Source organism: Harpia harpyja, chromosome 7 (genome assembly GCF_026419915.1).
Source record: "Harpia harpyja isolate bHarHar1 chromosome 7, bHarHar1 primary haplotype, whole genome shotgun sequence".
Lineage (NCBI taxonomy): Eukaryota > Metazoa > Chordata > Aves > Accipitriformes > Accipitridae > Harpia > Harpia harpyja.
This window is the reverse complement of record NC_068946.1, coordinates 9146110-9285371: the sequence shown is the minus strand read 5'-3', so window position 1 is coordinate 9285371 and position 139262 is coordinate 9146110. Positions and strand designations below refer to the sequence as shown.

Here is a 139262-nt window from a genome sequence, read left to right as displayed (position 1 = left end):
AGGTGGGCTGCAGGGGATGCCGACCCTCCCCAGCCGCTCGGGTCCGGTGTATTATCGAGGCCGGCTGGACAGGGGCTAGTTATCGAGCCCCCGTCCCCTTTTTGTCCTTAAGTCACGAATCCGGACCACGCTGGGGGACGATGGAGGTCGGGGCATTGGGTCGGAGCCGGGCCTGGGGGTTGGCGAGGTGCCGCACGAGGGTCAGCGGTCCAGGGAAGGATTTGGCAGGGCTGGGGCAGCCGAGCGCGCTGGCCCCGGGGATCTGCGGCAGGCAGGGCTGCCCACGCCTCGGCCCCCCGGTTCTGGCAGGAGGACGGGTGGCGGGGGGCTGTCGCATGCCACAGAGGAGCCCGGTGACATTGGGAACCCGCTGAACAAACACTGAAATAATGTGTAAGGTAAACAGGGGCGGAAATCATTCTGGAAAATTCCTGCGTGTTTGCCAAGGCAGTGGGACTGTCTTCTGGGGAGACCCCCCCGGGGCAGAGGGGATGGAGCATGACAGCACCTTCCCGCCTAACTTTGAACGAAGGCACCGGTTCCTCCTAATTAATCTGCTCTGGTGGGAGATGGCGCTTCCCCTGCTCCCAGCGTTGCCGGCTGCCGTGAACTAATTAGTTCCTGGTGCATGCAGCCAGCAGACCCGCTCTCAGGCTGGGAACAGGGGCCACCTCCATCTCACCTCCCCGGGTCTCCATCAGCAAGGGCAGGCACACCACAGCCGGTTGGGGAGTCCCTGGGGTTGTCGGCATGGAAGATCCCAAGTGGCTTGTGCCTCTCCCGACACCTGCGCTCAGGTGGGCACGGTCCCACAAGCACATCCCCCGCACGAGGAGTCCTCTCCGCAGCCGGCTCCCATCTCTCCTGCCTGAAGATTTGGCTCGCTGGAGGCTGTGGGACGTGGGTGGGTTTTGGAGGATGCTCCCTACGCCCCGGGGAAAGTGCCAGGTCAGCAGCATTCTCCAAGTGTCCTGCCCGTGGGAAAAGGTGCTCGCCCATCGGTAGCTGCCTGAGATGCGTTAGCACTTAGTCCTCCTCCCCTCCTTCTTTGCCAGATGGAGTGATTTGCGCGCCACGCGTCTCCGGCAAGTGGTGGGTGGATCATAGCAGCTATCGAGGTGGTCTGTTAAGCTGTCACGCTTCTGGTGAAGGTATATTAGGAACTGTGGGAGTGTTTTTCCTGCAGAGAGAAAGTCTTGCTGAAGAAGCCCTGCGGGATGGTGGCAGGTCCCCGGAGAGAAGCAGCCTCGGCTGCCGCGGGACGGGCACGGGGAAGTGCTTGGCAAAGGGGGATTTCACGAGCGAGGCTGACAAGCCACTCAGCTTGGATGCACAGAGGTGGGACCCCCCGGGTCCCCGGCACCGCAAGCAGCTGGGATCGTATTTGGGAAGCCGAGACGGAGGGGTGGTTCGCCGCAATAGACGGGGAGGGCTGTGTGCAGCCGTCCGTGCTGGCGAGGCAAGGGGTGGGCGCGGGGGGCTCGGCGGCGGGAGAGCGGAGGGCTCATTCCTGCCAACAGGGGAGGAAAAGCAGATGCATTTCAGTGCGTTTGAAAGGAAGGGGGTCCACTTTTTTTGATGTTGCAAATATATCATGATAAAAGGACCATCCACGGCTCGTGCTTTTTATTCTTTGCCTTTAGGATTAAGACAATTCCCATTGTTTATCTTCTCACATCAGAAACAAAGGCCGCTGGAGGCAATAAAGAGAGTTAGAAGGATCCCAGGAGTTATCAGATGTTCGAGGAATGAGTGTGCCTCGTACATCTTCGTGAAGCCTCACGCGTGTGGGCTCCAGCATGCTATGCTTTATCGCAGAGCTGCCCGGGCGCTGCCAGCCCGTGCCCAGCACACCGGGGCCGGATCCAGCCTCGCTGGGCGCATATTTCTGCGCATAGGTGTGTGCGCTGGGTGGCAGCGCACGGTGAAGTTTGCGTTTCCAGAAACCTGCTGGATTAGTGATTAAGCTCAGTTGTGACTTTTTTTTCTTCCCCCCCCTAAAGCTTCTTTCGACCTGTCCGGACTCGCATTCCCCCGGCGCTTCAGAGAGACGCTGCTTGCAACACTTGAGCTGAAGGTTTTTCTGTAAGCCTGGCTTTGTGGGGAAGGGCTTGTTCTGGCCATGCAAATTGTGTCCTCTGAACCGCCCCATCCCACATAGAAGGGAGACGGTGTAGGTATCTCTCAGAGGGATTGCTCTGCTACAGCGACTGTTGAGCTGGAAGGGACTTTGCCAAATCTTTTCATTAAACAGACCAAGCTACTTTCTCTCTGGTTAGGAAGCAAACCTCAGGTGTGTTTTCTCAGTGTCTTGAGTTTGGGGAGTTGCTGCTTGGCTTGCTGTCTATCCACAAAACCTCTGTTCTCCAAATCTGAAGAGATGCTCTGTTCCCCTTCTCACGAGAGCCTCGCGCTTGTTCTTCCTCCTGCCTCTTCAGGCACAGAACTGTAAAATTACATAAAGGGCTGTAGTTAGTGCCTTTTAGATCTAGCTGGTTGTGCATGGGAAGGTCCCTCCAGCTTCTGCTTTATCTCTGGAGGAGTCCAGGGACATCCTTTATACAGGGGAAATAGCTAAGTTACTTTCCAAAGCAACTCACATTTCACAGACTCGATTCAGCTCTTGAACCTGCACGTGCAGTAGTGTGGTTGAATTTGGAAGCATGTTCTCTCAGTCGTCCAAAACCATCCCGATGCTGGGGGGCAAGGTTGTAGAGGGTTTCAGCCAAATGAGCACCTCTCTGAAGCATGGGAGCACCAGGCTCTGGTTTCAGTGGGAGGTAAGCGGCAAGCAGTAATGTAGGTAGTTATTTATTCATTTATTTGTCTGTTTTGGAGGGAGGGAAGTCCACCTGAAGAGGTGAACTAGAAAATGTGCAAAGTGGGGTGTGGGTGTAAGCATCCACTAACTGCACACGGCACTGGGGCTCCTGTGATCTCTAGCTGTTCGTGTGGTTTGAATGATGAGAGTCAAATCCCATGCCCAGAAAGCATCAGATACAACAGGGCAGGGGTCCTTTATGGGCGAGACCCCTGGTTATCAAGCTATCTGGAAATCATTACAGCGTCTCTCCATTTTCTTGCAGCTAAAACTGGCTTTGGAGGAGGCTCTCCATATGTATGCTGGGTAGTTGATATGCGGTTATGCCGCTGCAGAGCAGGGTGTGCCACCAGCAGCTCCGTCTACCCCCTATTTACAGGGGTTTAAAACTTCCGTCTGGGCTTGAGACTTGGCTTAAAGGGCCAGGAGCACAGATGGGCTTTTAAACCCTTTTAAAAAAAACTGAATTTGAGCACTCTGGGAAAGCTTGAACCTTGCAAGTATCCGAACAAGCCTGGCTAAGCAGCTGCTCTCTAATAGTAACTACTTTTGAGGGCTGGAGAGGGAGGGATAAAAGGAGTTTGGATTTCTCTGGCCCCCTTTCATCTGAACATCACAAGGTGCTTTGCAAACGCTGGGCCTGATTCTCCGTGCTCATCCCTGACAGCTTCGAGGATGTTGCAAGAGCAGCCTGAACGCTCGTTTTGTACCGGTTTGGATCATTGTGCAACGTAGAGGATTTGGGAAGAAGCATGCTGGAGTCCTACACTTGCATCCCTCTGTTTTTAAACCAGACTTGATTTTTTTTAAGGTGAGTCTCCCCAGCTTTGGTAGCGGAGAGACCTCGCTTCACCTTGAGCCTGGCTTGGTTTAATTTTGTACGAGATTCTTTGCATTGTCGTTGCGACCCTCCCATTTTCCACCTGGCGAGGAACCGGTCCAACATTTTCCCAGCGGATGCCGTGCCACCACGGCGCTGATTCAGCAGGTGCAGCTAGCTCCAGGGCAGAGCTGCTCCTGCTGAGCCCCGCTCCCCTCCCTGTGCTCTTGTTTTTTGATGCGAGGATAGTGTCAGGAAAGTTCCCCAAGTCACATCTGCTCTGGCAGCCGGGATGGTGGATTGCACCGATGGGGTTTGATGGAGAATTTCCTTGCTTTGAGGGCTGCTGTGGGTCGGATGAGCGGCTCTCCACTTCTGGGGTGCCCAGGGCTCCTTTGCATTGCTCTGGGGATCCTGCTGGGTCCGCGACGTTGGTGTATGCAACCAGTGACACCCATTCCCCGAGGCTGTGGGGAGGGAGAGTGAAACCGGCAGCCTACACTGGAAATATTTATTAATTTTTATTTATTTATTTACAAGCCTTGCCACTTTTGACAAAAACAGCTAATTTTAGCTCAGCGATGAAAACAGACTGGCTTTAAGGGTTGCATCTTGCCTCTGCCAATCTTGGTGCTGGACTTCCAACCAGTTTGGCTTGTCTCTGAGTGCTGGTCCTGTCTAGCAGGAAGACTTCAGGGCTGCATTTGCCAGGGTGTAGGAGGGACCTGTGCGCTCTGGCTCCTCAGCAGTGATGGGCATTTCTGTCCTAAGGAAGCCTCAAATAAAACTACATCCCAATCTTTAGCAGCAGAGCCTTATTCTAGGGAGGATGGACAGGAGAGAGATAAAACCACTCTGCACCCCAGATTGTGCAGAACTGGAGCAGCTCCAAATATGAGCAACAGCAAGAAGCAGATTTCTTTTTTGCAGTGGTTTGCTATGACTCCGTGAGTCAGAACTGGACTTTTGCATTGAAGAAAAAAAAAAAAGTTTGTTAGTCTGCTGAGAGCTATTGTCCTCTCAATTAATTCATCCGTGCTGATGGAAAGAAATGCATTACAGCCATTTATCTGGGCTTTCTTAAAACGATGAAATTGCTGAGCAATCCTGGAGGTTAACGGTTTTGAGGAGGTTCTTCCGTATTTCCTTACAAGTGCAATGACACTGGCTCTTACAGTACTTGGTGATTTTTTTCTTAAAGCTTGAAAGCCTTGCAAATCCACAAAAATCTCAATCATCCAATGCTGCTCAAATGGCAGACTCTGCTCTGGATACAAAGTGCAGGTAACCTTTGTTTCCTCCAGCCCCAGGGTGTCTGCCCCCCATGCCTGTGGGTGACCCCCAACAGCATCCTCCAGGCTCTCCAGGAGCTGCTGCCATGGGCTGGTGCAGTTTGCAGCTGGGAAGGCGGGGTGCAGGATCTGGCTGCCTCAGCAGAACTGGAGCCAGTATTGTGCTTTCACGAAATTACTTGGGGAAAAAATTAACTGAGTATCTTGGCCGATGGAGAGCAGCCTAGGGACTGTTGCAAGTTGGGCGAGATCAAACTAATCCTGCAGACAGCTTCTCTCGCCACATCTTTGCAAATTCTGATTGAAACTAAAAACTTATCAGATTTTCTCCAACCAGGTCTAGGCTGAAGCACTGCACAAGGGGAATTCCCACAGAGCTCAGCCTGGTGGCCTGCACTTGCCTCCTCTTGCAACAAGGCATTGCTGTTTGTATTCGAGTCCAGGAGTAGCTTCTGTTGTCTTACAAAGGAAGATGCAGTAAAGGATATTTCCTACACATCCAAAGCAGATTTCCAAAATGGATGCTGCTCTCAGGGTCTTCCCAGCTTCCATCCTGATCTTCCCCGTCACAAAGTGGAGATGTTGCCCCTGGATGCTCAGAAAGCCAAGAAGCAGCACTGGCTTGGGACCAGCAGCCGGGCCATCTCACTGTCCCCAGAGACTTGTGATGGGGGAGGCAGGCCACCACCAATGGTTGGTGCATGGGTAGATGGGTGTTTGCTAGGTGCACATGGTGTTAGGTGCATGGCCCAAGATGTAGGGGGAACAGGACTTGAGCTGTAGGTTCACCTTAGAGCTCAGGTGGTGGAGCTGCACACTCAGGTCTGTAGGCAGGTAATGGTGAGCATGGCAATGCCTCCTCCTGGGAGACTGTTTTGGCAGCTGTTAACGGGAGGTGAAGATTAGGGTATGAAAAACACGGTTTCAGCCAAGAGATGAAATGTGCAGTAACTGTGACAGGAAGGACTGAGCCCGAGAGCTGCTTTTCTTCCAGGGAAGAAACCAGACAGACTCTCAGATGATGGCTTTGTAAATCATGGTTTACACTTAGAAGGGATGGAAGGGCAGGCTATCTAATCCCAGGAGGGGGATACCTAGTCTCCGGGAGGGACATGTCCTGCTGCAGAGCCATCAGCTGGATAAGGGCAATGTTGCAGGTTGCAGGTCTCTGGCAGATCCTGACAGGAACATGCCCGAGTCAGCAGACCCGCCGAACCATGCCAAGGATGTGGGTGGTACCTACGAGCCTGGCTGTGTTGGCACAGGGAGAGTGGTACTAAGCCCAGTGCCGGACACCACGAGAAAGCGCAGGGGCTCTCTGGCCCACCTAGACCTGCCAACCCTAGGACATCTCTCCATGCCTTGTCTCTGCTTGGAAGAGGAAAGCAACAAGGAAAAGATGATCCCTTTCTCCATAGCTGCAGGATGGCTCCTTGTGGTTCCCAGTCAGTACCTCTATCTGTATGCATCTATCTGTCTATCTTCATGTACTTTTTTTTTTAAATCCTAAACAAGCCTTTTCTTCTTCCTCAGAAGAAACCTGTCTGCACTAGGCAGTGTCAATCCTAAGTACAACCCTGAGTCACTGGCTGACCATATGTTCAGCCACAAGAGGCACAGAGATGGGCCGCTGACCCAGGCTGACTTTGTTCCTCCATGAGCAGGGAGGATGTTTGCAGAGGCTGCCTCTCAGAGAGGAGCAGAGCTGAAGCATCTTTGCCATTTAAGACTTGAACAACCCTTTTGTGGCCTTGGCCAGGCAGGTTGAGTGTTTGCTGAACAGGGTGAAGCTTCTGAGCTCATCTGACTTCTCAGCATCTTTAAGTGATATATCAGTGATGCCGCTGGCCTGGGTCTCACTGTTACCATATTAAAGAAAATATTCCCAAAATGAGACAGTACAAAGAGTTCTCACACTTGAAACTCATTTGTTTAAATAAAAGAAACACCAGAGATTTCTGCTTTCTCCAAGACATCTGCTACATCTTCCCTGACCCGCCTCTATTGAGAATTTGTCAATGACTCAAATTTCCATACCTTCCTACGGCAGGGAATCTCCTCCCCTCTCCTTCTGGCTTTATCTGCCAACCGCTGTGGCTCTTCCTATGTGTTCTCGTCATTCCACCAATTATTCTTCCTCCTGAAATTATTATTGTAATTTTTATTTAAGTAGGGCTTCCCTGCCCCCGCCTTTTCAAGGCTCCCTGGATTTGAGGTTTCCTTATTTGCCATCTTGCAGGGTGGATCAACTGCAGCTGCTTAAATTATGGGGCTTCAGTCTTGATCTATATACTGTGGATGGAAAAAAAGGAAGGGCTTTCTGTCAGTTTTGTGTTAAATCAATGAGTTTTATTAAAAGGCAGCTTGTTCTGTGAGTGACTTGTTTGGATTTAAGGGCAGGAGAAAAGAAACGTAAATGCCATGATGAAACAAGAAGACAAAACTTGAGCAAATGACTTGGGCAGCAGCTCACCCCTTGAAACATTCTTTGCCCAATCTTGGAAAGGGAAGAAAATATGCCATTATTTGGGTTTTTTCCACAAGCAGGGCTGTTTTGAGGCTGTATGTGAGACTTAAGTCATAATCTGGAGCTCTGTGCAGCTCTGCACAGCAATCAAGATGTGGTACCAGGATGGAGATCTGCACCGAGACCTTGCAGAGGGCAGGAATTGTTGGGTTTCCTCCTGTTGTGCCTGTCTTGCTGTGTGTGCAAGTAGACAAAGGCTTTGTCTGTGGTTTCTACCACCTCAGTCCAGGAAAACGAAGTTTGGAGCAAGGTCCTCGTTAAGGACCAGGTGCAGTGCTAAATCTGGGTTTTCATGGTGACCGTGGGATGCTGCAGATGGGTTTGGTGCCTTGCTTGTGCTCCACAGCCCTGAGAAACACTCTGTGAGTTGCAACGTGGAAGCATCTTTGAGTGCTGCTGAGGGCAGAGCACGTTTCCCAGCTCTTATCTCACCCTTCAGCTGCCCCAGAGAGGGGAAGGGGGGTGAGATGTTCCTGCCCAGTGCCCCTGCATGTAGTGTGGAGAGATGCCATGTGAAAGCCTTGAAGCTGAGGTCCTTCAGCAAAGGTCCTTCCTTACATCCTTAACTCAAACTCTGGATCCCTCCTGGACCAGGGACCAGGATGGGAGCCTCCACCCCACCCAAAAAAACACCTTTTTTGGAAAGCAGTGATGGTACTCATGGGATGTAGGAGACTGGTAGCAAGCTGGGAGTCTAAGGGGCCATGGCATTTTAGGCACAGTTGCCTCCATCCCCAAGGAGGGGAGGACACACATGGGCTGAGGAGGGATGATGGCATACAGAGGACCTGTCATGGGGGAGAGAGGCCAGAGCACCGTTCTGGATAGCTTCATCTTATTTGCCTGCCTTGCAAAACAAATTACCAGACCTGTTCTTGGAGAGCTTTACGTATCTTTGAAGCATCCTTGGCCTTCGTTTTATCATCCCAAATAGCATTAAACGCTTGTTGGGGAGGCATCTTATCAGGCACATCTACTTGGAAAGGCTTGAAAGGCTCTGGTCACGCTTTTCTTCATGTGTGCTTTGAATTTATAGCTCCCCATTGCCTGGAGAATCCCGCCGAGCTGGAAAATATATTAGAAAAGGAGATGATGCCCCCATCCTGAGTAGGGCTGATGTTAATGTGGCTGTTACACCTGCGGCACGGCTCTCTCCTGCCAAGGTGCCTGCAGTTGGACCGGGCACTGACTCACCAGCAGGACCAGCCGTGCTGCTTTGCAGGAGCTGGTTCCCTGTTATGATAAATGCTGCTTAAGTTGCAGGAACTGGGAAAAGCCAAATCAGCACACGGGGTTATTACTGGAGGCAGAATATGGTTTTCTTGGCTTCCAGGCTCAAAGCTGATCAACTGACCCACGGTGTCTTGGGAGGAATCTCACTGCTTCATTGTGTGTCAGCTTCTCCATGCTCAGACTGAAGTGATGGCTGGACCTGGGAGGGGACAGGGCTGTCACGGTCACTCTGGGTTTGCTCAGTGTCAAACACCCTCAAAGCTCCAGAGGGTGATTTGCTGCCTTCATCCTGGGTCAGCCGAGTGCAGCGAGATGTGGGAACAGCAATTGTTGCACCCTGTGTCTGGGACCGCAGCACAGGGATGGGGACACTCATTGCACGGTGTGGGGGCCAGCAGAAAGGTGACAGCCCTGTGTTTGGCCACGGTGCGGTTTCCAAGCCAACCGTGTGCATCAGGGAGCTGCACGGCCGGTCCTCTGCAAACAGGGCTGTGCCCTTGGAGGAGCAGAAAGCCTTGGGCAAAGATGCTTAGCTGGTATAAAGGCTAGAAAAGAACTTGGCTCTGAAACCACGGCAGCCTGCCACTTCCCGCTGTCCAAGAGGCATTGCATCAAGTGATCTCCATGCACAAGGAAAGCTGAATGCTTTTGACGGCTCGCCATGCAGACTCCCCACGGACACTGCAAGCCAAGCCGGCTTTCTCACCGTCTCCCACGGCCTCCCAGTTGTAAGCATGAAACCAAGCTGGTGAATAATTCTGCTGATGCACAGAAGAGAAAATCCTGTTCTCTCCTCCTGGGGCAGACTGGCAGGGCTAATGGGAGGAAAGAGGCTGTGACAACTTGATTTTGTGGCTGAAGTCAGCAGATCTGGCTCCTGGGACACATGGGAACAGGCAGGGAGCAGGAGCCACTTTTGCACAGTCACTTCTCGGAGGCAAGCAGGGCTTCAAAGGAAAAATCCTTAGCAGGATGTCGCAACTTGGGAGGAGGAGGAAAAAAACAAGCAAACAAAAAAAACCCACAAGCTCTGTAAGGCTGGGAAATGCAGAATCAAGGAATGAGGTTTCCAAAAAGCCTTCGCTCAGTACTCGCATCTCTTGGTGCAGACGAGGTAGCAACATGAGCTGATGCTGGCGATTCCCGAGGACGTTAAAGCTCGGTGTGGTCAGCGGGTGCAAGCATGAGTTTTGCCTGTGCAACGCAGGGGATGTCCCTGCTCCACAGCAGGATGGGGCTCCACCAGTGGCAGTGTCACTTAAACCGGGTGCTAGCAGCTGTGGGAAGGAGGGAGTCTCAACTATGCACATGCTGGCACAGGCACAGATAGAGGATCTGGGATTATCCAACAACCTGACCGAGCTGTGCAGGTCTATCTTAAAACCCCTCAGGGATCCAGAGGCTGGGGCATGGGTGAACATGCACACATGCAAGGCACGGTGGGTTGGGTTACTGGATGTGCAGGATGGACCATTGGGCCCATGTGCTCGGTGGGGACATGTCAAGAGCTTGTGGGGTCCTTGCCCCAAAAGGGGCAGCTCTTCTTTCCCCCTAGTGCCGACACTCAAGAGCAGCTCTGTAACTCCTTCTGCTGAGCATGGGGCAATGGAAAGTAGAGCACGTCACCTCCACGCTGGGCCAATCTTTTCCAGGTCAGCAAAGACCTCATGGCCATGTTGGCTAGCTGGGCTGGTGGAGGAGGTGCCCAGCGTGTGTGGTTTTGTCCACGGCAGGCTCCTGACTCTGTCCTCCCCACTATAAGCCCTGCTCAAATCACAAGTGACAGGAAACCTGGCAGCTCCCAGAGGCCATCCTTGCCTGCTGGGGGCCGGGGGAGCTAAAAGCAGGCTGCAGGAGGGAAGTGGTTTGGAGGGCAATGTTTGTCGGTGATGAGCACAGAGCCATGCTGCGGGAGCAGTGTGGCAGCTGGAGCTGGCAGCCGAGCGCCTGTCCTGCTTGTTTTGGCTGACTTCAGAGACCTCTGGCTTTTCCTAGTAGCACTTGGATGTGCCGGTACTCAGGAGACCTGACCAGGCACATTCAGACAACACCGAAAATATCTTCCTTGCAGGCAACAGAGGCAAAGGGGAGCCAGCAGCTGGGCTCCCCCAGAGACAGGGGACCAGGCTGCAGAGGGATGGTTGTTTTGCTTGGGCTTGCTCTCTGCCAGCCAAAAACACATCCTGCGGAGCCACTGCAGTGGCACATTTAAGGTGACCCCAGATGGGCACCAGGCCTCAGCTATGGAGGGGATGAGAGGCTCACTCTCCTCACTGTCTGTGGTGCAGGGTGTCCCAGCTGAACATGAGTTCATGCTCCCCCAAACATTACCTCACCTCCTAACCAGTTGTGCTGGCTGTTGCGGCAGGTACCTGGCAAAGCTGTCTTCAGTGGGGAGCATCTCCGAGGAGGAGACTTGCGAGAAGCTGAAGGGCTTGATCCAGCGCCAGGTGCAGATGTGCAAGAGGAACCTGGAGGTGATGGACTCGGTGCGGCGTGGAGCCCAGCTGGCCATTGAGGAGTGCCAGTACCAGTTCCGCAACCGCCGCTGGAACTGCTCCACACTGGACACCCTGCCTGTCTTTGGCAAGGTGGTAACGCAAGGTGAGGCGGGAGGACGCATGCCTGGGGTGATGCTGTATGGGGGGAATGGCTACAACAGCAGCCCAGTGGGCTGCAGATGGGTTTTGCTTGCTTGCCCCTGAGCCAGCGGCTGGGGAGAGTAGAGAATGGCCCAGTGTTGGATCTTGGGGCTGACGGGTCTTCCCTGGGCATTTCAACAGGGCTGTTTTGACTGTGTTGGGGGCAGCATATCCAGACCCTTGCAGTTCCTCAGCTGCTGGGTGCTCCTGCCCCCCCCCAAACCTTTTTCACACCCAGCGGGTGCCCATTGCATGGAGGCAGCAGCCCAGAGCATCCGGAGAGCCTGGATCTTTTACAAGGACATGCCAAGTTCGAGCGGGGGCCCTGAAGTCACCCTGCGGTCTAATCTCTTCCCCGCCAAGCCCAGGAGCTTCGCTCCGCAAAGCTGTGGCTCCATTTATTCGGTCTCTTTGGGCAGCCCCGAAGCGGTGACCGCTGCCAGACTGGTGTGCTGCTCTCAAGCGGAGCCGTCTGTGGGCGAGACCTTGGGAGGACAGCCCTCTGCCGCCCGATGTGAGTAAAACACGCGGTGGCTGGACCCTCCAAGGTCAGCATCATCACCCACCACCACCCAGCTGCCAGCCTTCGGGGGGATTTCTGGCCAGGGCAGCCCCTAGCCCCTCTGACCCCCGCTGCACAGAGGCATCCCAGAGGCACAGGGCTGTGATCAAAACAAGCAAGGAACCAGAGCATCAGGGTGAGGAGACGGAGGGGAAAGCCTCTCCGCAACCCCTGGAGACCACCAAAGCGGCCCTTGCCTCCCCTCAGGTGCCACTGCCATCTCTGATGCGCCCTCTCACTTCCCATCCCAGGACCCATAGACAAAGCCTCCCCCCCAGCTTCTTGTTTGACTTTCCTCCCCTCAATGCAGGGGTGAAGATCTCTTCTTGTGAAGGTTCAGGGACTGGAAATACCAGAAATACCAGAAACTAAAAGTCGTCTCTTTTTAGGCAGCCACAGCACAAACCGACCAACACGATCCTACTATTAACCTCGATTAACTTGGAGGCGGTTCAGTCCCCGCGCTGGCTGGGTCCTCCCCAGCCACTGCCGCCTGGGCCAGATTACAGCTGGGCCACCAAAGTCTGGGCTGCGACCACCAAAGTAGCTGCTCTCTGTCCAACCGGCAAGCCGGGGTGACGTCTGCTCGCAAGCCGTCCCCCCCCTCTACACCAAGCATGGGGCTACCTGAAATGCCAACCCTCCTCGCTCAGAGATGGAGGGGCTGTATCCTCAACTGGCCTCGGAGGACGGTGGGGATTTGGGTGTTGCAAGAGCTGATCCCTGGCCACGCCGCCCTGTGTGTTTATGCCCAGGGATGTCCCCTGACTTCCCAAACGAGCTCTTCCTAACCGTGTGGCACCACATAGGTAGACGCAAGAGCTGGGAAGGGGCTGCACGCTGGGGACCAGCATGGTTTTGCAAGGCACTTTGGGAGCAGAGTGGGGTTTTGCAGGGTAGTTTGGGAGGTGCTGGGAGCTACAGGACCCTGTGTGAGAGGATGGCAAGGATCTGAAGCTGCAGGGGATGTTCCTGGATGTGGAAAGCAGCCAACTATTTTGGATGCAGGAGGGATTTCATGGCAGAGGTGCCCCGCAAGCACCAGGCAAGACAGTCTCTCCATATAAGCTCTGGAGAGCTCTCCCCACATTGGCAATACAGCCTTTGCACCTTCCTTATTGCCAGGTTGTAATTTACCCATTGCATTCATGTTTTTAACCTTGTGGGACAGTTCCCAGCTCCTTCACTATTGCAAGACAGGACTGTCACTGCTGCAAACAATCTCCCAGCGCCGAGGTGTCTCTGCTGAGACTGGTCCAGGTTTGGTACTAAGCAAACAGCATCCCTAGGAGTGGGGAGGATGAGTGTCCTGCATGAGGTACCCCATCTTGGGAGGAAGAGACAGAACAAAGGGCTTGACCTGCTAGCTCTGCATAGCATGTTTTGCTGAGAGCCAGTTTTCAGACCAGCTTTTCAAGGGGGTTTACGTGCAACACCAGCGTTAGGAGGGAAGAGGAGCAGAGACACATGCAACAGCCCACCAAGCGCCTTTGGCCACCTGGCTGCACCCCCTCCAGAAAGTCCTCTCGCATGCCTCAGACTTGCTGCCACGTTTCCCACCATTGTTTGTGCTGTTGCAGGGACGCGGGAGGCAGCATTCGTCTATGCCATCTCTTCAGCAGGGGTGGCCTTCGCAGTGACCCGAGCCTGCAGCAGCGGCGAGCTGGACAAGTGTGGATGTGACCGCACGGTGCAGGGGGGCAGCCCACAGGGTGAGCATGCAAGGGCAGAGGGATGGCACAAACGAGCAGGGCTACAAAATGGCCAAGCATGGAAATGCCCACTTTCTGGAGCCATCCAGAAAGGAGGTAAAAATGAAAATAAAAGCCTCCGGTTAGTCTACATGAGTCCCTCAGAAAGGCATCTGGGAGCATCACCCATGGGGGAGAGAAAGCATCTTGTCCATGTTCCCCCCCACAGGGCCACAGTCCCCAGCTTCCCCAATCCCCTAGGCAGCCCAGCCTAGTCAGCAGCAAGACAGAAGAGGGGGCAGGTCAGCTGTATTTTAGCAAGAGCAGGGCTGGAGAGGACGAGCAAGGCAAGCTGGCTGTATGTCTCATCCGTGCTCTCTGCCTTAGGCTTCCAGTGGTCAGGCTGCTCCGATAACATCGCCTACGGCGTGGCCTTCTCACAGTCCTTCGTCGATGTCCGCGAGAGGAGCAAAGGGGCTTCTTCCAACAGAGCGTTAATGAACCTCCACAACAACGAGGCAGGGAGGAAGGTAATGGTGAGAGGGAAACCTGGGCAGCCAGTGCGGCTCTGCAGCATCGCAGCTGGGCTCTGCAGCCATTGCTTGAGCCATTTTGGCTTTATTTAATCCCATCAGCTCACGTACATCAACATCACTTCCTGCACAACCCTTCCAGACCCCATACATTGCACCCTTCTTTCTGCATCCTTCCTGAGCCAACCGTCCCATCTTGTTTCTTGTGTCTCTTCCTCCAGGCAATCCTGAACAACATGCGGGTGGAGTGCAAGTGTCACGGCGTGTCAGGCTCCTGCGAGTTCAAGACGTGCTGGAAAGCCATGCCCCCCTTCCGCAAAGTGGGAAACGTCCTGAAGGAGAAATTCGACGGTGCCACAGAGGTCGAGCAGAGCGAGATTGGATCCACGAAAGTGCTGGTACCCAAAAACTCCCAGTTCAAGCCGCACACGGACGAGGACCTCGTCTACCTGGACTCCAGTCCCGACTTCTGTGACCACGACCTCAAGAACGGGGTGCTGGGCACCAGTGGCCGGCAGTGCAACAAGACCTCCAAGGCTATCGATGGCTGCGAGCTGATGTGCTGCGGCCGGGGCTTTCATACGGACGAAGTGGAGGTTGTGGAAAGGTGCAGCTGCAAATTCCACTGGTGCTGCTCCGTCAAGTGCAAACCCTGCCATCGGGTGGTGGAAATCCATACATGCCGGTGATGCACAGAGGGGAGCACCCATCTGTCCCCGTCTCTAACTGACCTTGCTTCTCCCTTGCCCCAGAGCCAGGACTGAGGAAGTAACCCAGATGCTGCAGGGAGAGTGCAGCTCTTTACAGAGACAAAGCCCCAGAGGAAAACAGATTTTAAGAAAAAAAAAATATTTAAAGTTTCAAAAAATTGCCCATTGTTGGATTTTTTTATTTTGTTTTGTTTGCTTGCTTTATTTATTGCTGAAGCCAGAGCCCCTTGGTGTCCTGTGCCAGCAGGGACATGTCTGCTCTCAGCGGCTGGCTGGGGACCTGCGTGATGCCTGCTCTCATCGGATGAGCTCCCGCTGACTCCGGAGCATTGCAAACAGGAGGTGTTTAAGCCAAGGCTAGCGTTAGGCACTTGGTATCTTCTATCGCAGTTATTTTTATTTAAGGCATGCGCTGAGCATCCCAGAGCACTGCTTGCCTTGGCTGAGCCTCGGGAGGGGATGGAGCACAGCCAGCATGTGCAGCCAGGTGCATTGCAAAGGATGGGCAGATGGTGACGGGGTGGCACTGTCCCCAGGAGTTAAGCTCCATGTGGGGAGAGCCCTGCCAGGGTGATCAGTATATGAGGGGGCCATGGGACACTCCTGCATCCCCTTGTTGTAGGATGCTCGATGGCCTCCCAGGCACTGGCTGAATTTTGGAGCAGCTCCAGTGGCCACTCTGATTTACAGAAGCTCCTCAGCAGCTGCCCAGAGCTGTCAGAGGACACAATGTTCCCACCATGCTCCCCTTCCCCTTGCAAGACCCCCTCTTCCCCCCTCACTTCTCCAGCATCTTGTTCAGCTGGAGACTGTGAAGAGGGTCCAGAGAGGCCATTGTACCTGTAATCCAGTGACTCTTAATGGGGCTGGGAGCTGATGGGAGGAAATCCCAGGGGATTTCTTTTCCTCTGTCCCATAATTGCCCCCACCTTGCTCACCAGTATCCCACAAACAGGTCTCCTCTTCTTTCTCCACATGCCTGTTCTCTACACCCAGTGAGGGCTCTGGGGACAGTCCCCATCCTGTTGGCTGTTGAGAAAAGCAAAAGTATAAAGTGGAGCAATTTTGGGGGGTGAGGGAAAGACACTGCTGGGGGGAAAGGCAATGCTCGTGCTCTGCCACTATCACTGTCTTGCCTTTGGGAAGCGTGAGAGGAGGTCTAAGCCAGAGAGATGCTGCCATGTGTGCCCCGACCACCAAGATTTAGTACAGCAGGGCCCCAGCTGCCCCGTCTTGCTCCCTGCAGGCTGGCCTGGAGCGATGCCATGAGGATAATGCGCTGTCCTACCCGCTCCGGCTTCCCCTCTGCCTGGGATTGGGTTAGTGCAGAGTCCTTGCTGCAGGACGAAATATTTGGAGAACTAATAAGCAGAGGGGCACTGCGAGGGGAGGTGGAAAGCAAACCAGTTCCTCTCTCACTCACCCACTTGTCTGCAAGTCAAGAGGCAAAAGGGGAGCAGAGAAAAACCTCAAAATGGCACCTTGAGCCAACAGGAACATCTGCCCATGCTGCAGCGAGGAGTCAGCATGGGGTGGCATTGCTGAGCCCTTCTGTGCAAACTGGGAGTTCCCTGCGTGGTCCAGAAAAGTCTGGAACTGTGACCATCACCCTCTGGGCTGAAGGAGGGGGTCCTTCCAAACCTGCAGTCTTGTTTTTCTTCCTTGCTTTGTCTTGAGAGGGGAAAGGTTGGGGGAACACGCAGACATACGTTAAATCCCGTCTGTGCTGTGGCAGTGATGGGCTGGGGGAGAGTCTGTGGTCGCTGGAAGGTCTCCAGACACCATCCGGCTGGAAGGCTGCTGACAACTGACTTGAAGCAGCACAGGGCGAGGGAGGTTTGTATCAAGGCATCCCCCCAGTACGCCCCAGCTGCCTCCCTCCTGCCTGCTCAGCCCCGGCTCCAAAAAACCCTAAGCAAAGGGTGCCAGGTGGCAGGGGGGGCTGACACCCTGGGGAGATGCCGAGGTAGAGCCACCACAGGTTGATTCACTTCAGTGCAAACCAGAGATCTCACCAGAGCAGGGATTGCCTTTTCAATGGCTTGGTTGGTCAAGGGTGCAGCATCCTCAGGGGGTGATCTAAGCTTTGCCCCCACGGCTCCATCTCTTTAGCCCCCCAAGGCTGCAAGTTCTCAAGAACCTTGGAGACTGTTCCTCCTCTTCCCGGCTCATGCAGAGGAGGTCACAGACCTCAGGCCACTGGCCCAGTTTTCTGTTCATTGTCCATCTAGGATAAGGGCCAAAGCTGAACAAGACAATCCAGATCAGTGTGGAGATAATCTCTGCACACAGGATTTTTTCAAGCTGCGATGAAAGCTGAGCCCTGTAAGTGTCACCCAGAGATACCCCGGCTCTGCAGCGCTCTGGCTCTTCTCACAACTGTAAATTTCAGCACCAGAGGGGGGGGTGGGAAGTGCCTTTTTTTCATATTTACTTTGTCTATTAAATAATGAGTTCATGCTGAATGAGCCACGGGGTTTTCTTCTCCTAGCAATCAGGCTCCACTGGGCTGTGTAAAACCAGCACGTGCTGCAAACACCTAATCGTTGTTGGTCTCCTCCTGAGAGTCCTTAGCTAGGAGGAGAGGTGCCCACGTGGTGCCTCTTGACAGTGCAAAGGGGACACTAAGGCTGCCCTTGTCCCTCCTCCCATCTCTCCTCAGGAGATGCTCGTGTTTGGACCGCAGACTGCATCCCTGCTTTCCCATCAGTGGAAGGAGAGCTTGCTCACTAATCTTCTGCCTTAACCACTTGACACACCGCTGGCTTAAGAGGCCACTTATCTTAGATTTCAGTAAGTCTGCGACTTCCTCCTGTTAAGAGGGCGCTGATATTCATCTGCTTAAAACGGTGCACTCCTCCCCTGCCTGCAGCCAAGGGGCCACAGCTGCTACATGTGCTGCTGGAAGCATCTTACCAATGGTCTCAAGGTACGTTTGGGCTGGGAGGGGGCAAGAACTGCCTGTAGATGCAGAGTCAGGGACCTGCCACCTCTTGCCTCCATCCCTGTGCTGTGGGGTGCTGGATTTGGAGGGGATGTGGTGCCAGATTCCCGGCACACTCCAAGCTGCCCCCAGCCAGTGCATTTCACTTGTCCCTTATCCCTCCACAAGCCACGGGCGCTCAGCTGCATCCTTTCCATGCTGTTCCCTACGGTCCAGTGCTGCTCGCTTCAGCATGGGCTGCTGCTGGGTCCGGCTGCACTAACGCTCTGCCTTGTCTCATTTCTTTAACTGTAGCTCTCCATTTTTGTGGTCTCCAAGCTCACCTTTCTACAGGGTTCATGGTAAAACCAATGGCTTCTCTCACTTTGGCCTCCATGGGTGGCAGGGGTTGAGGGCTATTTTTTTTAAGTTTAACCGTTGTTGCAGAAATAGGATGGTAGGATGGGAGAAAATGAGCCCCGAGCCTCTCAAAAACCCTTCCTTCAAACGGCTCTTCCCCTGGTGGATCCCACCCCACAACCCCCCAGTTCCATCCCTTCCTCTCCCCACTCCAGCTTCAGCCCCAGGTGAGGGACTGTCTCCACTGCCCCACATCACCTCCCAGCACGGTGGTGAAACAAAACATGCTTCACCCTCATGCTGAAACAAGGTGCAAGGAGATGCCAGTTACTCTGTGACCACAGAGCAAAACATTCATGTCCTCCTCCTCCAGTGCCCCCCAACTGCTCAGCCTGTCCCCTACATCCCCCATACACCCAAGAACATCCCACTAAGCCTCTCCCCACCATGGCATCCCTCCACACGCTGGCCCCCATCCCAGCCCCACAGGCTCGACACTCAGTCCTCGGCCTCGGCCCCCTTGACACCCTCTCCCTGGTGAGCTCATCTCTCCTCCGAGCACTCGCAGACCGACATCTCCACCCAGCCTCTCCCGCTCATAAACCTTCCTGCATGTCCCACTGCCAACTCGAGATCATTGTGGCAAAAACAGGACATCCCCTCCAAGTCCTCCCCACCCTGCTCCAGCAGATGGGTAACTCCATGATTTTTTTTCCCATTCCCCAAACTCCCAACTTCACCATCATCTCCTGCTCTTTCTTTTTTCTTCACCTTTTCTCCTGGAAAATCCACCCCATGTGTCATGTACCTTCAACCTCAGCTACTCCATGCTCTGGGCTTCATGTTTGCCAACTCTCCACCCTCCAGTCTGAGCACGACAGGGCCAAGCACATGGGCAGAGCAGATATTTCTCTCCAGCTGTTTTGGCCACATCACCCTCGTGCCCTTTATTGGCCATGAACACTTTCATCACTCCCAACTATCTCATCCTCCCTCCCCGGGCATGCTCAGCCTCACCCGCCACTCTCCTCACAAAGCAATTAAATCACCATCGGTGACATTAATAGCGCTCATGCAGAGCACGAATTAGCACTCGCATCCTTTCCCTCCCTTACACAGTCAGCGAACGTAATAGCAAATCCCCTTGCATATTCCTGCAGTGGCAACCACTGTAATGTTCCTGTATCTCCTGGTCTCCCTTTATACACATGAATTTACCAGCTGGCTGTAGGGAAGCCAGGTGATGGAGACAGCAGGAAACAAGAGCTTGGGACCACTGAGAAAAGATGCTTTGAAGATGGGATGGTGTCTCTCTGCATGGGCAGATGGCAGAAGAGAATGAGTCATTGTGGCTGCCACATCATGGGAATTCGAAATGATGGGTCTCACCTCAGTCTGGCACAAGAGCACCCACACTGGGGTGATCACTGCTCCCACCTACACTTGCTGAAGATGTCAGCGGTGTCTTGGCCACCCAAGCACTTCCTCCATCAGCCCCAAAGCTGCGGCAGAAGGCCACACTGAAGGACGCCCGGCGGAGCAGAGCCTTTGACAGCAGCATGATCCCATGACAGCAGGAGGGCGCCCAGCCAGCGCTCCTCAGAGAGGCCTCCCAACCCTGACTGCCAAAATCCTGCTTTAAGTACAGGAAAATAAATTGTGCAACCTGCCTTAGACTGGATTGTAACACCCAGTGCAGGCGGAAGGGGAGGAAGGGACAGGAGCCGGGCTGAGGATCAGGCCCCACATCTCAGCATTTAGGCTGCACCATGCTAACATCTGGCGCTTGAGCAGTGCCTGCACCAGGCGCTCCCCTCCTCGTCTCTCACAGGTATGCCCGGGATGTTTCTGCAGCCGCAGAACCCTTCCTCAGGGGTCCCAGAGATGTGGCCACACACAAGCCCCATTCTTGTGCCTGTGCTCAGACCTCAGGAGCCACGAGCTCCCCTAGGCTGGCCTCCTCACCTGGCAAGACATTCCTCCCCCCATCCCAAATCTGACCATTAATATCCATTAAGTGCATGTGCAAGGCATGTTGGCTGGGTGATTCTCCGTACCACTGCAGATCCCCAACCTGCCCTGGGCAGTGCCTCAACACCAGACACTTGGTCCAAAGCAGCTAAATCATACCTCAGGCATCCTCTCCTTCCAGATCTCCATCGACCACGAGTGAAAGCTCAAATTGCAAGCCTTAATTAGAATCAGTTGCTCAGCAGTGCAGAAAAAAAACCACCCAAAAACCCTCAGTGGCTGTTGAGCCCACTTGTCCTTCCAGCTCTTACCTAGGACAGTTGTTGCACTATCACAGCTTTGCTCCTGTAATTGCAGCCACACAAAGCAGAGGCAAGACAGCATTGAAATATCCATGTGAGCTTCTCCACGTGCACACCACAAGTGAGAGCAATTATAGCAAGGCATAATAAGAAGGGGTTGGAAAATGCAATGGCCTGTCTCTTCAGATGTCACAGCCTCCCTGAGCTGGGTGGTAGCTAAACTCAGCCCATGAGAAGGTCTCACCACTGCCTCCAGCCCCTCTAAAGAAGGCTATCAAGCAAGGTTGCAAAGCAGGCAACCACCAGTTGGATAACTTCCCGTCACAAGCGACTACTGGTGTACAGACCAGGAACCGAAACCATGATGGCTGGTCACCTCTCTCACCTGCCTTATCATCCCCAGGTGCCCAGAAGGTGGTCTCGCAGAGGTACATGAACCCTTTGCCAGAACAGGACTGCTGTTTACCAAGCAGGAGCTCAACAGAGCTGTGACTTCTTCCCCACACCATAACCTGAGATGCCATCAGCTTCTCCAGTTCCCATCCTTTGGCCTGCAAGATGATTTCAACTACATGCATGTACAAGCATTGCTTTGCTGGTCCAGAAACAAGAGATGCACAATCTGCTCCCACCACATGTCAAGGAACTGTCAGAAAAATTGCCATGGCCAGGAAAGGATGTAGGAAGCCAAAAGTGCTACTGCATCTTCCTTCTTATCTACAGTTTCCACCACAGAAACCCAAGAGACTCAGCACCTGACAAAGCATGCAATTTACAGCCTCAAAACCTCAACTTTTCTGAAGGAGAGAAAGTTGGTGTATGGAAGTTTATCAGTGAATGGCTTTTGAACCCAAGAATGAGAAATTTAAAAGGGAGTTTTCAGGCTGCTTCTGAAAAACAGTTCAGGCACCCTGTTGTACTGCAAAAAGTTGCTTGCTGAGCTACTGTCCAAGAAGGAAGTTGTGCAGAGAATTAAATGTGGCAGGATTATAGATGCCTTCAAACTCGAAACTTGGCTATAAAACAAGATGTCCAAGAAAGACTACAGAAATAGAGAACACGTTCAGAGCAGTGGCAGGGGTCAAGGCACTGTGGTTTATATGCAGCTCAGCTGTAGGAGTGAAAAAATCTGGAATTCTGCAAAAAAAGGAACATCAATATTCGTGTTGCCTCGCAGAATTACCAGGGGTAACAGACCTTGCACAGACAAGCTATCTGAGGCCAACCACAGGGTGACTGTCAACTTGCAGCCACTTCCAAGGACACCATGAAGATGTTCTGGAGTCTCTACCTGCAGCAGGATATTTAACTTATTTTGCATGGTAACAACACCCTCCAGGCTCATGGGGGGCTATAGGAAATGCATCTCAGAAGGCTTCATGTTGCAGCTTTCTATTCTAGAGCCAAGTCCTGTCTCTGGAAAGTCAGAGGCAGGTGAACTCGAGCACTTCATCTTTTGCTTCATTAGCAATGAGCCACACTTCCTTCCACCTGGTTTGCTTTGATTTGGAGCAAAAGGCAGGCTTGTTCCAAGTCCATCAGTAGACCTCACTAGATCTGTGGTAATAAAGACAAGTGGGGAATGAGCATGGAAGAGGACATCTCACAGCTCCAGGGCTGCCTCTCACATACATGGAAGTTGGTGTGATGGTACTGCATCTTTGCTGTTTCCTCAAAGCCAAGAGAAGAAAGACACCAGGTCTGGATGGAAAGCAGGATGAACGAGTAACCAATGGGGCAAAAGAAGGAAGAATACACACAACCCACGGCACAGCAGGAAGATGCACAATCTCAAGGGGACTGGACCACAAGGGGCAAAGTGGGACGGATGGGACCCCCAGGACGCTATTAAGAAAAACAAACTTTGAGATGAACATGGGGAAAGGCAGAACAGCCAAAGTGAAACAGCAGCAGTGGAAGCCCTGCAGATAGCTCATTTGGGACTTGGCCTGGTGTAAGTGCTCTGCTTTCTGTGGCCAGCTGGAAAATCTGCAGCCATTTCATTTCCACCAAGAAACCTGGAACATCTGGGAGGGCCTCAGCGCTGAATTAGATGCAAAATAAATCAGTCCTTTGTGTCTTTTTTTCTCAATAAAGTCACTTTGCCATCTCAGTTTTCCACGTGCCACAGCTAGGAAAGGTCGGGCTGATAAAGAAGCATGCTGGGATGATGGTACACCTCAGAGTCCTTGTCTGAGGTTGCCTGCAGATTCAGGGAGTCAAAGCATCAGTTACACTCTGCTCTTGGGCTTTTTCCTTTTACCTTCTCTTGGTTAGAGAAGGCTGGTGTATATTGTTGTACGTGCAAACCACATGGAGGTTTAAACACAATCCTGGTCTCCTTGGTGAGTGTCAAAACCACAGAAGCCCTGATAAGAGAGGACGGTCATGCAATGTGAGGGGATCTTCCAATACCGTGGCCGAGAGAGAGCTGCCAACCTAAAGGCTTTAGCAGGTGAAGATACTGGAGGCAACAACATAGCATCTAGAGGAGCAGAGGTCAGAACAAAGATGGGGCTGAGGAGGCAAATGAAGATTTTGGAGCTGGAGAGCCTGTCCAGGCAGACGGCTCAGGGCAGAGGCAGCGGTGGAGGTGTTGCGACTTCCCCAAGCCCTCTCTGAGTTTCTCAGCCAGCATGAGCTGGAAACCTCCCAGAACCGGGCAAACAGCCCAGGAGAAGCTGAGCTCTGGACTAGTGGGGATGGTGCCTGGAGAGCAGATGAAGCCGAGGTCGTAAAAGCCAGTTAAGAGTGAGGGCAGTGGGACAAATCTACTTGAAATCTTCCTCCACGGCTCTGCCACAGGTTTAAGAGCAGCCCTTTGGAGGTGCCCAAGCTCTCCTAGCGGAGCAGTTTCCCGGCTGCAGCTCCTGCATCTTCCCATAGTGCCAAGACTCATCTGCCCATGTGCTTCCCCATGAAGAAGATGCCCCACTGCTATGGAGACAAGAGGAGAAGTAGATGCTTGACTGGGTAGGTGGAGAGCAGTTGTTTTGTCACTGCTGGAGAAAGTGCTCAGCCCATGAGAGATTTGGGGGGAACCCAATTCTGCCATGGGGCTGAGCACCCACAGCCCAGTGCACCGGAGGAGGAAGGGCAGGATCCCAGCACTCGGTCAGGGATGACACTGGGCATTTCACAGGTCATGTGAGCACAACAGCCATTTCCAGGGATGTTCTCGGGCACGGTAACAGACTCTGCACATGTTTTTCCAGCCAAACCCAGCTCAGGAGGGTCTGTTCTGTGCCCTGATACAGCAGAGGCCCTGAGCTTAATTCTGAAAGTACAGTAAAAATCCCCTCTAATAAACAAATTCACAATGGTCCTAATAAAGCCAACCCCTTTTTTTTTTCCTTTGTAGCAACCAATGGGGAAGCCACCTCAAGCTGTTTTTTCCTCATCCTATTTCTGTCTCCATCTCCCATTTCCTTCTATCCAATATTACCTTCCAAATTCCAGCTCTGATCCTCAGATAATTCGAACATATTGCATTGCTTTACAAACTGTGTTATTTTATCCCTTTCACCTGCCACTTTTCTTTTAGATAAACACTCATAACTCCCAACATATCACTTTAACTCTTTGACCATCACTGGAAATTGAACCAGCCAAGACTTTCACAGGGGGAAATTCTTTCCTCTCCTTTCTTCTCTGTTTTGTGCATTAAGCCAAGCAAAATCTCACCTGCCTTAGCACTGTCTTCGGATCATTTTACTTAAGCTCTGCCTAATAATTTCACCAACTTCTTGGGTTATTGTATCTGTCCAGGCTGGACTTGTGGTGTAAAGCTGTCTTAATCACAGCTCCTTGTTGAGGGCTACTCATTTCCTGCCCCAACCATCACCTCTCAGGATTTGAAGACCCTGAGCTGTGTACAGGATACCAGATTTAGATACAGGCACGCCCCCAGCAAAGCAGGGAGCTGACACATCTCACACCTGTTTCCCATCACAATGCAATGGGCACGGACAGCACCATGAGCAGGAGCTGAGCAAAAAGCTCCCAAATGAGGAGCATTTTCCTAGTGCTCCTTCCATATCACTGCCAGCACTTGAAGTCCAGCCCTGCCTCGTCTTTGCTGTTGGATCTCACCTCAGAGTTGCCCCAGCATCACCTCTTGAACATCAGCAGTGTCCTGGAGAGCCAGAAACAAGCCATGGTGGAGCTGGGGAACAACAAAAACATGGGGCAAAGGGAAAAAGTTGCAAGCTTGAAATCCCTTTTTCCCCTACAAACAAAAATCAGGAGCACTTTACTACTCATTCTCACATCCATCACCCAGGGATCCCTGTTCAGCTCCTTGGGCTTAGCTGTACCTGCCCTCCTCAGGACTCAGATCCACCTCCTGCAATCATGGGATCAGCTAAATCACCATCCTTCAAAACGTCTCTTCCCCTCAGTCCAACCTTAACTGCCTTAAAATCTGTTGTCCTTCCCCAAACTTCTTCCTTCAGGACACTGGACCAAAGTAGGTTTCGGTTGAAGTTTGTTAAGGCAGGGGTGTTGCAGGGAAGCCAGCCACCTTGCATGGAGTCCCTGCACAGGTCAGAGCCAACAGCAGCCATTCAGGTGTGCTAAAAGGAGACCAGCATTGAACATGTCCCTCTTCACTCTGCAATAGCTGGACCCACACTGAGTCCTGCTGAAAATCCTACCTTGGCCAAGTGCTCCTCACTGCTGGGCCACCATGGCCGGCAGCCTGGTCCTCTGCCTCCCATGTGCCTCACCACCACCACGTCCTCAGTTAGGGTGTCATCCCAGTCCAGATGGGCTATGGGAACATGTCACGCATGGGGCAGGTCAGGTGGTAACGGAGAGAAGCTACTTGGAGCACAACTTTCTTGCTCCCATGTAAAAGAATTTCCTGGTATTCACCAGTGGATGCAGAGCTTACTGTCACCTTCCTCCAGGGCCACCTTCATCATCTTTCAGACATCATTTTGGGGGGAAAAGAGCCAAAACATGAGGGTCTTGCAGGGTCCCACACTAATGCAGACTGACCTCCTGGCCTCAGCACTCCACCATGGAGCCAGCATCCCCTTCCCACTCAAAACCAGAACTCAGGAGCCACCAGTAGGACCAGATGGACTAAAGTTCTGACATGAGGGATAGCAGGGACACCTCACAGTTCAGGAGGGAACCCACAGTCCTCTGAAAACTGCTGCTGGCTCCCTTGCCATGAGCCTCAAAAGGCTGCCGGGAGGTGCCTCGGTGAACAGGGCTGCTCCACAGAGATCCACCCGCTCAGCCTGGGGTCACAGCCGATCTGTGTCGCAACGTCTCTCTGAGTCATCCGTTTCCTCCCAGTCACCGAAAATTGCCTCTAAGTTTGCACAGATGGTGCTTAATCCCCGTTTGGACAATGGGCGTTTGGGCTTTTAAACGGCAATTACTAAATGAAAGCAGGGGGAGGAAGGGGAGATGGTGAGGGGTGGGAGAGGGCACAGGCAGGACTGCAGGATGGAGGCCAGCAGTGCAGCAAGCCAGGCAGTGCTTAGCATCCAGCAGGGATGCAGGCACTGGACATGCACCCTGGTTTAGCCCACAGAGGCTCAAAGCAAGTCAATGCTAAATCTGAGAGGGATGAGGACCAGGGGACTCTGTCCCCTGGATAAGGACTAGTGGACCATGTCCACCACAGAGACCTTAGCCTGCCTGGGGCTTTCTGTCCTTGACCTGGTCTAGACTGCTCTCCCTGCACATCACCCTGGGGGTGCCATGGGTCAACAGCATGGTCATTGCTGCACGAAAGACAGTGGTAGGGTGGCTGGCTCCTTCCCAAGGCCAGGAGAGCATCTGGCAGGTCCTCCTCCCACCCTGGATCCCACCCACCTCTGGGAAAGGACATCCTCCCACCACAGATGGATGGCTGATGCCATGGTGAATTTGGTCTCCTTGAAGGGGAGTGATGCTGAATGACGCTGCGTCCAGCCTGCAAAGGGAAACGCTCAGCACCTTACTATGTGTGCCCTGGGCTTTGGTGCTGGCATGGCTGGAGGTCCCAGAAACGCTCTGTACAACAAGCAGTGTGGTGCTTTCAAGATCTCTCCTCTCCTGCCTGCACTCAGCTGGACTCATATTGAGGTGGGGGAACCGGACCCTTTTGCACCACCACCCCAGCCCCAAACCTATGGCAGGACCAGGTACAGTGAAGGTTCAGGGATGAAGGGGGTCAGCCCATGCTTGAGCAAGGGGGAAGACCTTCTGTGGGGCAAAATCCTCCTTTCCCACTGCTAATCCTTTCCAGCCACCAGTAGGACCACTGGGGGACTTAAAACAAGCATGAGAGCAAACCTGGGCTGAGACAGGGCAGGGAGAGCCAGCAGGACTCGGCATGGGGATTTGGGGCAGGGAAAGCCTCTTCCCTGCCAACTCCTCCTCTCCAGCTCAGAAGAGGTGACGTGGGGCAGGGAAGGGGGTTGCTCTTTCTCCACCAAAAGCAGAGCATCGTTTCTCAGTCCCAGGGCTCCCAAGCAACGGGGTCACAGCTGAAAAGCCTCCGCTCCCTGCAGATTAAGTGGGGCTGATGCAGCCAGGAGAGGCGAGATATCGAGGTCTCGAGAGCCCTGAGCAGCATAGCATGGGGCCAGCTTTCCTCCCCGGCTGCGCTCGCTGTCCCCGTCACGCGTTTGCGTCCATTTGACGGAGCCCCGCACTTCAGAAGCAATTAGCAGCCGAGTTGAACTAATTCCCCGCGTGGCAGGTCCAACACAAACAGCGCACGCTGGCCTGCGCCCCACACCTCCGCGCGCATTCACCTCTGTTTCAGAGGGCCAGGGTGTCCCTGCCAAGAGCAACACAAATAACCCGCTGCTTCTCCAGGTTAAGAGGCAGCCCTGGAGGGCTGGAGCTTGGTGGCCGGGGCCATGCACACTGCTGCTGGCTCCTAAGCCGGCAGAAAAGCAGCCTCTGTTAACAGCTCGGGTCAGGACGGAGGCAAGCAACAAGGATTCGTGTATGTGGTGCTTGTCCCAGGGGGCCGGGGGGGAAAAGGCGCGAGGTCTGGGGGCGGGCAGCGAGGGAGTCCCAAGCCGGGGAGCGGGGGGGTTTCGGGGCGGAGGGGAGAAGGTACTTGCAAACAGCACCTGCGGGGTGTTTGTCAGCCCCGCGGAGGCTCCAGCAGCTGAAATAACAACTTGGCGAAGGGGGGAAAATGCTGCTGGGCCCCCTCGCCCCAGCGCCAGTCCCTGCTGCTCGGCTCAGGCTCTGCTGGGATGCAGGCCAGTGGGTCACCACAGGGACCGCCCAATCCCTTCTGGAGCCAGGGATGTTCCTGGGCTTGGTGACAGCCCCTGGCAGGGTTTTGGGACTCACCCAAGGGCTCCTGCTCCTGTTTGACCCCCACGACGCTGCAGCACAAGCAGGGTTGCCAGGCTCTTCTGAGGTGCGTTGTGATTTTGGGTGCAACAGGTTTGAAGAGTTAAAATCAGGCCCCCTCTCTCCAAGGAGAGAATGCAGGACATGTCTTCTGAAAATGAAGGGACCCAGGCTGCTCTCCAGGAGACGAACCCACTGATGGCTGAAGACAGGAGGGGAGACAGCAGCAAATCCTCCCCCTTGGCACACCAGCCCGCATTGGGCCAGCTCTGCTTGGAACCCTTTGGCACAGGGCACCACGCTGCTGTTGCCAGGCCAGGATGCCACCCACACAGCCTGGAGCAGGTCAGGGCTGCCTGCCTTGTGCAAGCATGCCGAGACAGCCCCAGGGCAGCAGCCAAGCACCCATCGGAGCCGAGACTTGTCGGGAGTGGTGCGGGAGAGCAGCTGGCAGGGTGACAGCAGCGCTGAGCGCCATGTCTCACCTGGGATCAGCATGTTCTGAGGATTCCAGGCGGCATCACAGAGGCTGTGACCCTGGTGTGCCAGCTCCTCCTCACTTTTCACTGCTCCTATACTTGGGGACATATTTATGCCACCCACCATCTATGCCAGGACACAGCCAGGATCATTCTGGGGGCACCCACTAGAGGAGAGGAGATAAAAAGCTGTATCACCAAGCATCAGCCCCAAATCCACATCTCCCATGCGTGGCCAGGGACAAACCCTGCCTCCGCAGTGCCCCTTCAAGTATACTCGGACAGGCAGGGTCTTGGTTGCTCATCCTGCCCATACTCCCCCAACCAGCCCCATGACCCAGCAGAGGGGTAACCACATCCCCCCTGCAGAAGTCAGGCTCACACAGCCCATCTAGACAGGGGACTGACATCTCCAAGACTCACAGTGTGCACACAAGCCTTTGGCCCACAGATGCTCAGTCCTCTGCTGTGAGCAGAGGTCTGTCCAGGCCCTGTTGCAACGTGTGGCTGGAGATCCACCCCAGCAGAGTGATACCTGGCTCTGGACACGTTCCCACACACGCTGCAAAACCACAGCCACTGCCCCAAGCAGGCGATGGAGAGGTCCCAGGGTCAAGCTATTAAGCCTCCTATCTGTTTAAACCCTTAAGCTGTCCTGTGATCTTGGCCAGGCATCCCCGTGCTGGAGCCTATGGTGGGGAGGGAGAGGGGCATTCAGCAAATGATGCCTCATGCAATCGCCCCAAGGAGCCAAGGACTGGGGGCTGCCAGGACTGGGGGGGAGTGGCAGGAGGCGGAGGGCTTGGGGGGCTGCCAGTGGGCTGGGAAGGCCTCACGGCACAAAGCAGCCCCTTTTCCACCTCTGCCCAGCCCTTGGGCTCCTTTCCACCATGCCTGCGTGCACCCAGCAGCTTCCAGCCCCTGAATGCATCCACAAAGCCACAGAAGAGGAAAACGCGAGGGGGCCAGGGCAGAAGCTGGTGGATGGATAGGGTGGATGGATGCACATTTTGGCCTCAGTGGGAGAGCCAGCCAGTCATACCTGGCAGGACCAGGCTGTTCTTGGGCACTTACCCCAGGCAGCAGGGTTTGGCCTGCTGCTCAATGTCTGCTCAGTATATTCCACTGCTCCGGTGCATCCAGTGGCTGGGATTTGGCTGCTGCCACGTCCCCAGGGTCTTATCCTCAGCAGGGTGGGCAGGAGGAGGAAAGAAGCCATGAAATGCAAAACATGCCCTGAGATGGGCCATACATATGCCACACCAGTGCCACCTCATTTCAGGAATGTTGTGCAGGCAGGAGAACTCCTAGGACATCTACCCATGAGATCTCCACCCTACCCACGCAAGGTCTTCAGGGACAAGGGAAGAGCCAGGGCCTCAGAGGAACAAACCTCCAAAAGGCAGGAATGCACAGAGTCTGCCCCACAAGCTCCAGCCCAACTGGGTCTGACCCAGCAGTCTCAGCCACCAGCTGTGCCACCAAGCAGACTTCTAACCCAGCGTTGCCACAGCTGCACATAGGATGCACAAAGCATATTGCCACCCAGTGATGGCCCTTGAAACCAGGGACCTGCTGCAACCACTGCCTGAGCTCACGAAAGCTTGGATAAACCAATGCTTCCATTTTGTCTTGGTTCCCTAGCTGCCAGCACCTCCCAAAAACAGAGGAGACCTTCCCAGCCAGCCCTTCTGAGATGCCGATACACTGCCATCCAACCAACACGCAGCCAGATCTCAGCCTCTGGTCCTTCAAGCTCTGACAGCACCCAGAGCGACCAAAATGATCCTTTTTGTCGCTGCAGCGACATCACAACAGATGTAAGTGCTCGTTCTGCCCATGTCTGTGCCTTCCAACCAGCCTTCAGGAGGGAAGCAGGCAAGGAGCCAGAGCTGGCAAGCTAAGCTAGCAGGTTCAGGGGCTTTTTGGACAGGACAGTGTCAAAAGACTGACAGACCCAGCTGCATACCAGAGCCCTGATTCTCTGAGCTGCTCCCAGAAATGAAAATACAGTGACGCAGACCTTCCTAAACCAGCACCCAGTCCCGAGACATTCCCATGGGTCATCGGAGCCAGCAGAAGCTCCCCCAGTGTGGTTTGTTTTCATGTTCCCTCCTTACTCATCCTCATTCCCCAAGACTCCAGGTCCCAGCGTTGGTCTTTGGATACAGACGTTACCCATGGAAAGCTGCAAGATTGCTTGGGTACCCAGGAAGCAGCCTTGGTCCCCCCCAGCTTTCTTGGGGTGCCTTGGGGGTAAGCCACTAAGAGAGAAGGGGGTCTGGCGATGAACACACAGCACACAGATCCTCCCCTACAACTCCAGCCCTGACAGGACCCACAGGGTGCACTGTGCTCCCTCCAGCCTGACATTTTGCTAACTCCACCCAAGACAGTAATAAAACGCATCTGGCGCAGATGGGGAATAATACAGCTGTAGCTCTCAGGCTTCATTATCTGCACGCAATTAAATCTCCCCCCCCGAAGGCAGGGTGCAGGCAAGGAAGGGTCTGGAAACCCAGCTTTGCTCATGATGCCTGCACAGAGCAAGCCTGGAGCAAGTCCTGGGCTCTGAGGTTGGGCTGTGATTCCTGCCAGGCAAGGCAAGCCAGGCTCACCTGCACCTCCAACAAGCAATAGCTGCCCTGAGCACCGCCGCATTAGCAATGCACCTCCACGAGTACATGTGCAAGTCCTTCCCCAGATGGAGAGCTGGCAAAGGGTGCTGAACATCACCTCTGGCCACAGCAATGGCACTGCTGGTGACTTGAAGTGATTTCAGAGACTGCTGTCACCTTGGAGCTCCCCAGGGCAGAGATGGACAGTCCCCTTTCCAATCACACCACTCTGAGGCAGTGCCTTGAGGCTCTGCACTTTAGGAAGAGTGGCCAAAACCTGAGCTAACCCCCACAGCACCCTGGCATGGCAGGGACATCCATCACCACATCCCCTGCTCCCCTTTGCAGGCTGACTCCCACCCACATGCAACACAAGCAGCAGGCTGAGTGACCAACACACTCATTGTGCAGTGTGCTAATTTTTAAGCACCACAAGAGTAAACTGAACCTTTTGCAGAGCTGGAGACTACCACATAAACTCAGTTATCTTTAGCAACCAAACCTGCAATCTCCCCAGAGAATGAAATCAGGTCTGTTAGACCAGGACTATTGTTTTCAAACCCAAATTGCCATCAGTCCCAGGCGGGGAGAAGGGGCAGAGATCTGAGATGGTTTATTGTCTGGGTGGGTTTGTTAAAAACAGTTTGACAGATTAACCCATGCTGGAGCCAGGCTAGAGCCAAGCCAAAATTAAACTAGAAAGGAGCAGGGTAAAGGGCAGACACTTAAAATGAGCAAGGTTGAGGCAGGAGTTAAAATCCAGGTGCTCTTCCTCTGCAGAGGCAAAGCCTACGCCATGCAGTGGGGCAGGGACCCTGCCCCAGGGGTCCGAGGAAGGACCAGGGCAGAAAGTAGATGCCCACAGCACCACACTACGGCTTTCCTGCATTCACAGCCAAGTTCATCATTGAAGGGCAACACAAGCACGGCATGCACTCCGTGCATGCCCCACTAGCACTGTAGACACATCTCTCAGCCCAGACCCTTCCCATTCCTCCCAGGGTTAGGAGTGCATCTGAACACCCACCTCAGTCATAGCAGGCAGCCCCAGGGTGAATCATCCCCCATCATGTCTCCAGACAGGGCTCCGGAGCAGGACAGGCTTCATCAGGGCACGGGGTCAAAGCTCACATTTCCAAAAGCCCCCTCGAGCAACACAGTCTCCTCTTCAAAAGCAATACTGCTTTCTAGGCACAGCAGCTGAGCTCTGGCCAGACACCATGGCCAGATTTTCAAAGATATTTCAAACTCTCAAGATACAGATTAAAGTCTTGGAGGAGTTTTCAGAGGCAGCTCTCTGGGCACCACAATACCTGCATTCCATCAAGCTCCTGAATTACTCAGGCATCTTGAAAAAGTCTCCTTTCACAGCCACATCCCCAGGTTCTCTGGACTGCTGGTAGCAGCTCTTCCACATCACGAGACATGCCAGCCCAGGAGATTCAAGCTTCCTCACTCTCGGGAGGCAAAAGATGCTCCCACTGTTTCCCTGAACCCTCAAAAGAAAAGTCCCAGCTCACAAACCTGAGCAGCACCTTCCCTTCATGCAAGAACATGAGAAGGTCCCCAAAGCTGGGGAGAGGCATCAGCCTGCTGGCAGTGTCCTCCCTGGGACAGGTTTGTCCCATCCACCTTGGCAACTTCTTTCACCAAAGAGGCCAAACCACCCCAGGTTCACCAGAGCTAAGACACCAGGGGACACCAGCAGCACTGAAGGGACATCTACAAAGAGGGATGGGGTGTCTGGGCAGCGTACCTGTACCATCTGGTACAGGCTTCTACGAAGCACGGATCAGGGCACCTGAGAGGGGCTCAGCACTTTCTGCCCACTCTCCTGTCCCCGTGCAGAAACCACCCCAAGGAGACACAGCTTCAGGGCAAACAGGCGCTTCAGATGAGCTTGCTCCGCAGCCAGGGAGGTGCAGGGAAACCCAGGCTGCTCAGCACAGCCCGTCAGTGGAACAAACTCCCCCACTAAACTCTCTTGCCTCTCTCCTCTTCCTCTCGATCCTCTCTAAACCAGGGCCGGGTTCACCCGGAGGAAGCCAAAAACAACAGAGCCTAGGCTGCTCTCTGCAGTCCAGCAGCAGTCGGAGCCCAGCTGGACACTGCTAATTCAGCCACGCTCTGTTGATGGTGGAGCCCCGGCACAGTTGTAAACAGCTCAGCAGTTTGTACACTCTCCAGTATTGATGTTATACAAAGGAGCTGGAAATGTAAATGATTGCACTAGACCTACAGCCGGTGGCTGCTGGTGCAGACGGCCCCCAGAAAAAAAAAAAATTTAAAAAAAAAAAAAAATATCTCCAGCCCACTCCTTGGCACTGCAAACAGGGCCTGATTCCGGCCAGGAACGGAGGAGCAAAGCTTTTACGTGTTTGCCATCTAGTGGGCTTGGGAAAGGCTGCACAGAGGTGCCGCCCTGCAGTGCAAAGCCTCGCCAGGTTGCAGGACTGGCACAAAATCTCTGCGATTTGGCCAAGACAGGTCTGTTTGGTCACCGTTCAGCCCACTGATGCTTTGCAGTGGTGTCAAGGCAGGGGGGTGGACCAGAACCTTGCAAAGCATCTGGCTGATGAGACCCCAGCTCTGGAGATAATATGTCTTGGGAAAAGACAATATCCATCAGGGCAAAGGGTCTGCACTTACGTGGCAGAAGCCTGAAAATCCACCCCAGGACAGCTAAGGTGGCCACATCTCACAAAAGCAAGGATACCGCCTGCATTACATCTGCTTTGCCTGTTCATAGAAGAGGCTAAATACTATTTTTAGGAATAATATTTTCATTTTTAAAATCAGCGGTTTCAAGGGAAAGGGGCTTAACATTTCCACTGTGCTTCCAGCCAACTTGGCTGCTAGCTCAATTAAAAATCATTTGAACTGTATGGACCCACACAGGCGTGCTGCCCCGTAGCCCACTGGAGCGTCTTTAGGATCATAAAGAAAAGGGGACATAAAAAGAAAGAAAAACACGTGATACTATGTAACGGCACTAACAAGTAAACTATTTTAATTTTCACCCGAATAATAATTCCTAAGGAGGAAAAACAAAGTTTGTTCAGCTGTAGTTAAGGTTGAGCAAACATAACACTAATCACTTTTGCTTTGCCTCTTGGAAAAGACTCCACAAGAGTGTCACATTTGGAAAAAAAAAAACAAAACAACAAAAAAAAACACAACAGTACCAACTCTCAGCCCCTGGGAAAGCTCTGAAGAGCTGGTGCAACTTCACCCCCACTGAGAGAGGTGTTTAAAAGTCTCACTGTGACCTGGAGCAAGCAGCCAGCTCTCCCCACACCTGCTCAGGAGGCTGCAGCAAGGCCAGCCCAGCTTCAGCAGCACGTTTTCACCCTCTGAAAGGCTTCGAATGATACGTGACCCCACAGGAATCAGGTGCACAACTGTTGGCAGATCCTACGGCACGCCAAGAAGTCTCCAAGAAAGCTTGAGCACACGGGAGCTGCTGCCTGGCCCTGTCTCCTGACATTACTTGACAGCATCTCTCCACGCTGTTCCATAAACAGGTCCCCTCTCTGACGAAGGGGGGGCCTAGGAAAAGGCAGCTCAAAAGGACAGAAGGCAAAATGGGGGCAGGGGGAAGAAGAGAGAAGGAAGCTGCAGAGGGAGGGATAAATGGAAAGAAAGCAATTGCAAAGGATATGAGACAGGTGGAAGGGGTTAGAGGTAAAACAGAGAAGAGTAACAATGTCAGAGGATACTGGGAGGACACACAGGGAACCAAGACATGGGAGAAGACCGCCAGTGGGAGAAGGAAAGGCAGAGGGAAATCAGCAGGAGCTCTCCCCCACCTCTCCTCCAGCCTCCCACAGGACAGTTCGTTGCAGCACAGGGCTCACTTGGGATTAACTGGAGCAGTGACACCCCCTTTGGAAACACCAGGCTGGTCCTAAACCGCTCCTTTCAGGTCATCAAAGGTTTGCCAACTAGCCCACAAGGAGCAGGCGATAAGCATACACAGAAAAGGGGGTACCTTGCCCACCCCTGCAACCCCATAACTAACCCAGATATAACACCCCTGTGGTTTATCCCCACAGGATCTGCTCACATCAGAGGCCAGACTTGCACCACCACCCTCAGACCCTGGTGCCTCAAGTTCCTTCCAGCTTCACCCACAGCTCTGGCGACAGTGCCGCAGCCATCCTGCATGTGACAGCAACAGGAGCAAGAAGGAAAACCTCCATCCCAGATGCTGGATTTGATCCCAGGGAAAGCCACCGTGAACAGAGGAAAGGGACAGCACCGTGGCTGACAGGACACCTCGGTGAGGTTAGCCGCACAGGCCGTAACAACCCATGTGCTGAGCAGCAGTGAAAAATTCCAGATTATTTCTTGCAGCTGACTCCGTCCCCACACGCTCCCCCACTGCACGTAGGTGACAAATTACCATCTTTGTTATTCGAGCACATACCAAATCAGGGTGATCAGTATTTGTCAAATAAGGGAAGAAAAATATATTGCGCAAAACATTTCAAGGTTTATTTTAACAGGGTTTTAAATATCAGTCAGTGCCAGGTTCATAAGCACCTCTTGGGACGGTTGGCCCTGGTTTGCCGTAAGAGACTTATTTTTCTTCTTTTTTTTTTTTTCCCTCCCTTTTTCTTTTCATTAATTCAAAGGAAATAAAAAAAAGCCTGCTGCCTGCAGGGGCAGCAATAAGGATGCCTATCCTATCAGAGGACAAACACTGTGCTAAGCAACACCAGCTCTGCTGTATAGCAATGACTTAAGTAGAGCTTGTGCTTGCCCTTGCCTCCACATGAGCCCAATACAGGCAGCAAGGGCTAAATCCCTGCCTGTACACAACAGGCAACACTTCTCAATTCCCAAGCAACAACAGGGCTGGCCTTGCCTAACCCTGCACCAGTGGGCAGAGTTCCCAGGAGATGCCAGTCTGCACCACAAATGCTCTCGATGCCAGGCAGAGCAGAGACCCGCACCAGCATTCACAGCTGCTGGTCTCCCACAGGCATCAGGTGTACTCACCAGCATTCATGGAGCTTGGGCACTGACAGCAGATTCAGTGCAGCAGCCCAGATTTATCTGCCCGAGATAAACACACAGCTGGCCATCCTCAGAAGAGGTTGGTGAGCTCATTTCTTTGCCCCCAAATCCAAAAAACACTGCAAGTGCCCCCCAGTCCTGTAAAAACTGTGCCTACAGCAAGCAATACCTGCCTAGTTTACCCCCAGAGCTCCACTCCCAATACGGAACATGAGCGGAGAAACGCAGTGTCATGGAAAAGGCTTTTTCTTGTGCTTCAGAGCCAGACCTTTGGGTGCTAGAAAGCTGTGATTGCTGCTACATGCTCTGGTAAGTTAGACTGAATGAAGGCAATGCAATACAGGACAAGCTTCAGAGCTATCCACAAGCAAATCCTGACAGCAAGCAAAGGGTGCAATGCCACATCAGTCATGCCCGTGACATCTCTGATTTACTCTACAGGAGCCACTGAGTGCCCAGTTCCTGTTCTCCAGTGACACACTGTGCCTGGAGAGCTGAGCAGACCCCATCCTCTGCCAGGATCTGACCCAGGGCCAGGACAAATTCACAGTTGAATCAATATTCGTTAGCTCACCCTTTGCTGGCACAGGAGGCTCCAATGCCTAAGCAGGGCTGAACATCTCCAGGGATCTGCCATAGCCACCTCCTGGGTTGCAAAGTATCCCCTGCTGCCAGTGGCAACCTCAGCAGCCACCTGCACATCCCAACATTGCCACCACTTGGGATGAAGCCAGGGATGTTGCGCTCCAGGGCAGGCCAGCCAACACCTCTTAAAACCAAACTCTGGATAAAAAAAGAGAGCAGCAACCACACAACTGTATCGTAGCCCCCCTTCCCATCTGCCAGCCCTTCTGCCTCCTCCCGCTTCTGCTTTTCAGAAAGCGGAGTGGCTTTTCCTCCACAGCTGCGTTGCTCAGACACAGCCAGATCTCCCCGTCAGCGCAGGAGTGCAACGGAGACCCGTCCCTCGCGTCTCCTTGCAGGAAACGAGCAACAGCCTCTTGGCTGCCAGGATGATGCCTCAGCAGTTTCTAAAAGTGGTGCCCGAGTCAGACACTCCCCAAGAGAAAGAAGCCAGAGCATGTTTACAGGGCAAGCCTTTCACATGCTGTTAGCTTCTCCATATATTCAAGCATCCCCTCTACACCCAGCACAGACCCACACCTCCAATGCACACATACAGCCCGCCCAGGGCATGAAGGAAAGAGCTGACTGCGCTGGCAGGCCACAGATGAGAAGGCTGAAATGCTCCTTGAGGGCCAAAGCAGTCACTTACCTCGCTTGGAAGATACCAGTTCTCAACTCGTGCATGAAGGTGCTCATCGCCTGCTTCCAACCATCACCTGACATTTCTGGTTTTGCCTGTGTTACCCCTGCTCTGTGCTCATGGTTGCATCTAAAAGGAATTGCTTCTCACCCTACACTGACCCTTGGATGTAAGCACAGCCCAGAATTGGGACAGGCAGGTTAAAGACAGCAAACAACTCAGAAACCACCAAGAAGTAAGGTACCACCCTGCTGAGAGCTCTGGGAAGCACACTGCACTGTGCTGGCATCTCAAGTTCCCCTCGGGTACCAAATTGTGAAAGGTGGGAGGAAGAAGACTTGGGAAACAAATGACCCAAACCAGGACCAGCTGCAGAGCAGGAGTACAGGACTTGTTAAAGGCTCCCACCTGACGGGAAGGGGAAGAGAAACGCCTTCAAACCAGCAGAGCATCATGGAGCAGGCAAGATAGCTACTTGCTTCACTGCTGCCACATCTCTCAGCAAGGGAACCTCCCCACATATCTGATGCTCCCAAAATATTCAGGAAGGGTCAAGAGCTGTGAGCTTCTCCTGGGTAAGCTGTGACCATGTCACTGGGAACACAGGGAGGTCACATCTATGTGAGGGATAGCACTCTAGATCCCATGTTAAAAATTCAAGGAAGATGTATGCAGCACTCTCCTTACTAACCATCCATCTTTCCAGGGCTGTGTGTTGGATAAAGTAACCATTCCCCTCTGTGTCAATGTGAAAAATCCTCTCCCCTCCCCACGCAATCACAGGTATGCTTTGGCGAGCATCACCACCCCAAAATAAGAGATGCTGATGTCCTCCCACACGTTGAGCAGTGGCAGGTCGTCAGTGTCCAAGACTTGTGCAGAAACCACTTTTATTCAGGAAAGAGAGGAGCTGGACTTTTCAGCAGCAACATTTGCTGAGATGTCAGCACAGTACCTGCAGATGTCCTAGGTTTTTATACAGCTCACCCACTGTAACTGCTGCCAGGGAAATATCAGCCCATCAGCCAACAGGCAGATATGTCTGGGGTCACCCCAGCAGGAATAAGCCACACAAACCTGCACAGTGTTCATCCGACTCTGGCTAGCATCTCCAGCAACTGTACAAAGGGGACCAGTACACTCCTTGTAGTGTGGGGTTTAGGCTTTTTGCTCGCACACTTACAACTACATCTTTCACACAGGCACTTCTCTAGCTTGAGAGGTGCAGTAAGTAGAGGCACAGGAGAAGTGAGCAGATGCACACACAGTCCCTGTATGTGCAAGCAGCAACCCCAGGCTGCACTACGCAACCCTCAGCAGGGTCCCGATTTCTTCAAAACCAAGGAAAAGCTGGAAATTCAAAACTAACAGAAGTATTTTCACACATGCATAGAGTCTAAAAGTCAGGAACTTAGTAAGTAAATTACCTAGCTCAATTTTATGTTTATGTAATTTATCCCAGCACAAATACTGATGGCAAGGGATTAAAGGTCATCGTAAACCTGTGCTTCAGAGCTCAAGCCCATTTCTTATCAAAGAGCCCATGAAGAAGCTGCTGTAAGGCCTTCAGCCTGCATTTTCCTGCTCCAGTTCCACCACCTCACCCTGAAACATCCAGTCACCTCCCATGCAGATACCATGCTGTGTGACCCTTACAGGTGGTTTGTTTAGTCCCTCATCAGGCTTTACTAGCAGCACACATGACCCAGGCACCACTGCAGGCTACCCAGGAGGCCTGGAGGGCTGCTGGACTTGAGCCCACCCTGTCCCACCCTGCTGCCGGCTCCTGCTCCGAGTGTTGCTCAGCTCCGGAAGGTCCCTGGGTGTGGTGCGGAGAGCACTCAGTCCAATTTGCTGCAGAGGCTCTTACGAGGGGCTGACGTCAATGACACAGGCTGATTTTTCAGCTCAGTCCTTCTGTCCAAAACCACCAGAGGGCAGCTTGAAACATAACCATTTACAGGCTTGGCCACGTTAAATATTTCCGAGCACTGAAACCTGTTTGCCCAACTACTGCCCAACAGTAACTTAAAAGACACCCCCCACCACATTCTCTACCCTTTAGAGGGGCTTCAGGTGTGATGAGGTGACTGTTAACATCTCAGGGAAGCCCTCTTCCCTGCTGCGAAGCAGTCCCAGTGGCCTGCCAGCACACATGGCAGAGGGTCTGTGTCAATCTGGTCCTTAGCAGTATGCTCTCAAGGCTTACCTTGACAATTCAGGCCCAAAGCCTCCTTGGGGCAAGAAAAACACTTTACCAATTTCCAGGGTCCACTAGATTAGGGTGTGATCAGACAAATACACCACCTTTATTACTCTCAACCTCCAACAAAGCTGAGAAGCAGGCAGAGGGCAGCAGCATGAGGCTAGATCTAAAAAAAGTACAGAGTCTATACCCAAGAGAGTCCTCAAAACCAGACAGGAGCCCTGCTACAGCATCAGGAGTTTCATTCCTCTGCCCCTCATCCAGGTCTCTTCTGTCCAGGTTAAATGAAATTTCTTTTTTATCCAGGCTTTTTATCCTGGTCCAAGCCCATGATAAGTGATATTTTTTTATTTCACCTCACTGTAGCGAGCAGGAGTTGGTCAGTTGATACCAGGTGACAAGGGAAGAGGGAGGAGGTCCTGGACTTGCCAGTGTGTTTATGACGGGGCAGCAGGATCTCTAGTTAAGATAACCTCACCATTGAGCTCAAGCCTGTGCCCTGCTACCAGTTTCTTACACAATCCTGGACAAGTCATTTAGGGCAGGAGTTCACAGGAAAGCTCCAGCCAACCAACAACTCCCTGCTCATGGTTTCTTTTTTCCCAGGCTGGGTTTCAGGGGCTGATTCAGCTTATGAAAGGGACAGATCACCACCTGGACTAAGGTAACAAAACCAGCAGAAATGCACTGCCAGAAGCAGGGGCCTGCTCCTTTTGCCAGCTAGAACTAATTTATTCTTAGTTTAATCCCTTTAGGGTTATTCTTTACATTTTTTTGAAGCAGTACTTTCCTCTTTCATGCTTGATCTTCTCTACTTGTTTTATTGCTTGCTAGCAGAAAGGTCTCTGGGCACCCAAAGAGTGACTTGCAGTCCTCAGACAGGAGACCAGGGGTTGAAGAGGAGCAACAGTGAGGAATGTTTTTCAGAGGAAGTAAAGAAGAGTATGGGCAGCAAGGGAAAGCGAAGCAGTGCACTTCCCCAGCACAGGACCCCAGAAGCACCCCACATAAAATAGCTGCACAGTGAGAGAGAGGCTGGTTCTTGTAAGTTAAGGCAACAGGAAGGCTGGGTCAGGGGCAGTGCTGACACAACAGCTCTCACAAATCCCACTCAAAGTCTGTTTTTAAAAGGAGGCAGCTGCTACCAGCTGCAAAATGAGACCTAGATGGTGGCCAAGTAACAGAGGACACTGCTGCCTCTTGGGAACACTCCAACATCATCAGTCTGTTTTTAGCTGTGTCTACAGCAGCAAACAGCAGAGACGGCAGGAGCAGATCTGCCAAGTGAAACCATACCCAACAGCAACACTGAGCACTTTTCAGGGGGCCCTTCAAACTAACTCTAGCTGGGTCCCAAAGACCCAAACTCCATTCGCTGCCAGAGGACAATATCAGTTTAAATTTTACCTACTATAAATCCAACTAGCACACTCCAAAAAACACTCTGGGATGTGAAATAGAGCATGTCAAGTATGGACAACTTGGAGATTCACTCATCCATCTGACCAAACACACTAAAGTAGCTGCACCTTGTGAAATCTCCCTTCTGGGAGCCCCTTAAGAAAGAAAGAGCAGGCAGACATAACCCAAGCAGAGAAAGTAAACAACGAAGAGGACCATCCCCAAGTCAGATGAGATAGCACAATGCTTGGAAAGCCTTTCAGGCAACAGGCAGCATTTGACCACAGTTTGGGCAATGCCATGAAACAAACTGCTAAGGAGCCTGGGTGACTCAGTGGTGCTGGTAAAGATGCAGTTGCTCCAAAAAGCTCTTTTCTCAAAGGTCTTATCAAATGTGCTCATCTTTCCTTACATACCCTACCCTCGTTTTAATAAGGGCCACACCTAGGTAAGTATAATGCACAGCGCTGACGGCAAGAACTAGCACATTACTGGGAAGGAGATGGAGGAGTAAAGAATATGGCTGAGCAAACAAACTCCCTCCTGGGAAAGCTGCAGAGCTCAGCCTGCCTCACTGATCTCCCAAACGCTTAAGAAAAGACAACCCTAGCTGCATCTGTTGCTCAGCAGCACCATTTCTTCCAAGGCATAACATAGTTTCCTGTTGCCCCACAGGGAAACAGGCAAGGGAGAGCAAGAAAAAGCCCACGTCTCCAACATGTTCCTGATGGCACAGCACAGGAAACATTGGAGAGAGAAAACAGTCACCAGTTTAACACAATCTTAGCACCAGGCTGAGTTACAGCAGCCATATAGAGACCATGCCTACACCAGGAGCTACAGAAACAGCAGGGTTAGTTACATCAGCATATACACAGTGGGAAATTTCTACACATTACTAAATCAGCAAGGGACAGACTGAGCGTAAGGGTGTGCTTAGTTATCTCCTGCTCAGGAAAGCAACTGCTGCCCTGGAACACTCTTCCCATCAGTAATCAACCCTGGAATCCAACCTCTTGCTTTGGATTTCTGATGCAAGCATGTCTCTTACGAGAGAGGCAGGACTTTTCTCCAAATTAAGTACTTGCCTATTTAGCCAATAGTCTTCAATTTCCATATTTCAACTCTGTTGACAATAGCCCAGTGGGAAAACAAACTGATTCATGCTATTTGTCACCACAGCATACATGTGTTTACCCGATACAGCTGAACTGGTCAGACCATGTGCATGCTCCTACCTCCTCCCTAACCCTCTATGCCAGATCTGCTCTCCTACCTCCTCCCTTGCGGTCATTTTGGCATCAGCTTGACCACAAAAAACAGGCAGCAGAGTCTACTAGTTCAGCAGGAAAGTATCCTGCAAGATGTTACGTTTCCATGCAATTAGTGTATGTAATCATCTCCCTGTACAGCTGAATGGAGCTAACGTGTGTGGAGCACGCAGCCAAGGCAGGGAAAGGGGATCATCATTGCTTCATAGACAACAAGCAGCTAAAAAGATACAGAGCCACTTGTTCAGAGTAGCCAACAGAAGCAAGAGCTCCACTCACTACCTGCTTTTAAGCAAAACTGATTTAGTATTAGGAACTGGAGGTTCATGTGAGAGCCAACCAAAACTCAGAACTCACTAACCAAACCAAAAGATTTCATTAAGAAACTGCTGTGCATCCCAGCCATTAAAATAAGAAGCTGCTCTTCAGTGTCCATGCAGCCTTCAGTCCTTGGAGCAATTTTAACATGATTCTCAGATGCTTTCCCATCAGAGATTTTGGGCCCTTTACAAGAGACACCATTTACACATGTAGCAGTTGGTTCAGCAGCCAGCCCAGATCTCCTGTACTATTTGTGCTACTGAGCTACTATGGGTACCTCAAGAATCCTCAAACATGAGAAGGAAGACAGCCCTGAGCCACAGGTGCATCTTCAGATAGCGAAGTCCCCTATTGTAAAAGCAGTAACATGAGGCAATCCCAGCCCATACCACATACTTGCCACACTAGCATTAAGGGAAGTGCGAAGTATTCCCACCTGCCTCCAAGACCTTTGCTTTCAAATGTGCTAGCCAAAAATGGCAGTCCCAGAAGGGGAAGAAAGTGGTGTTTCTCACTGGTTTTGCCCGTTTTGCATGCCTTCACACAGGGAGACAGTCACCAAGGAGCTCTTATGAGAAGCTCATATAACCTGGTAACACAGAACACATCTCACACACCCAGCTTGAGAGAGACCTCACTACTGAGCTGCAGAGAAAAGCATCTCATCCTCTCTCTGGACAAGGACAGCTATGTACTAGCAGAGTCATGGAGCTACCCAACTTCTGCAAAGCTAATGCAACACAGAGAGGAAGGAAGCAGCACTGCTCTTTGAAAAGGATGTTTTTCCATCATCCAGCACCTCCAGGATTCCCTCCAGAGCCAAGTTTAACTCATGGCACCGATGTAACAACAGAGAATTTATTGCTTAGCCAAATGGACCTGCATGAGAGGACTGGTACAGGTCACTGCCATAAAAATGTATGCAGAAGGACCAGAGAGCTACAGGCAACCCCCACGTAAGGATGCATTCAAGACAGAAAAAGCTTGACAGGGTAACCCTGCTACCACTTAAAGCAGAAGTCTTAAAGGGTGATCCCTCCACTTCAGAGGCAGTTTCCTGCCTGATTTCATGCAGGCAATCCCTTGGTCACCAGTCTTGCTGCTGGCTTTAGACACATGAATTAGGTTTAGCTATTAGAAGGTACAGAAGCCCATTTCAGTCTGCTGTAAGCACACAGAGCAGCCACCAATGTTCAACTGTCACCAAACATTACAAGTACCAGCAGTACTTTCAACTGCAACCTACAGACCTACAGCCAAGCCTCCCCACAGAAGAGAGCAATTAAAAACTGAACTGCAAAGTTGAACAGCAGCACTAATCACTATGAAAAGTGAAAAGCACACATTTTACCCTGAGCTTTTGGATTACAGCACCCACAAGTCAGAGTCTTAAAATAAAAATGACCTTTAATGAGGCTCTTTGGAATGTGTTTTAATAATTAATACAAGTTATGCATCAACAGTGTAAGACTTCACCATTTCTTTGGAGAATTAACAAAAAGGTGTAATAAATTCTGTGAGCTTTTGGGTGAGAAATAGGTGTGATATCATTTGTCCCTTTAGGGTTTTTGCTATCTGCTCATGAACAAGGAACAACAGGAAACTTCCACAAAGACTGGATTCTTGACAGAAGGGGTGCAAGAGCCCAGTAACCCCCAAAAGCCAACTTTTAATATTTGGGAACATGCACAACAACAAGTATTCTTTTCATTAAGAACCACTATGCCCTCTCTTCAGAGTTGGGTACGACAGCAAGGACACTGCATCAAAGATTTGAGCAATCTTGACAGAACTGAGGCCAGCAGCAGAGATAAGGGAAGACATGAACTGACAGGATTAAGCATTAAGACCCAAACTAACTTGCAAGGAGGAGAGTGGGGCTTGCAATGGATAAAAGTCATATGTACAAGTCCTTCACACTCAAGAGAAAGGCAAGGGAAATAACTACCCTCAGGCAGGCTTGTGAAGATACTTTGTTTAATACATCTGAAAAGAATGCATATACAAAGAACTTAGACATGAAAAAGCATTGGTTCAACACTAATGAGTCTACAAGAAATTGGAATTTTGGATGATGGAGAAGATTCCCTAAGTCTTAAAAAACTTTGAATTTGCAAGCCAAAATATATTTTTGGTAAAATCCCTACAACACTGCAGTCAGTCTACGTAAAGACCCTGCACACAATCCTCAGCGGGCTGGAGCCCATCTTACAGGTTCAAGGTTACGTACAAGCAAAATGCAGAAAAAGGGGATTCCCTTAACTGGTCCCTATATGGTGCCACACTAAACACTAGAAACCCCTCCCTGCAGTTCCTTCCTACTGACACAGGTTTATCTTTCCACCCCTCCCTGAAGGATGCCAAGCCATCCAGGAAGAGATGCACCACCAGGGCCAGCTCCAAGACTTGTCTTAACATACACCAGGTCCTTTCAGAATGTCCAAACAGCAGTGTACATGCTGGTCATTGTAAGCGTTTTGCTAATAGTTAAGGATTGGCAGAAGATGGATTTGTTAAAAGCCAACTGAATCAGTTGGGCATGCTTAAAAAGGTGCAGTTATTTCTTCATCACGTGACAAAAGCTTATGATGTCAAAGATTAAGAAAGAGACTGGCAAGCTAGTTTCAAGTCTGATGGTGCATCGAGAAAAGGATTCTCCTATTCCTAAGGCTTCATAACTTAGAGGATGGGGTAGAAATTTATGACCTGCACAGTGGAAAGCCAGGGGAAGAGATACAAGGCAACTTCAGAGGAGATGCAGATACATTTTCTACACTCCTCCTTAGAGGAGCACCAGCTTGGGACATTTTACTTTCCTGTATTTATCTTGAGTACTAAAGTCTGCTCACACCCAGGCTGCCGGTTGGCTGCAGAACAGCCCCAGAAGTTCTTGAAACCAGAACCAAGTCTTGCCAGACTGGCATAAAGGGACAAGGCTTCAGTAAAACAGCCTAGAATTAGTCTGTTACAGAAAAAGTCATCACAAGCATGCCTGGATTTTAAACAAAAAAAATTAGAAACGGTAAACAAAATAAAAAACTAGTACTGATCAGTGTTTTCTGATAATACATAATTACTCAAAATTAACTAGTTTAACTGAATTGAGGGGGCACTGGGGAATAAACACTAACATTCTCATCTCACACAGGGATCGTGTGGGGGAGATGGGAGTGCAGGGCATTTGTCATTATTGCAAAAACAAATTTTAAAATTTGTATCTTTAGTTTGATTTAAACATTGCTTTTAGTATGACATCGAACACCAGCTTTGCAGAAGGGGCTGTGGAGGGACGTTCATAGCAGCACACACCTGCGAGTCTTCTTCGGCTCCGGAGGCTCCAGGGCAGCCAATATCGCTTCGTCAAATACATTCTTTAGGCCTTTCTGAAAAGGGGCAAAGAGAGAAAGGGGCAGTCTCATTTTTGAGTTTTTACACAAACAAAACCACAGAAAGCCAAGTGGCAGACAAACCCCTCTAATGACGAATCAAGGTTTGCCATCTACAACTCCCAGAGTCTCCTTTGCTCAGCTAGGCTCTGTCCAAGCTGCGCTGCTGTGGTTAGCAGTTCCCTAGCACTGCATCTGATTTTCTGAACAGGAACACGAATCCTTTGAGACCAGACCAGTATACTTCACAAGAAGCAAAACACACATAACCAAGTCATTTCCTTAAGGCAATTTTTATGATTAGTTGGCTATTAACACATTTCACATGCTAATGACAAAGCAGAAAGTGCTGCATTCAAATGCAAGAGCTTGATCTGGAGCACACTGGGTACAGCAGTGCAAACACCCGTGTGTCAGGGGAGAGAAGACACAAGGCAAGCATGCAACGATAGATCGGTCTGGTACACGCTTTGGTCAGGCTTCCGGCCCCAAACGCCCGATGGTTAGAAGCAGCCAGGTAGAGCCCAGAAGCTGTGCATGGTATCAGAGAAGTCAAGATGGGAGGAGTATGAAGCAGGTACTGTACATTGCGTTAAGTGTGAAACTGAAGCCAGGAAGTGCAAATCGGAATAAAGCTTCATCAGTCATTTATACAAACAACTGCAATTTTTAATTTCAAAATTTAAAGACAAGCTACAATTGATGTTTTCTCCTTAAAACAATAAAAATCAGAAGCATAATAGTAAGAAGCAGCTTTACATCTTACAGTAACAGGCTTTAAGGATCTATTATTGAAATGAAGAGGTCTACCATGTTAGTGAAAGCAAGAATTTTAACAGTTCATAAAGCAGTAGCAAGTACATTGATATTTCCTTCCCCCCAAGGACTGACAAATACTCCACTACAGCACAGACAGCCAAAGCAATAGCAACAGAAAAACATCTCACTGCACAAAGGAGAACCAGAAAACCCTTCACATTACAGCGTAACTTGCAGATCACTGTTTCATGTACTTTTGTCATGCAAATACAGTTAACGAGTCACAAGTAGAAATTGAAAAAAACACGCATCCTTTCTTCCAGTTGGATTCAGGAAGATCAAACATCATGTCTTATTCTTTTGATCTTTCTTTAAATAATGATGTAACCAGATCCTTTCCCCCAACAGCCTGAATTATAAAGCTACCCACATCTGGCAACCCAAGCAGCAGAGAGTTAAGCGAGTCCAGTTCGTGTTCCACAGTCACAACATTTTACTAAAGATCTTAAGTATTGTTTTCAGTCCAAGAGCTAATACAGAGGTTGCTCTAAGATGGCAAGCAGACACAACAGCTTTCAATCAAGGTGGTTTTATTCACTTTTTAACCAGGTTTCTACAGTAGTGGGACAGAGGAAGCAGCAGCAAGAGGGGAAGGAGAAAGTTTAGAATATACAGCACTTCCTTTTGGGCTGAGTTTCCGGAGGCTCGAGGGCAGCTAGGATAGCCTCATCAAACACATTCTTCAGACCTCTCTACAAGACAGAGGGGAGGAGAAAAAACAGCAGCCAGGTTAGAGGATTAGAGAAAAACAAGCAGATACAAAGAGCATTCAGGATAGACCAGGCTGAATTCACAGAGGCAGTAAACAGATTTACTTTGCAAAAAACAAAGTAGATCCCAGGAGGAAATCTCATTTAGATGACCCAGAAGTCAGTGTCAGAGACAGCCAGAACATGTGACAGACCAAGTTAGACAAAATGAACACCCAGAAGGGCAGAGGCACAAACACAGCGGCAATTGGCAAGAACAAGGGGGTGGGAGGGGCCGCAGAAAAGGTGATGGTTTCCATTTAACTGCTGAATATACACTGAGGGAGTTTACAGGGGAATATACACAGGGGAGAGCAGCCTGCTCCACCACAGGGATCCAAAAGGTCAGGTAAACCTTTTGTAGTCACCCACCATGGATAAGCAAGCACCTCAGATGCACGGACTTACTGCTCCCAACTACCCCAGTGGCAGCTAGTCCAGAGCAACGGCTCCAAACAACTCTGCTTTGTGAATTCAGCCCCTGAATAACTGAAGGCCTCCAGATGGCTGGGGAAACATGATCTGGGATCGAAGCAGTACCTCTCTGGTAAGCCATCATCATCTTCAGACATTGGCTATCGGTCTTTTAAGAAGCGATGCAATACCTTACCAGTGCTGCTATTTTGACATTGAGAGCCAGCATGGAAATGGTGCATTTCAGTTATTCAGTTAGTTACTAAAGCAAGTATAACAACCACTCAAGTCACAGGAAGACAGAAACGGTGTTAGGATTGGAATAACTGAGATCCAACACCAGACAAGCAGTCACAGAGCTGCAAGGAGTCTGCAGGGATTACACTGGAGCACGAAGCATGCGTTGCATTTGCTATAAGCACAACAGGAACACTGCAGTGTGTTACAACTCCCACGCAACTCTGCCAAGTTACACATGAACACCAGAAGTGAAACCTGGCTCAGTTTATGCTAACTGGACTCGCCTAAATCTACTGTCATGAGTGCAACCTTCATAAATTCCGAAGAACTGCTTTATCCCAGCTAAAGACAAACAGAAAAGCTTAAATTACTTCCTGTAAACAATTGTAGCCTTTGCAAAATTAAGATTTTTTTTTTTTTTTTTAAATCATTCAAATGTAACTGGTTTCTCCCTCACAGGTTAGACTGGATGTATCCCTTTTAGAAGGTCTTTAATCTTGTTTCACTGAAGCACATACATGGGAAATCTCTCAGGCAATTCCATCTGGAAGCATTTAAGTCCATCACGTTACATGCAAGATTATACTTGAAAGAACAGAAGTTAAGGAAATCACCATGTACAATCATTCTGTAAATCCTCCCCAGCAACTTTTTTTTTTTTTTAAATGAGTTGCAACCCTGGCTGACAAAAGAGCTAGAGACTGCTGATAAATAATGCCTATGTGAAGTCTGAGTGCTAATTAGATTTTCCTTCTCTGCAAGAATACGGCTGTAGTATAAACTCAATTATGTACTATTATATAGATTAAGAACCCAGGCAGGGCAAGAGTCAAGAAAACATGCTTCCTTGATTGTCCTACTCAGGGACTCCTCTTTTGTTTTCCTGTTGCACAGGAGAAATTAATTTGTTCAAGGGAACAGAATCTGGGATTTGTTTTGAAGGACCTAGCAAAAAAATGGGATAAGGGAAGAGGAGAAAAAACGGGACAGGGACAAAATTATTGTAAAAATGGGACTGGGGTTAAAAGCCTGGATGCTACAAGAGTAACCATGCGAAGGGAACCATGTTTGATACCACTGGCACACAGACCTCGATACTCAGGTTAAAGTAACAGTGCTCCTGTGCTGCACTGGCGAACAGGTTGAGCTCAAGCTCCTTTTGCCCCCTCCAGTCATGGATAGTTTAAAAATCTGTGTCAAAACTGTCAACCCAGCATCAGGGGGGAAAAAAGGAACTGAATTCAGAAGTTCTGCTTTGTGTTAGGTACTAGCGTTGAGCTTCAGAATGTTCACTCAGACACTTAACTCTTAAATGTAAGAGAAGCAACAATCATTTTAATTGTAATCTGTGTCAGTCACCCTTTCCTAATAGCAAAGTGTTACCCACTTTTTACAGTGGTATTGGGTGCTATTTTGTAGAGAAAGGTTGAAAACAGACATTGAAAGTGCCTTCGTCACAATAAGGGATTCCACAACCTGAGGAAAGGCAGCCATAAGAACTGACTCCTCAGTACTGCAGTCACCCAAACACAGGGAGAAGATGATATTCTGTCTTTACAGAAAAGGCTCAAACTCGGCCTCTTACAACTCACCTAGTACTTTCAGAACATCGACCCTTCCACACAGACAAGCAAATTCTTCCTCCCAGGAAAAAAAAAACATGCTCTGGCTCCATGATTTTATGATTACTTGCTACCGTGGTGTCAAAGTAATCTGTAAATTAGTTCAGAAGGAAAAAACCACCCTAGACTGCTGAGGTGAGCTGTGTAGACAGAAGCCAAGGTAAAGAGAGATTGAACTACCCAGCTGAGTGTAGCTTCAGTTGAAACCAGCCACCACAACATTGCCTTGCAGGTAGGAGAACAACCCTCCTAGCTAGGAAAGCCAGCCGACTTCTGTGTTTAGCAAGCTGCCAGCTAGATCACTGCCGGGAAATTCAAACAACTCTTCACAGATAATCTACATTTCTGTTTGGCAGCTGTTACTGACAGATTGAGGAAAAAGGTGTTTTGTAAGGTGAGTCAACAACAAATGAAGAAAGAAGAATAGAGCAGATGCAAACCAACTAGTCTTCCAGGTGAGAAGGCTTCTGAACCCTCCTCCCAGGTTACTCTTGATTCCTAAAACCATCAATGGGTATACAAGCACTAGTGCTCTGGAAGAAATTCAGGCTGAGCTTCCAAGGGCATAAAGCTGTTCTCTGCAACAGATACAGTTTAGTCTATCTGGAAATAAAAAGAATGGATAAACACTGAAATTTTTAATCATATCAGCTCTTACTCTGGTAATTCTAAGTGCTTCTATGCAATGTGAGCAGACTAAACAAGGCAAGTTTAAAGCTACAGAGGAAACAGTCTCAGTGAGCAACAGAGGACAAAAAGTCCTGGTATGTATTTATCCAACTAGCAGGTTCTACAGCCTAGTTAGCGGCAGCATTCAGGATGTGCCAGACACTATCTAAAATGGTATTTTGGGACTGAATGGATCTAGGAGAATTACAGCACAAGCACAAATAACCCTCAACTTGCATGTGGGCAGTAACGAAGCACAGCCAAGACCACCTTTTGATTAGGGATTCCCAGGATGAACTGCAGTATGCCTCACCACAACACTTTCAGTGCCAGTGTCCTGCACAATTCCACCAAAAGCCTCTTCTCAGCAAACACTCAGGCAAAGCTTTGTTACAAAAAAAGTCTCAGGATCCCAAACGGAAGAGTCAACATGCAATCTGGGCAAAAGGTGCAAGATAAGCAGAACTTCAGGCTTCATGAAGTTTAGCAATTAAAGCTTTGTGCTCAAGATACTAGAGATGAATGCAGAACAAAACTGAAAAGAGTGAGGTACTTGATACTGTGCACGCCTAGTTCCATGCACATCAGGTAGGGACAAATTCTTTACAGAGTAGCATTAAGGAAATTGCGAGAGAGTTGTAGTCAATTCTGCAAGAGTAGGCACGCAAGATTAAGTTCCCAGGGCATCCAAAGTCAAGGCGACGCACCAGCTAGCCAGCCGATGGCTCCCATCTACCCCAGCCTAGTATTCCTACCTTGAAGGGAAAGGATAATCAGGTTTCCTGGCCTCAAATCAGCTACTTCAGTTGGCCTTAGACTCATGGTCACAAGTTAGTTCACACAACATCACCACGTTTATGTCTTAGGAACTACTTCATTTTCAACACAGCTTCCATCTTAAGGCGGACAGAGAAAACATAGCTCACCACTGACTGCACAGGAAAAGAAAGAAGCTCTGAAGTATGAAGGCTTCTTCTAGTCTTAGAAGTACCAGAACTGACTTTTCTGAGAGGTTTTTTCTTTGCCTGCTCTCTTCAGTAGTGAGCTGCATCCTGCGTCCTAACCCATTTACTGTCCTTAACGCACCTTTAAGTTTTCAATAGCTATTTTCCTTCAACACAAAAGCAAACACAGCAAGCACATCCTCCTCCATCACCTCTCTACACTATGCCTAATCTTCACAGGCTGATCTTCTTTCTACCACTGCCAACTCCTTGTGCCCTAGAACAACAGGACAAAGAGAAAGCTACTGTCTCACCAGCAGAAACAGAGCTCATAACCTTTCACATCCATATTGAGCTGGTCTTCCCCTTAACTGAAAAAAGCATGGAATACAAGCAAGCAAAAATGGTCAAAGACCAATCCTCACCTGCGTAAGTGCAGAGCATTCCACATATTTGACAGCCTTCAGGTCCCGGGCCAGTTTTTCAGCCGTCTCTGGAGTTATGGGCTTCTGCTTGTTCTTGGCAAGTTTCTCAATTGTTGAGGGATCATCTCTTAGATCAATTTGGGTCCCAACAAGCAGGAAAGGAGTCTTTGGACAGTGGTGAGTAATTTCAGGTACCCACTAAAGACAGAGAAGACACAGTATTTGTTACTAATCACCTAAGATAACTCCTCATGTATTTCTGAAATCAATGCAGCAGCTCCCTTTTCTGGCAGAGTTCAACCAACCTTTTCTTTCACATTTTCAAATGAAGAAGGAGACACCACTGAAAAACAGACCAGAAATACATCTGTCTGTGGATAGCTGAGGGGTCGTAATCTATCATAGTCTTCCTGACCTAGAAGAGGAGAAAATTAATGCAGTATTAGACCCAGACAATGAAATACTGCCCTTTACAGGTGGTTAGAATGCATATCCCAGCACAACAGCATTATTGTGATTAATCCTAACTCTTCAGGAAACACAGATGCCCTGAACCCAAACATTCGAAGTGCATTCAGGCTGTCTAGCAGCATTCCCCTAAAAACACACTGAAGTCCCAGTGCGAGCTGTGCTTCAGAGGAAGCCAGGCTCTTTCCTTTGGGTCCGTAAGAGAGCAGGCAGTCCCTGCAGGACACCAGTAGCACTGACCCCCCAGCCCAACTGCCTGAGCAAATTCTTAAACCTCCTCATCTCAGTTCAGTAGCACTCTTTTTAGAAAGCAAACCTGGCACTAAAGGAGCTGCCTTACTTGCTGGCAACCAAATCAGAAACACTTGTTCAAAATGTCCCAGATTTCACCGGATGCTCTCTTGCCTCTCATACAGGACAAAGACCTCTGAGATCTTGAAGGAGATGACTCAACACCTGGGACATCTCAGTAGATGAAGATCTACAGTTTGAAGATGGAGGTCTAAACAGCTTGTTACAGCTATCATGCTTGGCTGGACACAGAAGAGCTAAGCACTGACCAAAATATCTTGTAGCCATTAACAGACTACTCCAAAAAGCTTTGTCTTCCTAGGAAAAATTCAAAACAAAGACTTTTAGGTTGTTTGTTCTGTGGGTTTTCTTAATTTGACAGTTAGTAATAGGGGGTTTATCCATTGTTAAGTTCTGTAACTTGTGCTAGCTACTAGTTAGCAAAAAGCAGGTGACCTTTAAAGAACAAAAGCCTCCCACTTCAGAACCCCAGCTCCAAAAGGAAAGCCTTTATATTCACAAGTACATAGAGTCACCTACATGCACTAAAGTCACTTGGTAAGTTTTCAGAATTACCAGATGGGTTACTACACTCATGCTAATGAACAGTACATGGATATGCATATCTACACACACCAGTTTCCAGAGGCCTGAACCCAGAAGACCTCAGCAGGGAAACAGGCAGAGAAGGACCTAACACAGCTTGTATCCATGCAGAATGGATACAAAAAAGAAGCCAGAATGCTATAGTTGAGACCCATGTAAGTAGTGGTCCCTGCAGCAGCCTACACAATGTGTGTCAGGAAGGAGACACTTCTCTACTTAACTCCTTATTCCAAGAACTAGGGAGTGTGCAATAACTAACACACAAATCACATTTGGGAGGAGAATGTGAAGAGCTAATTGAAGCTACAGTGTTTAATTGGAAGCCCAAGATTTTTTCATTAATCAAATAGGACACTAATGATGCATCTGTAAGAATACAGCTGGAAACAGTCAGATTAAAGTTCTATCAAGACTATTTTAGGTAACAGCTTATCAACTAAACTCTCTGGAAGGACTTTCTTGAAGCAGAGTTTACAATGCCAGATGCTGCCATACCACTTTGGTATTATTACAGGTTGGGGACTGGGTAACTAGCAGTTGAACCAGTTTCTACCCTTTCTTGCTAAACTTTTACAAGCGCAAAGCAATGTGTTTAGCTGTTTAATCATTATACATTCCTCCAGCCAGAAACTGAGATACAGTCTAATAACCATAAAAAAAGCAGCCTGCAGATTTATCTTTAATTTAAAAAAAGCACACAGCGAGAAGGCTTATGAAACTCCACATAACATTCTGATTTCATCCATGTTAGGAATGCAGAGACATGCCACATGCACATCTAAGATGTTCTAATGTCAGTCATTCTGTCGTAACATTTCATCAAAAAATAGGCTATTTACTATACCAAAACCACAAACAATTCACATATTTTATTCAACGCAATCTTCTCCTTTAATTTTGTTTAAAAACATAGAACCCCCTTATCTTTCAGGTATCACCTAGATTAGAGGTGAAAGCTTGAAAGTTGTCATCTGGTGTCACAAAATAAAACAGCTCTAAAACAAGTAGAAGATTTTCTTGTTTTGTTTTTTTGTTGTTTGTTTTTGTTTGTATGTTGTTTGGGATTTTTTTAATAAACTCAATTTTGCAACTCTCCAAAGGTCAGGAATGAAGAATCAGGAAAGATTTATTTTTATTTTTTTTTAATGAAAGGGGAAAAGAACCAACTGTATGTCTTCATGTTCAACACCACCTCAACTACATCTTGGGCAGTTACAATGACACAAGCATTTGATTTCTCACCTGCAGTATCAAAGAGGCCTAGGGTGTAAGGCTCTCCTCCAATCATCACTGTTACAGCATAGTTATCGAAAACCTGGTAAGAAAAGAGAAACACATTTAAGAGAATGCGAATAAGCCATCTTTCAAACCATCATCCTACTCACCTTGCCAGACCACCTCCAATTTGTAGAGGAGTCACCTGCACAGGATAACAGAAGCCATTAGGCTTACAATGGTATTACCATTAAGGCTGTTAATAGGACAATTCAATATGGAATAGGGATGCAAGAGCTATTTCCATGATGTATATAAAGCAAAGGCACACTAGGTATACCACTGCATATAACAGGGTAAAAGCCACTGAACAGAACACCTGGAACAGCTCTTGCCTGTAATTGCAGAGGCTTCCCACAGTGCCACAGAGATTTCAACCTTCACACTTGGTCTGACACAGTAAACACGTCCCCACAAAGGCAGACCTGATAAACTTCAGCCCTGCCCTTCAGGGCACAGAGCTATGGGGCTTATTCTCACAGGACCCAAGTCCTCTGAAGTTCATCTTTCTGAACATCTAGGGGATTCAATACAGAGTCCATCTTTTCAACAGGAATTTATCCTCCATCTCTGGAGGAAGCAATATAGTTGGTCAAAATCAGTCTGTGTCAAATTCACTCTCAACCTAAATGGAGAATCCAGCTCCAGAAGACCAAATTATATTTATTGTCTCTGTACAGCAGCTGGCACAATAGACCTGTCCTCCAGGGCAGAGCTGCTACACAGATCAAAAGCTAACACCACCAAAAATGTTTCACCCAGCAACCTGTTTACAACACTACTGAGCACAAGGACCTACCCAAAGCCTTCTCCTTCACCACCCACACACACAGCATTAAGGAGTATACTGTCTGAGGTCAGTTTCCTAAATTTCAATAACCATTTTATCTTCAGAACCACAATAGAGAGTGTTTCAGAAAGTACCTTTAGCAAAAAAGCCTTCCCACTCTAAAAAAAAAAAAAAAAATTACAACTGTCCCCGCATGTGCTGCAAGGTTATCAGAGACAGTTGAGATCTCTGAATAACGATAGGGAAGCTCTGCTTCAACACAAAACTGAAGTCTGAGCAGCCCCCACAGATGAAGTAAACCACAACATTAAAGAGGCCAGCAGTCATCTCAAAAGCTTTTCATGGAACTGAGGCAGGGAGGGACATGGAGAAATAAGCAGTCACATGCATCTATTAACAGGGCTTTACTAAGAGCTTAGGTTCTTGAAAAAAATCCCACTAAAAATTGAGATAAGACCAGTGACACAGCACTTCAAAGCTGAACTTCCAAGAGTTCAGATCTGTCTCCTTTCCACCTGACTGTCCTGGTTAAAGCAATACCTAACACCACACTGATTTTTTCAGCTTTTCACAACTCACAGCAACTGAGAAAGTAGCTCTGGCCACAGCATGCTGCATATCCTCAGGAAGATCAGCTAGAAGCAGAAGTCCACCTCTCATACTATTTTAGATTAGCAGTCAGGATTCTCAAGTACTGCAAGAGTTTTCACCGCTCATCTCCATTACCTGCAGCCCAATCCTTTACACACTGCACTGAGTTTGCCTTACTGAACACCCCAGAAAGTGTCCAGCTACAAGTAAGACCTTTGGGCTGGGGGAAGGTGGAAGGCATTTCACAGAGCCTATTCAATATGCCACAGCTACTACTTCAGGACTCCAAAGGACAAGTCAGGATGAGAACTCATCTATTGCTAGGTACAGAACAAGAAACTGGTATGCTCCATGCTGAAGGTCAGAGCATTTGCTCTTTCAGATGTCAGAAGATGGTCAGCAGCTTAATCCCCCAAAGATATCCCCTCATTTTCACCCAGTGGACAGGAAGTCGATAATACTACTTGTAGCTGCCCTTTAGGGGGATTAGCATGCACTCTCCCTCATCATGGTTTTTTTGGTTTGGGCTGTTGGTTTTTGTTTGTTTTTTGTTTTTAAGCTCCCTATCTGCAAATGCAATTTTTTTTTTTTTTTTTTTTTAAGGTACAGCTACTATTGAACAGGTCTGGGGTCCAGCCCTAAGGAGGCCAGGGTTACAAGGCTAGCCTTCAGACAAACCTGACAACTACAGTCTCATAGCGCACTCTACAATCTTATCCTCAATTGTGCCAAACAGGCTAAAAAACAGAGCAACAACTAGTCCAACAAGAAGTTTCAATTCCTGTCAGTGCCACACAGCCCATTAGAGCAGGTGGCATGAATTTTCCTGTTACAGGACTCACACCTGATCTGCTGCTACCCAAGCATTCCCAGTGCCTTTCCACAGACATGTCCCTTGCTACTTTTTTTGAGAACAGCAATGACATCAAAAACATGCAGGTGACAAACCATGTGCAGTACCAGTATGAAACCCATTTCCCACTGGGAAATATCCTCAAAAAAGAGAAAGGGCTGCAAAACACAGGGCCAAGTAAAACTAATCTAATCTATCAGTCTGAACTGGTGCATTTTGGCCACACTGCTGCACAACTACAGCTATGCAGGGCAACAGCACAGGCAGTTTACACCAGCCACTCCAGTGCCTGCACAGGCAGAGCAGCTCAGTTTGAAGCCAGACTGTTACCGATTTGCTAAAGCATCCCTACCTCCTACTAACTCTCTATGCCCAGTACCACTGGACACCCTCAAGGAAGAAGGGTGCCACCTTCCCCTCAAGAGACACTTTGCAGTAGCTGCTGCAGCTGGATTCCCAGTGTTGGTCAGTACACTGGCCTTGAGCTACCACCAGTATTTACCAGGTTCTCAAAATCAGAACTTTACCTCCAGGTTCTCCTCCCGCTTAAACATTTTTGTTAAGCAGTGAGTCCTACCCACTTTACTCTAGGGTCCTTATTCAGCCACAAACATTCTGGAGACATTAAGGTTTGCCAACTCTCAGACAGCTTGCTTTCATTTTGGGAACAATGCTATCTGTTATATTTCTTTGCCCATTTATTACTACAAGTATTAGCTGGAATACCAGAGGTTACTTACCAGTTTCCAGAGTCTGAAATATGCCTCTAAGTCATACACAGAATTAGGCATAGGCCTGTGATATCCCCAGAACAGCAAGTTCCTCAAATCATGAAGTTCAGGGGTAAATACTATTCCAGAAACATGGGACAGTTTTAAAAGGCACTATAAACAAGCCTTAGGACACCTTGAACACACTTTACTGGCAAGTAACTTACTTACTTTGAATAGCCTTTTCCACATTGCTTGTTAGCAGGGATTTATAGACAGTACTACCATCTGCAGGACAGCACACAAACTTGCAAGCTTTCAAAATACACATTTTAAGATTATAATGTTTTTTGACATAATTAAGGGTCATTTCACTAAGGATAAGTATAGAAACACTCACTGCCTGAACTCACTGACCACTTTCATTTTGTCTTGACCATAAAGAATAGCTTAAATAGGGCAAGCAGGGCTTCCACAGGTTCAGCACAGGATGTGGTTGTCCCAGAAGCATCACAGCAGGATACTTGACACCACTCTCAAAAACTTGAGAATGGCAAAACACAGTTTCAAATGCAACTTCTTCCCTACCAGTCCATAGTGAGAGGAGCTCCATGAGATGAACTTAGGTCTCCAGGCCTACAGCACAACCCTCAGGTTCCTAGCAGTGGCCACTGCATCGAACCTGAATACTCTCAGGTTTGGGAGTCCTTTCATTTTTAGTTCCAGATCTACAACACAAACATTTTCGTTCTGTGAAAGTCTGTCCTATTCTTAACAAACCTCAAATTCGGCAAGTTAAAGATCTTTGGATAGTGTACAAAGCCAATACCTCAAAGAGGCAATGAAGTTCACTGCAACTTTTTTCCCATAAAGAGAGGATATTTTTATAAAGTAGCAGCTATTCTGAAAGAGCTATCAGGCAGAGCTACCTGGCATCTCAGAGGAGTTATCTGCTCTTTTAATTGCTTTATAATAACAGAAAAGATCATTCGCCCTTTCACGGACAGGCATTCAACCTCTTTGCAATGCATTTCCAGATCCAAATTTGTTTGAGGTACCTAGGTAAACTCTTCAATTTGTATATGGGTAGAAGATGGCCTTTCCAGGTCCATAACAGAGAAAATGAGTAAAAAGAGCATCCAGATGTCAAAGTCTCTTGCAGCAACCTCACTAAAAAACTGACCCACCTCAGTGTCAGTACGCTGGTCTTGCATATGCAATATTAATAAGAAAAGCACTTTCCTATTAGAAAGATAATGTACATGCCTCACAGGCAGTCAGCAAACTGCTCCCAACCTGATCTTTAGATAAGTCAACAGATTCAGTATCTCAGAAAACTGAGCCTGTAAAACTCAAAAAGGCTACTTAGAAATAGTCAAGGACTATATACAAAGTTTGCAAATGTTTGTAAGTACCAATGAACAAGATTGCGCAGTCTAAACCCAAACATATTTCTCATGCTTAGCTGAAGTTAACTAGCCACACTCCATAGTTCATTGCACGACCTCTGGATCTTTCGGAGTTGCAAAGCAAAAATGAACATCAGAACATGTTAACTGTAGTCGCTGACTATTCTAGCAACATAAAATACTTCTTTCCCTAAAAATGAAGATTTAGCAAGAACTGAGAGACCAAGCTGGAGAGGTGTTCCTGCTGCTTGCTCTCCACTTAGCAGTCCTAACAACCACAAATAATCTTGTTCACAGAATCCAACTGGTGGTCATCAACAAACAGCAGAGCAGTCAAGCAGCAAGAACTGACCAGATACAGGAAAGGCACCCCAGCACTACCAGGTAATACAAAATATAGGTAGCAGCAGTGTATCAGACTGATCATTACTCTTCCATGACGTATTGGTTAGTCTCCAACAGGAAAGCAGGCTGTAAGAACAAGTATTAAGGCGTGCACACTATAAAGGTTAGTTGGGAAGGAAACTCATGCTGCTCTACCCCATCATGCCCAAAGAACAACCGGAGCCATTCTCACACTTACCGTTGGTACATATTCCGATGGGAATTTATTTGTTGTATAAGAAATTAAGAGACAGGTTTTACCAACAGCACCATCACCCACAACTACACACTTGATCGTCTGCATAGCTGAAGTCTACTAGAATATCAACTCCAGTGAGCACCTAGAAGAAAAAAAAAAAAGAGATGTATATATTTAGATGTTTCTCATACTCACCAGATAGCAGTACATGTCAATGATGAGCTTCGACTGGAGCCCAAACCACTAACAGCACATTTGGGATCTGAAAACAAGACTCCTAAATGAGTTGGAGATCCATTCCCTCCATCACACACACAATAGGAAGCCGCTCATTTTCATAAATGCAAATACCTCCTCCCTATGGCTAGACCCCTCCCACTGCATACAACTGTCAAACACCACCTAAGACTATGTTTGGCACAGTCACTTTTCTACACTGGGAAGAAGGACTAGGTAAATTCAGTCACTCCAATATACAGGGGGATTTTTGCCTAGTTACCTAGAGGTGGGCAAAATAAGTCTTTAGGCTTTTCCAGACTCTCTTTTTAATGCATAGAAACATCCAGCCTTAAATGCACTGAAAGCTGAAAGTGTAAGCTTGGGTCTTGATAGCTAAGTAACACACATGCCTCCCAAGAGATCTTCCCTCTGGAAAGCACATCAGTAAAGAAGGTGCAGCAGGAAACACAGCCGTATGAGCTTTGAAACTAGTTTATGGGATAAAAATAAGCAGGTACAGACAGAAGTAAGCATGATTAATTCCTCCTCCCCTCACCTTTTTAAGGCCCAAGTACAGTTCTACAATCTTCTGGTTAAAGTTGCTACTTAACATGTACGTTTATCCCCACTTTGAAGTGGCTAACAGCACTGAGAAGCTCAGCAGGGCATCCAGTTCCCAAAGAATCATATTACTCTCCAGACATTACAAAATCATGATGCACCCAGCTACATCAACGCTGTCCCAGCAGACTTTAGCACATGAACTAAATCGGTATTTGTCACCAATACCCCCTCAAAACATCAGTTAGCAGCTTCCAGTGCCAGACACAGCTGCCCTTCATTAATATATTACTTTAATTAGAAAACTAACAGGCCTCTGACCATTCATTCACATACAGGAGTGAAATCCTGACCCCAGCAAGCCTAGTGGCAAAGCTCCCACTGACTTTGAACATTTCCATATTATTGGAAATACTTTTATTTACAGCAACAAAGACTTGCAAACTGAGTTACCCCCTGCCAGGGCGTGGGGGGAGAGGACAAGAAGAGACATCAACTGCAGCAAATTTACCCTCAGAATGGTGGCAATGCTTTAGCCTAGCACGGATGTTGCCATGGCTCTCAGGTCTGGGTAACAGCACTAAAAAATTGAATCAATCCCTAGTGAACTATGCATTTGGGCACTTCCTGGGGATTTCAATTCTCAGAGTGATCTGGAAGAAGTTTTTGAGCACTCTGGTCACAGCTAGCAAAGTGATTTGATACTGCACATCACATCGTCACACTTGCAAGGAAAGATAATTGCTAGCAACTCAAAACAAACCTTACACCACTAGCTTTTCTTCAGATGCTGCAAGGATGCTCAAACATTTAGACAAAGCCAGCTACCTTCCTAATAAACACCCTCAAAAGTTCCTAAAAACAGTACTTGTAGGGGAATACTAATCACCACCATTCCCACAAGCCACAGAGAGATCCACAAGCAGTCGATTTTAGGAAATGGCAGCAAAGACTTTCTCAGAGCAGGACATCAGCCAGCATCTGGTACGTCATGCACTCACAACACTGCTATCTATATATCTTCATCTATACATCTTCTTTCAACACATACAATCAAAGATTTGTGTAGGCACCAGGCATTATCACCAGTCCTCTACTTGGTGCCGTATTTCTCTATCAAAACGATAGAATCTGTTGATCTGTGCTGCAGTAGCAGACCTCAGTCTCACATAGAACAATCAGCAGTATGCACAGCCAAGCCCTAGCAACAGGCCCTTCATTAATACTACAAAAAGCTCTCAAATTTGGCCCTGAAGCAAACACACATTTACTCAGAAGGACAAAGTAATTGTTTCCATTTCAAAAGACATTTTCTGTGTTCAGGTCAGCTCAACCGTTTATATCTAAGTAATATTAGTCAATATCGCCTCAACTGCTAAGGTGCTCACATAGTTGTGCCTTGCCACACTGGTGGCACTGATCACAGAGAAGTCACATTTTAGAACAAAAAAAGTCACCAGAAAGCAGGCAACAGAACAGAGCAGCTCAGTCCCAAATTAAGGCAGGCTTCATGCGCAAAACAATGGTGGAAAGGGGTAAGTCTTAAAATCTTAAGTAGATTTTAAAAGGAAAATACATCAAAACAGGTATCAGGCCTAGCCAACCAACTCAAGCGCACTCCAACTAAAACCAGCCTAAATTACCGGCATACCTCACTAGCTTGCCAGCCTTATCCATGCAATAAGGCACCATCATCTGCCTTTTATCTGGGGATTTGCCCAAACACAACCATTCAGCTGTGTCGCTGCACAGCACAGGTAGCAGCCTTTGTGAATTTCTTTCAGAGTTAATAAATGAAGTACAAAACAACTCTCTACACTGGATTTCCCAGCCACTTCTTGTATGCTTTTTCAGTTGCAACTGGAATTCATTACACTGCCCACCCAGACTCAGGAAATCCCTGCTCCAGCTGACCTTGCTCACCCCAAGTGCTATCACAAGAGGACCAGCACATCCACCTCCAAGTTAACAGCATTGTGCAGTCGCCCCTTTAGAGAAACCCAATCTCACTTGCCACCCTGCCCTCCCCCAGCAGACACCTCCTCCTCCATTCTGTATTCTCCTCCCTTCCTGCCCTACCTCCTCTTCTACCCTCTTGCCCCAATTATTTGTATTTCCTTGTTTACCCATAATTTGCAGGTTACACATCTGCTTCAAGACAGCCTTTCCAGAACCCAGAAAGCACACTAGAGGAAAAATCCCAACTCTGAAGCACTTCCTATGCTCACTGCAGCATACCAATCCATGATTCACTATAAATCTTAAAATTCTGTATATGCACTTGCACAAGAAAAGCTCACATATGCCTTTAAAAAAAAAAAAAGGATGCCTTTAGTGTTACTCTTCAAAACTTATTACTCCAGAGAGCACCAAGCAAGCAACAAAATGAAACCACACTATCATAAAGCAGATCACATGAGTGCACTGCAAACCTTCACTTCTTTCCTGTCCTTAGACACAGCCAAGTCCCCACACTGGCCCTGGAAGAGAAGCTGCAGTACTCTGGTAAAGGCTCAGGTCAAAGACTCCAGCTAAGACAAAGCACAAGCTGTACACACACACCTTGCACGCAGATTCCATTATTCCTGCAACAGACAACTCTGACTCTTGCAGTGAATGATCAACTTTATCTACATAATTACTCTTGTAGAGAACACCAGCAGTTCAAATTAAGATTATTTTCTATAAAAGTACTGCTTACTCTCACACTTACTTCACTCCCAAAGTAAAGGGTTAGTACAGTCCACATCACCAATGGAAACACGTACCACCCTACACTGGGGTGTCAGTGTGAGGCAAAGGCCCTGAACTCAAACCATGCACCACCTTTTCCTACCAGCTGACCTGATCCTTCAGGCTTTCTGGCAGTGGGAACAAAACAGAGTGCAAATAACCCAAAGCCTCACTCTGGAGCATAAAGCAGAACTCGAACTGCACAACAGGGGACCTGGAAAAGCCTGAGGGCATTTGTTTTGGGGTTTTTTTTTTTCTTTCTAAAGGAAGAAATTAACAAAATTTACCATGAAAAACACTGAACTAGCCCACCAGAAGTTCTCTATGTACGAAGCGACTACCACTTCTCTCACACAGTTGTTTAATTGCCCCTCCCCCCACACTTTATACACTTCAGGATTAATTACATCTTTAAAGGACCAAAATGCATTCGAGCACATCTTTAGGTAAAGGGATCCCCTCACCTTTTTTTTTTTTTTAATGGATATATAACTTTATCTTTAAATTATGAAATAAAATGGCCTAAGTTTTAAACAGATTTATAGTCTTAAGCATAGGCCTCCAAGGTCTTACCAGTGGGAAAGTGGAATTGTTGAATAAGTTATTTTATTTGGATTAGTAGGCTTTCTAGATTAGCTGGATGAGCTACTTCATATTTTCCACTTCTAAGAAGTCCACAGAACACAGCTGAAAACAAGCTCATTTTTAGGGAGCTTAGATGCACTATCCTGGGACCGGCTCTTCCATAGGAATAGCTTTAAAGACACATACATCATTGACTTGTGGTTTAAAAGTAATTTAATCCAATATGAGATACAACTAGAGAATAACTCATCCCCAGAGTGCAATGCCAAGGGAGGTAGAAACAAAGAAGTTAGAAGAGGTTTGGGGTTGTCCCCCCTCCAAAGCAGCCTAATAAAAGGAAGTCTAACATATACAACACCCAGCAGGACTAGAAAACACTCCAAGTAGTTTTAAATATCTGAGGGAATTGAAACAGACTAGAAAGAGCTGAAGTCATCCCAGTTTGAGTGCAGTGAGTGGATTTTGAGCCATGTAATCATGAGCCATCTGGCCAAGCCCGGAGAATAGAGCTGATAAAGACTGGGAATGTTAACACAAGTCAATATGACTTAGTTCTGTTCAACAAGATCTGAAGAATTCTTAAAAAAACCCAGCACATACACTGAATTTATTTAATTTCTCAAACTTCTCTGTATTGTAATCAAAAACTTCAGTGCTTCAGTAAAGTATATGTTAACTGATCATACTTCCCTGGATTTTAACCTGTTCAGCACATGATCACACCAGCAGGATTTCATAGAATCATAGAATCATTTAGGTTGGAAAAGACCTTCAAGATCATCGAGTCCAACCATCAACCATGCCCACTAAACCATGTTCTGAAGTGCCTTGTCTACACACTTTTTGAATACCTCCAGGGATGGTGACTCAACCACTTCCCTGGGCAGCCTGTTCCGATGCCTGACAACCCTTTCAGTAAAGAAATTTTTCCTAATATCCAACCTAAACCTCCCCTGGCGCAACTTGAGGCCATTTCCTCTCGTCCTATCTCCAGCAGCCACCTCACAGAAGAGACCAGCACCCACCTCACTACAACCCCCCTTCAAGTAGTTGTAGAGTGATAAGGTCTCCCCTCAGCCTCCTTTTCTCCAGACTAAACAACCCCAGTTCCTTCAGCCACTCCTCATAAGACTTGTGCTCCAGGCCCCTCACCAACTTGGTTGCCCTTCTCTGGACACGCTCCAGCAACTCAATGTCTTTCCTGTAGCGAGGGGCCCAAAACTGAACACAGTACTCAAGGTGTGGCCTCACCAGTGCCGAGTACAGGGGAACAATCTCTTCCCTAGTCCTGCTGGCCACAGTATTTCTGATACAAGCCAGGATGCCGTTGGCCTTCTTGGCCACCTGGGCACCTGCTGGCTCATATTCAGCCGGCTGTCAACCAGCACCCCCAGGTCTTTTTCTGCCGGGCAGCTTTCCAGCCACTCTTCCCCAAGTCTGTAGCATTGCATGGGGTTGTTGTGACCGAAATGCAGGACCCAGCACTTGGCCTTGTTGAACCTCATACAATTTCACAGAACTCAACAGCATCCTGGAAACTGTGGATTGCAAAGCCTTGTAAAGTTTGTCAAATTCATCAGATTGCCCTACTATTCCAGACTGAACAGGCCCATTTTACAGAGTTTTGCTTTAAAGCTCGATTACACTTCTATGAAAGACAGCTGATCTGCATTTAGGATTAATCCCAAAAAGTGGTAACAGAAATGCAAGTGTGCTGCAATGAACAGTTAACTGAAGTCTCCAGTGGGATGTTGTGTAGATAGGTAATCCTTCCTACTGCAAAGGAAAATTCGGAATTATGCACTTTCTCCACACAGGCCTGTACGCACACCAGAAGACACTGACGGATCACAAAAGGCTGAAGAAATCCATGGTACCTGTGGCAGGTTCCCACTTACTAAGTGCAAGTTGCAAGAAATGCTGTCCCAAATGCACCTGACACTGAGGACCACAACCCCTCTTGTGCAAGCCTAATTTTCCCATTTTAATGGCAAGCACATGAAATGCGATGTTACTATGGCAGCTCCTTAGTTTTAAAAATTGCCTGTAATGCAGAGTAGTTGCAATATAATCTAGCAGCAATATGAACTACTGACTGTGAAGAATTAAGTGAAATTTTGTGGGTCTTTGTACACAATCAGCGTTTCCTCCTAAACCAAAAGGTAAGAATCTGCATGATCTTGCCTTCACTCTTGCTGTACCTGCAATCTGAAGTAGAAACCACAAGCCTTCAAGCTTGTTAAGAATCCTTTTATTGTTAAGCTACCGAAGCCTGTTTTCAGGTTAAAATGTGTACACTCTCCTAGCCAAAGGAAACCGAGCTGTCAAATCTGTCTACACATCCTGCACTAGTTTCCTGTCGAGCCCCGGCAGCACCAAGACTTCCTCTTTTAGGCAGGACTGAAACTGCTGCCATTTCATCACAGGTACCAGCTAAACGCAGCTTGCTGCAAGCAACTGCCGGCTGATGACCAAGAACCATTTCATGATGCTCTTTAGTATACACCATTAATTCACAAGGCGAAGCTTAACCAGTCCGTCACAGCTTCCAGATCCTGTTTGAGAGCCTGCTCCACATTGCAAGAAAACAAACAGAGCCGTTTTATGAAAACTAAGAATAAGTCCTTTCCCCCTGTTCCCCCAGACAATGTAATTTTACAGTAAACAGGTTATTCCTCTAACTCCGGTGGGGTCAAAGCACTTGGGAGTCCACAATGAAAGGAACAATATTCACAGGATTTTACTCATGATCTCTGTTAACCACTTTTACCCTTCCATGCTACCTTCATTTCATATCTTATAAAAAACACACATTTCTAAATAAAGTCTTTGTTTGCATTTGATAATTGTTCCTAGATTAATTACATCCATTTCAAGGCACCCTTGCCCTGCCATTTCAAGGTCCTTGCCCTCTGGCACCTCCTCTATCCCTACTACAAACTAACACTTTTGCTTTTCAAAGCGACAAGTCTCCCAAATCAGGGGCACCAACGAGAGATAATCAGCTACTACGATCCAAGCAATCGTGTTTCCCCACCAGAGATACCTACCACCATTATATGGAGAAGGTACTAATTGCATGCCTGTATTACAAACCTGGCACAACAAACACTTCATCGCAAAGACCACTGCACACAACACACTAGTTCTCTGCAAAGATTGCAAGCCACTAATGAAGAGACCACATGACTTCAGCTGTCAACCGCAGAGTTAAAAGACCCTGGACCTCTTGGTACACTGATACTGTCACAAATCTATGATGCAAAACACCAACAGAAGCCGCTCTCTGATTAAGAGCTGAATTCCAAAAAGACTAACTGGCACAGAAGGCAAAATTGGTTTCAAGAGCAGTATTACCATGGCCAGCATTCTCCTCTGCAGGTGTACAGCAGCCATTTACAGACATTACCTAAATCTTCCAGCCCAAAGCCCACCTTTCAGCCTGCTAGGAATCTTCTTCTTCATGGAGATCTCACCCCAGAACTAAACACATCTGTCATTTCTATGCTATCAATGTGGTAAATGAAATTTAAAAGAATATATTATGCTCTAAACCACTTGGTGACCAAGATCACCTGCCCATCTTCCCCATAGCTCAGACTATTGCAGGCACACAAGCTATATACACAAATGCATTTGCTCCCAAAGGTTCCAAGTTGAGCTTAAGGCCTGGGTACTTAATTTCTTAAACAGAGCCTAAAAAGGCTGTCAAACTACAAACCAGTGCAGGAGTTGCACTCCCTTAGAACAAGGCAATCACGAAGTCCAAGGCAAAACCTGCAAAAAGCAGAAGGGACAGACTCAAGAAACAGTCTTATACCACATCAGTTCAGGATCTTGAAAAAGATACCCTTCTTTTTAAGCATTAGTTGATTGGTTGGGTTTTGGTTTTTTTAACTGCCACTAACAAGTCAGGATTTAAAGGATTGTCTATCTCAGAATTTGCATTCCACAAGGGAGAGCTATCTCCAAAAAACAACGTTGTTATTTGGTTTATATGGAAGGTGTCCAATTAAGCTACTTTGCATATCTTCATAAAGGCTCCTCACAAGAAACTGGTAAAGCAGAGACATACGCAAGATAGGAAGTGAAGACAGCTGGGTGGGGGAATTTTAAAAGCCTGAACCTAAGCTACCAGCAGTACTGTAACATGTTTCAAGTTCTACAACTTCAAAAAAAGAAGGGGAAAGCCATATCATCCCATTTTAGTCCTAAATTCAAAGCAAGAAAGCTGCCCATGCAACCTGGTCAGACAGAGAGCATGCGACTCAGTGGGCTCTTTGCTGCCACACCAGTTAGGCTGTGGTGCAGCCACGCCCACATCTGCTCACCTGCTTTAGCGCCAGCATTGTCAATCTATCCCACTTCACAGCTCAAAACAACTACCTTAACTTTATCATGAGCTCAACAGAAAAAAGCAAAAGCGTCAACTTCTTCTGTTATCACTCTGGTTAAGGTTACACAGTCAAACCAGCCACCAGCACTGGGAAAACCTGCCCCAGATTAAACACTGGGAAGCATGGGGGCTTACATTAAGTCCTTGACTGTCAAAGGCATTTTAATGTTGCATTATTACTCTTCACTTTCATACTCTACAAGAAGCTGTTTTACTCTACCGTGTAACAAAATCCTGTTCAGTATTTTTAACACCACATTAAAAAACCCTATCTTTATTAGCTTAGTTTCATACTGTTAATATTTAAAAATACAAGCTGTACCTATACTCCTATTTGCGCATACTACCAAATCATGGTGCACACTAGCCTCGATGCTTCTCTCCCCATACCCATGGCCAACTACATTTAACAGTGGTAAAACAGACACTGGCAGGAGTTCCTCTATTTTGAGGCACATTTTTGCATAATGGGAAGCACCCTGCATGCACATCAGTTGCAACAGATCACCCCTCCTTCCTGTTACGCTCAGGGAATGGGAGAGTTGTGGGTGCTCCATGCACACAGCCTGAAGAGTGCCTTGAGGATGCTGTGTGTTTGGGGAGGGGGATAGCTCAGGCCAAGTAGCAACATACTGTCTGAGGACTAAAGAGAGGAAGCTTTGTTAAAAAATATTGCAAAAGCGACTTTTCCCAGACACTGAGCTATCTTGGTGTTTTATATTAAACCTTAACAAAGCAGCTGGAAGGCTTGCTCACGCCAGGACTGAAGCAGCAGTGGTTGTCCTGCGCTCACCTAACCAGAGGAAGAAACCAGAGCAGCTGGAACCACCCTCCCTTGCACGGCAGAAGGCAAGCCAGCCACAGTGCCGTGATTGTGGCAGAGGAAGCAAGACCAAGAGTCTGTTGGGCAACCGGCAGCTTCTCAGCAGTAGGTAAACACAGAAAATGCTCAAGAAGAAGTAACAGCCCTCACTCCAGGACATGGGAGAAGAGGATCCTTCCGAGAGGAACTAAGCCTTTAGCTCAGCAACACTTCACAAGCACCAAGAAAAAAAAAAAAATTACTAAACTCAAGCTAACTGCTCAAACACACCAAGGTGAACCACAACCAGAGCATGCCCACTGTCAAATCCAAGCCCAGCACGGAGCCATCCCACAACCAGCCCTTTTGCATTCAGCTGTTTACCAACCACAGCTGGCCCAACGTAAACAGCTACACCAGTTTATGAAGTGGCAGATGCCTTCTTTCCTTGCATCCAAAGCTGCAGGAGCATTTTTGTCATTTTTTTCCCCAAAACAGAACACTCATCATTGGCCAACAACACAGCACAGCATCTTTCAACTTGAGAATAGCTGAGCAATTCAAAACAGCTTGTTACAAACCAAGACGATTCTGGCAGCCTTAGCTATTGCTGTGAGTCTGGCACCACAAGTGACAGCAATCCTTTCCTGTTGTACTCAGCAGTCTGCCTCTGGGCCTCCCCTAGTCCCACACCACTACACAGTTTAAGGTTTGCTTTAATGCTGTATTAGCTTGGTAAAAACCTTCACCCTGCCATAGTTTGGTCTACACTTCGAAAACAGGCGCTGATACCACGCAATCTGACCACAGGCATAGAACTCTTAGTACAGATGAGCTGGTATCTGCACACCACCTCCAGAGAGAAAGGCTCAAAGGAAGCCCCTGCGTTACTTCTTTAATAAAGGTTTTGTTCTGGTTTTTCACAAGACAAGAGAACAGTGCACAGACCAACTCTCCTGCTAGGAATTACGCCATAACATTCAGAAGTAATGGGGTGAATTAGCAGCACAAGAGCTTAAAATAGAACAATGGTTTTTAAAAGCTTTTGCAAAACTAACTCTGTTTTCTCTTTATAAAATGTCACTTGTTTAGAAGAAAAGTCAATACATCTCAAGAAAAGGACAGCTGCTTTACCGAAAACAGGCCAAACAGTATTTTGAAGTTTTAAAACTCTTTAAAACAGAAGTCGCTATCTGAAACTCAAAGGGAAGCTTACAAAGATCAACAACATGACAAGAACATTGAAACCCTGCTTCTTGTACTCACTATTTTAAGTTTACTGCACACCCAGGGCTGGATAAACAAATCCAGTTCTTCCACCCAAGAACAACGTAAAGGATCCACCACCAGAAGCTGGAAATACCTTGTCTTAATGCCATTTCTGTCACTTATCTCAGGCATTTACCTGCACACCGTCATAAAGATGCAGCAGGGGCTGCAAGAGGCAGCTGACCGCTACACAGGGGTGGCCAGACATACTCAGGGTGGGATAACTTTGTGCCAGGCTTTAGCCCTAGAAGATACACTGGTGAAAGGGTTTTACCTGCCATTTCTAGGGGTAATCCTTTCTGATGGACACCCTTAGCCAGTATGGTGTAAGCTATTTTAAACAGGGCTTGAAGGAAGCCACCTAGTTATACGATGATACGTTACAGAACTGTAAAAATACTCTAAATCTCTTTAAAACTTCAGCATAAAAGCTTATCTAATCAACACACTGTTTTATTTGTCAAGTATTAAATACTAAAAATAGGGTTTTTTTCACCTGCGTTCAGCATAATGGGTTGAGAGGAGCCAAGGCAAAAGTCTACCATACACTAAGTGGTTAAACAGAGCTTCTTACTAGCTGGAGTACCAGAAACCAATTTCACTTCCATTTAATTTGACAGCACCTTCATCTTCTACCAAAAAAGGTGGCGTTCCTTCCTCAGGAAGGGAGCCTCAAGAGCGAGGATAACTACATCCCCCTACAATTCCTCCTTACAGGCTATTACTATAGAAGCTCGGATCATTGAAATTCATATGATCGAGCCTAATGACAGTGTGAAAGCTCAGCTGACCACAAAAGGCAGGCAGAGGAAACAGAGGGCTAAAATACACAGGCCCATAGATGACTTCTAAAAGCTGTGAGCACTCACATTAGTGTATAACAGATTACGCACACCTCAACTGCAGTGATGCATATTAATTTATTGTACAAGTTCTCAGGAGCCAGAAGCAACATTGGAACCCAGATACAGCAATATGCTGTATTAACTCTGAAGCTTGTAGGGTAACAGATAGCTGTTGAAAAGATTTAAGATGTCCGGCTGTCTGTGCTCATAAGGCTTGGAAATTCATTTTAGTACTACAGCTGCATTTTAACCAGAAGCAACTTTTACATCAAGATTAGCAGTCAACTTCATGCTGCACCTCACATCGGGCCTTCTCGTGCTTTACAGGAAAGTAAGAAAAGCACAGTTGCACACTCATCAGGGAAATCCCTAGGAGTTTCAGATGGGCTCCATTTCTGTTTACTATTGTTCTGTTAGTAGAAGATCCACAGTTTCCATTTTAGATAGTCCAGACACTCTAGGACTTCCAGAACATTTCTATTAAACAGTGAAAACAACATAAACTTCCTAAAACTGGCCATCAGTTTCAGGCAAACAACCAACCCCAATGCAGTGCATATAATGAATTAAGAGCATCAGTTGCACGTCATGAATAACCAAGTTCAAAGTATGCAAATCTAATGATTAAAATTTCTGCCTAGAACATGTTACCAAAGTGCAAACATGTTTTATCTTGCATCACAGTAGTTTGTATTCCTTGCCAAGACTTAAAAATCCTTGTCCTCATTGTTACTGAGGCATACAAGTGAACAGTTTAGACACAGAATCATTTCTACAATTAGCAATATACTGATTCAAGTCTTAATGTGCACCCATAAGACCTGTTTCAAATACACATTTGCCTACACTGCCTTCCCCATAATCCTATACTAACAAGAAGGAACAGTTTACAAAGCAGAACAACACATTTTCCACATATAGCTAGCTGAATACAAAGGCTTTCTATCTAAAGTTGGTTTTGCGTAAGACCCTTTTGCTAACTGAAAGAGAGAAGCTTTAAGTGCTTTACTGAGTTATTCCGATTAGCAATACCAGGAGCTTGATCCAGATTTTAAATACCCTTCCAAAAAAAAAAGGGGGGGACGGGACATTCAGGCAACTATGATTTAACACTTTGAATAAAGACAGCTAGCACCTCCTTTCTAGGAGAGAAGAAACACAGACGAACACAAGACAAAGACAACCACAGATGGCCAGACTGAACTACTTCTGACTACCAAGTTGTCATCTAACATGGCCTCCTCGTTAAGGCCTTGTCTTCCCCATGCTTTTGTCAAAAGAGGGTAGCAAAGCCGCTCTGACTCCACCGGTTGCAGTACCCACACGGACAGGGCAACAGGAATTCTGACCACTTTGCAATTCTTCATTAAGCACACATTTCACAATGCCGGTTGTTATGTTCACAGCTACCTGGCTATACGAGCGTCTCCCGCTGTTGCCACCAGCTGCAAGTTCTACCCGCTTACAGGAAAAAACACTACTGAAGTCCAGATCACCAAAACAAACCTTTAAAACACAGCTAGGTGACATGCTGCTGCAGTATATACATCTTGATGAGATTTCAAAGGAGAAAGAGAAACGTATGTCAACGGCAACCCTCGAAGTGGCACTAGCTCCTATCCTAGCCAAAACCAGCGACATCACTGGCACCGTATAACGGCAGTAGCTGGACCCTCTTTGCATAAGCCAGCGACCTCACACCTAGGCAAACGAGCCTCCCAACTCCTTTTCGTGCAGGAACTGACTTTTTGCAGCGCACACTACTTAAGCTAAGCCTTTTCACACTGCCCGCACCCCCGCTGCGGCTCAGAGCTCCTATGGTGCCCGGCGCTGCTCGCCTGAAAGAGGCCAGAGAGCCCCAACCTGCAGCCCCACGAGCACAGGCTGACCCTCGGCGTTTCTCCCCACAGCCCCCGACCGCAGCCAAACCGCACCGAGGAGCGGGAAGCCGCCGCAGCCAGGGCAGACGGGTCCCGGCGGGGAGCGAGGCCCGGGCCCCCCGGCGATGGCCGATGCACCCAGCGCAGGAGCGGGAGCGCTTCCTGCCGCCGCTCCCGAGCGCCGAGGGTCCGGCCCCCGCCCGCCGCGCCAGGAAGCGGGGGAGGGGAGGAGGAGATGGAGGCGGCGGCGGCCCGCCACCGCCGCCCCCCGGCAGACCCCACAAAGGCCGAGCCCCCGCCCGCAACAGGCACCGGGGGTGGGGGTGTCCCCCCGCGAGCCCGCGCACCCCCACCTCCCCTCCCCACCGGCTGCCCGGGGAGGCCGCGCGCGCGCGCGCGCACACACACACACACACACACACACACACACAGCCCGCGGGCCCGGGAGGGCAGCTCCGGCACGGCGGGCGCACCGGCCGGCGACGCGGGGCCGGACGACGGGGAAAAAAGGTGGACGGGGGGTCGCGGCGATACCGTGCCCGCCCCGGCGCGACCGCTCACCTCAGAGTCTCCGCCGGGCGTTGGCAGCTCGCTGCGGGGTCTCCTCGGCTCAGGCACAGGGGCACGCCGCCGCTGACGTCACCACGCAGCGCACGCCGAACGGGGCGGTGGCGAGGGGCGCGGCCGGCAAGGGAGGGGCGGGCCAGCCGAGCAGCGCCCCCTGCCGGCCGCGCCCCGCCCCCAGCGGGAGCGCGCGCCCCCGCCCGCAGGGCGGTACACGGCGCGGCGGGGGCGGGGAGTCGGCTGCCGGCCTGCCCGCACCCGGAGAGCCCCGTCCACCCAGGGGAGAGGCCCTGGGCCGTGCCCGCAGCACCCCTATGCCAAGCATGCACCCCCGTGCATGCACCCCGGGGAATGCGGGACCCCCCACCCTGCACCTGCACCCCCGTGCAGGCACCCCCGGGGGCTGCGGGACCCCCCACCCTGCACCTGCACCCCCGTGCATGCCCCCCGGGGGCTGCGGGACCCCCCCCGCCCCACACCTGCACCCGCCTGCATGCCCCCAAGGGCCACAGGAGCACACGGAGGGCACAAAGTCTCCCCTACATGTTGCACACGCACCCCTGCATCGCCGTTTCCAAATTCCCTCAATTTTTTCTTCCTTTTCTTTTCCTGCCTGGAGCTGAAGCTAAAACAAAAAGGCCCAAAGAGCTACAACTCCCCTTGTTGAGATCCAGGCTTCAGTGCCCAAAAGAAAGGGCCTAATTAAGAATTAAATCATCGCCCAGCCTTCGGGGGCTGTCGGGTCGCAATGCTGCGTGGGTGCTTTCCTGCGAGTTTGTCCCAGGTCCCCTCGTCTCCTAAGGGGAAAACAAAATCCATCCCCAAATTTTATTAACCTTGCTAGATCTGCTGCACTTCCCCTAACGCTGGGGGATTACGGATCAGGGGTTTATCACCAATAATGAGCTAATTAGTGCTGCCATCCCAGCAGGGCTTTTACTGAAGTCTCCCTGGCCGGGAGATGACCCCACGGTGCAGGGGATATTCCCAGGGGGTTATAACCAAATACCCGCCAAGCCCCCCTCAAATAAAAGGAAACACTACCATTCAGGAACAAGAGCACAAGAAAATCTCCAGGTGCTGCCAATTTGAGAAGCAGGAGCCAAAATCCGGCCTGAAACAGAAAACTTTTTTTTAGAGTTAATTCAATTTTTAAAAGCCAGGAAGACCTGCCGGTCTTGCAGCACGGCTCAAGAAGGTGATGTGGAAGCAGCAGAAAGCCCGTGGTTAAAACTCCCTGCTGTGGGCAGCTGAAAACCACCTGAAAAGGCTGAAAAAAACCCTCTATATAGTTTTTAATTTTGTCTGCAAGTGCTTGGCCCTGGTTCAGTGCGTCCTGCAATTTTAGCATGTCTGAGAGATGTTTTCTCTCACTCAGTTATCGTTCGTGCCATCGAGCCGTTAATAAATCCATCTCTCAGGACCAGAAGACAACAAGAAGGCTCACGGCAGCCCTAAAAGTCAGCAAACGCCAGCTCTGGGAAGCACCCAGGAGAGGATCAGACGTTAAGAGCATCTTTCTGCTGGGCCTTTTAAGTGAGCCCTGGTTTATCCGCATGTTCAAAGATGGAGCAAAAACCGCTCTGCCCAACATTAATGGTGTCAGAAGCCCCTCTGTGTCTTCTCCTGCCAAGATTGTCCATCCATGGGGATTTCAGAGCAAGCCATTGCCTTCAGACCACGTTCACTGCTGCCCTGAGTGCTCACAAAAGAGCAAAGGGAGAGGAGTATTTTCAAAATGAATTTTCAAGATGAAATTGTGAATGGAAACGAAGTCTTGCAGGAGACAGCTGATTTTTAACCTTTTTATCTGGGAAATGTGTTACATACTGCAGCTGGAACAGCAGCTGTGAGCCTGCAACCTCTGGTTCTGCCTTGTTCACTCCTTACCTACCCGCTTGTTCCTCTGAGCAAAGCAGAGGGCACACACTCATCTAAATGAAAGGCTTGAAAAACACGTAGGAGCGAGACGCGGCCCATACCTCATCTGTGGACAACCTCTGCCCTCCAGCACAGCATCCCGCTGACTCTTCCCAGCTGATTTTTGGATGAAATCCCTGCCCCGTCGAGCCAAAAACCCATAAAGGCAACAGCTCAGTAGAGGCTGAGCCGAGCAGATGAGATCATGAACCTGGAGGGACTCGAGGAGTCCTCCGCCGAGTACCATCTCCTCCGTTCTCCAGAAACTCATCCTCGCTGCAAGCATTGCAGGAAACTCCAGCTCATCTTTGTGCCACCAGCTCCATACTTGCCAGCTTTCCACAGGATGGGTTGCTTGGCTCCGCAGGAGCACCTTCCAGTATTTCCGACATCATTGCAGCTCTTTGGGTTTAATTAGATCAAAACCCAGCCAAGATGGCAACGCTGGGTGAGCTGTTGCGGCAGAACAGTTCTCCCTTTCCAGCATCACCTCCTTGCTCCACAGCAGGATCATTCGGCAGCCGCATCCCCGCTTCCCGCAGTGCACAGAGCACGAGCCCACCATCTCCATGTCTTGCCTCTGGATACGTTCTATTTTCATACAAAGCTATGGCCGTAGTGGTTTTGCTCTTTTGAGGCAAATCCAAGAAGACTTGCCAGCGCCCAGAGGAACTGCAGAACACCAGCGAGTTACGGGGGACAGAGGGTCAGGGGCATTTGTTGGAAATGTAGGAAAGCACGTGTGAAATCCCACCAAAGGCCAGCGCGCAAAATCACAAGCTATGGAGGTCTACAAGCATCACCCCCATCCCCTTGCGCATGTCATTGTACAGATTTTAATGATGGGAAACAGTGATAAAACTGGGGCAGGAATCCCCTCTTCCCAGAGGAGCATAAATCAACACATGTGAAGATCTCTGATGTTGCTGTAATTAGCACCATGGTAAAGCCCATGCAGTAATTAACTTTCTCCCTTCCAAGTTAAGATTTAATAATACGCAGTAAAATAAGACCTGGGGCGATGAAACAAGCAGGGAAAAAACCCATCAAATTAGACACTTGTGACTCGATAAGGAATGAATTATACCCTGGTGTAATAATAATAATAATAATACATTGCTTTTAATCTGCCCTTGGTGCTGCTCCAAGTGAGGGAGGGTGAGCTGGGAAAAGGTGATTGAAATGTCCTGCATTGACGCCGGGGACTGGGTTTCTGCCAACCAGGGGTTCAACCATGTTGGGTTTGGGATGAGCAACTGCACCTGGCTGAGCTGGGAGAAGAAAATCTAGGACAAAAAAAAGTCCTGGGCTGCCAGGGAGCTGTCTCAAACTTCCCATCCCTCTGTGATCCTGGCAGGGAATGGCTCTTCCCATGGGGAATCGGTGCTGCCAGCAGCCTCAAGCATCTCTCAAGGCAACTCCCAGGGTGTGCCAGGGGTGTGGGGACAAGAAGAGAGGGAGACTGGAGGCTGAAGGAGAGGCTGTGCCCTGCCGATGGGGGAATAAACTGCAGTGATGGCAAGACCCAGTGATGGCACTGGTCCCCAAGGGTCTCTTGGGGATGCAAAGAGGTCCTCCCACCCCTTGGCAGAGTCACTGCAGCACCTAACCTGAAGCAGTAAATTCAGGCATCGAGATGGAGAGGCAAGAGTCAAGGGTGACCTGGGAGAACACGGTGCTGCAGCAGCCTCCTCTGCAGGACTCTGGTGGGGCACCCAAACCCCTCCCAGCTGCAGGCGAGGGCCAGGAGGAGCAGGATGCTCTGGCGACTTGGTGTAAGATGAACAAATCAATGCTAGAAAGGGAACAAGGAAGTGTAGAGGAGTTAAAGAGATTATTTTGAGAGCATATGCATGAACCAATCCAAGCCTGACACACAGACTTGGCCCTGAATTGTGTCGGGCATCACCCAGCAGAGCTGAAGGCAGCGGTGTCTTCCTCAGCAGCGGTAAGGAGAGGAGAGGCAATGCCTGGGAAGGTCACTTGAAGCTGAGTGACTGCCTGGAACAAGCAAGCCCCCCAGGAAGGTGAGTGACCGCTGCACCCAAGGCCGCGCCGTGGGGAACAGAGGACACCAGTCTTCCACCAACACCTTGGAAGTCAGGAGAACCCAACCACAAATGTAGGTGGAGGTGGTGCTTCTTGGTGGAGCACAAACACAAGTGCACTTGCGTTTGGGCTCCAAGAAGCACCACCTCCACCCTTGGTGGACCCAGACCCTAGGGTCCCAATTCCCTTTCCTCAAATGGTCCCCAACCCTCACACGTCGCCAGCGGAAGAGGAGGCTAAGGCCAGTGTGCATGTGCAATGCCTTGAGCAGCACATGAGGTCACCACCTTGTCATCTCAGGGAGGTGAACAAGTCATGGGAGGATCCAACCAGATCTGACGTTACATGCTGGGATCCAACCTGGACATCTCCTTCTCCATCAGTACGTTCCCACCTTGGCTCCTCACAGAGGAGCAGGCGAGCTCCTGGAGGAGCCCTGTGCAGCTGGGCAGAGGGAAGACATCTCTTCAGCAGCTTTGATCTTTGCCTCTCCCCAGTTCTTGGTGGAAAAAGGCTGGAGATGTCCTACCAGCCCCACATGCCACCAAGTCTCCCTGGTAAAGCCAAAGGGATGCTTGCCATGCAGACAGGACACGGGGCCTGTCTCAGAGGTACATCTGAGATCAAGACTGATTTATTTTCTCCACTGCTCTGGCACAGTGTCCCTGCACATTCCAGTCGCACCCTCACAGGCTGTCATGGTTTAAGCCCAGCCAGTAACAAAGCACCATGAAGCTACCAAAAACCCTGCCACACAAACCCAAAACACAGATCAACCACTCGAAGCCAAGGGGAACACACGAGGACTGTGAAACACCCAACTTTTGAAGAGCACCTGAAGCCTGCATGGCACTTTTGAGGACGCCCTTCCCAGAGAAGAGCTCCAGGTCACCTTGTGGGCCAGACTCAGGGGTTTGGACCAGCTGGGACAGAGACCAACAGACTCCGGTCACAACAGACCCTTCTGCGCAGGGTTTTGACCGCTCTTCCCAGGCTACAGAGCTAAATATATACATTTTAACAAGGGGAAAAATCCAGCCCTGAAATCATTGCCTGCCACAGGTAGTCACAGTGAGGTACACCAGAGCCAGACAGGTAGGACGTATTTTATAGCATTATCACATCTGCCCCAAGCATTTTTGCTTTTTGCCCCAAGCTCTCTTGGAATTGACTCCACCTGATATTATCTGCCTCTTGCTACAGCTTGGCATAAGTCAAAGAAATAAATTACTCAATTACTAGAAAATCCAGTAAGACCAAATGCAGAATTAGTCTCATTAAAGCACAGAGCAAGTACTGGCGGCATCAGCATTTTTGTTTCTTGGTCTCTTTCCTTGCCCTGCCTTTGGCAGCATGCAGGCACTGCGTGTCCTCACACAGGCACTCTGCTCAAGACGTCCCGTATGGTCACTTGTGTCACTTGGTCAGGCCCTGGAAGTTGGGCTCTGTACACGGGGGCAGTGCTGCCTGCTGGCTCAGCAGCTTGTCCAGGATGTTTATTTCAGCATCTCGTCTCTCAATGTCCTCAAATGGAGTCCAGGACATGTCGTGCTGGAGCTTATAGGCACCGAGAAATTCATGGGGACTGGTCCCCCATTCCTGGAGGAGAAAGGAGAGATTCACATCACTGCTCAGTTTCCCTTGGAGCTGGGCTATGCTGTCCCTCAGCCCAACCTCTGCCCGTGCTGGGTAACCCTACCACCTTTGAAGCAGCCCCAACTACGTGACCATCCCATTTTCTAACCTACAAACAGGCTCAACTACCCCGAATCTATGACCAGGTCAAGCTACAGTGCTGCTGATGCAGGGAGGCTTGGGGATACAAGATCTCCTTGACCTGCACAGAGCTCCTCTACATGCTCGGTGCTTTGCTCTGAAGCCTTCACCCTGCGTGTAAGAAAACAGGTGGCCTGGAAGGAGGATACCTCCAAGACCACCCCTACCAAGCTGCAAACTCACTCCCTGGGCTGAAGCACCCAAGGAGACTGTACTGCCAGACAGCCACACCAGACAGGGAAGGCCCAGGGCACGTCTGCAGTTCTTCCAGAGAGTGAACTCCAGGGACTGAAAGGCAGAATTCAGGTCCATGTACCAAAGGTCTTCTTGCTCACCATCCACCAAGAGCTAAGGGAACTTCCTAAGATGGCTCTTACACCAGCAGAGTAAGTCAGACCAAGAACAAATGCCAACTGAGTAGGTGCCAACAAATGCCCCCATCAAGTTGGTGCTTTTGTCTGAGGTTCAGAAGTGCCCAAGCACCAGAAACGTGGTTTTTTCCCCTCTCTGCTTCCTCAGGGGGCTGTAACCACCCACCTTAGGAGACAGGATGGAGAAGTATCGCTGGCCACTCTCCCGCCTGTACATGTAGTAAATGTTTCCTGGCTTCTTCACAAGGTTGCAGGCCACATGGTGCAGATCAGCATCTCTGTTAGCTTCATCCAAGACCTAAAAAAACCCCCAAATTTAAAATTTCCACACTTGAAATAAAACAACAACATGCTGTTGCCTCTCAGCCAGAGCCTGAGATACATCGCTTGACACACTGCTCAATACACTGCTCACGAGGCCTCATCCTCCCCAGAGCGTGTCTGGCTTCACATGGCACATCTTTACTTGCCCCAGGAAGGAGATGCTTTCCAAAGAGATAAAGCTTTCACCAAGTTTCCCCTGTCAGCTGGACCTCAGAGCTCCTGCACCCCTCCACGGAGGTGGAGATACCTCCGAGCATCAAGGACCTCTTCACCACAGCCCCAGGTTCACCTCTGTGCCTGACCCCACCACATGCTAGACTCGTTCCTCGTCTCTGTACACAGCTGCTGGACCCTGGGGGCTTCCCTGCTGCAGTCCCCAAGTGAAGGAACAGCAAACAAAGGGTAATTCATCTCCCCAGCTCCACCAGCTGACTGCTCCAGAGCTCCGGCTCCACCAATTAACGATTATATGATGTAGTAGCCTTGATGGCAGTGAGCCAGTTGCAGTGACTGGCAGATCCTTTCCCACTCAGGCTCCGAGATTTCACCCCCACGGATGAAGTGTGAATTGAAGAGGACAGCCAAGCTCTGCTGGGCTTGCTGCTGGGGCCACCTGCTCCAGCAAATGAGCTGGGAGAAACTGGAAAGCCAAGCCCATCATCAGGTAACAGCTCATCTCTCCCAGGGGCTCGGATCCAGCCAGAGCCACATTGTCACCCCACTGTGCTGAGTCCTCCCAGGAGCACAGCGCACACACTATGGTGACAAGAGTCATCTGTCCCAAAACTAGAGTCACCTCTCTGTCCTTCCTGACACCTGAGCTGCTTTTGACTAGCCACTCTTGCTCCTCCTCCTTAACAGAAGTCCTCCCTGATGTGCAGAGGACTCAGGGAAAGCACCAAAAACAACCCTCCCCTGTCCCCAGCTGATACCAGACAATAAACCCTACTTATTTTACCACTGTATCTTCTCTACTTGGCTCCTGGCCATGATTCACATCCAGGCCACAGCTCTTCCCAAATGTCTGGCAGTTAAGACAGACGCCAATCTCCCTCCCCTCGCAAGCACAAGGCAATGAGCCTTCTGCCCAGCTCACAGATGCATCCTCACCTTCCGAGCCTGCTCCTGCAAGTACCGGATCTGCTCGGCAATGACGGTCAATTTATTGCAGGCGTTTGCTCGGATGAAGTCGTCCGCCTGTGAGGAAGAATGAGGTTTGGTCAGGATGGGGAAGAGCCACGGCCCTTCGGACCTTGCCGTGCTGGGCGTGCGCTGGAGAAGCGGCGGTCGTGGCCTCACTCAAGGCTTTAACGGGGCTGTGGGTGGTGCAGGAGCTGCCCCGTCTGCAGCTGTGGGGCAGCCGTGGCATCCCCAGGCAGCGGGGTGACAGCCGTGGAGCAGGGACCAAGGACTTGGAGCTGCCTGGACATGCTGGGTGGCAGTGGAAGGGAGCAGTAGGACATACTGGGAAGCACTGGGGTGGACCGAGAGGCAGTGGCATGCACTAGGATGAGACAGTAGGACTTACAGGGAAGCATTTAGGTGGGCTGGGTGGACTGAGAAGCTCTGGGGGATGTACTGGACTGGGACATATTACTGGAAGGCAGTGGGATGTACTAGGAGGCACGAGCGGGGATAGTAGAACATACTGGGAGGCACTGGCGTGGGCTGAGAGGCACTAGCATGGACTGGGAGTCACTGAAGGGGCAACAGAACTTATGAAGAGGTGCTGGGATGAACTGGGAGAGTCAGACACACCGGGATGGACTAAAGGCAGTAGGGCATACTGGTATGGATTGGGAACTTAGTGGAAGTTCTGGGAGTCACTGGGGGGGGACCAGCAAGACACAGTGGGAGGCACCGACGTGCAACGGGAGGTGCTGGAGGCATAAACAGCATGGTACCCTGGGAAAAACGGGAAGGTACTGGGGGGCACTGGGTCATACCGGGAGGGGACAGCGGGATATAGTGGGAGGCCGCCGGAGACACCGGAGAGCAGCGGGACGTGCTGGGACGCACCAGGGCCGCCGCCGGCTGAGGAGGTCCTGGGGACGGCCGGGAGGCAGCGGGACACCGGGTACCCGCGCGGTCCCGCCGCCGGGGCACGGCCCTCACCTGCTGGACCTGCCGGGCCAGGGCCACCAGGTCCCCGGGGTCCCCGACGCGGGCGGCGCGGCCTGCGCTGCCCTCCACCAGGGCCAGGCCCAGGCCACCCCCGCCGCCAGGCTGCTCGCCGCCCTCCGCCGCCATTACGGGCCTCCCAAGCCCCGCCCCTTCCGCCCAGCGGGGCGGAGCTTCCGCCGCGGGGGCGTGACTACGGGCCGCGCCGGGGCGGGGCTACAGGCGGGGCGGCTGCGGGCTCTGATTGGTCGGCGGGCGGGGCGAGGCGGAGGGAGCGGGGCGTGCTGCTCTCCGGTGCCCGGTTGGGGGGCGGGGCGTCGGCGGGCGCGGCCCCGAGGCTCGGCCATGGCGCTGCCCGCGCTGCTGCTGCCGCCGCTGGTGCTGCTGGTGCTGCTGGCGCGGGCGACGACGCCGCCGGAGCCGGAGCCGGGACCGGCACCGGCCGACCTCCCGCTGCCGGCCCAGCCCCCGGACGCTCTGTTCGCCGCCGGCGCCGAGGCGTACGCTCGGGGCGACTGGCCCTCCGTGGTGCTGCAGATGGAACGGGCGCTACGGGCCCGGGCGGCCGTGCGTTCCCGGTTAGTGCGGTGCCGCCTGCGCTGCGCTAACGCTACCGCCGGACCGGCGGAGGGGGCCGACCCCCAGCTCGAACCGGTGCTCCGCGACCTGCTCTTCTTCCGGGGGCTGCTGCGCCGAGCCGCCTGCCTGCGGGGCTGCGGGCCCGCCGCACCCTCCCGGTACCGAGTGGGCGACGAGCTGGACCGAGAGTTCAGCAAGCGCAGCCCCTACAACTACCTCCAGGTCGCCTATTTCAAGGTACAGGACCGGCAAGGGGAGGGCGGGGGAGTCCGCCGGCGGCGGGACCGGCAGCGACCCCGGGAGGGGAAGAGGGGCGTCCCGGTGCGGGGGGATCCGGGATGGGCGGGGTGCCCGGAGGGACGCCGGAACGGGGCATGGGACCGAGAGAACCGGGCGGGGGCGATCCCGGAGGGGGGGTGCTCCCGAGACCCGGGAGGGGTCCGGCTGTCTGCCCCGGTGGGGTGGGGGGTGCCGGACGGCGGCCCCGGGCCCTGCCCGTTCCTCCGCTCCCCGCCCCCCCCCCCCCCGGCAGTGCCACGTCGGAGCTCGCCGGAGCCACCCCCCGTCACCGCCCTCCAACCCGGCTGCGGGACCCCCCCCCAGCCACGGTGATGTCCTGGGGACTGGGGTCCCCTCCGTACCCCGTGGGGGGTCCGCACGGTGTGGCCGGCACTGTCTCACCCCCCCTCCCCACCACCCGGTCCTGCCCAGATGAACCGGCCGGCGCAAGCGGCGGCGGCGGCACACACCTTCTTTGTGGCCAACCCCGGGCACCAGGAGATGAAGCAGAACCTGGAGTACTACCAAGCCATGGCAGGCGTCCGTGAGGATGACTTCACCGACCTGGAGGCCAAACCCCACCTGGTGAGAGCCCCCCCCTCCCCTGCCTTGAGCAACCCCTCCCAGAACACCCAGCCGCTGCCAGACCTGGAGAGGTGACACCACGGCTGCTGGCTCAGCAAGCTCATGAGATGCCACCTTGGTGCTGGAGGGCCATCCCGTGGGGACAAGGCTCCCCAGGTGCTCCACCGCAGGGAGCGGGGCACTGAGTCCCCACCATCGTTTCTCATCCATCTGCAGAGCGAGTTTAGGCTGGGCGTCCGGTTTTACACGGAGGAGCAACCGGCCGCTGCCATCCTGCACCTGGAGAAGGCGCTGGAGGAGTATTTTGTGGCAGACGCCGAGTGCCGCGCGCTCTGTGAGGGACCCTACGACTACGAGGGCTACAACTACCTGGAGTACAATGCGGACCTTTTCCAGGCCATCACAGGTGGGAGCCGTACGTGCTGTGTCCCGTCTCAAGAGTTGGGGACAATCCTGGGGGGGGTGGGTCCCCAAGAGGACAAATGCCATCCTAGGCTTCGCTAGGAGGAGCGTGGTCAGTAAGTGGCAGGAGGTGTTTGCCCACGCTTAGCACTGGGGGTGATGCCCAGGAATCCCCCAAATTCCAGAGGGATATGGAAACACAGGAGAGGGGCCAGCCGAGGGTCACCAGGACACAAGGGTGGGAGGCTGAGGATGGCCGCTCTGTCTCCAGAGAGCGGCACAGCCCCACCACCGATCACACAGAGGTGGGCAACCGCCATCCGTGAGGCTTTCCACCGCCGAAAAGCTGGCAGCAGTCCCACTGGGAGCAGGAGGTTGGAGCTGAGACCCCTCAAGGTCCTGTCCACCAGCCCTTGGGTGACCACAAGCAGTGACATGGGGTTTTTCTCCACCAGATCACTACATGCAGGTGCTAAGCTGCAAGCAGGGCTGTGTTACGGAGCTGGCCTCGCAGCCCGGCCGGGAGAAGCCTTTGGAGGATTTCCTGCCCTCGCACTTCAACTACCTCCAGTTTGCCTACTACAACAGTAAGCAGCTCGTTGCCCCGTCCTCCATTGGCTGTCTGTGCTGGACATCATGCTCTGCAGGGGCCGTTTTTCATGGGCAGAAATCATAGACTCACAGAATGGTTTGGGTTGGGAAGGGACCTTCAAACATCATCTAGTCCAACCCAAGATGCAGGGGCATCTTGCACTAGATGAGGTTGCTCAGAGCCCCGTCCACCCTGACCTTGAACGCTCCCAGTGATGGGGCATCCGTAACTTCTCTGGGCAACCTGTGCCAGTGTCTTGCCACCCTCATCATAGAAAATTTCCTCCTTATGACCAACCTAAACCTACCCTCTTTCAGTTTAAAACCGTTGCCCCTTGTCCTGTCACTACAAGCCTTGGTAAAAAGTTGTCTCCATCTTTCTTGCAAGCCCCCTTTATATATGGAAAGGCTGCAAGAAAGTCTCTCTGGAGCCTTCTCGTCTCCAGGCTCAACAACCCCAACTCTCTCAGCTTTTCTTCGTAGAGGTGTTCCATCCTTCTGACCATTTTCATGGCCTCCTCTGGACCCGCTCTAACGGGTCCATGTCCTCCTTGTGCTGTGGACCCCAGAGCTAGACGCAGTGCTCCAAGGTGGGATCCCATGAGAGTGGAGTAGAGGGGGAGCATCACCTCCCTGGACCTTCTGGCCACACTTCTTTTGATGCAGCCCAGGATATGGTTGGCTTTCTGGGCTGCGAGCGCACGTTGCCGGCTCATGTCCAATTTTTCATCCACCAGTATCTCCAAGTCCTTCTCCACAGGGCTGCTCTAAACCCATCTCTTTACTGATACTGGTGGAGGACCTTCCACTTGACCTTGTTGAACTTCATGAGGTTCACACGGGCATGCTCCTCCAGCTTGAAATGTTCTGCAGGAGGTCTGGATCTCGCTGAGCCTCGCTGCAGTAACCCTCCCTGTCGCTTTAGATGCTCAATTCCCGGGCAGCTTTGCTTTCCAAGTGAAATAACAGCCTAGAGAAGCTTTTTTTTTTTTTTTTTCCTCCTGCCAGCTATCCACATCTTGCTCCAAACCACAGAGGCACCCTCCCCCTCCAGAACTGTTAGTTATAACCCAGGCAAATATACCCTATTTTACTTTATTTTTTATTCACCTCCTTAGAAAAATCTAAACTGTTTCTGTGCAAATTTCTCCAAAAGGAGGGAAAAAAGATGAAGTCCAAGAAGATTGAAAGGCTGTGATCCTTTGCATGAAAGTGGGTCAGGGTGATTAAGTGGCTGAAAATTGCAGGTTAGCCTGGAAATGGTTGGGTCTTGCTGCCTGGAAATAGGCTTCAAGATGTTGTCCAAGTGAGAAAACTACCCAAGCAGTGGCCCTGATTTCTGGTGAGGTGATTTCTGGAGGCAGGATAGCACCTCAGACTCTTAATTTTTGCCTTTGTGGCAGCAGTTATCTTTGCTCCAGGGTATCTGCCCTGCTTGGGAGACCCTTTGGAGAACAATGATGACTTTCTCTCGTTTCTCCTCCATATCCATGTTTGCTCTGTCTCTGATGCTCTTGGACGTGCTGTTAACAGCCCCGTTTATCTTTGCAGACGGGAATTACGAAAAAGCCATTGAATGCGCCAAAACCTATTTGCTCTTCTTCCCAAGCGATGAGGTGATGAACCAGAATTTGGCCTATTACACCGCTGTCCTGGGGGAAAACCTGGCAGGACCCATCCAACCCCGAGAGGTGAGCGACTGGCTGGGCTGAGCTGTTCAAGGGACATCTTCTCCCCTCCTTAGGGACCTCTGTGGAGGTTTCGGGGTCTGCTCTGGTCGGGTTTGCTCTGGTCCAGCCACCCTTCGGTGGCAAGGTGGAGAGGAATGGATGGATGCAAGACCCAACAAGCTGGAAAATAGCTGAGAGACTGAAAAACATTACTGGCAAAATATCTATGGCCACGTGAAGGCCTGATGGCTTGCACAAATGGACCAGCTCTTGTGGGAGAGGTCTGTGAGAGGCAGACGGACAGGCTTTTTAGGAGGCTCTGAGCCCATCTCTGCTACAGACTTCTACAACTGAAGTGAAATTGCTTAAAAAGGAGAGGATTTGGCTTCAAAATAGCTGGATCCGGATGCTCGGGTGCTGCCTGGGAGGTGGTAGGCAGGGATGGAGGTCTCTGCCCCACGTCAGCTGGAGCAGGGAAGGGAATCTGCTTCTGAAGAGCTTCCTGCGGGAGGGACACGCATGTGCCTCTGTCTCCCCCGTCCTCTCCCCAGGGCTCATCCACACAGGACAGGGAAGTTCGTGCAGGATGGGGAAAGCCACTTGCTTCCCGGCTGCCAGAGGGACTGGGAAACCAGGGCTGCGGGTCCGGCGCAAGGACCGTGGGAATGATGTAAACGCTGCACCCTCCTGCCCTCGCTCGGGGTCTTTCCAGAACCCTCATGCCGTGCCCTCACCTGGTCCCTCTGCCCCTCATCACAGGAGATCCAGGCGTACCGCCAGCGAAGCCTGATGGAGAAGGAGCTGCTCTTCTTCAGTTACGACATCTTCGGCATCCCCTTCGTGGACCCAGTGAGTGGTGCTGGACCAGGCTGGACGCAGTGGCCAGTTGGAAGGGGGACGAGGGGTCTGCATCCCAGCCAGATCCTTGTCCAGCTCCTGATGTTGTTCTTCTGGCTGCAGGACACATGGACACCTGAAGAGGTGATACCAAAAAGGCTGCGAGAGAAACAAAAGTGAGTGCTCTCCCAGGCTGATGGCCAAGGCTACGCAACGGGGGGACCAATGGGATGTACCCCTCTTCCTCCATGGGGTTTGGGCCAAAGACCATGGCTGTGGAGCTGCCGCCAGGGAGGTTTTTTGGTGTTGGGGCTGGAAGAGGCTGCTGGAGGGCAGAACTTTGCTCCCCGTAGGCCCTTGGGTGATGGGGATGGGTAGGTCATCCTGAGCAGCTCAGGGTGAGGGCTGCGTTGAGATGACTCTCTCCAGCCTTGGGCATTGTCACCAGCCCCTGGAGACAACTTGTCCTGCCCTTGTCCTGATCCCCCTCGTTGGGTTGATGGCTGCTGCATGCCCAGGGTGGAGCGGGAGACGGCAGCGCGCATCTCGGAGGAGATTGGCAACCTCATGAAGGAGATCGAGACGCTGGTGGAGGAGAAGGCCAAGGAGTCTGCCGATATGAGCAAGTTCATCCGAGAAGGTGCAGAGGGCCAGGAGGGGAGGTGGGATGGGGACCTCCGTGTCCCCCACTGCCAGCTCACGGTCCCTCCACGTGGGTGGTGGCAGGAGCAGGTGGCAGGACCACAGCTTCCCACAGCGCTGTACCCCAGGGTTGGTGGCACCCATCCCTGCGTCCTCCTGATCCCATGTGTGCCACAGGTGGCCCCTTGGTGTACGAAGGAGCCAGTGTCACCATGAACTCCAAGACCCTGAACGGCTCCCAGCGCGTCGTGGTGGACGGAGTCCTTTCTGCTGAGGAGTGCCGGGAGCTGCAGAGACTCACCAACGTGAGCACGGGGACGGGAGGAGCGGGCAGGGGATGCTGAAGGGTCCCATCCTGCGGCTCAGAAGTCAGACCCGTAACACCAATTGGGTTTTACAGGCAGCTGCCTCGGCCGGGGACGGCTATCGTGGGAAGACATCTCCTCACACTCCCAGCGAGACCTTCTATGGCGTGACTGTCCTCAAGGCCCTCAAGGTTAGGGTGGCTGTGGGGAGGGGGGAGAAACAGGCTGTGGAGACAAGGGAGGGGGTGGGTTTGAAGGCAGGCAGCTGCCCGTGCTTGCCCAACCCACCTGGGGCTGAGCCCATGTCCTTTCTGTCCCCCGCAGCTGGGCCAGGAGGGCAAGGTGCCCCTGCAGAGCGCCTACCTCTACTACAACGTGACAGAGAAGGTGCGGCACATGATGGAGTCCTACTTCCGCCTGGAGGTCCCGCTACACTTCTCCTACTCCCACCTGGTGTGCCGCACAGCCATCGATGGTGAGCATGGCCTCAGAGGAACACAACCTGAGGAGAAGCGAGTCTCCTTCAGCCTCTTGTCCTGTCTGGGTTCTCTCCAACAGCTGGAGTGGTCTGGCCTTGGACCTTTCCTTAGAGTCCTCCTTGCTGCTCCCTAGCCTGCTCCTTTTCCCAAAAGGAAGGCGTGGGGAGCTTGTCCCTAAGCCCAGTTTGGGAAGATGAGCAGCTCTGTTGGTTGCCTCTAAGGGGGCAGGTGGCTTCATGCCATACCGGATTTCAGCACCTGGAGGCATTTGGGATTGGGTGCTGGGAGAGGCTGTGTCTGGAGGGCCATGGAGATGCCATGGGACAAGTCAATGGGGGCTTGTGCCCTCCAAATGGCCTCTCATGGTCCACGCTCCAGCAAGTGGAAGGGCTTTAGGCTACACGTGACTTTCTTGTCACCTCCAAGCACATGCTGCTTGGGGACGGACCCCGGTCCTGCAGGGACAAAGGGGTCCTGATGTGCCAGGTCTTCTTCCACCCTAGAGAAGCAAGAAGGCCGGAGTGATAACAGCCATGAGGTGCACGTGGACAACTGCATCCTCAACGCAGAGGCCCTGGAGTGCGTAAAGGAACCTCCAGCCTACACGTTTCGGGATTACAGGTACCGGTGGTGTCCATCAGCCAGCTTCCCCACGTGAGGGCACCATGGCTTGGTTGGCACCTGGGTTGGAAGGAGCAGAGTGGGAGGACAGCCCAACCCGGGCTCTCCTGCCTCTGGCTCTTGCCATGGCATTGGGGGTGGTCCTAGTTGCTGGAACTGTGGCCTGGGGTGATGGTTGTCACTTCCACTTGTCCCCTGCTTCGTTTAGCGCCATCCTCTACCTCAACGGGGACTTTGAAGGAGGAGCTTTCTACTTCACCGAGCTGGATGCCAAGACGGAGACCGTAAGTAGCTCAGCTCCTTGAGGATCCACGTGCAGCACCAAACCCCTGGCCCCATCCCCTGTGCCACCGCAAGGGATGAAGTTGGGTTGGGGGGGACCAGCTCACCCCCTTGCCCACTGGGTGCATCCTGACTGGGGTCTCCCATCCATGACAGGCAGAGGTTCAGCCGCAGTGTGGCCGTGCCGTGGGCTTCTCTTCCGGCTCGGAGAACCCCCACGGGGTGAAAGCCGTGACCAAGGGCCAACGCTGCGCCATCGCCCTCTGGTTCACCCTGGACCCTCGACACAGCGAGCGGGTAAGCCCCCTCCCCAGCAGCGGGTGGGGTCTTTTGAGGGGGAACAATGGCCGTGCTTATCCCCGTGGGTCTTGCCCCACAGGAGCGCGTGCAGGCAGACGACCTGGTGAAGATGCTTTTCAGTGCGGAAGAGGGAGATTTGCTGCCAGAGACGGAGCTGGAGCAGGAACTGCCAGCTGCCGTCGCGGGGGGGAAGGACGAGCTGTGATGTCCCATGGGGACCAGGACGTCCCCGCCGGGACCAGCGACACCAGCGTTGCGGCTTCAGGCTGCTCAGCCGTGGGGCTGAGGGACAGGACCCCCCCTCTGCCCCCAACCGACGTGGGATGGGGAATTGGGGGATGCCCTGCACCACCCCTGCGGCATCCAGCATCCCCGCTGCGGAGCTGACCTGGGGGTATCGCAGAGACTCTGGGGGGGGGGGAGGTGGGGGACAAGGGAGGGATGCTTTTTTAGGGGTGAGGACCCGGTGCCACAGTAGCAGACACGTGCCTTGCTGCTCAGCTGAACCTGCGGCTATTTAAGTGCCTTCTGCAGAAAATGGGTGAATAAAGGCGGGTTTTTTTTTTTTCTAAGCTGTCGCCTGCTGAGCAGGGGGGGCCAGAGGCTGCTGTCCACCCCGCCACCTTGGCTGTCATCTGGTGGTGGGACACATCCTTCCCTCCTTGCCAACATTTACCTGAGGGTTTTGCAGCCCTGCAATCCCAGGAAGGCATTTTTGGGGGGACAAGGGGGACTTTTTAAGGGGCAAGCAGGTCCCGTGGGTGCTGCAACCCCTACATAAGCCCCACAGCATCCCCTGGACCCTGCTCCTGCAGCGTGGGAAGGGACCCACGATTTTAGGGAGGGAACCGTCCTTGAACAAGAAGGACATTGAGCACCGTGGCACCCCCCAAACAGGGCATCGAATTGTTCCCGTGGGTGTCCGGCCATTACCATAACCATCTGGGGAATGTGAGTAAATAAATCCTGCCCCACGCCGCCGGAGCTGGGCACCCCCATAATATTTGGAGAGGGCGTAGGGCAGGTCCCGTTCAGCATCAGAGTGGGAGAGGAGGGGTCCTGGGGGACCGTTTCTCTGGGATGAATGGATGGTCCCGCTGGTGGTTGCCCACCATCCCGGTGTCCGACCCCGGCTGGCCGAGCGCGTGAGCAGACTGCTGATGAGGTCGGGGCGGTTAACGATTGCCAGGTCCTGGGGCTGCCACTTGCTTGGTGTCACTGGGGCGGTGGCACATGTCCCCCCCGCACCGTCAATGGTGGCTCTTGTTGATGCCGCGGTGGCGTGCCCGGATTCCCCCCGTGGAGAGGCGAGGGTCAGGCCTGGGGGGGTGGGGGGCACAACCCCCTTCTCTGCTCCCATGCCAAATTCCTGGAGCCACCCCCGGGGCCTCTGCGGCTGGAGGAGGGTCCCGGCCCGCGGCGGGGGTGCAAGGGGTCAGGGATGGGTTGGGGGCTCACCTTCCCCCAGTCCCCCTTCCCTGCCTCCCTTGGGGACCCCCATTTTCCCATCTCCCTCCACTGTTTCTTGGGGGGTCCCCATCTCCCTCAAGACCCAAATACCCCCCATGCCCCAAATCTCCCCCCCCCAAGACCCAATTCTTCCCCCCCCAGGACTCAAATCACTCCCCTGGCCCCAAATCACCCCCCCTCAATCCAAATCTCCCGCCCTCCAGGCCCCAAATCTTCTCCTCCAGATCCAAATCCCCCCCAGCCCCAAATCGCCCCCGAGGCCTCAAATGTTCCCCCTGGTCCAGGCCCCAAATCTTCCCCCCAGTACCCAAATCGCCCCAGACCCAGAACACCCTACCCTGACCCAAATCTTCCACCCCCCCAGACCCAAATCCTCCCCCAGGCCCCAAATCCCCATGCCCCCCAGGACCCCAATCTTCCCCCCTCCCCCAGGCCCCAAATCTCCCCCCAAAAGCCCCAAATCTCCCCCAGGACCCCAATCTTCCCCCCTCCCCCAGGCCCCAAATTTCCCACTCAAGACCCAAATCTCCCCCCCCAAGTCCCAAATCCCCCCCAGGACCGCAGTCTTCCTGCTTCTCCCAGACCCAAATCTCCCCCTATGGGACCCCAAATCTGCTCCCCATGGGACCCCAATCTCCCCCTCCCGGATCCAACACCCCCCCCCCCCCCCATGTCCTTTTCCCTCCTCCCAGCCCCCTCCGGCCAAATCTCCCCGGGGGCGTGGCCGAATCGTGAGGGGGCGTGGCCGGGAGGGGCGTGGGCGTGGCCCCGGCGGGCCGTGGCCCCGGCCGTGGCCGTGGCCGTGGCCGTGGGGGGGAGCGCGGCGCGGGCAGGCGGGAGGCGGCGGCGATGGGCGGCGGGGCGCGGGAGCTGGCCGGGTACCTGGCGGGGCTGGGCGGGTGGGTGGCGGCGCTGGCGGCGGCCGTGCTGCCGCAGTGGAGGCAGAGCTCGTACGCCGGGGACGCCATCATCACGGCCGTGGGGCTTCACGAGGGGCTGTGGATGAGCTGCGCAGCCCAGAGCACCGGGCAGGTCCAGTGCCGCCTCCACGACTCGCTCCTCTCCCTCGACGGTGGGTACGGGGCGGGGAGGATGGGATGGGGGGGTGAAGGGACCGGGGCCCCGTGGGGATGAGCCTCGCTTCTTTCCGTGGGATAGAGACACCCCCCTCCGTGGGTCTGAGCTCCCCTGTGTGTCTGAACTGCCTGTGCCCCCCTGCGGGTCTGAGCCCCTCTCTGGGTTTTAAGCCGCTGTATGAGTATGAGCCCCTCTTACGGGCTTGACACCCCCCCCCCCCGTAGGGGTCTGAGCCCCTCTGAGGGTTTGACACCCCCCTGTATGGGTCTGAGCCCATCTTATGGGTTTGACACCCCCATATGGGTCCGAGTGCCTCTGTGGGTTTGACCCCTTCCCTGATAAGGGTCTGAGCCCCTCTGTGGGTTTGAACACCCCCCCAACAGATCTGTACCCTCTCCACGTCTGAGTGCCCCTGGGGGTCTGAGCTTCCCTGGCCCCACCAGTGGTCTGAGTCCTCTGTAGGTCTGAGCCCTCTTGTGCAACCCCCCCGCCATGGGTCTGAGCCCCCCTCAAAAGGGTCTGAGCCCCCTTTACCCCTCCACTGATCTGAGCCACAATGTGGGTCCAAGCCTTCCCCCTCCACCCAGTGGGTCTGATCCCCTCTTGGCCCCTGACACCCCCCCCAGGTCTGAGCCCCTCTTGTCTCCATGGGTTTGAGCCCCTTTGTGTGTCTGAGACCCCCCCCACCCTGGCCCCTGTGGGTCTGAGCTCCAGGGTGGGCATCACATTTGGGGACTGACAGTGCCCCATGGGGACATCACAAGCCCTGGGGCTGTGCATCACCCTTGTGGCATTTGGGGACTGTGGTGCCGCTGTGGGCAAGGTGTTTCCCAGCCCAGGAAATCATGGCGAGGATGAGCGTGGCAGGGAGGAAGGTCAGGGAAGACACTGGGAGCGGTGCCCTGAGCTGAGCTGAGGTCTCCCAGGCTGGGGAAAGGGTGACACGGGAGCCACGCAGCAAGGACAGGGTTAAGGACAGGTTCATCCCCGGCGTGGGACGAGGTGACCTTGCTTTCGGAGTCTGGCTGTGGCCGAAAGCACATGCTGGCGAGCGGCTTTTCTTCCCCCCCCCCCGCTTACAGTTCACATCCAGACCTCCCGGGCTCTCATGGTGATTTCTCTCCTCCTGGGCTTCTTCGGCATCATTGTGAGCGTGGTGGGCATGAAATGCACCAAAGTTGGTGAAGAGGATCCCATTACCAAGAGCCGCATCGCTGTTGCTGGAGGCATCCTCTTCATCCTCTCCGGTAAGGCAGCTCCAGCCTTTGCACCTCTCTGAAGCAGAAGACCTCAAACACCTTTTAAAAGCCGTTTGATGGAGGAAGGGGAGAGGTTTGGTGATGGACTGGGTGTTGTTGATGTTCAAGGTTTGATGTCTAGTTGAAGATGTCCCTGCTCATTGCAGGGCGATTGGACTAGATGACCTTTAAAGGTCCCTTCCAACCCAAACCGTTCTTCGATTCCATGTCCAGGTCTGTGCACGTTGGCCGCCGTGTCCCTGTACGCAACACAGGTCACCTACGAGTTCTTCAGAGAGAGCACCGTCCCCATCAATGCCAGGTAAGAGCCCAGCTCAGGGGATGCTCTTTATTTGAATCCCATCTTGTCCCCGCGCTTCCCATAGGACCTTCCCTTGCCAGTTTTGGCAACGCGCTGGGTCGTAGGCAGATGTCCCACGCAGGGTGGGACCTGTGCCACCCCACAGCTGCCATGGTGCGGAAGGTCTCCCCGATGCTAAAGATTTAGTTGGTACCAGTGCCGACTTTGCACTGGGACAGAGTAAAAGCACTCACGTGGGGTTTCAGTCCAAGGGAGGATTAAAGCACGGGGAAACCTAGTCGCTGGATTCGGCCAGCGTAAAAGGTGGGCGTGGCCAGAGAGAAGAAGAACCAATATCTGCCTCAACGTCGCCCGTAGCCTCGTCCGGGCTTCGAGCATCCTTGTGCCCACCTCAATTTGCACTTCTGCCTTTTCCAGCTCCCCCCCTCCCCAATGCTCCCCTCTCTCTCTCTCCCTGCAGGTATGAATTCGGCTCGGCTCTCTTCGTCGGCTGGGGGGCCGCCAGCCTCACCGTGCTGGGGGGGTCCCTCCTGTGCTGCTCCTGCCCCGCCAAAGAGCGGCGAGGACAGCAGTACTACCGACAGTCGCAGCCTTCGACAACTCGGGAGTACGTCTGATCCCTAACCCTGCCCTCTTGCTGCCCACTGCCTCCCTCCCCTCCCCAGAAACCGGCAAGACCCCGGCACTCCCACCCTGCCTGGTCCCTGGATGCCCCACGAGACCTTTCTTCTCCTCCTCATCTTCCAGGCTTCAGCACCATTTGCAGCGCCATCCTCTAAAATAGGGGGTTTGGGTGGTCATAGCTCCTGTATCCATCATTGCCAGGCTCCCCCCAGCCGGGCGGGTTGACCCCCCCCAGGGTGGCCAGGACCGTGGGTGGCTGGACCGCGTCCGTCTGCGGAGCGATGGCAGCAGCGGGGCGATGCCGCTCCCGCGGGGGCACGATGCCGGTCCCGTGGGGGTGTGCTGCACAGAAGTGCTTTGTGCTGGCACCCCCCCACACCCCACCCACCCTCTGCATCCTGTTTTCAGGAGCAAGCGGGGAGCAAAGCTGGTACTTGGTTTTCCCGGGATGAAGCTGCTGCCCACCTCCATCAGAGCCAGCCCAACCCAGGGCTCGAGCATCTCTGCACCCCGCTTTTGGCAGAGGGATGCTTTTGGGGTGCAAGCTTTCCCCTGCCTCATTGCCACCCAAAAGCAGCATTATTTTTAATTAATGTTAATTCTTGATTCGAGCCCAGTTGCTGGTGCTCCAGCTGAGTTCTGCCAGCTAAAATCTGCCCTGGGCTTATTTCTCACCAGGCACAAGTATGTGGCCTTGTTAAGCAGAAGAATAAATGGTGTTGGTCAAATTAAAGCAGGCAAAAAGGGGGCTTTGAACACAAAGCAGTGGTTTGTTTTTATTTTTGGTGCCCAGCGCAGCTAGCTATTTCGGGTAGCAGATGGACAGACCCATGAATTTTGATGCCTCCCCACTGTGTCCAAATCCCTCTCCCCCCCAACAGGATCCCCTGGAGCGGGCGGTGAAGTCTTCAAACACCAACGTGCTAATTGCCTCCACCTCCTTGTACCTCGTCTTGACAGCTACTAACTGCTCTGCAAATGCCGTAGCTCCAATTTCATCTGTAAATCCCCCCCATACCTCCATCCATCCATCTGTATTGCGTGTGCTATGCCAGCTAACCTGCAGGAAAAAACAGTGGAAATGATCCAAAGAGTTTGATTATATATTTTTTTGAATCCCAATTAGCTGAAGTAGCTGATTTTTTTTTATTTTATTTTGCTCTGTTTTATTTCATTTTCATCTATTTTACTTCATTTTCCTCTATTTTATTTTATGTTGCTCTATTTTATTTCCTTTCCCTCAATTTTATTTTATGCCCATGTGCTGTTTTGGGTCCTGGTCTGTGCTGGAGGGGAAGCAATGCTATTTTTGCCCCGGGGGGGGTTGATTCCTCTCTCTCACTTGGGACTAACAGCCCTCTTTCTCTTTTAAATTGCAGACCCCCTATAAAAATGTCTTCTTCACCCATCAGGGGAGAGCAGTGCTTATAGTCTGTCTTCACCCATCAGGTGCTTGGTTGGCTGAACCCAACTTGTGGGGTTCCCCTCCAAAAATACACACCAAAAGCTACTGCAGTGAGGATTGAAAAGGAAACTCGTGCTTTAAAAAAAAAAAAAAAATCAATCAAAAAGGTGTTTTTATATCAGGAGCACAGCATTGTGTAGAAGAATGTTTTTATTCTTTTAATATAAAATTGCATTAACTTTTCTATGGGATGCATGGCCGTGGGAATGGGACTGGTTGGGATTTTTAAATGCATTTTTTTGCTGATTGTTTGTACTAAAAATTGTGACTCAGTGGTATTAAAATGTTTCCAATCATGGGCATCTTTCTAAAATCGTCTCTTTGTTCTCCCCTTTTCCAAATCTGAGCCAGTCCCCTGCAAGTGACGCCTTTGCTGGGTCAAAGCAACGTGGGCAGCGTGGTCCAGGCAGGCGATTCCCTCCCATGCTGAACGTTTTTTGCCCTCCTGGCCAGGTCCTCGCTAAATATCTCGAGTCTTCTGCCATGTGTTGCTCTCGAAAGCGGGGATATGGCCTTAAAAATTGCTTAATTTAAGGCTAAAGCCATGGAAGAGCCCAGATGTCCCATGCAGCAGGGTAGCATCCAGCATCTCGTGCTTGCAGACACCACTTGGTCCCTCCGCAGAGCTCTTCCCAAGGCTGAACACGACCAGCATCCTCCTCTTATTGCCCCTCTAAGCTGGGCTGTCCCTTATTTTCTCCCATTTTCCGTCAATTCAGAGCTGGCTTGTGCCTAATTGGGCACTTGGCTAATTGAAGCTGATCTTTGCTTTCCCCGCAGAGGGGCAGGACCCCCTCTCCTATGACGCTGTGCTTGGTTTTTCCTTGGGGGATGATGCTTCTCATCCAGGATTTTGCAAAGCCACTGTCTTAGCTCAGCATCCTCATCCTGTCCGCGGCACCTGGACCGCAAATACATCCCATCCCACCTCAAAAAGCAGGGATTTGGGGTCCTCAGTGGCTCCCGGGACATCTCCACAAGTCACCCAAGGGCTCCCGGGGGATGGACGCCCAGGCTGGAAGCACATCAAAGCGGGGGGGTGGGAAAATAGCTGAGCGACGATAATGTGTTTGGGGGTATAAAGGCCCCCACTGTCCTCCGGACAATTCCTCATGTGTTTTGCACAGGGCAAAGCAGGATAAAATACGGGAACAGGACACAGGGTTCACTGCGATATGTGGGATCTGCCTCCATCCACATCACATCCAGGCTAAAACATGGGGGGTTTCCCCCCCCCACACACAACATACTTTTATTTAATAAAATCAGTATGATGACCAATATTGAGATTTCTGGTCATACCTCTTGCTTGCATCCAAACCCCTGTGAAATAATATTAATTTTTAAATAGGCAGAAATGAGGCAAAAGGGAAAATGACCCCCCAGATGCCAAGATCACAGCAAATCTCACTAAATTGCCGCGGCACTGAAATTCCATGTGAATAATAGAGTAGAAAAAAAAATCACCTTTTTTTCTTAAAAAAAAACCCAAAAAACCAAATTATTAAAATAATTTTAAAAGCCATTTCAGTGCCCCTTGTTATATTTAGCACGAAGATGTTTCTGCGACAGTGCTGCCCTTGGCTGGGGGCCCGCAGGCAGTCTGCACGCAGAGGGGCTTTTCTCATGCCTCTGAGCCATGACTGGTTTAATTTGATGGTGGTTTTATTCATTGTTGGCCTGCCCCACCAGCATCTAGAGTCCTCTCCGCCTCTATGAGATGGTCCCATCAAAGAAAACATCTTTATTTCCTTCCAGCCATAGCAGGTTTCCCCTGCACAGCATATGCTAAAACACAAAGATTTGGGTCTTCTGTCAGCACCATTTTTTTAACACAAGGGTTTTACAAACCTAGTGGGACACAAGACCTGATTTTCACCTTCATTAACCAGGGAAATGATCTTTATTCAACTACTGATAGATCTGCCCCTCTGCCTGCATCTTTTCAACTCCCCCCAAAAAGGTTTCAGCTGAGAATTGACAAGGCAGATTAGTTCGATATATAATAAACTGACTGTTTGGATGAGCAGAAAATGAAAATAAGGCTATTTTATAGGTGTCACCAGGGCATGCAGCTGCAGTTTTGTATTGCTTTGGGGTCACACCAGAATTTCACGTCATGTATATCCAAGTACCATAAAATCCTGAGATGTACATGTTGGAAAATGAAGGTACACAAACCCTCCTGGACATTCTCATCCCTAATTCACCACTACATGCTGAAGTGTTGGACCTGCCATGTGCCAAAATCCTGGGAAAACAGGATAACCCAAAATAAAGCGGCAGCGATCGCACACATCAAGCACCCGGGTGCCTCTGCAGGGCTGAATCTCAAGGATTTGCCAAGACCCTGGTGTGTTGCCAAAAGCCCCACAGTTCAATGCTGCAGAGGATTATCTAGAGGGGGAAAAAAAATCAAAACCAAACCCAAAACAAACCTAAAAAGCCCAAGTGCATCTCTTAAATATAATCCCCGAAATGGAAATATGGATGTGTTTTCCACGGGTTTAGGAGACGAGGGTGTAGCGATGTCTGAGAGCCACGGGACACAGCTGATCCCAGGGGTGCTCGGAGGATGCTGCAACACGATGCTTGGTGAGAATGAGAGCAAAAGCAATTTTTTTCTGAATGGTGGGGGATCAGGGAACAAACCTGAAGCTTTTAGGGCAGCTCCAAGTGCCAGGCAGCTGGGGTACCAGTTTCCAGGGTGACAAAAGCCTCCTCAGGGTCCTGACAGGCCATGTTATCTGAGCCATAACCACTGCAGTGGTTATCACTTGTTTTCCACTTCATGAGGAAAAAAAAAAGGGTCTTAATTATTGACTGCATGCCTGGCCAAAAGGTTCTAATTATCTTCCTTGCATTTTAGCTTCTTTCTCTGGCCACCTCCACCCCTCTCGCACCAGTTCTGGGGACCCAACATGTCTTAGGCCACTCACTCCAAAGCATTAATTAAAAAAATTGGGCTATTTGCCCAGGACACAGAGTCCCCCACCTAGGGAGTGTTCCCAGCAGGTTCCCACAGGTTTCCCCACGTGATATTTTTGGGGGAGGCTCCGTTTCCAACCTATTACAGTTTTAACTGCAGGGATGCCTATCATGCCTTGGAGCACAAAGCCCATCTGACATGCTTTGGAAAAACCTTAAATAGTCCAGCACTGGCTCTGGCAGGCATTGCATTTCCCCAACTCCATCAGGTGGGTCAGGATTGAATCCCATCGACACTTGAAAGAATCTTCAAGACCCACGTCCCCAGCCCCACTCATCGGCAACAAAGAGCTTTTGCCATCATCCCACGCCAGCAAGGATGAGCCTGTGGTGAAGGTAACGCTCCTGCCCCGAGCCCCTTTTTATTTTTTTTTGCTTGCTGATATAACTCAGCTGGCTGAACAGATTTTCTTCAAAGGCTCCAAAACAGCTAAGGTTTAGTGGAAAAAAATAAGGTTATGGAGAGTTAGCTCAGAAGGGAGCCTGGGAAATTAAAAAAATATTGCAAATGGGGGTCTAAGCAGCTGCCTGTTAATAATGAGATACACTCTCAGAGTGAAGCTGACGGAAACGCTGAAAGAGTGGGGGTGAGTGGTACCTCTCCTCCCAGCGACGTCCCAAGAGGGGATGTGGTAGGAGATGTTGCACTCTGGGTGTGGGGACCATGACCTTCCTTCCCACCTCTGCCCCACGGGGAAGCCTGTGCCACGCCAGGGTGGGCAGCATCTGGGTGAAGGTCACAAACGCAATGATCGTGAAGACTCATCACCCTACGGTAATTAACCCATGCAGCTCAGAGACCCATCCAGTCTCATTAATTAACCGGCTCGTGGGAACCCCTCTGTCCAAAGGGCTGTCACAGTGGTTGCGACTTCAGGCACTAAAATATTTAGCATCTTGGGTTGCAAAACGCAGCAAGGCGGGATTCATGTCCAGGCTTTGGAGGTCTGTGCTCCATACCTTGGGCACAGCTCCCCCTTCTGCAAAATCCCTCCATCTCTGGCAAGGATGGAAAACAGATGGTCCTTTCTGGTTTTGGAAAGCCTTGGCAGCACTTAAGGGCACCTACATCAAGCCCCAGCAGCCCTCATCCACCTTCATAATGGGAGATGCTTTCTTTGGGCTTTCTGCTTGAGATTAGAGCACCTCCATGGGACACTTGCTTGTGTTCCAACCTGGATGTTTCAACACTTCGTTGCTTTTCTTGGAGCTAAAAAAAAAAAAAGCAAGAAAAGGAAGGTGCTCTTCCCACCAAATCATGTGGCTGCAGGGATGGAGGCAACAAGAAAACTTCAGGATATCAGGAGATGCATGCTCAGATCACAGGTTTTGACAACAGCAGTTGTTTGGCAATGGTTTCCAGCAGCTCTTGATTCCCAAAGGGCAAGTACTAATGATTGGCAACTTCAGATGGTCTATTTGGAAGAGAGGACATCTAGAGAGCAGCCTGATGTGGGTATGTCTCCACTGCAATATTAATGTATCCTTGAAGGCCCTGTCTAAGGGTACCTCGGCTAAGGGTGTTAGAGCATTTTGGCAGCACTGAGGACCATGCGATGGGGCCCAGATGACTCACAGGGATTCAGAGGACGCCTTGGCCTAGGTGGCACTTTGTCCTTGGTGGATCGGGTACCTGGGAAGTGGTCAGAGTGGAGGTGGCAGACATCTCTGTGCCCTTGCAGGTAACCCCATGAGCACGGCCTTGCAGATGACAGCGTTCGGTGTTGCTCTTCTCTCAACCGTCTTCCTGCTCCTTGCCACATGCACCGACTGCTGGATGGTGAATGCTGATGACAGCTTGGAGGTGAGCAGAGCAGCCATGGTCAAGGTTAGCAGCTGGGAGCAAGGTGGGTGCCTTGATGCCCATAGGGTTGCACCATGTCTCCCCGGCCTTGGCAAGGGGACATGGTGGGACAAACCCACTGCTTTCTGCATGAGCTGGAGGATTAGAGAGAGAGAGAAATGCTGGAGCAGAAGGAGGAGACAGAGAGCAAGGTATGGATAGGGAGTCACCAGGACATTTCCAGCTGTGGTGGTGAGAGCCTGAAGGTCTGCCTTGCTGGGCTGGGATATCCCTGAGGAGCTGGGGTGCTTTTTGGTGCTTTTTGCTCGAGTGTCTTTCTCCGGCTTCCAGGTAAGCCACAAATGCCGGGGGCTTTGGAGGGAGTGTGTCACCAACATGCAGGATGGGGTCAGGACCTGTGACCAGTATGACTCCATTTTGGCTGACCATCCAGGTAAGCTGGCACGGCCTGGAGGCATTTTTTAAGTTCACAGCTAAGAGTTTTCCCCCTTCCCTTTTCAAGAAGATGATCCTTGTTGCAAAGGGCTGACCTTCATCAGTTAGCAACGCAGGCTCAGGGCTTCTCTTGGTCTCCTGTCCCATCAGCACAGCCTGGACAGTAACCCGTGGTTCAGCCAGATCTGCCATGGGGTCACCAAGCAGGAGAGAGGCCATGAAGCTGTGCCACCTCACAACAAAGGTGTTTTGGCATGCAGAGCCCAGGCGCAGCTCCTGCCCCTGTTGCATGGTGGGGTTTGCAACTCCATTGATGTTGCATGCAGGGGTGAAGACCGCTCCCACTGGCCAAGGACTTGTGTCCTCAGCTCACAGACAGTCATCCTGTGAGGATGTATGGAGATTTCTCCTGGCCTGCACAGGGCACGTCAGGCACTGCACAGGAGAGCCCTTGTCCTGTATAGGGTGATGACATGGGACAACACAGGTTCAGGCAGTGGAGAAGGGAACAAGAAGTCAGCATGGACTAAGTGGGGCTGGTGTGCTGCTCTGGGGAAAAAGCTTTCCAGGGAGAAGTCACCTTGCACACGGCTGGTGATGTGAACCATGCCAATTCTCATATTTTTCGCTGGTATGTTGACATTTGCTGTTCAAAACACCAGCTACACAACTTGGAGGAAAAAACAGACAGTCTGGACAGCAGCATCTTCTGTCCAAGCCTGTGCAAGAAGGTCTTGAGTAGGTGATCACATCGCGGGTGCTGATTGGTGCACCTTAAGTTGTTTGATTTCTTGAGCTCATCTAATAATGGGCTTATTAAGTCCTGTCGCAAGGTTTCTGATGAGCCTGGTGAGCACCTTGCCTATGGCACATCACAGGCATGGGGTTGGTGGGTCCCAGTGTAGATATCTCCTATGGACATGGCCACTGGTGAGCTGGGTGACTCTAGCAGGGACACAGGCAGCAATCTTGAGTGGGGAGACCAGTTCCTCTGAGCATTCCTCAGTCCCCTTTCTGGGTTTTTTTTTCCTTCCCTGCCCAGTGAAGATCGTGGTGACGCGGACCCTGCTGATCACAGCAGACCTCCTGGCTGGCCTGGCTTTGGCTACGCTGCTCCTTGGGCTTGACTGCATCGAGTTCCTCAAGGAAGATCCTCGTGTCAAACTGAAGATGTGCTACGGGGCCGGTGTCATCCTTGGCATCGGGAGTGCGTGGCTGGGAGAGCTCAGGGGCAGATGGACCTCGTGTCCCACGGGGAGTGGGAGGGATGCCGGGAACTAGGGGTACCCCCTCAGAGGGGTCTTGGGGAGCATGGGGCAGGGTTCTATGGCTTTCTTAGCCAGCCCCGTTTCTCCTAGGCATCCTGGGTCTTGTGGGCTCCGTGTGGTATGCAGTGGATGTCTACTTGGAGAGGGCCATGCTGGTGTCGCACAACATATTCCTGGGAGTCCACTACGACTTCGGGTGGTCGTGCTGGCTGGGGATGGCTGGCTCGGTGGGCTGCTTCGTGGCATCCGTCCTGCTGACCTGCTGCCTCTATGCCTGCACAGGTCAGTCTGTCCTGTCCCACCCTATCCCACCTTAAGTAGCTTTTTGCCCTGCAGGGATGTACGTGGGGCAAAAGACCAGCTCGGAAGGCACAGGCAGTTCTCGCAGGGTCCAGCCAAATCAAAGGGAACCCCTTCATGCCTGGCCCGTGCACCTTGGCGGGGGAGGCTGGGTCATGCCAGGCAGGATTGGGCTGAGCAAGGACCCCATAAGCCCTGTCAGGGCATGGAGGGGGGTACAGAAACATTCCATCCACATCTGTGGGACATTGAGGTCCTGGTGAAGGTGTCTTGATGTCTACCCAAAGCAGTGGCCACGCTGGAGCCGCATCACTGCAACCAGCCAAAGCCTGAGCCAGTTTCCGCAAGGATGTGCCGGTGGAAATCTGGCCATCCCACCATGGGGGATGTGGGGCCAGTGATGGCTCACCAGACATCATATCCAGCCTTTACGCCTGGTCCCACTGGGTGGAAGTCGACCCCACTGTCCGGGTTCATTTCTCCTGCCGCGTCCCCATGCTGTAGCACCCCCCCGAGCCCCCCTGCTATTGCCAGCCATGACACAACCCCAACTCTTTCCTGGCAGATGCCAGCAGCCGCTGGCAACCCCAGAAGCTTCCTCAGCCCCGGAGCCAAACAGCCACCAGCAAGATGTACGCCATGGACTCCCGCGTGTGATGGGCAGCAGCACCTCCTGCACCCGGCCCCGCTGCGGCACGCTCTCCCGTCCCAGCCTGACCCCATTAAAGCACCATCACCTATACTGGGACATCTCTGCGGTTGCTTTAAGGCTCTGATTGCAGGGTCCACGTGAGCTGTAGCATCAGTGGCTGCAAAAAAGCAAGGGTGCTGCAGAAGTTACCCACAGAGGAGGTTTTTTTCCCCACTTCCAGCCAGGTTTCATGGAAATAAAGCCCAGAAAAGCGTTGCTTTAAGCAAAGATGCCCCGAGTCACCTGGGGAAGCTGTTAGGATGCTGAGGGCAAAGGAGCTCCTCCGACATTGCTCAGCCGGTGCTTTGGAGGAATTTAGCGGAAAGCCTTTTCTGCACAGAGCAACACTGACTCCACGTGGCCAGCAGCCCTGCGGGAAACCGCCCCTGCGCTCAGAAACTGGGCAGCACAAGGTTTGCATTTAAAAACGGCGTAAAGCTAGCAGCCTGGAGCATTTATTAATGTTGTCATGGGGTGACCACTGGAGGAACGCTGCAGCCGTACAAGTCAGGCACAAGGAGGTGAGTCAGTCTGAAGCCTAATGGAGGTGCTCTACCTGCAAAGTTGGGTTTTGAAGTCAAAAAGGGATTTCTGTTTTCCAAGTGAATTATTATCCTTCTTCACTTGCAAACCGTTATGAAAACAAACCAGAACCCAAAACCACCACCACCCCCACCACCACATCTGCTGACTGTTCAGTCTTCATACTTATCCCTTACTTTCCACCCAAAGGTTAACACACAGAAACCACGTCAGTGCAGGGAAGCAGGGCAGAAAGCTCCCCGATACGGGCTTTGTGACCCCAAAAGACACAGCAGACCAAGCCTGTGGCCTGAGCAGACATTGCTGCAGGGCTACAGCCAGTTCCCACAACGGAAAGGTGCGGAAGAGACTCACAGTAGCACTTCTGTAGCCTAGGCAGGCTGCAGAACACCACCACCCCCAAACCAGAGGAGTTGCAAGGGTCCTCCCGAGCCATCTGTCCCCAGGGGAGATGGGGACATCGTTTCTAATCTCACCCAAAGCTGAAAGGCAGCAAACCCATCACTTTATCGCAGCTCCCTGCTTCAGGTGCGACATGGAAACACCACTGGCCCACTGCTGCGTCCCACAGCATGGGAGCAAATCCATCGGTATCATTAGCAATAATAAGCGATGCGCCAAGGACCTGAAAAATGAAGAAATCTGGTCACTAAAGCTGTGTGACAGAACTAAAGAGCGTGACTGACAGTTTGCTGTTGAACAGCAGGATGGCTGCAGTCCAAAGGACGGACACATCTAGAGGATGGGCAGTCAGAAGCGCGTTAGAAGGTGTTTAGAGGGAGCAAAACCCTGCGCATTTAATGGCTGGCACTTGAGCGCATAGGAAAACAATTAAAAAGAGCATTGTATCATTTGCATGATACAAGCATAGAGCTCATTAGTGCATAGAAAGGAAAGCTCTCAAAAGCTGCCATCAGACAACCATACCCCACCCACTGGGTGCTCCTCCATGTTACTGGTAATTTATAACTGGCATTGCACAAGCGCAGCACGGTGAGCTGTGGGGCTGGGTGAGGCCAAGCAAGCAGAAAACGGCTCCAGCACTGGTCTAAGCACAGCGAGAGGTGGTTTTGCTATGAGGTGCAGCCGTCTCTGCTCCTTCACCCCCAGCATGACAGCAGACTGCGCCGTTAAGTCGCCATACAGACACCAGGAGCCTGACACCACCGGAAAAGGCTTCTGGGCAGCAGCAATCCAGCTTCTCCAACACCCACCTCTCCAGAGGAAAAGCGGCCACAGGGAGCCAAGCACAACAGTTAAGCCCAAGCCCACATGCACAAGGCTGCTGCATTCCAAACCCAGCTGGGAACCGCCATTTTCCCCCAGTTATCCCTCGATTCCCCTTCCCGCACAGCAGGAGTGAGACACACTTGTAAAGACGTCATGTCTGCAATGTAAGAAGTCAGGAGCAGCTGTGCTCTGCACACCTCCAATAACAAGTTTGAGGGTTTGGTTTTTTTGTTTTGGGGGTTTTTTTGTTTGTTTGTTTTGAAGCCCCCTCACACCACCCCAGTTTTGCAACAGCCCCATTCCAGCAGGGACACAGCAGAGCTCCTCTTAGGAACGCCCCGGACTGACACCAAGCACCTCCCCTTTTCACCCTCCAAGAGCCTTCCCACCCAGCGGCAGTCAGGCTCAATTACTTTTTTTTTTTTTAACTTTTTTTGCATTTTACCCCAACAGTGTGCATGCTGAAGAAATAAAGCAGTCATTTTTCCCCCAAACCTTTTATGAACACTTAACTTAAACCCTTTCATACAAAAGCAGGTTTAAAATGACCAAGCACACAAGGTAACTCTTTAAGACCTTTATTAACAGATGCTTGCAGTTTGACTTGAAAAAATCAGGTGTATATTTCATACAAATTAAAAATGAGGTTCTTAAAAATCTCAACTTGACCAGATATGAAACAATTTAAAAACCTTTAAAGGTATATTGAGAAAAAACAGGCTTTTAAAAAACGTGTTTATCGTTTCCAAAAGGAGACTTCTTTAGGTAAAAATAATAAAAACCCCATGCTGCATAGATAATGCAGATAGTTCTAGTAATCTGGTCAACAGCAAAAAGCAAGCACTTAAGGTCTTCAGTTCCAATTCTTTTGTTCATTTCTTATTGCTGGAATTTCATTTTCTTTTCTTCTTCATTTCTTAAGTCTTTTCTTTGATGACTAAACTGAAAAAGAAAAAAAGGATGATCAGGCAGGTGTCAGAGGCTTATGCAGGTGTTTGGTCTACCAACACTCACCTCCAATTCACAAATGCTCACTGAGCTAACTTTCATACATACACAGAAAAAACAAACAAACAAAAAAAAACCACCTGCAGCTCTTCCATGAGCCCACCACAGCCCCACCATCAGCGGCCAAAACTGCCACCTTCCAAGCAAACAAGATGCAAAGGACTCCAGAAAGAGAAGATACTGAATTTGAACCCAAAGGAATCCTGTCTATGCCTCTCCCCTCCCTGGCCTCCTGCTCCAGCCTCTTCCCCAACGGCCTCCCGAGGGCTCCGCAGACACACACAGACCAGCGCTGCGGGACCAGGTCTGGGAACATCAACTGCAAGCTGCCTCGGGCAGGCGGGAAGACAACAGAAGATCTTCAGAAGATGGCTGAAGGGCAGATTTCCACCTGTGTCTAACAGAGGCAGCATGGCTTCAGTCAGCCACTGCCCAGTCCACAGAAACCACCATTTATATTCTCCAGTATTATCCACAGACAGAAAGAGCAACCAAAACATCATCTCGGTGCTTCTTTGAAGCCCGTGATACTCAGAATTCACCCAGCAGTCGTTAACCATTAAGATAACACCAGCATAAAACAAAGGTTCACATCAAGCGCACAGGAAACACTGCAGCAAGGCTTGAAGAGGCATCAAGCAATCCACCAGCACCCAAGCCCTTGAAGAAGAGTCCCTACGCTCTCACAGCTGGGAGAGGTCTGCTCTGCAGCTGCTGCTGACACCAGGCTACCCTCCATGCCCAACTCCTGTGTTCCCTGTTTGCCCCATTATTGTGACCATTTGTTACTGCTCCCACCAAAGCCTAAACTCATCTTTCCATTCACCTGCCCTCCAGGCAACGAGTGATGAGCAAGCCACAACAGGAACAGGGTATGAACGCTGGCGAGAGGAAATACAGAGGCAGAGAGAGGAAGAACGAACAAGGAAGGTGCCAGAAAAAAAAGCGGAACAAGAGTCCTAGCAATGAAAATACTCCCAAATCAGCAAAACTGGCCACCAGAAGACAGTACCAAGCAAGTGGCAAATCACAGCCAGTCCACCTCACAATGAAAACAACATTTTAACATCGACCTTTATGCAACCCTGCCAAGCAGCAAGCCACAGCAGCACCACAGTACTTCAGCCACAGGCACCCTGGGTGCTCCATAAAAAGGACCAACTCCACCAGTTTTTCCAGCACTTTTTCATTTAGGTAAAAAGCTGCTACTGAGAGACTCCTGCAACTTCTGCGTCAGCTTCCTAGAAATTGATGCCTTGAGGTCTTAATGCTATTCACCTCCCCTTTGGGACCGAGCGATAAAAGCTCAGACACGTACAGAGCTGAGTAAATGCCAGTGCCTGCTTCTCCTAGCTACTTTCAAGTCACTATACCAGCACTGCTGGAATTACAATTTCCTGGGTGGACAAAGACTGCTGTAAGCCTGAACCACTGGGCACAGCCAAGATTTTTAGAGTAACAGTATTCCAGGTAGTGACACCATCAATGAAAATTAAAGCCTGTAACCGAGTCCTCCCAATTAATCAGCATTTGTACAGCAAAGTCTCACAGTTCAGTTCTGCAGGCATTAGTGAGCACACTCACAAGTGCAGCCAGTTCAGTTACAACATGAGCAAGAACAGTCCGAACCTTGTAAGGCAAAAATTAAAGGAAAGCATCAAAAGAAAATAAAAGCCAGGCATCAAATCATATCCTCAAGAACCTCAGGACACGTACCCGGATGATGGTAGAGATGGTAAGCCGGTATTTACTCAGCCCCGCCCTGCTCGGCCTCGGGAGCGGACGTGTTCTCAGCTGGTGGTTCGGCTGTCTTCGTCTCTTTGCCATCTTGTGGTTTAGGGTTCTCTGGGCGTCTGCGTCGGTAGTTGAAGTTACGACGGTACCGACGTTGAGGTGGCTGCTGACTTTGGGTCTCATCCCCTTGGTTCTCTTTATCTTCTTCGTTCCCGTCCTCTCTAGGCTGTCTTTGACGAGGAGGACCCCTGAAAGTCAAGCTAGGCTTTAACAATGCAGCATCTGACCATCACCATGTTCTGTCTCTGTTGCTAAAAGGCAAGGTTTAAAAAAAGTAAGTTGATCTGCAGCATACCTGCGAAATCGTGGTCTATAACCTCGATACATGTTCTGCCTGACTGGTCTGCCTTGTTCTCCTGCACCCTGGTTGTCAGCACCCTGGAAGATATGAGGCAACAAACCATCTTAGCCACCTGCAAAAGCCTATTAACGCCACAACTAGTCAAGCCGTGAGGAAGATGGCTGCAAGGCGGCTGCCAGGCAAAATCTGAGGCGTACAACAAGGTGGGCAGCCATCTAGGGCACAAGAGTACGCACAATGTGGAATTTGTGTTTCTTCCAGTTAATCATACACAAAGTTAACACAAATTCTAACACCCTCTGTTTTTTAAAAGCTGTAACATTAAGACCTTCAGCTTGTCAACATCTGCTCCAATGTTGCATCTTACTGCCAAACCTTACCAAAACCATCCTGAGTACCTACAAAATAGCGACAAAAAGCAGCATCTCATCACCCTGCTCCAAAGCAATCAAGCCAATTTAGCATCACACTTTAAGCAAATGTTACCTCCACTATCTCTCCCTGCACGGGAGGGTTGGAATATTGTGGTCGACGCCCGTAGGGCCTACGCATATAGTAAGGTGGGTACCGCCGCCTGCGATAGGGACGGCGTTGCTGGGCTTGACCTTCTGGTATGTTCTCTGCTCCTTCGTTCTTTTCCCCACTCTCACTGTTCTGGTAGTTTTGCTGGTAGTTGCGTGGAGGACCCCTACGACGTGGATATCGTCTGTAATGGTTACGGTCTGCTGCGTATTTACTGCCTTGCACTGGAACTCCACCAGGACCTGTAACATTAGCTGCCTCCGCACCCTAAGGAGCGGGGATAGCGTTAGGTAAACAGTCAGCATCAAATCAGTTATAGCATAATATAATTTAGTACTGAGCAACTATTTACATCCACATTGTAAAGCAATGAAAAACCATTCAACTCTTCGGATGTCATCAGGCATCAACTCAAACCACAGGCACCACACCAAAGCCTGCAGACCAAGTTTTCCGTGCATACTCTAACACCCAAGAGATATGTTTACCTTTTCTCCCTCAACCACATCAAACTCCACGGTCTCTCCATCTCCTACGCTGCGGAGGTACTTCCTGGGGTTATTCTTCTTTATGGCAGTCTAACAACACAACATCGCAGAATTACATTTACAGGCACAGCATGAGAATACTATTTCGCATATCTGAAGACTTTTTAAAAAAAGATTAAGGAATTTGAGTATTTCATATCTTAGGAGGAAGACCTGTACTCCCGAAAAAGCAATTAAACCACTGTGAAAATCCAGGAAGCCATAAAATCTACCTGTATTACTATAGTTCTGGCCTATTTGAAGTGTGCAACAGCTTTACCACTGACTGGAAACATCTGTCAACATGCTGTCTGCTAGCTGAAAAAGCAGTTTGAAAACAAATAAACAAAACCCACAATACACACTGGCCATAGTATTCCTAACCAGAGTTTAGCATTAAACAACACCCCCACAGTATTTATACATTCCTCTGAAGTCTATACACCAATATATAAGCCCTTCCAATCACACACTCAGACTTCCAGCCCTCTGCCATTTCCCACACCAGGCAGTAGCCTACATGTCCCTACATCAATGGCCAGAAGTCAAAAGATTTCTTTCTCTGAGGCTTCCAATACCATTGCTTCAGCCACAGTATTTACCAATTAATCACAAATCTACTCTAGCTGGGTATTATACACCAAGGATTAGCCCTTCCAGGGTGTCAGCACCAGACAAGCCTTTGTAGCAGTATCTGCATGGTAAATGACATTACTAGAAAACACTGAATTTTCTGTGCTATTCAGCAGTGGATTACATTTTTGACAGATGAGTTAATACTCAATATGCACTGCTCTCAGCCACATTCTGCTTATCAAACACTTTAACTGAACAGTAATACAAGTGTAACAACTTCACAAAAAAACACCAGCAACAGAATTTGACTAGATTTTTTTTCCCTAAACAGAACAAAGTCTATGGAAAAACATGCCCACGAGTCTCAGCCTATAAAGCGGTGACTTTAGGGAAAGATTGGGAGCCTTATTACAACAGTAGCTGAGTCTAACAGCTCTTTAGGAGACCCAAGCTTGATAACAGGGATGGGAAAAACCATACACAGCTGTAACTCCCCAAACAAGCCAATTTCTTTCAGACTAGACCCCTAAAACTGTTTTATCGTGAAAATGATTACATTAAAACAAACCACTGCCAAACTGTGGTTTTAGAAACCTAAGACAGTAGTTACATGACAAGTTCTGAAATCTGACTTGTCAGTCAAGGTCACTTGCAGGTTACCCTGCTTGCAAATCGAGTAATAAAGTCTGAATGCTTTCCCCTTCAGGGTATATATTCCTGCCTCAGTACACAGAAACACAGCAGAGTCACTTGGCCCTTCTCCACTGCCCATTACAGAATAACCTTTTATAAACAAATGCCTCTACATCTTAACAGCAGGTAACTCAGACACAGCACAAGCAAAAAGGTGAGAGCTGGCAAATCAAACTCAAGTCAAAACACTTTCCAGGAGTTACTTTTTTCCTCCCTTTCTGTTTACAACATCAGCAGTATATCCCTAACTCGAAACAAAAGAACAATCCATGGACTCCTAAATGCCAGAAGTAAACCACGCTCCACTAAGAACTCTTTGTGGGCTGCTTCACAACAAGAGATCCTGAGACAGAAAGGGTAAAAAGCACATTGCTGGTCGCAGCCTTACGAGGCAGACAAAGGACTAAACTAAGGCCAACCTGCTCCATGAAACAGAGTTGGTCTAGTTTCCAGAGGTTTACAGGCTCGCCATACGTTATATCTAAGTGTATGTATCTGTTAAATTGAAAAAATGCCTATTAAAATGTTTGCAGACTTTCATTGAAAACCTGGAGCATTAAATTCTATAAAAGTTTTGCCTAAAACCAAAAATCTTCACTGGCACTTCATCCCTATTACAGCCCAATTAATTTCTCTCCCTGCTGCAAGCTTTTCATTTAACTTTATTTCCATATGCTTACTTAACAACTATATGAATCCACAAGGCAACTTAACTGGACTTCAAACAGTTATTCCCAAGCCAACAGAGCATACCTGCAGACAGTGCAATTTTCATCACTATACAGTATCAGCCTGCTCAACCCCACGTATCTCATGTCCTCACAATGGATGTACGTGGATATGCAAAACCCCCAGAGCCAGCAGGCTCTACTTGCAATCCAACAGTGAGAAACAGTTGGTTGTGTTCAAGTAACAGTTCTTGGAAAACGTGAGGCTCTTTCGCAACTTCAAGCCTACTTACATGGGTCACGCATAGCAAGTTACCGAGAGGTAACACCTTTCTGTTTCAAGGAAGTCTTACCTGATGGACAAACACATCTTCCTTGGTGTCATTCCTGCAAGACAACCGGAAATTGAAATTCATGTATGAAATGCACAGTACATTAAACATTCAGTTGTTTGGGGTGGGGACAAAACATGGATCTGTCAAGACAACTAGCTTTGCTCCTCAACCTGCTCTCACCTAGTCCCGTACTAGCTTACTGCTCAAAGTGAAGAGACTGTCAGGCAGCCTATGCAAGGTTCACAGCACAGGCTGAAGTCCATCCAGTAAGTCGCATGTGAAAGCATTCTTCCTCCCTCCTGCACACCCCTCTACCCTTCACATCCCAGCAATGGAGATGTTTGAAGAACACCTGACAGTGTAACTAATGACAGTCATTTCTGGTAGTGCTCTGCGCGGGAGATTGGCTATCGCAATCTCTGAGACAGGCTATGATATCACCACTTGAGCCGTGCGTGATCTCTCCAGAGTTACATCCTCTCAGCCTCGATGTTTCCTTCATTTAAGGAGCAACAACAATAGCTGACACTGAAGGCAGCAGGGTTAGTCAAGCTGCATTTGTGAGCACAGAGAGGGAAGAGGCTGGGTTTCTCCCCTCACGAGAAACAGAAAACAGCTCAAGTCTGTACCTACAAGGATCCAAAAGCATCCTTCAGCATGATCACAATGCAGCTTCCACAGTTGCCACACTGAGGCCAGACAACCACAATATGATACCAACTTAAGTCAAAAAGTTTCTGTTCTGCATTTAAGAGGTATAGCCGAAACAGCCTCCCCACTGGTTTGAGAGCTGTATGTGACATTTACACCACTCGCAACAAACTTACAGCCACACACCCAGCTCACAGGGTACCAACTGAACCTCGCTGCGGTATTAGTTTCATTACTCTATGGAACTGTTTGAATCAATAGCTAAGTGGCTTTTCCTTCCTAGAATGACTGGTTAAAGACATTGCAAAGCAAGCTTGTGTGAAAATGTGCTCAGAGCTGGAGAGCTTACAGGTATGGGTAACAGAATACAGAAATTTTTTAAAAATTTTTTTTGAAGACAAAGCCAAGCATTCCTCACCACTGGCTTCAAAATGAGACAATGACAATTAAGACTTTTCCAAAAATTCAATCCAAGCTATGGCTATTCTGTCAGACAGCACCAGTAAAAATAAGTCACCCTGTTTCCTCAGGGAATTGATGCCTACAAGCCTCAAGGGTTACTGGAAAAAGGTAGTCAGAAGGCAAGAAAGCAGAGCCAGCCTGAACGTCATGAGGCAGCTTATCTCCAAGGCCCCATGATGCAGCACCCAGAAGCCCTTGCAAAGCCTGAGCCTAAATACTTTCTTCTTTGCAATCTCTTACCAGATGCTCCAAAAGCTGAAATCCTTCAGAAGAGCCCAGTAACAGGTTTTCAGTAAAAGCACTTCGCACCTTCCTTCACTCTCAACTGAAAAACGGTGGTAGGAAGTGCTCATCGTCTGTGCTCTGCAAGTGTGGACGCTCTACGCTCTTGCCCAAGTTTGATTTTGGGCAACCATACCAGATGCTTGTTTTTAAAGTCTCTTTGAAAACACAGTTTCCATTTAAGAGGACGTTGGATGTTTAGATCGATTAATAACTCAGTTACACAGATAGAGCTCAAGGTGTCTACAGAGTTAGTTAAAAAACACACTGGTCAATTTTAAAGCCCAGTGCGTGCCACAGGATTCATGACACCGTTTTCCAGCAAGCACATCTAGAAGCAGGAAGTGTGCTGCCACTTGGATGGTATAATAGTAATAGCTATCACTTTCTCAAAGAAAACTTGAAACGATACAAGAGAAACCCCCACTCTGAAGGTCTGATAAGCCATTTAGCTTATCTTTGCACTAAATGACTCTCCCCTCAACATCTTTAATCCGTAACAATAAAAAAAAAAAAAAAAGGAATTAGACAAGCAGATGGATTAAGAAAACACCACTGTTAAGTCCAGCAGAGCACTAAATACAAATCCAGGTATCAATGTGCAGCTCCAACTATGGTAAGAGGACCAAGTCAGTGGCCTGCACATCCATTTATTATTTTGACAACTGTGAGAAACAATTGACAGATACTCAGAATTCAAGCTAGTATTTCAGAACAGAAATCCACTTTTAATATTAAAAGAACACAGGAAATACCTGAAGTTAACGTGCACCTACATCAAAGCTAAATTTTAGTTCCAAAGCTAATTTTAGCTGCAAGCAGACCCAGCCGAAGCAAAGACAAGCAAGGGCAGGAGCTCCCGCAAAGTTTCCCTTGCAGCAAGCCAGAGAGATTCCAGAGTTGAGGAAATGTCCTCCAGTTCAGTTCTCAGGCTGCGGCTCTAATCTCTTGATAACACGAGATCACACTGGGTTTCTCATTAAAAATGGCAACCTCAGGGATTAAACAGCTGCCAAATTAATGACTGGGGAAGCCATTCGGATGTCTTAACTAGCTGCTGTTGCTTCCTCGCTTGACTCACATCACTGAGCATTTCCACTACTGAGGGAAACAGGAAAAAAGCCTTCCCTAGAGGTAGGGTTTGTGGCCTATGACTTTATACGCATTTACAAAAGCCAAAGACGCTAAAGCTTGCAGCACCAACAACTACTTGACATTTAACATTAAATCCTACATGAAGAGTGCAAACTGGGCAGACTCAGAGTCAAGTTTTTAAAGCTACAGATGCAAAACCCATTAGGGAGCTTGGCAGACACTTAAGACTGGGTCATAAGGTAACATAGATTTAAAAAAAGAAAAAAAAGCAGTATTGAAAAGGAACCTAAATAAAAGGCCCAATAAAAGCACCAGTATAGTATCTACACTTGCTTCCCTGAAAAGGCATTCCCAAATATTCTGCCAAATTCTGAAACAGTGGGTTTGAAATACTAGGTGTTTAAGGGAATATGGCCTCTGCAAAATACAACTCACAGGGAGGCCCTCCAGAGCTGACTAGCACCAGAATTTCCCATTTTTCCAGAACTGGTTTGCAGAGCAATTCCAAGACTCCTCCACTACTGGATAGCTTCACTGACAGGCCTGTTTGAAGTATGTACACAACTCTTTAAGTGTTCAAGTTTTTCTTTAAATATCAACTGCTGTCATCGAAAGAACCTTCTAGGCACTTGTTTCTTGAGACCCCTTTATACACCCCAGTCTTGCGATACATAAGAAATCTGAATTTTGCTCATTTCCCTATGCATTTAGGGTTTCCTCAAGAGAGCGTGCTTTTAACTACCAAGTGCTCAAAGCAATTTTTGCTTACATTGATAGGCCTGAACTTCACGCAGGAGTTTAAACAAATATTTTGTGCGTGTGCTAACAGCCCGCAGACTTTTAGACCCCTAAGAGCAAAAAAAGAAAAACCCCCAAAACCCAAACCACCATGAAAAAACCCCAACAACTTCCACGTAAGAAATATCACCATGAAATTAAATTCCCTGAGAGAGCAAGGTGCTTGCTAAGATTAAAGTACTAAGAAGCCAACCCAGTAAAAACCGAGGGGTGAGAGACCCTGGGATGGAGGCAGGACACATCACAAGTTTCTCCTGCCAAGCGTCACCAAGCAGGGTGACAGGAGGTGACAGAGCCCGCCCTGCTCCCAGAAGCGTGCTTCGCCTCGGGTCCGACGCCTGCCAGGCCCGAGCACAAGCCACCCCCGCCCCGAGCCCTCTCTCCCCCCGGTGCCGGTGCGCGTGTGGGGATGTGCGTGTGGATCCGCCGCCGCCCCCGGGCCCTCACCTGTTGATGAAGCCGTAACCGTTCCTCACGTTGAACCATTTCACTGTTCCCAAAACCTTCGTTGCTGAGGGAAGGGAAGGGGGAAGAGAGGGAGAGGAGGCGGGGGGGGGGGGGGGGGGGGGAGAGGAGAGAGGCGGCGGCGTCAGGGCGGCACGTGGCGGGGCGGCGCACACAAAGGCCCCGCGTGGCGGACATTTTGAGCCGCCCCGCCCCCACCCGCCGACACGCGGGGCCCGGCGGCGCGCGCGGGAGGGGTGGGGTGGGGGGGAGGAGGAGGAGGGCGCCCAACGGCCGCCGCGGGCGCGAGCGAGGGGGCGCGCGCGCCGCCCCTCAGCGAAGGGGGAGCTCGCGCCGCCCCTCAGCGATGGCGGGGGCGGAGGGGGGGGGGGGGGGGGGAGCGGGGCTTCGCGCGCGCCGCTGCCGAGGCCTCCCAACCGCCGCGGACCCCCACACCCTCCCCCCCGCCCCGTCCCCTCACCGATGACCTTCTTGTCCCCGCCGGCGGGAGGCGCCGCCGAGGCCAGGCCGCTGCCCCCGTTCCCGGTCCCGCCGTTAGGCTTGGAGTCGGCGGAGGCGGCGGGGGCCGCCGCGGGGACGGGGGCGGCGGGCGGCTGGGTCTCGGCCTCGCTGCTCATGGCGGCGGCTGTTCGGTGCGGACGGTGGTGGTGACTGGCTGTTTGCGCCGCCTCCCGCGGTGTGATGGTGACTGAGGCCGGCCGTGGGGGGGCTGCTCCCTGCTCCGGGCTCGCTGAGCTCCGCTCTCCGCTCCCGATACCGATCGAACTGGCCACAATGGCGGCCCGCACCGGCTAGCCACCCCGCGCGCCCCGCCCGCGCGCCACGCTATTCGCCGCTCGGCCCGCCCGTTAAGCGACCAGCGAGCCCATTGGCTCCCTCCTTCCCGGCCACCGCCCCTCGCCGAACGCCTACTGGCGGCGGCGCCTGCCTTTCCTCAGGAGCGCGCGCCCACTGGCTGCTCCGGCCGCGGCTGCCAGGCTCTCTTTTCTTACCGGCCTACCCGGAGACCCCACCCCCGCGCTCTGATTGGCCTCCGCCGCCGCTCCCGCCCCCAACGGGCCCGAGCGGGGAAGTGCGCGCGACCATGTGGCGGCGGCGGCTGCGGCGCCCGGGGTCGCTCCGTCCCCTCCCGCCCCGGGAGCACCGCGACCCCCGCTTCCTCCCCATCCCTGTCACCCCGGCGTTACCGGGACTCGCTTGGCGGCGTTTCCCCTCGCGATGGTGCGGGCGGCCCCCGCCCTCGGGTGCAGCCCCGGGCGCTCCCCCGGCGCCCGCGCCTCCCGTTAAGAAAAATAACGGTCAGAAGGAAGGAGCCCGGGAGCGTTAATTAACGGTGGGAACTGACGGATCTGGAGAGATAGTGCAGCTGCTTAAAACAGCATCATTCCGGGCGGCTAAAGCATCGCAATGGACCTCCCGAGAACCGGCGTGCTGCTGTAACCGACTGGGGGGGGGGGAGGTCTCTCCTCTGACCCCCGCCCCCAGCTCTGACCCCCCCTCGGGGAGCAGGCAGAGGGTCCCGAGCCCTGCGCCAGCCCTCCCGGCGAGGAGGGGAAAGGGGTCCGGGCTTCCCCCGCAGAGACGCGGGCCCTGGTTTTGGCGGGGGGGGGGGGGGAACTGCCCGAGCCCCTCGGCGCAGGGGAGGCACGGCTGTGGCTCTGCTCCCCTCTGCCTCGCTCCCCACGGAGCTCCTTTGATTGCACCTGCCTGGGTAGTTAAGATAAATGCCTCCTAATTGGGCCATTGGAGAGCCAGGCCACAGCCCCGGGTCAGAGGTCTCCTGAAAGTCTTAATTAGCCTTTTCCTAAGCATCCTACCCTTCCCTTCCCGGGGGAGCGTCTCTGCCAGAGGGATGGGGAGAGGCTGTGGGGCAGCTCCCCGAGCCCCGAGCCCTCCTCCCCACCCAGGCAGTCGGGAAAGCATCACTGCTGGGTTGGAGCCCTTCTCTAACAACCACCCTTCACTTCCTCTTCGCCTCCATCCCCATGATCTTCACCTTACAGCGGCTCAGAGAGATCCGGGATCTCTGCCGGATTCCCCAGAGGGAAGGTCCAGGGGAAACCCAGTGTTCTAGTCCACCACGTTATTTTCCTTGGACACTTGAAAAATGTGGTTGTTGGCCTACAGATTCATAGCCCTGCCCTTGGCTATGTGATTCCTCCCACAGAAAAGGTCACCAGCAGCCACCAGGAAAGTCTCTGGGAGCTGACCCATCATTCCACCACCTTTGTGACCAACGTGTATCCCCTTGGGATCAGCCCTTACAGCATCACCCACAAAATACTGTCAGTTCCCCCATCCTAGTGTGAACAATAGAAGCCAGGGACCCAGTTTCCCACATCACACCATGGCCAGGTGAGGGGCTCAGAGGGGGCCAAGGTCAATCCACCACAACAACCAATGTGGGTTTATGGACCTAGGTCTTGTCAAGCTGTCTTGGTATCTTTTCCATGAGATCTCCAACTCGGCTAACAAAGGAGAGAGCTTTAAAACAATAATACAATCCTGCAAGGGATCTGCATCAGGATCGTGACCTTGAAACCAGAATGATATCAAAATGGGATGATACTCAGTAAGTCCATTGAAAAATAAAGTCTTAAAATGTAATGGCGAATAGGGAATCCACCATGCAAGAGACCTTAGCGGGAGAAAATTGGGGAGAAAACTTCAAATCTCAGTGCTGAAGCCTGTGAGGATGTCAGGGCCATGCACCTACAGAAGAAAACATGGGCCACCCAACAGCTAACAATGTCTTTTGGGGGAGCAACACTGCAGGGCCCAGAGGCTAATCTGATCCTCAGATGAATCAAAAGGCAATCAGAAACACTGTCTCCAGTTGCAGCATCCACAGTTGGAGGAAGACGCTGGAGCTCAGAGAGAGAAGATCCATCATCTGCTCTACAGCAGGAGATTCCAGGACTGGCTACATACAACATAACTGAAAGGGGACTTCATCATGCGGGAATTAAACCCAAAAATGCGGTCTTTGAGAAAACTTTCAGCCTGCAGATAAGGAACAGCAGGATACATAAGCTGGAACTCTGTGCATTCAGCATCAAAGAGAAATCTAACAGGTTATAGTTAGCCATTGGAACAACTTTCAAAGAGGTTGTAATGGATTTGCTGCTGTTAATTAATTTGGGGAAGCTCTGTGACCCCTGCTACGTGGGAAGTCAGACTAGCTGATTGCACTGACATAAATACATCAGGCCAAGAAAGTGCCGCTGAGCCTGGACCCAGAAATAAGCTGGTTTCCCTGGTGAAAAAGTACGGTGAATTTGGGTACCCGCAGCCAGAACTGCAAACCTCAGCACTGCAGCTGGCAGGCACAGCTCCCCCGAGCCGCCTGGAGCCAAGTTACTGCCTAAACCCCGTAGGGAAGGGCCATCTGGACACGTTCCCTGAGCAGGACCAGCAGCTGAGTTTCTTTTTGGTCACCTTTATCTCACAGCTGTCACCCAGCTCCGGTTTTCTCCTCCCTGTCGGGAATTTTCAACCCTCATCTCACAGGAGAAAGCCCTCTGCAAAGTCTTTTTTGGGGCTGGAGAGGAAAGGGACGGTGTCCTTTGTGTTTCTTTCATCACCTGACATTCTGCAGGTACAAGAAGGTGAGATGCCTCAGGCTGGAGAGAAGTGAGCACGAGTGTCCTCAGCAGCTGTGCAATCCCAGGAATGGAGACCTGGAAATCCTGACAGCCAGAGCCTGCTTCAAGGACTTTAAACAGCGACGAGATAAAAAAAGCACACCAAAGCACGCCTGCAGGATCTGTCCTCCAGTACGTCAGTGCTTGGTATCTAGCACTGGTTAACACAAAAGCCAAGTGCACGGACTGCACCTCCCCGAGACAGCCCCACCCAATACACTCCTGCTGCCCAAGGAGTGATGGGACGTATCTGGATGGGATGAAACGCCTGCACGTGACAGAACAGACTTTGTCCCAACTCCTTTACATTTAATCTGCTGGATGAGAAAACTCACACTGTAGCCCAGCCCCCATGAGGGGTGCTTTCTTGTCCCCCAGCAGGTAGGTGAGCTTGCAACCTGCTTCTGGGAGAAAAAAGTCAGTTTTTCCACCAACCTGCAGCCTCAGCTGCGCTCTTTGTAACCATGCAGGATAAGGAGCCCCCATTTCTCCTCCTACAGCATAATCATTCTCTGCTTCCTAGCCCAAAGCCCTGCTCCAACACCCTTGTAGCACTCTGGTAAATTCCTGGTAACACCCATGGCCTGATGACCTAGTGCTGTTATGTGCCAGGGGAGGTTTTACAAACATTTCTTTACAACGCAACTCACCTCAGAGCCCAGCAAACTCATGCCGATGGAAGTCTGTGCCATACCCATTTCTTGTGCTTCAGAGTAAGGCTGCACATAGAAAGGTTCTGGAGATTCCCAAGATGACAGGAACCTCTCTGCCAGGCAGCCTTATTTACCTGCCAAGTAAAGGAGCTGGTGTAGCACGGCACTGCCATGCTCTGCCATGCTCCTTTCACCCCTTCTTTCCCATTTTGCTAATGCCCAGCAGCAGTGCCCCTCAATACCATGCACAGCAAAGGTTCCCTACTGAACCAGCTAGGGATAATGCACATTGCTGGAGATGCTATAGCCTTTCTCACCTGAAGAAGAATCTGTTCCCAAGCATGTTAACTGATGTGCACTGCACACATATTTAACAAAATTCTTTATTTACATTTCAAAATGTAAAAAAAAAAAAAAAAAAAAAAAAAGATAGATGCCAATTATTAAATAATTTCAGGCGAACGTCAAAAGCATGGATCTGGCCTGCAGAGAGGACTGGGGCAGTGGGGGAACTGGCTGGAGTTGGAACTGCATGGAGCCAGCACAGGCCTAAACACTGGTGAAGGAACACTGAAACAAAGAAGAAACAGGTCCAAAACGCTGGACAGCCATTCCCAACTCATCCTACAACAGCAAGACTGTGCAGTGACACTGGGGGCCGCTACAGCGATTTTCAAGTGAGTGCTACTTGCTGTATGCACTAGTTCATGTCAACCCTGAGCTAGAGAACTCAGGAGTCATCCTGGGTCTCCATGCCAGGCATCTGTATCTAACTCTGAACTTAAAACCAACAGTGCCTGTTTCTCCTGGCTGATTTTAAAGGATCTTGACAAGTAAATGATTTAGCTGTCTGAAGTTGGGCAAGACAAATGCCATTCTTGTCTACAGGCAGCTGAGAGGCAGCAGGGTGCAGAAAAGCAGTTCCTAAGACCTGGCTGGGAAGTAAGCAAAATGGCACCAGCCTCGTACCTAGAAATGAAAAGTTTCCAGTCCCAAGTTGGATGTTGGCCAGAGATCATGTACTCCAAATTGTAATGATCAAGTCTGGGCCTGAGGACAACCCTAAGGGGACCCAACCCATCAGCACCTGTCTGCCCATCTGCAAGAAAGCCCGTTAACAAGGTTGTCCCCATCTTCAAAAGGCTATAAATTCCACCAGAAGTACCAGGGAAACAAAAGAATAATTACATTCCCTGTTGTCACTTCATCAAATAGGAGGAGTTCCCAAGAGTCTGAGGCGCTGCAGATCTGAAACACTTTATTATGGAAGCAGGGACGCGTCTTCGTGGCTAATGCCAGATGTCTTTGGAAATCATCTAATGGGGAAGGTCAAAAATTGTGGGGATTTGCTTTTGTCAGTGCCTGCCTGCTGAAATTTGAAAAATCAGCAACCAAAAGGCTAATACAGCAGATTTTTGACAAGCTGCAGCCTGACACATTGAAATCTAGACAGATTTGTTTAAATGCTTGTGTTTTTTATGGTGAAGTGGGCGGACAAATGGAAACAGAATACTGTATGTTAGCCTGAGCTCTGTCTCGAGCCTTTGGTTTAACCAAAATGAAGCCTGAATAATAGTAAATGCTGGAAACATCTCCCTTCAGATGAGAACAGTGGTATTTTTTCGAGTTAAGACTATGTAACGTTAATTCCTTGGCCCTTCAGTGGTGGCAGTCCTGCAGCTGTACCATGCAACGAGGCTCAGGTCCTCTCTTCCTCCTCTGTTCTTGATCCCTGCCTGCCCCACACACAGATACTCTGCTTTCTGTAGCAATAGGAGAGTTCACCAACCTGCAGGTCAAAGTGAAGCCCCCCACCCCCAGACTGCCTGGGTAATACCAGCTGGATTCCTGCTGCAGTTCCCTTTCATCCACTGGTTTCTAAAGCCGAGGCTTCGAGGCAGCCTAACCCCATCCAAGGCAGAGCTCCCACAACCCCATCTTCCCCCTGATTGCAGCTGCAAAATCTTATCCCTCTAGCACTGCCTTTGGTGTTTGTGTAGCTCAGACGGAAGTCAGTTCAGGGAGTTGAGCTGGCAAAAAACTAACGCTGTTAGAGAAGCATTTTCTGGTGTTTCACTGAGCTGAGTCAGCTCTCTGCAGACTCAAATGAAAGTGAAAATAAGTCAAGAAAAAAGCAAGGAACAGAGCAGCCCAGAGTTCAATTGCACTGGGTGCCTGTGAAGACTGAGACTTACCACATTTCCGTTTCATTGCTTTACATTTCCCCACACTGAGAGATCACAACTGGCAGTTTGGGTTTGTTATTTGGACCCGTAGGCACATTCTGGGGACAAACAAATACATAACATTAAACCTTATAAAAGCACAACAAATCAAGTGACAGGTACTTGAAGACTGGTTAAGAGGTGTCTGTGCAACATCAGGAACAGGGAAATCTAGACACAGCTCTGAGCAGCATAGAAGCACCATCGCACATTTTGGCAGCGTTCAACTCACTCTGTGTGCAGAGGTTTGGGATACAGACCACACCCCGATCCTTTGAATGGGAGGGAAAGAACAGAGGAAAAACCAGAGAGCTCCTCAGGAGATACAGCAGGCATCATGTCACTTGAGGCTGCTCTGGCTTAAATTTTTAAAGTTCCTAATTACAGCTGCAACAAGCAAAGCAAACTTGTATTTGTACAGAGAGGGAATCTACGCATGAGATAGCCACAAAGCAACCCTCATTCTGAATCTCTCATTCTGCTGGACTCACTAATCTTTCATGAGTCTCTTAACTTAGTTCCTTTAACTTGCCCTTTACTGCAGTGATGCACAAAGCAGGCACACCACAACCCTTCCATCAGAGCTTTTGGTGAAGACAGCTAGCAACACATGGATTCTATCATGCTGTACAGTTCCTTGCACGTGACCTTCTCTCAATACCTAACAGTTGTCAGCTCTGCCTGCACCCCACTTTTTGGATTCTCTGATGGCAGAGGCCCTTGTGCACATTATCCCATGCGTGTGCCATGAAGTTAGTGTCGGCTGTCTTGAACTCACTGCTATTTGTTAAATCTACTCATTACCCTGCCATGACACCCAGTCACAACGTTGGTAGCAACCACCACCCTTGAGCATATTTATCTTCAGCTTCTGGAAGCCCATCAGAAGATTAGTTTAATTTTTCTTATTAAACATGCTGATCATGGATCAGCAGAACTGATGATTTAGCATCCACTGAATAATCCCAGGCAATGGCACAGAAGTGATCTGCTTTACACTCTCGTCTGAGTTGCTGATGGAACAGCTTTTCAATTCAGCTTCCTGAACAAATGCAAAGCATTGCAAATATAGCCACAAGAACACAATCCCCGCTCAAAGACTAACTAGCAAGCGTGAGATCATAGCATTTCTAAAGTCAATCTATATGACAGCCTTTGCCTCAACAGATTTCCTGCTATTTTATAACGATGACAACCTATAATACCAGTTATCAGCACTGGTATTGCCTGGTATCCTGTAAACAGACAGCAGGAGAGAACAGAACAACCCTTGTTAATCCCCTACGTGACTTTCCAAAGTGGACATTCAGAGAGAAACAGGCGAATTCAACTTACTTCAATTTTTCTCATGACCAACAGCCCATCGACAATTTTACCTAGAATGGGAAAATTTATCCATGTCAATATGGCCATTTTTTACCTTTGCTCCCCCACACTCATCACAGGTACATGCATTTTTGTTCCTCCTGGAAAGTCTTGTGCAGTATATAACTACTGGGCACTTCAGGGTTTGTTACCGATCTCTAAACTGATAAAGGAAACTATCCCTCTTAAAACATTCTCCACATTAAGTGCATTTTCCCATCACAGGCGTGGCACGTGTAGAAATCTAGGTGTTGAGACCTACCACCACCAGCTGTGCTAAAATACAGCATGAACAACCTCTCTATCAACACAACCTTTGTAATGATGCAAAAATGGCAATGAACAATATCAGTGTTACTTAAGAATCAGAGGAATTACTAAGTAGGACATCAGCTTCAAGGCTGGCACTGAAATCCTACAGCTCAAGTGGCAGTACATGAAAAGTTAGCAGATGTGGTTTCATAGAATTACTACCCAAAAACTCTGCTGAAAGCTCCGTCCTCTTTGACAGTGGAGAAGAAAGGTATCCCTTCACTCATCTGTCACTTCTGCACTGGCACAAAGATTTATGTAGTAGCACGATACACCGAGCAAGGAACTGATCTAAAGCTAACGTGCAAAAAAAAAAAAATGTTTCATTTCAACAGTGATCCATCTCAGTGTCTGGCTGCACAGATATCTCCACTGGCACAAGCGAGGGGGGAAGAACAAGCAGTCCATGGCTGTTTGTTCTAGCAGCTGCACCACAGGGAGTGTCTGTGAGCTGGTACGCCAGGCCTCTGCTGCAGGTACTCACCAAACACAACGTGTTTTCCATCCAACCAGTCACATTTGGAGCATGTAATGAAAAACTGACAGCCGTTGGTACTCGGACCACTGTTTGCCTGGGGGTTGAGAATGGCAAAGTACAAAAAGCGTACAATTTAAGACTTCCCAAAACTGAAGGCACACACATCTCGCATAGGAAAGAGTTGTTGCTCTAGACCTAGCTTAGCTTATTTTTAGCTTATTGCTACACAAACCAAAGGAAGCAAGATATACATCTGCAGGAGAGTACCCTGTGCTGGGACGTGGCATGCCACCAAGTCTGATCATGCCAGCGTGCGCAAGAGCCAGGTCACGAACTTTTTATTATGCTTCTACGAAGGCACATTCAGCACAAGACTGTGCTGAAATCTGGGCTCTAGTGCATGCTCCTGAAAAAAGGCTGAACTTTTTGGTGATGACTACTTACTGGCTGCAGTATGGTCCTGGGGAAAACTGAAAGCCAGGAACTGGGGCAGAAAAAAGCGCAGTTGATTTCTGCTATTTGGAAGGTTTCCTCGGAGTAAGTTAGGGGAGAGTGTCTGTTCCAATGATCAGGATGAGAGAGGCGACGATCATACTGGCACAGGGCTCACAGGAGCAGTGTGATGCTGATGTGAAATCTAATTCACACCTCAGCACAACACCCAGGGCATTTGCGCTCTGCTAAGAAAACAGCTCTGCAACACTTAAGTCCATTTCAATTTTTCAAAGCTCTATTCACAACTGGGAGATACTAAAGCATGTGTCTCTGCTGACAGGTGAACGGGGCAAGTTTCGCAGCTGTAGGACTGCACAGGACACGGTCACATTGGATTTTTACTTATTGCTAGCCAGCTTTGGAAGGATGCAGTTGGGATGGATCGTGGTTTGGCCCAGCAGAGCAACTCCAGAGCCATGCCACTTTAACACAAGGCTAGCAATACCAGTGTGGATCCCTTCTCCCACACCAGGGTACACTGGTTGCTTAGCTGTGTCATGACACCTCTTTTTGGGCCGTGTTTTGAACTGGATGAATAACTAATCCAAATGGTGAATGCCCTAAGCAAGTGGTTTTAAGAGCAGGGCAGCTGAAAGAGCTGGGGAAGAAGCAGCTGTGGATAGAACACTGAAGCACTGGCTCCACTTGATTTCTATTGCAAAAGTCAGCGTATTGTTCCTACCAGACAACATGCAATGGTTGCAGTTTTTCCTACAATGTTGAACAGGAAGCATATGTTATAAAAGATACCATGGTAACACTGCTATGGCTTTGAAACTCCCAAATCTCTTTGTTTCATCCTTGCTGAGGTCAGTGTTTGATAACAGTATCAGGGAAGAAGAAAACACCACCACTTGCCAGCGTATGAAAGCTGTAAGAATCAAGCTATTCTAAAAGCTGACCAAACAAAGCCTGCCCCAGCACTCCAACAGGTAAAAAAGAAAGGATGCTGCAGGATCAGGACTTTTATGTTACTCAACACATTAACCCATGAAAAGTCTTCTGACTAGTAATTACAAGACAGGTCTTTCAGACCTTGTATCCAATGGTGGAGATTTATTTTGTCCAGCAAGTAATTTATACACTTTGGAAAAGGGCACAGAGAAAGTACCAGAAGCTTTTTAGTCTTATAATGTCATTATTTTATACTCACCATAGAGAGCAGCCCAGGAGCAGAGTGTTTCAGCTTGAAGTTTTCATCTGCAAAAGGACCCCTATATATACTGGCTACTCCAGTGCCGTCTCCCTGTGGGAGAGAGGTGCCCAGTCAGCCATAGCATTTGTTCTGTAGCAATTAAATTTAAAAATTAATTTTAAAATCCCCAGGCAAAAGGACAGGATTAAACTCAGCCCAAAATGGATGCTGTACTGCCATTTATATACACCAGCAGTGAACACATTCCATGTTTCATTTCTGAAGAGGAACAGTGACTGGTTTCTAACTACACAGTAAACTGTTTGCTATCCATATGATGGCAGAAACCCACAGAGATGGTAAGGCTTAAGTCCAAGCCTCCCAGAGTGAGGTGGAGGCTACAGATTGCTTGGTACGGACCCACCTGGACTTGGCAGGGAAAAGGGAGGGGACGTAGAAGTATGGGCTGGTGTGACAAGGAAAGAAGAAGTGGTTGTGTGGAAAAAAGTCGGCTGATGGTATGCTTACTTATTTCACCTTATTTTCTGTGACTTTACTGGAAACAGGGAAGTGATGTCTCTGTTCAGCTAGGACAGTTTCTAAAATACAGAGTTACTAATTTTTGCTGTACTTTCTACCAAGTCAAGACATCTCATACTTAACTACAAGCCTGAGCACTCAGATCTCAAGACACTTATAAATTCAAGCAGCATGGCCCGGAACAGCCACAGACTGCAAGTTTTGACTGCTCACAAGTTTATAACTTTGCAGAAGCCTGACGCATAGTTCACATAAGACACGTTAACTTGTCAGACTGCTGGAAGGCCACCCTGCCCTTTGGTCCAGCATTGCAGAGACACTCCTGTGTGATGCCAAAAGGACTGAGCAGGGACCTTTCAATAGAATGGCCTTAAAGATGCTGCAGTGGGGAACCCTTCAGGGAAAGCTGTAGAAGCAATGCAAACAGGTATCTCTGGCACGGTCAGTTAAATTCACTGTTCTGACAGTAATTTTTTCCCTTTCTGTGTTGATTTTCCCTTTCTTTGTCGCTTCAGCCCCATTTCTTCTGCCTTGCTGCAACCTGTCTCCCTTCACTGCCTTTCTACTTAACACATACGTTCTTTATTAGGCCAAACTTAACAGGAAAATAAGATGTCGGTAATATACCATGTGCAGGTCCACATCTGTTGCTCTGCTTGCCTAGCCCATGCTTCTTTTCCTCCTATTCTCTGTGGCTCACTTAAACTGTTGGCTCTGAGACAGGAACATATACGCTATCTTAGTGGCCGGTGTGACCATTCTTGCTCCCCAAGTGGCTTTGTAATAAGCGTCATTTATAAATTACAAATACTGGTGTAATCTGTAGTGCTTGTTGAGCTTCAGTGGAAGTAATAAAGCCCACTGAGACATTTGAGCAGCATCACAATTAGCGACTACCTAAAAGTCTGGCGTGGCTGAGCCACCCTGCTGTGTGGTCAGTTCTCTCAGTGACTTTCATATAACCAAGTTTTATAAGTTTGGTATTAAAAAAGCTTTATCACCCCCCTCATATTTTCAAACACTTCCAGAAATGAAATAATTCTACTGGGTCCTAGGACAGTGAAGAGACCCTGTGGTCCTCCAGCCTTCCCCATACACTCGGCTTATCCCCAAGTCAGAGCATGACCACCACTGCAGGCACAAAGTCTTTTCTACTTTGAGACAACTCAATAACAAAAAGTTAGTTTTGATTTAAACTCTCTCTTGCACTAGATACTTGGTTCTGTACTTAGGGTTTCTCTCCACAAAGCTAATAGAAATTCGCAGGGTTTCCTGTTTGGGGGAACAGGAGAAGCAGGAAGGACAAAAGTGTAAAAAAAAAATAAAAATCTTTGCAAGTTTGAAAAGCCTCTAGCTGTACTGCCATGTTTTTTTCAGACAGGAAATATTTTGGGAAGGAGCAGGTATGTTCACCCAAGACTCCAGATTTGGTTTCAAGTACATTACAGTCTGCTGCAGTAAGATGGCAGCAATGCTATGAGGAAACCTCCAGTTACTACTGGGTACCTCAAAACAGATCCCACAAATCAGCACGGGCCCTTGGAAACAGTTGCATAATATACCATGTAGGAAAAATACAAAAAGAATAGAGAAGTACATACGTTTACAAAGTCACCTCCTTGGATCATGAAATCCTTTATTACCCTAAAGAAGTAAAACAACTCTTAGTTCTCTGTAGACAAATGCCTCAAGAAGTTTAATCTGTGTGATCTCAGACCTGGCACAACAGGAACGGGGGATCCCTCCCACTGACCCCAACGTACACATCTGACAGCACCCCCAAATCCCCCAAAGCTAAAGAAGGATGACATTAGCCACGACCTTCAAATGCCTCCCAGACCTAAAATGCCCAGAGGCAGGTCTCAAAACCACATCTAGCTCAGACTGCTACTTAAGTGCCTAAACAAAAGCAGATGAATTACCTGTGGAAAGTGCTTCCTTTATAACCTATAGGGACACCATCTTTCCTGCAAGGAAATAAAAAGGAAAATCATTGCAACTTACTGGATATCCCAACACAAAACCCTCCCAGGAATTCAGAGTCTCAAAGCATTGCCCTATACGTTAGTAACTGCCTTGATATACAATCGAGCACTGCAGCCTGGCTCTCAGCTGGTGCTATCAAGAGGCAAAGGGAAACCACAAGTGGGCTCTGCACATTAAATGACATGGTACCCTACAACATCCATACCATCAGCTTTACAGGATCCCACTGCAATTTGTATCATGAGCAGGTGGACTTTTTAGAACAACCTGGGCGTGAACAAAGTCATGCCCAAAAGAGAAAGTCTGCCATCTCTGTGACTGGCTGAGCCCGTCACAATTTAATCACAGCAGATTTCTGTAACTCTCTCATTTTGTACTGGTATAGTAAGAAAAACTTCCAAGTGAGCCTTCTTCCTACTCACCCAGCCCTGTCTGTCTGAGTAGGCTGCTTAAAAGGATGCTATAACCCACTTACCTGAATTCACCTGTACAAAACTGCCTGGAAAACAAAAAAGAAAGCAGAGCGTGAGGCAGATCTGAACTCTGAGGACACAGAGGGCTGTGTTCAGCAAACAGTCACCGACTGTTGTGCAGGACCCTCCTTACTGCATCGGGAGTATCCCCAGTGAAATGGGAACAGGCAGTAACTCCTCCCCACTTCCATTTCAAAACAGACTTCTGCGCTTTCTGCAGTTGAGGAGGTCAGATATCTAACACCGAGGTTGTAAGAGATGGTGAATGTGGGCCAGGCAACGTATTTCAGAGAACAGGGTATATCCATCTCTCCCGTGGAAGCAGGATGTCCAAGCGGTACATCCTTCAGTCAGTGGCAAGAGAACTGGGTGGCGAGGAGAACTCTACCATGACGTTAAGGTACTGCCTTTTGTAAGCGCGCTGAGTGTATCAGAAGCTCCACAGAGGGAGCAGGGAGGGACCGGAGTCCTTCACCTTCCAGCCAGATGGGCTGCCCCAGGGGATCAGGATGCTGCACAGTCACATCTCTCTGGGAACAGCGAGAGGAGCAAAGCAGGTGCAGAGCCTTGCTGGGGGGCAGGTGGTAGCCACCCTGCCGCGAGAGACACTCCTGCACCAAATAACCTTCGCAGCCCAGGTCCAGGCTGAGCTGCAGGAACGCTGGCTGCTCCTTACCTGAAGTTCTCTGCCGTTTTGGGTACAACGTCGGCAAACAGCTCAATCTTCATGCGGCCGACCTCCTGGGGAGACGGTGGCCAGATGAGCCTCCCCACACACACCAGCCTCCCCACCTCTGCGCCCACGGAACTCCCACAAATTCAACCTCCTGCTGCACCCCCCCCATCCCTGCAAGCCCTCTCCTGATGCACCTCTACACCCCTCCCCGCAGAGCTGCCACAAGCCCTTCCCGGTGCCCCCCCATAACCCTACAGCCCCCCGATGCTCCCCTGCAACTCCCTCCCGCTGCACCCCTGCAAACCCCACAACGCACCCCTGAACCCCCAAGGTACCCCCGCCATCCCCCACTGCGCTCCTACACCCCCAACTAACCCCTGCAAGCCCCCTTCCCCCCCCGCTCCGTGCATCCCGGGGTCATCCCCTATCCTCCCCCCCCTCAGTGCTTCCCTGCAAGCCCCCCCCCGGTGCAGCCCCCGGCCACGCCCGGGGCAGGGGCCGCGCCCTCACCCACCTGCCCGCCGATAGTAACATCGAAAAAGACGACCGGGTTGTTGGGGTTGGATGCCAGCACCGCCATTGCGGTCGCCTCTCCCGGAAGCGGAAGTGGCAGCGGAAGCGGCAGCGAGGGGCGGAGCCGAGGCCCCCTGGGAGCCGGCCGAGGCGGGCGGCGCAGGCGCAGGCGCAGGCGCAGGGCCGGCGCTGCGGGGGGCCGGTGGCCCGAGCGCGTTTTGCGAGTGGGCCCAGCCGTCCGTGGAGTCAGCCCCGCGGCGGTTACTGACCTGTGACGCCAGACCGCGCCGGGAGGGCGTCAGAGACGCGCCAGAGGGGTTTAGGACATCGGCGTTCTCGTGGCTGTCCTTTATCCCTCACGGACAGCTCTGAGCTTCCCGCAAGCACATTCCTTATTTCCAGGGCTCTCCCATCCAAGATGGTTCCCCTTTCCTGGGAAGCCCGGCAGGGCTGTGCTTCAGCAGGGCGCGGGGGCCTGTTTTCAAGCACGCCCCCTCCTTCATTTGTGCAGACGTGTCGCAGTGCAGAGAGTAGATACGAAATCTCCGACGCCCGATTTGAGATTTTCATGGGCTCTGGCAAGTGGCACCCGAGGAGAAGGTGTTGACGCCATTGCGTTAAAGGGTAAAGAAGTTTGGCAGAAAATAAACCCCCTTGCATTCCAGCTTATCCTCAGATGTCAGAGGGGCTGGGGGTGGCTAGGTTTAACTTCTGAGTGATGTCCAATTCAACACTGTAAGTCCGGTCGCGTTCAATACGCTGAACTATCACGATGACGGACGCACTTAATAGCGTACTGAACTCTCAGCTTAGCCACACAAGAATTACTGGACTTAGGGAGTTTAGTTGCGCTAATGAACTATCATGACTAGATTAATGAGCAGCACAGTTTATTAAAGCAACAGTACAGGTTCTTTTGGATTGCCGGTGATAAATACACTGTCTGCAAAGCACGTGCAAATAATAATACAGTCGACTACAAGCACGCTAAATTATGGGAAAACTCTATACGGGGAAGCACTCGGTATAACCGAGGGCTTGAATCTTACCCAACAGGTGTCCCTATGGGGGGGGAAGAGAGGTTCAGCCCGTCGACTGATCCCAGAAGTCAGCGATGTCCTCCTGATTTGTCTATGATGGTGTCTTCCCTAACATTCTTCCTCTCTTAAGCCCTTTTATATTTTCTTACTTTTTAGGTGGAGCTTGAGTGACTCCAGTTAGACATACCTTTGATTGGTATAAAGTTCTCTCACTTTACTTTTAAAGGTATATGCTAGAGAAAATCCAGAGCACATGCTCAGTGAGGAGTGGTTACACCTCAGAGGCGGGTAGGTTTTGAGATGGAGGTGTGTTTTGGTGTTATAATGAGATTATAATGAGCAAAGTTCATCCAGAGAACATGATTTAGTGTGTCACTACTCCAGAACTGGGCACTTATGATATAAACCAGAAGTAAGGCCATAGCGTTGACAGAACCCCCACTGTTTCACCTCCTTGCTTCAGTGGATTCAATGCAGGGACCTTCCATTCTTGTTCCAGTAGTTCCAGTTCCCGATTCCTGCGGTGATATCACAGAGCCTGGCCGCGGTGTCTCCACTCCGCTCCACTCTCCATGTTGTTTCTCTTAGAGTCAGCATACCAAGCTCCCCTGGTGCTGCTAACACCTAAGGTTGCAGGTTATGTTGCTTAGGGCATTATTATGGAACAGATTTCTTGTATATCCACTGCATTCCACCCTGGAGGCTTACCTTCCCTTAAGTGGGGGGACATATCAGTAAGTCACCGCCAGCAATCATTCCACAGACAGGCATTAAGGTGACCATGAAAGTTGTGTGGCCCTTGACTGAAGGCAAGGACTTTGAATTTTTAGTCAAGAACATCACCATCCCGGTGTGCCGAGGAAGGAGAGTGGTCTTGATGTTCTTTGAGGAGCTGCTCCTAGATGTGGCTAAGGTGGGGATTCTGGCTAATGTTTTTCTCCGTGTACGTCTGGCACATTTTCAGTGCTCCCTCTAACTCCTTTGCAGGCGGGTCAAAGCCATGGCCTTGGGCAGGTTTTCCTTGGTACTTGTGGCTGGGCCTGCCCTTCTCCTTCCAGAAAGCCATGCCTGAGGGCCGAGCTTGTCAGGGGTATCCAGAAAGGTGCAAGGGTGGGTCCAGACTCACCAGAAAGGCACGTCCAGGGGTCTGGAGATGCCCTGAAACACATACCCTGTGAGAATGGGACACCCTGAAGTACACATCAAGCTGTTTGGGGTGCCCCGAAAGGCACACCCAGGGGTCTGGGGTAGCCAAAAGCACAGCGAGGGCTCTGAGGATGCACTAAAACACACAAAGTGAAGTTCATGCAACACTGACATGTACACTGTGGGGACGAGCCAGAAGACACATCCAGGGGTGTGCGACACAGAAAATCACATCGAGAGATGCCGTCCCCCCTGAAAGGCACACCTAGCCAGAGTCCAAACGTTTTTTTTTCCCCCACGTAATACAATGTGACCCTTTTCATCGTGGCTTTTCCATCCCACATCCCTTTCTGGCATCTGGTCAGCATGATGTGGGCACCTTCAAGACAGCGTCCTTCTCAAAAGACTACACCTTGGGCTCTCCCATCACGCAGGCCTGTTTTTGTTTCTCCTTACTGACTCTGAAGGAACGAAACTAATCAGGCCTGTCTGGAGGATGCTGTAGTTAGTTTTCTTTTAACAGTTTCCTGTAGCCATCTCCTCCCCTGCGTGTATGGTGGAAAAGAGGAGCTTAATTTCTGCTGCTGTTATCCTCCTAACTTGGCCTAGACACACTTGAAAAGGCAGAGGGGACAGAACAGGAGCCCGTGAGGCAAAAATAATCTATTCAGCTGCCGTTACGACGGTTCCTCTTCAGTTTGAGTTTACACTGGGAGGAGGGGAAGAGCCCAGAGTCCCCACTGCCTTCTAGGAAAGCTCCTACACAGATTGCTTGGAAGCCTGAGAAGCAGTCCATTTGGATGCCTCAGAAGTCTATGTTCCTAAGTGCAATGGGGTACTGTCACGCTTGGGAAACAACTTTGTGCCAATATGCACAACGGTCGTTCTTGCACGTTCCTGCATTTGTCACAGGGCTAACGAGGAGCTAGCAGAAGCCAGTGCTAAGAGCCCTCAGCAGCAGCGGCGCACACTCTTCAGTTGCAAGGCAAAGAGTCTGAGCCAGACCAGGGGACGGAGCGGAAACCCATCGGGCTCAGGTAAGCAGTGGCAGGCTGGATTCTCCGATGGTCAGGTGGGTTAGGGCTTACGGTTGCGTTTTGCCTGTGATACTGAAATAGCAGAAGTCTTTCAGAAAGCTAGTTGCCTGACAGTCAAACATGGAAAATCTTGCTTCTTCCTTTGCCTGTGTCCCTTTCATCCATTGTTTCCTCTGGCGGGCTTAAACCTCTCCAGATCTTTACAGTGTCCTGTCACAGTAGAGAGTTGTCCATGGACTTCCTGGGATAGGTCTGCTGTAGAACTAACATTGGATCTTACTTTTTCTCTCCCAGTCACTGGGGAACAGGAAACCAGATCTGCTGGGGATTCTCCCCGGGCGCCTCCTGCTCTACCGCCAAACGTAAATGAGGTCCAGGGTCCCCCTTCCAGAGCAACACAGCCTCAGCGTGATGCTCTACGAAACAGTTATTAAGCTGGTAGAAAACACTTCTGAGAGTTTGTTCAAATTCTTTGTGTACCACGATCCTCCCGTGTTTTCCCATCACTGTCCCTCAGCCGGCCACAGGGCCTGGGCACGGCTGTCCCCTCTGCCCGCAGCCTGCTGCCGGGCTGGGGGTGTCTGGGCGAGGCCCACTCCCACTCCCGGGGTGGGGTGGGGGTCGCTGGGGGCTCTCCCCCGGGGGCCAGGGGTGTTTGGGGGAGGCAAGGGCTTGAGAGGCATGCTTGCTTTCAAAAAAACCAAGCATCTTTTCCCTGGGTTGCAATACAAACTGAGTGGATTACAGCTACGCTCTCGAGCCATACATTTGATTTTCACAGAGACTTTATAATGACAGAAAAGCATCTGCCATTGAGCATTTTAATGGCATGCTCTGAACAGAGATGTGGAGGTATTATACAGCACACAACACTTTTTGCTACGTTATTTTCTGTCAGAGTTCATAAAGAGCAATAACCAGAGTTTCCACAGCACTACTGGAGCCAGGCCTGCAGATGTGAACGCTTCAAACTTATCAAGGGTTTAGAAAAGTGTATATGATGGTGCTTTTAAAGACTGTGCACCTCTGCTCAAAAAGGGAGAAAGAGAGATTTGAGAAAGGTTATCAACAAATGTTCACAAACAAAATGTTCGTAGTAGCTGAAATTGTGAGAAGAGGACAGATATCTGTGTGTTGCTTAATGATCATGAAGCAACTGAGGGGCTGTTTTATCCTGAAGAACTTCAGAAAGTGAACCCTGACAAGGGCAGACTCTACAAAAGGGACATCATTGCTCCAACAGGGAAAGGAAGAAACAAACAGGGCTGGCCACAGAAATTTAACAGTTGGGTAGAAGCCACCCAAGTCCAGGCTTTGCAGTGGAGCAGGAGAGAAAAGAGTCATAGATATTGAGCTGTTGACCATTAGTCTCTGGATGCAACCATTCAGCCAATTCCTTATCCAAAAGAAGGGTGCCAGGTGTGGCTTTCTACATCATGCTACCCAGCAATGCCAGAACCTTTCCACAAAAAAAAAAAAAAAAAAAATTTAAAATGCTTGAACTTGACTACACTTGACCAGGGGAGGCCCCTGGATCTCTCCGGTAAGAAGAGGTGTTGCTGGTGGAAAAACAGGACCCACAGTGCTGGAATGACATCAGCAAAGACACCATGTCTGAAATAACACTGCAAAGAAAGACAGGGCAGTCTGCTTTGCAGAAAGGCTATTATCTGTCCCTCTCCACATTGATGCAATGTATGAATCATCTTCTTAACCCCCACAACAATGCTGCAGCTGTCAACTTTCCAGCTGTGGCAAGGAAAACAGAGCTCGAAAACATTGAAAAGCCTTATGCTTTTTCTATGACTGGGGATCTGGTACATATTTTGTGGGGTTCTCTGGAGGGTTTAACTGTGCCTCTACACAGATCTGGGGTATAGCACCATTTTGGGGGGGGATTATGCAGTTCTTTTATTGTGCTGTGTTCTGACTGGTGGCAATAACAAGATCCTGACAGTGATAAGCCACACTACTTGCTGGTAAACTGCCAGCACATTGACACGACCAGCATTAAAATAAACACTGGCCAGACCAAGCATGTCTCATTTAGCTTTGGAAAAAGACATTGTGAAGCTGTATCTTCAGCCCTGGAAGCCTCTGATATTTTAAAAAACCACACCAAAAAGGGGGCAGTAAAAAATTATGGGGACCTGTCCTTGAACATGAATACAGAGCCCAGGCCAGCAATGGTCTTGCCACAATTTATGGTGCAGTTGTCAGAGGCATAGTCCATGGCCTGTTTAGGAAAGCTCTTTTGAAAAGAAGTTTGGAAATTGTTAAGTCACATGTTAAAAGCACTGCCCAAGATATTGCAAAGAAAGTGCTTCCAAGGTTGTCATGGACAACTTCAAAATGCTGTCAAATCAGGAGCACTAGGGACTTGCTTATATTCAAAGAAAAAGCCTTAAAATAAAAAGCCGTGTCAAGCCCCTGGAGGGAAGGTCCACCCCAGCCCTTGGAGAACAAAAAGGAACAAGAAAACAGTTGGACCAGGACAAGAAGAAGAAGAAAAAGAACAGCAGTCCAGGCTCCACCATGCAAAAGAGACAAAAAAAACCTGATAAAGAGGTCCCCTTATACTAGAAAAGGAAATATATTCTAAAAGGGATGGTTTTCATTCATGACTGTTCAGAAGAATGTACCAAACACAAGCTGGATTTGTTTGAAGTGTCCCCAACACAGACCAGCCTTGAAAAAGCCAGGTTACTGAGGTGCCTCCACTTTCCACTGTTGCAGAGGCTGCACCTCTGGATTTTTCACAGCTGGGAATGGGGAAGGTTACATAGATCTGAACACCCTGCCGTACCTTTACAAGACTGTAAAATCTGACGGGTCCAACCTCCGAGACGGTGAAGCCGTGGGTCTTGCAATTTATCCACTGACGAGCTTTTGTTGAATGGTGCAGATGTAAAAATCAAGCTAATGTGCACCAAAGACAGATTTGTGTGATGACCTTCCCAGCAGCAGGATCTTGCAAGCTGGTTATTACCTCTGTCTCACGTGTGTGTGAAGATGGCGGTGGTGCCTGGAGTGCATTTGGGGCACGTTGAGGCATTACAGCCAATGCTAAATACCCAGTGGACCAGGTGTGCATAAAAGTGTTCAGCACACTGCCTGGCAGTCCAAATTTGGCAGGAAAATTTGTTTCTGGGATAGCTACACAAACTTGTTATTGTGTTTGTAGATAATGACACTTTTAGCATCACTTACACTAAGAACACTTCCAACTTTGAACATTATGATGTAAAGTTTGTGTCCCTCAGCGTGGAAGATGATCATATGCTACTGAAACTGATGCAGCCTGATTTTGAGAATGGCTGCTGTGTGAGAGAACACATGCAGCTCATTCAGACAATGGACAGCCATGTGAAGGACCATTCCCTGCTGCTTGAAGAGTTCACCTGTGGCTGTTAATTGTCTCCCTGTAATCTTTCTTCAGGCAGAGAATGTACTCATCACTGTTCTCCCATTAAAAGAGGAGACATAAGAGCAGAAGCATGCTTTGCAGGGACCGTGATCACCACCGTTAATATGAAAGTGTAGGGTGCATTTAAAAAATGGGATAGAAATAAACTGGCTCTTCAACTATATGTGAGGATGGACACCGAACACCTCTCAGTTTCCTTCAGCAGACCCCCTACGCCAAGGAAGCATTTATTTGCATTTACCGGAGCGGCTGGCTCCTTAGGGCCTGTGTTTCTCCAAAACTAGCAAGATGGCTTGTGATTATGCATTCACATAACCAGTCTGGAGAGCACTGGCTAGTTATTTTCCCAGATCAGAACGGCACGGAGTTTTTTTGACAGGTGTGGTCAAAAAACTGTATGAGTGTGCTTTTTTGTGATCCCCAGACCCCTGGGTGTGCCTTTCAGTGCCCCCCAGTGCAATCTGCATGCACCCCACGAGTGCTCAGATGCTTCACCTTCCCCTGCCAGCACTCAGAAAGCCTCGGTTCCCCTCCGAGGGCACTGCCATGCCATTCATTCCCCTCTGGGAGCACTCAGAGCTCCTCCAATCCCCACAGCGTCCGTTCATGTCTCCTCTACAACCCTGGCTGCAAGCTTTGAGCCTCCTCTTTCCCCTTAGTCCATGGGCACATCCCCTTCAGTCCTATCCACAGCATTCAGGTGCCCTCCCTTCCCCTCCAGGCTCGCTTAGATCTCCTCCTCAGTTCCCATCCCCGGGTGCTCAGATGCCTTCCGTCCACCTTGCTGGGCACTGCCCTCCCTTCCTCTCCCTTCCTGCACGCCTGTATCTCATCACCTCCCCTCCAAGCTGCTCAGCTCCCGCTTTGGGCAAGACTGGGCTGAGCTGCATATGCACGGTCACTCCAAGGGGTGCTGGGGACAGACAGCACCGTGCACGCAGGTTGCTTTTGTGCAAGGATGAGCCAGCACACAGGATCGTTAACTGCCCGTCCTTCCCAAAGCCCTGCCAATGAATGTCCTGCCAGGCATGTGTCTGTGATTCCAGCTGGGTGCAGGACCCCGGCATCTCTTAATTGGTATCTCCAAGAGGAATACAGCGCTGCCAGGATGTCCTTGTGCTTTTCTTTGAGGTCTCAGTGCTCCATCATACAAAGCTAAAGCAGAAACCAAAAGCTGTTCAGTTGGAGGTAGAGAGCAAGGCAGAGATCTCCTGCCCACCTCCTGCAGGGCCTGGTCCTGGAGGCTTTCTGTGGTCTCCGAGACACCCCATGCCCCACGGGCCCGAGACCTGGCAGCAGACAGGTACGGTCCTCCAGGCAAGGTGTCTGGGTGTGGATGCCCTGGCAGAGGGCATGATCGGCTTTCAGCAGACTCACATCACCTTGCAGCACAACGACCCTTCAACCAACCCTCCTCCCCCACCACCAGCTCCCCATTCAGCAGCAAACATCCTGCCCTTGGGGCACCCTGTCCCCACGCAAACTGCTGCCCCTGTCAAGGGGGAGATGGAAGCAAACCCCAGCTGTGACTCAAGGGGGAAGCACAAGTCTGAAGGTGTCTTCTTACCAGACCGTGATCTGGTCTCATAGCCAAGCTTGGTCCCCACCAGAACTGGCTTGTCCAGGTGGAACGTGGGTCTCTGGAGCTTGAAACTCGCCTTGTTCCCATTACAGAAGTACTCGTCCCTGACGTACACAATGACTGGCTGCAAATATGAGTGAGAAAAAAAACAGAAGTTGGAATTTTTCCAATGAGAGAACAGTGTGAAGACTTGTCTGGGCGTGCTAAGGCTTAACTGTTGGCCTGTCCACCCCTGTGGTCCTCAGGGACAACACAGGGCATGTTGGAAAGCCTTGGAGAAGAGCCTTGCCCTCCAGATTGCTCTCTTCTCTCTCCTCTTCGCAGGGCACGCAAGGTGAAGGACAAGCAGGACACACCACCTGGAACCTGAGAAGGTCCAAGGAGGGACAACCCCTGGGAAAAGCCCTGAACACTGCCCCAGGCTCTCTGACTGGTCATTACACCCTGCCAGCAAGGCTAGGGAAGACTCCAAAGAAGAAAGCCCATGTTCTTCTTCATCTTCAGCTTTGCTTTTCCTCTCCATTCACGCAGAAGTTGCTCTCTGGCAAAGCTGTCCACTGCAGTATTCTGCTGGGGCATTTTTTCTGCCTTCTAAGCTGGGGGAAGAATAAAGGGCAGGGAGAGGGGTCAGGACACATCAGAGTCTGAGGGAGGACAAGGAAAGCAGCCTCACCTTGTTCACCAGCAGCTCGCGGCGACAGCACTCCGACACGCTATCCCAGATGTCTGTGATCTCTGGGGAAGAAGGACGGGCCATGCTCGCAGTCAATAAGCTCCCCACCTCGCCAAGCCAGCAGATGCAGGCATCATCCTACACCACCACGTCCCCCCTGAAATCACCCGTGCAGGAATTGGCCTGCAGAGCTAAGTTTTAACCATGTCCCCATGAGAAGACTTCCCTGACGGGGACAGAGGTCTGCTTGAAATAGAGACACGAGAAGGCTTTGCTCAAGGATGTCCTCCCATCTACAACTGGAAGGCATCTCCGAATTCACAGTGATCTGTCTTGAGCATGGGACCTTCTGGCAGCACTGACCCTTTGTGAAAGCCACCAGGTGTGGGGACAGCACATGGAGGAAGGCAGAGGAGAACCACTCCACGGTTGCAGCTCCTCCTGGCCGACCTCCTTCACTCCTCCTCCATGCCTGGGCTCATCCCCGACTCACAGGGAAGCGCGGGTTGGGGTGCTGTGGGGACATAAGGTGTTCTGGTGAGGTGGGGTGTCCCACTGCAACCGCAGCTCATGTCAGAGGGGCTGCAGGGACCACCTCCAGCCCCTCAGGCACCCTGCCAGGCTTCACCCTACAAGGGGAAGGGGGCATTTTCGGGGGCTTCCCCCATCCATCCACTGCCCTCTTCACAGGGAGACCCAAAGAGTCACAGACAACCACCGTTGAACCTCACCTGAGCAGACACAAACATGGTGCCAGAGAAACAAGATTAGAAGACTTGAAGGTTGAAAAAAGTCAAGTTGAAAATAAAAAAAAACTCTCAAAGATAATTTAAGTTTCAGGAGTCCTTGCTCAAAAGTTGCACAAGCAGAGAACCTCTAGATGAAGAGGACCACACGCCTTGGGAAAAGATTGCTCGAAATTGTTTTGAGATGGGTATGAAAAGTAGCCTGAGTGGAGAGCAAGAAGACAAATTCCAAGCAAATATCTTTAACACTGGATCTCAGCACAGATACAAAAGAGCATGGCAGATTGGAAAACAGTTTTTCTTGGAACTGCAGTTGGAGCCAAGTAGGCTGTGTATAAACCTCACCTGATGTGTGCTCAGATCC

General features: G+C 50.5%; 8 protein-coding genes across 12 annotated transcripts in view; 4 read left to right on the top strand and 4 right to left on the bottom strand.

Moving 5' to 3' along the window:
• Positions 1 to 14992, top strand: part of WNT4 (Wnt family member 4) — a 15293-nt gene extending 301 nt beyond the window's left edge. The window contains exons 2-5 of the mRNA XM_052792550.1: positions 11062 to 11297; positions 13478 to 13609; positions 13976 to 14118; positions 14343 to 14992. Coding sequence (XP_052648510.1) covers positions 11062 to 11297; positions 13478 to 13609; positions 13976 to 14118; positions 14343 to 14810 — 979 coding nt within the window. The 3' untranslated portion in view covers positions 14811 to 14992. The remainder of the gene's footprint in view (positions 1 to 11061; positions 11298 to 13477; positions 13610 to 13975; positions 14119 to 14342) is intronic.
• Positions 14993 to 44249: 29257 nt separating this feature from the next.
• Positions 44250 to 73090, bottom strand: CDC42 (cell division cycle 42). Of its 2 annotated transcripts, none has more exons than XM_052791408.1 (6): positions 72985 to 73090; positions 59134 to 59275; positions 54165 to 54237; positions 51863 to 51972; positions 51558 to 51755; positions 44250 to 45672 (listed from the first exon to the last, which is right to left on the bottom strand). In XM_052791408.1, the coding sequence occupies exons 2-6, from the start codon at positions 59236 to 59238 to the stop codon at positions 45583 to 45585; spliced, it is 576 nt and encodes a 191-aa protein (XP_052647368.1). In that variant the 5' UTR covers positions 59239 to 59275; positions 72985 to 73090; the 3' UTR covers positions 44250 to 45582. The 2 variants fall into 2 exon arrangements, with proteins under 2 accessions (XP_052647368.1, XP_052647369.1); XM_052791409.1 differs by lacking the exon at positions 44250 to 45672 and adding an exon at positions 46323 to 47186.
• A 4478-nt stretch (positions 73091 to 77568) lies between these two features.
• Positions 77569 to 81695, bottom strand: C7H1orf50 (chromosome 7 C1orf50 homolog). Its single transcript, XM_052793376.1, has 4 exons — positions 81543 to 81695; positions 80538 to 80624; positions 79270 to 79401; positions 77569 to 78555 (listed from the first exon to the last, which is right to left on the bottom strand). The coding sequence occupies exons 1-4, from the start codon at positions 81675 to 81677 to the stop codon at positions 78373 to 78375; spliced, it is 537 nt and encodes a 178-aa protein (XP_052649336.1). The 5' UTR covers positions 81678 to 81695; the 3' UTR covers positions 77569 to 78372.
• Positions 81696 to 81859: 164 nt separating this feature from the next.
• Positions 81860 to 89687, top strand: P3H1 (prolyl 3-hydroxylase 1). The gene is made up of 15 exons (XM_052793301.1): positions 81860 to 82364; positions 82839 to 82991; positions 83208 to 83397; positions 83849 to 83980; positions 85536 to 85675; positions 86414 to 86503; positions 86615 to 86667; positions 87010 to 87131; positions 87311 to 87438; positions 87534 to 87629; positions 87763 to 87913; positions 88421 to 88538; positions 88747 to 88822; positions 88977 to 89117; positions 89200 to 89687. The coding sequence occupies exons 1-15, from the start codon at positions 81894 to 81896 to the stop codon at positions 89323 to 89325; spliced, it is 2187 nt and encodes a 728-aa protein (XP_052649261.1). The 5' UTR covers positions 81860 to 81893; the 3' UTR covers positions 89326 to 89687.
• Positions 89688 to 91439: 1752 nt separating this feature from the next.
• On the top strand, positions 91440 to 95618 carry CLDN19 (claudin 19). The gene is made up of 5 exons (XM_052793529.1): positions 91440 to 91662; positions 92750 to 92914; positions 93140 to 93227; positions 93688 to 93834; positions 95231 to 95618. The coding sequence occupies exons 1-5, from the start codon at positions 91440 to 91442 to the stop codon at positions 95280 to 95282; spliced, it is 675 nt and encodes a 224-aa protein (XP_052649489.1). The 3' UTR covers positions 95283 to 95618.
• Positions 95619 to 98033: 2415 nt separating this feature from the next.
• Positions 98034 to 102976, top strand: LOC128144149 (claudin-16-like). The gene is made up of 6 exons (XM_052792561.1): positions 98034 to 98640; positions 99987 to 100108; positions 100439 to 100541; positions 101586 to 101750; positions 101902 to 102093; positions 102677 to 102976. Exons 2-6 carry the CDS (start codon positions 99995 to 99997, stop codon positions 102766 to 102768), a joined length of 666 nt encoding a protein of 221 aa, XP_052648521.1. The 5' UTR covers positions 98034 to 98640; positions 99987 to 99994; the 3' UTR covers positions 102769 to 102976.
• A 2161-nt stretch (positions 102977 to 105137) lies between these two features.
• Positions 105138 to 115527, bottom strand: YBX1 (Y-box binding protein 1). 3 transcript variants are annotated; one of them, XM_052792505.1, is made up of 8 exons: positions 115213 to 115527; positions 114735 to 114798; positions 111018 to 111051; positions 108689 to 108778; positions 108165 to 108467; positions 107673 to 107755; positions 107300 to 107577; positions 105138 to 105512 (listed from the first exon to the last, which is right to left on the bottom strand). In XM_052792505.1, exons 1-7 carry the CDS (start codon positions 115367 to 115369, stop codon positions 107331 to 107333), a joined length of 978 nt encoding a protein of 325 aa, XP_052648465.1. In that variant the 5' UTR covers positions 115370 to 115527; the 3' UTR covers positions 105138 to 105512; positions 107300 to 107330. The 3 variants fall into 3 exon arrangements, with proteins under 3 accessions (XP_052648465.1, XP_052648464.1, XP_052648466.1); XM_052792504.1 differs by having other exon boundaries at positions 105138 to 105517; positions 115213 to 115525; XM_052792506.1 differs by having other exon boundaries at positions 105138 to 105517; positions 107300 to 107565; positions 115213 to 115524.
• An 833-nt stretch (positions 115528 to 116360) lies between these two features.
• On the bottom strand, positions 116361 to 129363 carry PPIH (peptidylprolyl isomerase H). 2 transcript variants are annotated; one of them, XM_052792737.1, is made up of 10 exons: positions 129249 to 129363; positions 128735 to 128799; positions 128061 to 128084; positions 127522 to 127566; positions 127201 to 127243; positions 125078 to 125170; positions 123436 to 123523; positions 122610 to 122650; positions 121245 to 121333; positions 116361 to 119183 (listed from the first exon to the last, which is right to left on the bottom strand). In XM_052792737.1, exons 1-9 carry the CDS (start codon positions 129312 to 129314, stop codon positions 121265 to 121267), a joined length of 534 nt encoding a protein of 177 aa, XP_052648697.1. In that variant the 5' UTR covers positions 129315 to 129363; the 3' UTR covers positions 116361 to 119183; positions 121245 to 121264. The 2 variants fall into 2 exon arrangements, with proteins under 2 accessions (XP_052648697.1, XP_052648696.1); XM_052792736.1 differs by lacking the exon at positions 116361 to 119183 and adding an exon at positions 119415 to 119619.
• Between the last annotated feature and the right edge of the window lie 9899 nt (positions 129364 to 139262).

Coding starts and splice junctions, on each gene's coding strand:
- P3H1 (XM_052793301.1), top strand. CDS start 81,894: ATGGCGCTGCCCGCGCTGCTGCTGCCGCCGCTGGTGCTGCTGGTGCTG. Junction 83,981..85,535: donor CCAGTTTGCCTACTACAACA/GTAAGCAGCTCG, acceptor TTATCTTTGCAG/ACGGGAATTACGAAAAAGCC. Junction 88,823..88,976: donor TGGATGCCAAGACGGAGACC/GTAAGTAGCTCA, acceptor CATCCATGACAG/GCAGAGGTTCAGCCGCAGTG.
- C7H1orf50 (XM_052793376.1), bottom strand. CDS start 81,677: ATGGCGGCGGAGGGCGGCGAGCAGCCTGGCGGCGGGGGTGGCCTGGGC. Junction 79,402..80,537: donor TGCAGGAGCAGGCTCGGAAG/GTGAGGATGCAT, acceptor GGGTTTTTTTAG/GTCTTGGATGAAGCTAACAG. Junction 78,556..79,269: donor TCTCCATCCTGTCTCCTAAG/GTGGGTGGTTAC, acceptor TTTCTCCTCCAG/GAATGGGGGACCAGTCCCCA.
- LOC128144149 (XM_052792561.1), top strand. CDS start 99,995: ATGAGCACGGCCTTGCAGATGACAGCGTTCGGTGTTGCTCTTCTCTCA. Junction 100,109..100,438: donor ATGCTGATGACAGCTTGGAG/GTGAGCAGAGCA, acceptor TCCGGCTTCCAG/GTAAGCCACAAATGCCGGGG. Junction 100,542..101,585: donor CATTTTGGCTGACCATCCAG/GTAAGCTGGCAC, acceptor TTCCCTGCCCAG/TGAAGATCGTGGTGACGCGG.
- CLDN19 (XM_052793529.1), top strand. CDS start 91,440: ATGGGCGGCGGGGCGCGGGAGCTGGCCGGGTACCTGGCGGGGCTGGGC. Junction 91,663..92,749: donor CTCGCTCCTCTCCCTCGACG/GTGGGTACGGGG, acceptor CCCCGCTTACAG/TTCACATCCAGACCTCCCGG. Junction 93,835..95,230: donor CAGCCTTCGACAACTCGGGA/GTACGTCTGATC, acceptor TTTAAATTGCAG/ACCCCCTATAAAAATGTCTT.
- CDC42 (XM_052791408.1), bottom strand. CDS start 59,238: ATGCAGACGATCAAGTGTGTAGTTGTGGGTGATGGTGCTGTTGGTAAA. Junction 51,973..54,164: donor AGGCCTCTTTGATACTGCAG/GTGAGAAATCAA, acceptor CTCCTCTTCTAG/GTCAGGAAGACTATGATAGA. Junction 51,756..51,862: donor TTGAAAATGTGAAAGAAAAG/GTTGGTTGAACT, acceptor CTCTGTCTTTAG/TGGGTACCTGAAATTACTCA.
- PPIH (XM_052792737.1), bottom strand. CDS start 129,314: ATGGCGGTGCTGGCATCCAACCCCAACAACCCGGTCGTCTTTTTCGAT. Junction 128,800..129,248: donor ATGTTACTATCGGCGGGCAG/GTGGGTGAGGGC, acceptor CCGTCTCCCCAG/GAGGTCGGCCGCATGAAGAT. Junction 128,085..128,734: donor AAAACGGCAGAGAACTTCAG/GTAAGGAGCAGC, acceptor TTTGTTTTCCAG/GCAGTTTTGTACAGGTGAAT.
- YBX1 (XM_052792505.1), bottom strand. CDS start 115,369: ATGAGCAGCGAGGCCGAGACCCAGCCGCCCGCCGCCCCCGTCCCCGCG. Junction 108,468..108,688: donor ATGTGGTTGAGGGAGAAAAG/GTAAACATATCT, acceptor CCCGCTCCTTAG/GGTGCGGAGGCAGCTAATGT. Junction 107,756..108,164: donor TGCAGGGAGAGATAGTGGAG/GTAACATTTGCT, acceptor CATATCTTCCAG/GGTGCTGACAACCAGGGTGC.